Source organism: Vulpes vulpes, chromosome 8, assembly GCF_048418805.1.
Source record: "Vulpes vulpes isolate BD-2025 chromosome 8, VulVul3, whole genome shotgun sequence".
Taxonomy (NCBI): Eukaryota; Metazoa; Chordata; class Mammalia; order Carnivora; family Canidae; genus Vulpes; species Vulpes vulpes.
The window spans coordinates 7768920-7913098 of NC_132787.1; the positions used below are offsets into that span (position 1 = coordinate 7768920).

The 144179-nt window shown below is 39.4% G+C and overlaps 1 long non-coding RNA gene and 1 pseudogene across 1 annotated transcript; both read right to left on the reverse strand.

The window, feature by feature from the left end:
• Positions 1-14797: 14797 nt before the first annotated feature.
• Positions 14798-83756, reverse strand: LOC140599821 (uncharacterized). Its single transcript, XR_012002813.1, has 5 exons — positions 83654-83756; positions 66463-66513; positions 59917-59954; positions 15773-15968; positions 14798-14964 (listed from the first exon to the last, which is right to left on the reverse strand). It is a non-coding gene; the product is annotated as an uncharacterized lncRNA (long non-coding RNA).
• A 42387-nt stretch (positions 83757-126143) lies between these two features.
• LOC112921214 (small ribosomal subunit protein uS12-like) lies at positions 126144-132015 on the reverse strand (annotated as a pseudogene).
• Between the last annotated feature and the right edge of the window lie 12164 nt (positions 132016-144179).

Here is a 144179-nt window from a genome sequence, read left to right on the forward strand (position 1 = left end):
AATTTTCATTTTCAGTAGACTGGGTTTATTGCCTTAACTAAGATAACCCCACTGTTTAATATAGCGTACTTAACTATTCCTCAAGTCATAGTCATTTATTGTTTGCAATTCTTTCATTTTTTTTTTGTTTTTTTTTTGTTTGTTTTTTTTTTTGCAATTCTTTCATTATTACAAAAATTCTGCAGGTCATAATTCACGTCTACCTATATACATAAGCAGGTGTTTCTCTAGCTGGGCCAAATAGCACATACAACTTTAATAGAAGCTGTCAAATTATTCTCCAAAATAACTATCAATTTATTCTTCTACTGGTAGTATAAGACAATACTCATCTCCTTATAATTTGATAACTCCTTAATATTGTCATTATTTATTAGTCACCTTTATGATGGGGAAATACAGTATTTTGTTTTAATTAATCTAAAGTTTATACATATTCAGAAATATGTTTGTAACCACTGTTTCATCACTGGAAAGTTGCTTGTTTATATCCTTTACAATTTTTTTCTATTAGAATTGTTTTTCTATTAATCTATATTAATAGTTTCTTACACACACTCTGCTAATGTGAGTTTAAAATAACTTGAACATAATCTACCAGAATTGAGACACGAATAGAAAATTTGAACCGACTAATTACCAGCAATGAAATTAAATCAGTAATCAAAAAACTACCCCCACCAAAAAAAGTCTAGGACCAGAGGGCTTCAAGGTGAATTCTACCAAACATTCAGAGAGTTAATCCCTATTCTTCTCAAACTATTCAAAAAATACAAGAGGAAGGAAAACTTCGAAATTCATTCTATGTAGCCAGTATCACCCTGATTCCAAAATCAGATAAAGACATCAGAATAAAGGAGAACTACAGGCCAATCTCTCTGATGAACATAGATGCAAAAATCCTCAACAAAATGTTAGCAAACCAAATCCAACCGTACATTAAACGTCAGACACATTTATTTCTGGGATACAAGGGTGGTTTGATATTTGCAAAACAACCAACATAATAGGTTACATCCATATGAGAAAGGATAAAAATCATCTGATCATTTCAATAGATGCAGAAAAAGAATTTGACAGACTACAACACCAATTCATGATAAAAACCCTCGGCAAGTAGGTGTAGAAGGAACATATCTCAACATAATAAAGGCCTTATATGAAAAACCCACAGCCAACATCATATCCAATGGGGAAAAACAGAGCTTTTCCCCTAAGGTCAGGGGAAGATGCCTTCCTCTCACCACTCCTATTTATTTTTTTTTATTTTTTTAAAGATTTTATTTATTTATTCATGAGAGGCACCGAGAGAGAGACAGGGACACAGGCAGAAGGAGAAGCAGGCTCCCTGCAGGGAGCTCGTCGTGGGACTCAATCCCAGGTCTCCGGGGTCTCGCCCTGGGCCAAGGCAGGTGCTACACGGTGGGCCACCCAGGGATCCCCCTCAAGCCCACTCTAAAGTAGCTCCTGACACCTTGCTAAGCCACAGCCCCACTAAGCTCTACTAAAGAGGCTTGGTGAATTTCGTGCCAGCCACCGCGGTCATACGATTGACCCAAACTAATAGGCCCATGGCGTAAAGCGTGTTTAAGATGATATGATACTACAGTTAAAACTTAACTAAGCCATAAAAAGCCACAGTTACCATAAAATAAACTACGAAAGTGACTTTAAAACTTCTGACTACACGATAGCTAAGATCCAAACTGGAATTAGATACCCTACTATGCTCAACCCTAAACGTAAATCATTCCATTAACAAAATAATTCACCAGAGAACTACTAGCAACAGCTTAAAAATCAAAGGCCTTGGCAGTGCTTTATACCCCTCCAGAGGAGCCTGTTCTATAATCGATAAACCCCAAAAAACCTCCCCATCCCTGGCTAATACAGTCCACATACTGCCATCTTCGGCAAACCCTCCAAAGCAAAGGTAGTACACACAATTGTGTCGCATAAAAATGTTAGGTCAAGGTGTAACTCATGAGATGGGAAGAAATGGGCTACATTTCCTATTTTAAGAACAACTTTACGAAAGTTTCTATGAAATGAAAAACTGAAGGAGGATTTAGTAGTCAATTAAGAAGAGAGAGCTTAATTGAATAGGGCCATGAAGCATGCACACACCACCCGTCACCCTCCTCAAGTAAAAATTCCACACACAGCATATTAACGACACTAAAACACAAGAGGAGATAAGTCGTAACAAGGTAAGCATACCGGAAGGTGTGCTTGGATCAACCAAAGTGTAGCTTAACTAAAGCATCTGGCTTACACCCAGATTTCATGCACTATGACCGCTTTGAACAAAAGCTAGCCCAACAAACTTCAAACTAAAGTACATTAGTTTGAAGCACATTAGTTTATTATTAAACTAATTAGTAGTGTAATAAATTAGTGTATTATTAAGGTACATTAGTTTATCACTCTAAAACAAAACATTTAGTTAAATCACAAAGGTATAGGAGGTAGAAATTTTAATTGGAGCTATAGAGATAGTACAATAAGGGAATGATGAAAAACATTTTAAAAGTACAAAACAGCAAAGATTACCCGTTTTACCTTTTGTATAATTAATTAGCTAGAAATAGCTTAACAAAAAGAACTTAAGCTAAGCCCCCCAGAAACCAGACGAGCTACCTATGAACAATCTACAGGATCAACTCATCTATGTCGCAAAATAGTGAGAAGATTTATAGGTAGCGGTGAAAAGCCTAACAAGCCTGGTGATAGATAGCTGGTTACCCGAAAACAGATTTTAGTTCAACTTTAAATTTACCTAAAAAAAACTATAATTTTAATGTAAATTTAAAATATAATCTAAAAAGGTACAACTTTTTAGAAAAGGGATACAACCTTAGAGAGTAAATATCAATATTACCATAGTTGGCCTAAAAGCAGCCATCAATTGAGAAAGCGTTCAAGCTCAACAATCAATCTCACTCGATTCCAACAATATTCAATCAACTCCTAATTTTACACAGGGTTAATCTATTTAAATATAGACACAACAATGCTAATATGAGTAACAAGAATTATTTCTCCCTGAATAAGCTTATATCAGAAATGGATAATCCACTGATAGTTAACAACAAGATAAAATTAATCCAAAAATAAAATACTTATCAATTCCATTGTTAACCCAACACAGGGATGCATCCACAGAAAGATTGAAAGGAATAAAAGGAACTCGGCAAACACAAACCCCGCCTGTTTACCAAAAACATCACCTCCAGCATCTCCAGTATTGGAGGCACTGCCTGCCTAGTGACATCTGTTCAACGGCCATGGTATCCTGACTGTGCAAAGGTAGCATAATCATTTGTTCTCTAAATAAGGACTTGTATGAATGGCTACACGAGGGTTTAACTGTCTCTTACTTCCAATCAGTAAAATTGACCTTCTGGTGAAGAGGTGGGAATAAAACAATAAGAGGAGAAGACCCTATGGAGCCTTAATTAATTAACCCAAATACATGGACTTAACTAACCTACTAGGTATAATGTATCACCATTTTTATGGGTTAACAATTTAGGTTGGGGTGACCTCAGAAAATGAAAAAACTCCCGAGTGATAAAAATCTAGACTAACCTGTCAAAATCCTATATAATTTATTGATCCAATAATTTTTGATCAATGGAATAAGTTACCCTAGGAATAACAGCACAATCCTATTCAAGAGTCCATATCGATAATAAGGTTTATGACCTCAATGTTGGATCAGGACATCCTAATGGTGCAGCAGCTATTAAGGGTTTGTTCAACGATTAAAGTCCTACGTGATCTGAGTTCAGACTGGAGTAATCCAGGTCAGTTTCTATCTATTTAATAATTTCTCCCAGTACGAATGGACAAGAGAAATAAGGCCCACTTTACAAAAGTGCCTTAAAACTAATAGATGGAATAATCTCAATCTAACCAGTTTATTTCCCCATTAGCCCAAGAGAGAGTCTTGAAAAGCTGCTCAACATCACTCAAAGAAATACAAATCAAAACTACAATGAAATATCGCCTCATACCTGTCAGAATGGATAAGATAAAAACTGCAAGAAACAATGAGCGTTGATGAGGATGTAGAGAAAAAGGAACCCTCTTGCACTGTTGATGGAAAAGTAAACTGGTATAACCACTCTGGACAACAGTATGGAGGCTCCTCAAAAAAAAAAAAAAAATAGAACTACTCTATAGTTCAGTATTCACACTACTGGGTACTCAAAGAATACAAAAACACTGGGGGGCCTGGGGGGCTCAGTGATTGAGCATGTGCCTTTGGCTCAGGTCATGATCCCAGGTCCTGGGATCAAGTCCCACATCAGGCTCCCTGTGAAGAGCCTGCTTCTCCCTCTGCCTGTGTCTGTCTCTGTCCCTTATGAATAAACAAATAAAATCTTTAAAAAAAAATACAAAAACATTAATCCAAAGGGCTACATGCACCCCTATGTTTATAGCAGCATTATCTACAATAACCAAACTATGGAAACAGCCCAAATGTCCAACAACCAACATATATATATATACAATGGAATATTATTCATCCATAAGAAAATGAAATCTTGTCATTTGCTATGACATGGGTGGAGCTAGACAGTATAATGTTAAGTGAAATAAGTCAGAGAAAGACAAATACCATATGACCTCACTCCTATGTGGAATTTAAGGAACCAAACAAGCAAAGGGAAAGAAACAAACCAAGAAACAGACCCTTTATTTTTTTTGTTTTTACTTGAGAGAGAGAGAGCACGCATAAGTGGGGTGGGAGGACAGGGGCAGAGGGAAAAGGAGAAGCAGACTCTTGCTGAGTAGGGAGCCCTGCTCGGGGCTCAGTCCCAGGATCCTGGGATCATGACCAGAGCCAAAGGCAGATGCTTAATTGACCTAGCCAGCCAAGCACCCTAAAAGACTGACTCTTAACTGATGGTTACCAGAAGGGAGGTGGGTCAGGGGACAGGTGAAATGGAGGATGGGGGCGGGGGTGGAGAGAGGGAGAGGAAAACCTGCATACAAACATTTCTTGAAGCCCAGAGCAATGAATCTGTATTACAATGTACGGTCTAGGATTTTGTGGATTTAAAAATGCTTCATCAAGTCTACCTGTATTTTCATGGTTGTAACTAAAATAAGTATTTTGACAATTAAAAGTGACCTGAACAAAGGCTTTTGATCTCGGATATCTTAGTATAGGTAGTTATTTAGCCACCTGTTTTGATTACAAGGGATAATATATTTGTAAAAAAAAAAAAGTATTAATAATGAGAAGATAGGAGGATAGAAAACTATGTAAGCAACACCCTTGTAAAATAAAAGGTTACTTTTCTTTTTAAAAAAGCTACTTTTAAAATAGTTTTCCGGAGGTTTTAAAAACCATTGTGTAAGGAAAATCTCCCATTCCAAATAAAGTTACAGCTTAAAAATTCTTAAGTTCTTTTAAAAAAATCTATTGTTTTTGTTTTCATGATTTTCCATCAAATGATCACATTAGTATCTCCTAATTTTCATACATTAGTTAGTTCCTTGGAACTTGGATATTTTATGACTTCTCCTTAATGTTTAGTGTGGTGTTATTACCATGAAATGGGAACCGTGCACTGAGAACAGCAGCATGAAGAGTTGTCCTGCAATAGGGAGGACAATTAAGTCTAAGTTTAGCTTTTAGCAAGTTAGGCAAACGGTTATATAAAAATGAAAAGCAGGTCAAAACAATTTCTTCTTTTTTCTGATTTCAGTGTTTATGAAGCACAGAATCAAAAAAATTTTTTGTATGATCCAAGTTCTCCAAGATAAAATGTCTAAGTCGAGATAGCAGGGTCAAAATAGAGGTGTAAAAATAGCAAGACCAAATCATCTGCTCATTTTTATTATTTTTAAGTTTTTATCTTAATTCCAGTTAGTTAATACACAGTATTGTATTAGCTTCAGGTGTACGGTATAATGATTCAGCCCTTCCATACATTACCCATACGGTGCTCGTCACAAGTGCCCTCCTTTATCCCCATCACTTATTCCCCCCATCTCCTCATCCCCCTCTAGTAACCATCAGTTTGTTCTCAGTAGTTAAGAGTCTGCTTCTTGGTCTGTCTCTCTCTCTTTTCCTTTGCTCATTTATTTCTTAAATTCTTATTTCATACGAGTGAAATGATATGTCTTTCTCCGACTTATTTCACTTAGTATTATTCTCTCTAGCTCCATCCACGTTGTTGCAAATGGCAAGATTTTACTCTTTCTTATGGCTGAATATTCCATTGTGTTTATTTATGTACATCGCCTCTTTATTATCCATTCATCAATTGATAAACACTTGGGCTGTTTCCATAATTTGACTATCGTAAATAATGCTGCTATAAACATAGAGGTGCATGTATCCTGTTGAATTAGTGTTTTGGAACTTTTGTGTTAATATCCAGTAGTGCCATTGCTGGATCCTAGGTTAGTTCTATTTTTAATTTTTTTGAGGAACCTCCATACTGTTTTCCACGGTAGCTGCACCAGCTTGCATTCCCACCAACAGTGCATGAGCATTCCTTTTTCTCTACACCCTCACCAACATCTATTCAAAACAATTTCTTGTTGCTGATTTCATTATGATTAATACCTACCTTGTGCATTTTTAGCTTTTCACAGCACATTCGCGTATACAACATAACCTTCAAAACACGCTCATAACTTCATGAACTACACATAGGATTCCACAAGAAATTTATCTCCCAAGCATTCTTTGACTCCCCAAAAGTTTTGTAGGAATATGATCTACCGATTAAACTTGCATTGCTGAATCTCTAAATGTTCCCCCACTCACCTTCAGAACATGGACTTTACTGTGTAACAGTTGGCATTTGTCTGACCTGTTGACATCTCATGTGTGCACCCTGCCCCTTCAAAAGCCCCAAAGAAGGGGAAAAAAAGCCCCAAAGATTCAAGCTCTCTACTATCCTTGCTGCTGTGAAACTGCTGTTAGACTAGGGTCTGATACCAGGCACTTACAGCTACAGCCAAATTTCAGCCAATTGTTTCCTTCTTCCTGGAGTAGTTCTATGTAATGCTTCTCTTGAATTGATTTAAAGTTCTCTTTTTTTATTATTATTATTATGGTAACATAAAGTTTACCATCTTAACCATTGTTTTAAAATTATAGCCTTAACTATAAGCAACTTGCTATAAAATAGATCTGTAGAATTTCATCTCATAAAACTAACCTCTATATCCTTTAAACAACTCTTTCCCCCTTCACACAATCCCTGGCAACTGCCACTCTACTTTGCTTTTAAGGTTTCCATACTTTAGATGCTACTTTAAATATAAGAGGAATTATGCAGCATGTCTCTTTTTATGACTGGCCTATTTTACTTATTATAATGTCCTCAAGTGTCATCCATGTTGTAGGATATGACAGGATTTCCTTCAATAGGAATTAGAAATTAGAAAAATTATAAGATCAGAGACACCATTAGAAAGGATAAATAGAAGCTTTACAGTCACTTTTACCAACTATAAAGTCCATACAGTTCAGAATGGGCAAATCCTCCATGGGATTAAAATTGTTGAATTGGTATTCCTTAAAGCTCAAAATGGATGGACTACTTATTTCTCTCTCCAAAATATCAGAACAACATCAACAAAACCCCATAGAACCACTGAAAAACCAAAAGCTAGGTCATCAGCAGACCAAAATATTAAGGAATTTCTGAATGAATAATATGAAGCAAATGGACTTGAATATTGGCAAAACCTAACAGAGTGTGGAAATCCACTTTCCAGCCATTGCCAATAGCATTTACCCTCAGTCTACCGTTCAATGAGCCCTGGAGGTAGACTGAGGAGTAGGGTAAGGCCCCAGATCATTTCCACTCTCACTGTGGACATGGAGTCCTATACCCCAAAGATGGGCTTCTCTGGCATTCAGAAGAAGCCCACCCATCACACAAACCTACCCAATAGAGAGCCAGGCCCCAATATTTGAGGGGGAAAAGCCAATAAATAGAATAAGTAGAACTGTCCACAAGGGAAGCATAATTAATGCTAGAAAACTAAAATCTTAAGAATAAAACCTTTAAGGTCTGAAAATTCAAGAAAATTATAGCCATTAAATGAGAAAGGGATAGTATGGAATTTAAGCATGGGAATACTAAATAACTCCTGGAAGGCTTGCTGAAATAAACACTCAGTAGAAGAATTGAATAGAAGGCGAGAGAGGACAAGAGGCATTCTGAGCAACCCAGAAGTTGAGCGAAGGACTTTTCCAAGAACAGTTCAAAAAAGAAATGAAACTATGAAGGAGTTAATAAACATGGAGCTACCTCCAGAGATCTAGTATTTACCCACTAAGGTGAGTGGGTAAATAAAATCAAATAATGGAAGAAATTTCCATATGCTGAAGAAGGACATGCATATGTTTTATGCAAATATTAAGAAACAACACCTTTGTGATTTTTATGAACTCCAAGGATAAAAAAAGTGTTACAAACTTTCAAAAACAGAGAAAGGGGGTGAAAGGAAAGGAAAAATTACAAAGGAGTTAGAACGAATCTGGCGCCAGACTTCCGACTAGCAAATGGAAAAGCCAGAAAGTCATAAAGGAATAGCGAAAATACTCTGAGGAGAAAGGATCTGGAAACTTTTTCCAGCCAAATTAGCATTCAACTATGAAGGCAAAATGAAGAGGATTTTGAGCATGCAAGCAATTTAGAAATTTTGCCACCCACATAACCTTCTGAAAATACTACTCAAAATAAAAATGCAATCCAAGAAAGAAAGGACACAAGGAATAGAACAAGACTAGAAGAAATGAACAAGTAACCAGTACAGCATATAATTAAGAGAAATAATTTCTTATAGGACAACTGTAATATGCATTGAAATTGTTCAGCAAAGTGTCTCAACACAGAAAATATAATGTAGAGGTACCTGGGGGGCTCAGTCGGTTAAGCATCTGCCTTTGGCGCAGGTCATGATCCTGGGGTCCTGGGATCAAGTTTCTCCCTCTCCCTCTACTGTTCCCCCTGCTTGCGCTCTCTGGCTCTCTCTCTCTCTTCCTCTCTCTCTCTGTCAAATAAATAAATTAAATATTTTTTAAAAAGAAAATGTAATTTTAAAACAATCTGGAACAACAGTTGCAGCAGCTAGGAGATGGAGAGGAAGGTGGGGGGGTGGGTAAAGAGGAGCTAATTAATGCCAATTCTCTTGTACAGTTTTAAGGGAAGGCCAGAGGGAGGACACAGCAATCAGAAAGGTATGGATCAGTGGGAAGGAGGGATCCCCACTGTCACTGAAGTTTCCATTAAGGTCCCAATTCAACTAGCATGAATCCCCACAATTTATCAGGACTCCAGAAACTCTACAGAGCATGAGCAGATGCTGTGTATCCTGCGTAACTTTTTCCTGACCTCTTGTTTAAAAAATAAACTTTATCATCCATAAAATTTATCATCCAAACCTAGACATGCTTGAGATTGAATGGGACAATTAACTGGATTAATGTACAACAATATGCATAACCCAGGACTGTCCTGGAAAATGGAGATATGTGGACATCCTACCCACAAGGTAGTCATCGGTCAGTTACACTGATTATGCTGGATGCAGTACACTTGAGTTGGAGAAAACAGCTGGATCCTTGCTTGGCTGCAAGTCATTTATGGGTATCAACATTGTTGAAGAACTTACACTCTGAAGTATATACCTCCCTGTAAGGGACAAGGTTTGCAAACATCAGGACGTATCCTTGAATCAAGCTCTTTTAATGGCTCTTCTTGTTGAGAGTCTCCCACTCTGCCATCCTGTTTACTCGTGAAGTACATCTAACAAAGCAGGTGCCAAATTTGAGGTCCGTTGCAATGCTTGTTTAAAATAGTCATTTCCTCACATTCAAAAGCTGAGGGGCAGAGGTTGTAAAACACTCCTTTGAAGGGACTTAAGAGATAATACTGCGCTGAGTGAAATAAGTCAATCAGAGAATGACAGCTATCATATGGTTTCACTCATATTTGAAATATAAGAAAGTGCAGAGGATCACAGGGTAAAGGGAGGGAAAACTGAGTGGGAGGTCATCAGAGAGGGAGAAAAACTATGAGAGACTCTTAACTATAGGAAACAAACTGAGGGTTGCTGGAGAGGAGGTGGGTCGGGGGATGGGGTAACTGGATGATGGGCATTAAGGAGGGCATGTGATGTGATGAGCACAGAGTGCTACATGCAACTGATAAATTATTGAACACTACATCTGGAACTAACTATGTACTATATGTTGACTAATTGAATTTAAATTAAAGAAAAGATAATATTGCTATCTCAGAGGTGGAGAGCTCTGCACACAGTGTCCATCTGGGCTGGTCACAGCTAAGGAAAACATAAGCAAGCACGTGTGGACAAAAAGACCATCAAACAGGCCTTTAAATCCAACTGTGCTTGAAGTGCAGGAAAACAAAGCAGATAACAGCTGTAAGAACCCCAGGTGAGCCAGAGTTTCCCACCGACAACCCCTGCCTCTTCATCCCACAAGTCTTAAATGACATCTCTACCTGCAAGGTTTTCCCAGATATAGGCTTCCCAGGATGTGGGCTCTGAATGCAGGTTCTAGAACATCTTTCAGACTTGAAAGTGTTTATTCTGTCAGTGTATCCCTATTTTCTTACTGCTTTCAAGGCCTTTAAAAAAAAACCATTTGGGATATAATTAAAATTGTCCCAAATAAACTTGTGTGATGAATAGGGGTGTATTTCCTTTTCAGTCATTCCTGGGTTCTTCTGGAAAACTCATATCCAATTTTGTTAAGCAGAAGTACAAGTAAGCATGAAACCAGGTGTAAAAAGAAATGCAAAATTGAGCATCTACAGCAACTGGGTTGTTTTTATTTATAGTATTTAGATTTAATGACATGCAGTGAGACCTGATGTTCAGCATCAGAATATTCTCGACATTTATGGAGTGATAGGATCTTTGCTGTACTAACACTGAATCATCCTCTAGTGTTCCTCTCTCAAGAGCAAGATTTAGTTTAAATTGACCCATCTTGCATCACAGCCAAAGTGGTTTAATTCCTGAAGTTTTAAAAGAACATCACTATAAAGCATGGTGGGCCCTGGAGTATGCCTAAGATAGGTCCATTTTTAATTAGTGAATTAAGTTAGTAAATAAAAGTGAATATTTCAAACAATGCTTACTGTATGCCTGGAATTGTTTTTAAATGCTTTACAAATATTAACTCATCATAGTGAAGTCAAAGACTCTAAAAAAAAAGAATACCAAGTATTTCTAATAATGTAAAAACCTTATTTTTAAAGGCAAGAAAGGGAGAGAAAGAAGGAAGAGAAAAGCAAGAAAGGAAAGCAGGAAATTGAGAAACAAAGATGAGGACAGAAAGTGGAATTGTTTTCAGTGGGAAATTGAAATAATTGCTGAAGGGAGGTCATGATGAGAGAGACCCTCTGAAAAGTTGCTCGTTGAAAACTAATCCCCTTCCAGCATTGGTAATTTGGGAAAACCTTTTGTAAGAGCACAACACTGGTGGCACAAAAAATAAAATAAAATAAAATAAAATAAAATAAAATAAAATAAAATAAAATAAAATAAAATAAATTATATATATAATATATAATATATTAATATATTATATATAATATATTAATATATAAACATACCTTTATATATATATAAAGGTATGTTTCTACTCTGGCCTAATTCTTCAGATTGCCCCTACCCTGGAGCTTGCCTTTCACCTCTGGGGAGCAATGCCAGGCCAGCAACAATAAAAACAGCATGGGCGCATCTGGGTGGCTCAGTCAGTTAAGTGTCTGCCTTTGGCTCAGGTCATGATCTCAGGGTCCTGGGATGGAGCCCCATGTTGGGCTCTCTGCTCAGTGGGAAGTCTGCTTCTCCCTCTCCCTCTGCCTTTCCCCTCCTCTGCCCATGTTCTCTATAATAAATAAGTAAAATCTTTAGAAAAAAAAAAAGCATTCATTGAGCATTACCCATGTTACCAGCAAATGCACAAAGCATATCATGTGCATTTTAGTCCTTGTGTCACAGTCAACAGATAAGCCCACTCATCTCTCTGCCCTTCCAGATGATGTTGATGTCATCAGACAACAGATCCGCTCTGCATAGTCAGGAAATAGAGGATGAAAAGTGAAAAACTGTATTTCCCAGACTCCTTTATAGTTCAGCCAGTTACATAGCTTAGGCTAAGCAGATACACCTGCATGGAATTTGGAAGATTCAAATTCTAGTCTATGTAGAAAAATAGAAGCTGTACTCTATTGCTTCTGGGAAACAGTGCCATCGGGTATTTCTGTGTGAGACACAGAAGAAGCTTGTTCTCTGGACCATCCTTAGCTTTATGGGTGTTGAGAGAGAAGGAGCAGAAGATGCATTTACCTGGTCCACATCATGGCAGAGATCAGGGGTGGGAGGGTTTCTAGAACCAGCAACTGTGGAGGAGCTTCCTACATCCCCAGCTTCCTAGGACTGGCAGAGGCACAAGCTCACTCGCTTTGTAAACGAGTTCTGCAGTACGATTTTGGGAGTCATTCCTAGAAACTCAGCCTAGAGACTGCTGTGTCACCTCTCAAAGTTTTACAAGCATCTAATTCCCTAACTAAATCTCTCCTTAAACTGGCTTGAATGGATTCTGCTACCTACCACTGAGCTTACACTGAGGTACCTTGGCTGACTGAGACCGGTTATCAGAATTGGATGGGTGGCTAGACAGTGAAGATCCATTTGCCCTTAAATAATGGAATACTTATAATTCACAACTAGCAGTGGCAAAGTAGCTACTTAAACTATCATTTTCAGCCTTATGGAGAAAGTGCTTGTTGAGGAAATGATTTTGGCATATGAGGGCTACTTCCATAACACAATATGAAATACGAGTGCTGAGTGGTAAAGGCTTTTAACTACATTTCAGAACTTAAAGAAAATTTCAGGCTTAGTGTCCTAAGTGTTTAGATAAAGACATAGAGAACCAGGGAGTTTCTCAGGGTTACCCTAAAAAAAAATCAGAGTAAAAATTTTTTAGGTAACCCTTAAAAAATCTCTTAAGAATGACATAGCTAGTAGATAAAACATATTGATTAATAAAACAGATAAAATGGATATATAGATAAAAATCAGATGCAGAGTGTCATCATGGGGGCTGAAGAATTAAGTCAACAATGTATTTCACGTGAAACAGCACTGACTGAGAAAGAGTGGAACCATGAGAATTAAGATGGTAACATTTGGGAGGAATAAGGATTCTGAATTCCCCAAACTCTAGTAATCATCCTTTGAGAGCAGAATCAGCCTGCCTGACACTGTTCTTGTTCGAAGTCTCTTCAGGCTCCACCTATACCACCTCTCATTGCCTTTAGAGTTTTAATTATAACCCAGCATCCCCCAGGAGACCAATTAGAAAGTCAAATCCAGGAGAATGCTCACATGCCAAAAAAGTAACAAAACTTTGCTAATTAATTTTCCATATTGCTACATAACATACCAACCCAAAACTTACCAGCTTAAAGCAACAGCAGTTTTATCTAGCTCATGAGTCCAGTTATCGACTTGGGCTGAGAAAGCCTGGGTGGTCCTTCTGGTCTGGGTCAGGTTCAGTTATTCATGTCTGAGTTCACTCACATGTCTGGGATCTTAAGTGGATGGCGGCAGACTATTTGTACAATCTCAAATTCACCAACGGGCTGGCTTGGGTTCATTCATGAGCTAGTGGAATGGCTCCCACTGTCAAAGCAGAAGCTACAAAGCCTCTTGGAGCCTAAATTCAGGACTTGAGCAACATGGCTTTCTCCATGTTCTATTGGTTAAAGCTGGTCAGAAGCCTGCTCATTTTCAAGAAGTCGAGAAATAGATTCTACTTTTTAATGGAATGGGGCAAGTCATTTGTAGCCCTTTTTTCAACCTACCACATATGGGTAGTGATGACAATAAAGCTAAGCTGGCAGAAAAAATAAGGAAATGGATTCTGATGGTACCAGAGCAGACCAAGGTGGGGTAGGGGTGGGGATATCATTATGTCAGCTGAATGTAAGGATATTAGTGCACTTAAAAAATTGATGATATATTAGCTAGAGTAGCTAGAAATGATTTAATTCTTTGCTTGGTTGATTATCTCAAAATGTGAATTACTGGTTATACTTTGAGATGTGAAAATGAATCAGTGTAATGTAGAAGAAGCATAAAGTAATGGAAAAGGGTTGAAAACCAGATCAATAATCACAATCCAGGGGCCAGGAATAGAATTGCAATTAAAGCTACCATTTGATTAAGTTTATGATACTCTGCTGTCACTCTCCAACATCTAGGGTTTCATAGTCACATAGATGAGTTCAATGGCAGGAAGTATGGGCTCATTTATACTATTTGCTCTGGACAAAGAGCTCCAGGAGATTCTACTTGACCCTCCCTACCATAAGGCTAGGTCTGGAAATTACATGAGAGGCTAGGACTTTCTGTTGAAGTGACTAAATTAAGCCTCTGCTCTCAAGATTTAAAATTCTTTGTATAAAATGGTGTATTTCCAATGGAGGACAGTTTTGGGAAGGGAAATGGGCACTGGAAATAAATGCATATATACACACTATCAATAGGTTGGCTTATATTGGTACACATGTACAAGAGTACTATTCAAAAACTCTTTAAAAAGGAAATTCTGCCTTAAAAAATATACCTTGGTACATTAGAACAAAATTTGAAAGAAATTACCTAAACATTAAAAATGAAAACAAGCAGGTTGTTGAAAAGAAAACAAGCAAAGTGGAATTGAAAGCTTTAATATTTCTTTTGAAAATGTTGCAGAACTATCTAAGAGGAGAGACTTGAAGACCAAGATATCACGGAGAAGACAACATCATTGACGTGAGCCCAGTAGGTCTACGCTTTTTCCTTTGAAGCATTTGTCTCACATAGCAGCATGAACTGAGAAGGAAGTATCAGATGATAGTCTGAGAAGAGAAGCAGAGCTTTCAGAAGTTCTATCTGCTGGAAGAAGAAAAAAACAGAATTCAGAACCCATCGAAGTAAGAGGTACCTCTTACAAACTTCATGTTTCTAGGTAGGACTCCTACAGAGCTGAACACAGGAGCAAGGGTGAGCCAGAAATAAACAGGTTTCTACAAATGCTGAAATCCACCTTCAAGGCATATCTATGCTTAACTGCAGAGAGGCAATCTACCCTATCCTCTCTGCCAGAAGAAAATTAAATGGTCTTGGGAGGAAAAAGACCTCATCCCAAATCTTCATGGTTTTTCATATTGTCCAACATTCAATTTAAAAAATTAGCAAGCATGTTAGTAGAAAGGAACAAGAAAAAAACCCCCAGAAACAAATGCACTGATGATCTAGATATTATGGTTATCAAGTTCAATTTTAACAAGATGAAGAGTTTCTTCAAATAAGTGAAATCTATTATTAAAAAAAAAAGGAAATAGAACTATGAATGACTTAAAAACTCAAGAATTCCTTAACCACAGCCAGTCATAGCATTAGATGGGATTAGTAAACTCAAGAAAGATTAAGAGGAAAAATTACTAACTGTAGGGTAGTATTGCAGGTCAGATTCCTTAGGAAGCAGACTCTTAGAGAATAGAATTCAGGAATTTTTGGGGAGGAGGGGAGAGCTCTTCAGTTAATATCCGGAGGGAATTAAAGAAAGTGAAGAGAATAGAATTGGGCAGGGGGAAAAATCAGGTCTCAATACAGTCAGCCAACACCACAGGAAACACTCAAGCTGAAATAGCCCTTTATAATTTTACCAAGGGCGGGGAGCAACAGGGCTCATCTTTTATACCTCTGCATTGATCAGTCATTTGAGGCAGGCCATTCCCAGGAAGAGGTCATGAACTTCAGGGAGGTGGCTAGCTTCAGTTGAATTAAATTTTTGGAAAGGACCAACACTTGAGAGTTGTCAGCACCAACATACCCAGCAGCTGGGAAAATAAGCCTCTCAATTCTAACTGGGGAATATGAGTGATGCAGTACAGCATCTAAAACATAAAGAGAGAGAAACATTTAAACAAACAGAAATACACATATAATTCTAATTATATGTATTCCACTATATATATTCCAATTATATATATATAATTACCTCCCAAAATTATATATATACCTCCCAAAACTATATATATAAACAAATATATATTTGTTATATATATATAATGATAGAAGGGCCTACCATACATATAATCGGACCCCAGAAAAAGAATGAGGCAGATGAAATATTTGAGAATTTTCTAAAACTGACCAAAGATATCAAACCACATATTTTAAAATTCTATGAATCCAGGATAAATACAAAGAAACCACACTTAGGCACAAGAAATCAAATCACTGAAAAGAAACAAACAAAAAAATGTAAATGCAGCCAGGATAAAAGAGACATTACTTTCAAAAGAAAAACCATAATTTTGAGAGCTGACTTATCAATAGAAATAATAAAATCCAGAAGACAAAGATATAACATTTTCAAAGTGTTGATAATAAGTGACTGCCACACAACCTAAAGAAAATGAAAGTGAAACAAAGACATTTTTTAGCAGGGATGGGGAGACTCTGTTGCCAGTAGATCCTTTATGAAGAGAAAGATTAAGGCACTTTTATTTTATTTTATTTTATTTTATTTTATTTTATTTTACTTTATTTTATTTTATTTTTTTTAGATTAAGGCACTTTTAAGCAGTAGAAAAATGATCCAAGATGGAAGCATAGAAATGAAGAATGAAGAGTATGAGGAGCAAATCTAAGTGAATGTTATTTCTACAAAACACTGATAGTAATGTATATAGTTAGCATATATGTAGAATTAGAATACAAGAATAACATAAAGGGTAGAAAGGGTAAATAAAGTTAAAGTGTTCTCTGGGTTTTGCATTATCCAAAAAGTAGTAACAGTGACAATTTATATTAGTCTGCAATAGTCAGGAATGCATGGTATAATCTACAAGGCAAGCTGTGAAATAATAGTATTAGAGTATGTAAGGGGAAGAAGAAGGAGGAGGAGGAAAAATAGACCAAGAAGACTGAGAATGAAGCGGGAGAAGAAGAAATGCAAATGTTATTTAGGATGCCCTCAGCCACCACAACTGGTCCTGCAGATGGGCAAGCACATCGACACGACTGCTTTGGCACACTGTCTAGCAGCATCTTTTTAAGCTAAATCTACGTACACCATGTGATCCAATAATTCCACTCATAAGACTGTACCCAACGGAAAAGCATACGTATATTTATCAAAAGAATTATACAAGAATACACTTCTATCATTTACAGCACTATTCCCAAAAGCCCCTAACTGAAAATATCACGAATGTCCATCAACGGAGGAATAGATTTTAAAAAATTGTGAAAAAAAAAATTGTGGCATACTTGTAGAATGGAAAAATATAGCAATGAGAATAAACAATCACCACTATAGACAAAAATCACGGAGGAACCTCACAAATTGAATACTGGGCATAAGAAGCCAGACACAAAAGAAGGCATCAATAGAATTCAAGAAACAAAATTAATCCATGGTTATTTTAGAAGCCAGGCTAGTGGTTGCCTTGAGAGGGGTAGGCAGGCACTGGAGGAGGGCTTCTGGGGTCCTGGGTCTGCTCTGTTTCTTAATCTGATTGCTGATTCCGGTTTATGAAAATTCAGTAAACTCTATACGTATTATTCTGCTCTTTTATAAATCTATGCTTTTCATAAATAAAATGAAAAACTGTTTCCTTGTAAAAATATATATAATTAATTTTCTACATATTCACGAACTTTAATAAGTTTCTTAACATTACCTATCTTCAACATCATGTCTAGCTATCTTTTGTAGGATTTACCTTCTTAAATATGTTTTTTTAAGTTAATTCCCATAATTTTCTCAAATTTACATTTTATGGTTACTAGGTCTCAAATTGGTGATGTTTTTAAATAATCCTGTCTTGTAGATTTTGTCTACCTGAGTAGATCTCTCTCCATTGAGGTACCCGTTAAGTTCTGAGCAAATGTGCCTAAACTGGGGCCACTGTTAAATTCAATAGTTCTAGACAGAAGTGTGCAAATATGGAAGCCCAGCTATTTTCTCAGAAAATATCCTTTTGTCTGCCTTCAGGATATATTTCTTTGATAAATATGTTTATAGGACAGAACTTATCAATTAAGTTGAGGATTCTTTTGAACGTTTTGCCAAATTTAGACACTGAAAACTAATTTTTAAAATATGATTAGTGAATCCCAGATCATTGTCGTTCTCCTGGGTTCTGTCACTGGGGATTGTCCCCTCCCCTCCTTCTCCCTGAGACAGCATCTAAGTGGGGTTCATGCACCATCATGGCACCAGGGGAGAAAGCGAGGCCTTAGTCATCTGTCCACAGCCATCTGTCCAGTCATAACCATGGCCATTGTCCCACCTCGCCTTGCTGGCAGCTTCCAAGCAGTCACATTCTTAGTGACTCTTTAGACGTACCATCCTTTGACGTCGGTTGACCTTACAACTGATATAACTGCTATAACGACCTCAGATCTGTCAGTTTTGCTCACAGCTATTTTTTGTGCTTTCTCGGGCTATGGAAAAGTTCTGCTCTCCTTCCAATTCCTTTATCTTATAAAATGGGTTGCAGGAAACCTGCTGGGGCTGCCTCAGACCCCTCCAGCCCTGCTCCCCGTGTTTCTGTCTCTAAGTCTCTGGTCATGGGCTGCTGCTGCTGCTGAATGAACACTTCCCAGGGTTCTAGAGAGGAAGCAGAGAACCTGTCCCCCCTACTCAAGGCTTCTTACATTTTGAGAATTGTTCTAGGATCCACCGCCTCCCCCACGTCGGAGCTAACCACAAGGCAGGGGAGCAGGGCACAGCTCACTTGCTTAAAGATCCTCTAGCGAAAGGGACTATAAGGGAAAGGAGGGAAACTGAGTGGGGTAAAAATCAGAATGGAAGACCAACCATGAGAGACTCCCAACTCTAGGGAAAAAACAAAGAGTTGCGGAAGGGGAGGAGAGTGGGGGGATGCGGTGACTGGGTGAAGGGCACTAAGGAGGGCATTTGATGGGATGAGCACTAGGTGTTATACTATATGTTGGCAAATTGAATTTACATTTTAGAAAGTTAAAAATCAATAAATCAAAATGAATAAAGATCCTCACCATCACCTTGCTCTCGACTTCTGCTCGAAGTTTTCCCCTAACTCTAAGACTCCACCCCTGCTGAAGAGCTAATGAACAGACTTGGCAATTTCAATGGGATGGATAGACTTTTTTTGGACACCTAAAAGCCAAGGATTTAAGGTATTTATCCTCTGGTTCTGCTGGGCTGGGACAACAGAAGCTTCTGGTCTAGCCCCAAGAGGGGCAGGTCACAAGATAAACAAATAACCTAAATAACAACAACCACATGCGAGAATACGATCCTGCCAGAGTGGGCAGCCATTCTCTTCACAGTACTTGTTAGGGGACAGCGAAGTCCTCTTAGCTCAACACCTGGTGTAAACTTTGCCTGTGCAGACGCAAAGCCTGAAATCTTTCCTCCCCGCAGTAAGAGCCCTGTTACAAGGAAATGCTGGCTTTGGGACAAGAACAGCAGAGTGCACACAGGAAAGATATTTTAAAATTTTTTTTAAAAAAAGAAAGAAAAACAGAATTGGATGATGAACAGGCCATCGGAAGTAGCAGAATTTTTAAAACTCGATTCCTTGATATGGAATAGTGTTTCTCAGCTAGGGTCCCTAGACTCATGGGGGTCTGTAAGTACATTTCCAATGGCCTACATGTTCCCTACAGGAACACTTTAAGTCTATGTATTCTTTTTAATGATGATCTTTAAAGAGTATCATCAACATATCCGGAATCATCTGGGCAGCCACTTTACCATCCATAGTACCATCATGCAATTTTAACTGCATTTGTAGTAGACCAGAGGAGTCACTTCAAGTGTCCGCATTTAAGGCATCGGAAGCATGTTTGCCTGATGGTATATCAGCAGCCAGACCTTAGGGGTCCTAATATCAAAACAGAAATGACTTTCCCTTATTCTCAATTACACTCCAGTTGAATTATATTACCAGCTATAAACGTGCAAGTTCTCTTTTGAATGATAGTTTTCAATTAAAAGATTTTCCCACAGCACACAATTTCGATTTCACATATTAGTTAATAAATGAGATTGATTTGACAACTTGAAACAACCTTCTGCCACCAAGTAATATAATGGACTATTCTAATGATTAAGACTAGTGTAAAAACCAGCGGTTGAGGATTTAATGCATAGATGAGGCATTTCAGCTACATGAAGGCCAAATGATGTCACTGTGCACCTTATGAGAAAAGTTTCTCATACTTCAGATGAAGAAAAGGGATGAGACGGTTGAGTCATCCCTTGGCACAAGAGACATTAGGTACAGCAAACTCAGAAGACCCAAACAACATTGCGTCTACATTTCAAAATGCAACTTAGCCAAAGAAAACAACTATCCATCACACTGAAATAATATGGTTACTATTGATTATTATGGTTTTTTACAGCTTTGTTGATTTTCAGCATACAAATTTTGTTCTTAACATTTGTATAGGAATTATGGGCCATATGGAGTTTATAACTAGTTTTCTTCATGTGGGGAAACATGAAAATAAAAACAATCTGAGTTCCCATCAATAAGACTTCACATACACACACACACACACACACACACACAAACACACACACACATACACAAACACAATCCAGATCCAATGCTCCCACCTGTAAACTCATCCAAACATTAAAGAAGAAATAACAGTACTTTTACACAAACTCTTCCAGAGAAGAGAAAAAGAGCATGCGTCCCAACTCATTTTCTGAGGCCAGCAGAATCTTGACAACAAACACTGTCCCAAATATTATATTTAAAAAACTACAGATCAGTCTCTCTCATGAACAAAATATTAGTAAATATCCACAAAATATTAGTAAATTGAATAGAAGGATACTTTTTACTGGAGTTTGTGAATCATTGATATGATTAGGCATTGATAATAGTAGGAGGCAATTATTATGAACATAAGTACTTTTAATGAAAAAATTTATTTCAAAAGCCAACAGCAGCACTTTCCCAGCGAACATATCATTTTTTTTTATTTGACAAAACATCCTGAAAGGATGTGGTTCTGGAAGGTGGAGTGTGACCCAAAGGGAAAGCTAATTGCTGTGAACAATAAAGAAAAATAGATGGGCTTCCTCTGGCAGCACAGGAAAGAGAACATGAGGAGACCAGACTAAAAAGGAAGGGACATGAAGAAGGTGAAGCTGAAAGGGAGGAAGGGCCCAGGAACCGGACATGGGAGCAGGGACACATTCCTGGCGATGGGAATGTCCAGTGGACTTTTGAAAGCAGAGGTGTGTGATAGTCCATATGGCAAGCCGCAGTGCTGTGCTACAAGCTGCCACTCTACTACCCTCAGAGCCTCAGAGAAAATTCTTCTAACTTGCTTTGCAATGGAGATACACCAGGGGAATCCAGGACAAGAGGCCGTATTCTACCTTTGGACCAATAGGTAGAAAATAAGGCACCTGGCGTAGGGGGTGAGGAGAAAGGTGAAAGTTTAGTGAGCAAGAGCTTCTGGAATCTATAGGAATGCACACAAATGGGGAAGCGGGGGCACTGGAGATAGGATCTTTGGCTACGCTAATTTTAACATCAAGAACAAGATGACTCTGGGATGATGGCATTTGGGTTAAGTGGATATGAGAATAAGACCAACATTTATTGAGTTCTTAATGTGGACGGGGCAGTTTTTCTGAGCCCTTCACATGTATTAACCTATTTAATTCTTACAATAACCGTATACCTGAAGTGAGATCCTTATTGCCACTTTGCAGATGACGATTAAGTAGCTTGTCAAAGACCACACAAGTCTTCCATGTAGAGTTGGGATTTGAACCCAGGGGCTTGATTTAACAGAGCCTGTGCTTTTACCTGCCAAATCATACCATCTCTCAAAAATAACACCCCTGTATTTTCTTCCTCTTTTAATACAGACAAACAATTGGGCAAACAAAGAGACTACTTGTGGGGTTTGGGGCTAGCTTTTGTTCGAAGAAAGAAATCCACCTTTCTGTTGGCTTTATAAGGCCCTGAGTTATATCTCAACTAATAACGTCTTAAACCAGAACCTTCTTGTTTGCACAGACCGCTTCCTGGTTGGTCTCCTGTCCTCCTTCCTCAGCTCCTTCGAATCTTTCTCACACTGATGATTCAAAGTGTATTTCTTCACACGCGATTTGTTTAAAACAAAAATTCTGGAGATCAGTATCTGGCCTGAACAGATACCACCTAACTCATCCAAGACTTCGGCAATCCGAGGATGCAAGACCAGAGTATGTCTTTCAGAATGTCACCTTTTTGAAGCTCGTTTCTTGGTCCACTGGTGCCACATTTTGCTCTTTCTCTTCCAACAGCTGGGCAGTCGACGCTGCTAGACAAACTCATACTACATACTACTCTGTCCGTCTGTGTCCTCCAGGCTCTGCTGAGTCCTTACTTTTGCCCTTTGCTCTTTTTTTCCCCCACTTTGGTCAACGTCTTCCCTATATTCAGTTACCGCTGTAAACCTTCACCATTCTCAAGGCCCCAACACACTCCTACTCCTTCCGGTATTAGCCGGTGGCAGTGCTACCTACTTCACCCACAACCCTGGAGCAAGCAGGCTTAAGCTGCTACAACCTCTACATCATCTTCTCTTCACACCCCCTGCTGCTCCTACATTCTGCATTTCAGGTGATCACAAACTATCCACCCAGCAGAAAGGGGATCATCTTTGCTCCCTCAACCAATATATTACCCATCCTTTCCCAATACATCCCCAATACTTCTCAGATTTGTTAGTCCCTCATCATTCCTTCCAACACTTTCCCAGGGTGTCCTTGTTATCTTTTAAAAAATGATTGCAATAGTTTTCTCTTGGTCTCACTGCACCCATTCCTCCTCCCCCCTTGAAACTGATCCCTCCCCTGTACAGCCTTTTTAATCGATCTCAAATCCAACCTCTACACATCACACTGCCTTAACTTCCCTGTGTTCTTATGTATTGGATGAAATGGAAGTTAACCTCTTTCTTTTCTTCCTCCAATACTTAATTCGCAATTGTAGCATCAGGTTTATGCCTTTTAGAGTCACTCCAGGTTTCAGCCATCTGGAGTCAGGACAAGATAAAGAGGGCTGACAGCTTGAAGCTCTTTTGCAGCCCCTGAATGGCAACATTATCATTATGGCTCTCAGCCCTCTGCTTCAGAATGAGAGAGGAAAAGGCCACAGGAATTGAAAAGTATTTTTTGGAGATCAGGATCCAGTTATGGTGGAATAGACATGGTGCCTTGGGCTCCTTATCTAATTACTTACACAGCTGGCACACAACAAACACAGGCTAATTAGACACACTTAAGTAAAAACATGGCATATGATAAAAGAAAATTAACAAATTATTTTCTTTTGCAGACACCATGGAATATCCAACTTAAAATTGCTTTTGTGGTGTTTTCATGTATTATGGCACCTCTGGGGTTAGGATGGCTCTTTGTTCCCGAGCTGGTTTGCACATGCCTGTGTAGTCTCAGGTTGTGCTAGATGCACGCTATTGGAGTTAACACCACATATTTTGGGAATTCGTCATGTCTGAAAGCAAGAGCTTCCTCTTTCTGGTGGACTGAGGCAGGCACTTGCTTGTTTCAGCTCACTTCTTCCTTCCCAAAAGGCTTAGCCACTCAAGGAAACTGACAGCTCGTTATTTCAGAACTTGGAAGAAGTGTTGGGGTTGGCATGCATGAGCCTGTCATCCCCATGAAGACTGCCTCCCTGATCTTTAATCCAATGTCATTCAACGACACAAACATTCATTAATTTATTTCAGTACAAAGGACCAGGCTGGGCACCCCAAGGAGGAAAAGGAGCATGACACAATTTCTGCTATCAGAAGTCTTGGTGTAGGGATAGTACCCAAATACCTGTACTAGCAGGGATGGCAAAGTGTCCTGAGGGATACACAAAGTGCTCTGTGGGAGGGACAGGAAAAGAGAGGGCACCCTTGTGCCCATGATGCTGCTCTGCCCTTTACAGGCTGAGCAGGGAACTCGACTCAAAGCTCTTCTCATTATCCTATGTCAGAAAAGTCAGAGTGAGGACTAAACATATTCTACGTGAATTTCCTTAGTACAGTACCCAAAAGATAGTAGGAACTTAGTGAATGGTGGTTTCTTCTGCTTTGATGGTATCTTTGGGAGGGTCATTCTCCCCTAAATGGGCGTGAGATTGGGGCATGGGGACAGGCATTTTAGTCACAGAAAAGATCATGAGAAGACACAGGGGGTTGGGGAATGACCATTGTAAAGAAAAGGGTGAATGCTCTCCAGTTTTTACTAGTGGGAAGGAAAGACGTGGAAAGGTAAGTTGAGGCCATACTGAAGGAGTGATAAGACCTGGAGGGCCAGGGTGGTGTGCTGGTCTGGCCTGGGCTGGGGAGCCAGATTGTTCTGGCTGTACCATACCTATTCACTCCACATGCCCCGGAGTAGGCTACCAGCATTCTGTGCCTCCATTCCTTCATCTATAAAATAGAGTTAATTCAAGTGCCTTTGCCATATATCTGTCCTGTGGATTAAAAGGGTTAAAATGTGTGAAATATTATGTGCCTGGCACATAGTTAATACCAAATAAGCACTAACTATCTCTTATTATTAGTAAGCTGAAATATGCATCATGAAGTGTCATAGCCAGAAGGCATCCTACAAGTGCTAACCATGCGGAGGAAATCTAATCTGTTTTTACAAGATAAATGGGCCTTTCTGATCTGCGAAATGATTCTGCCTTTTTACCTGATTGAGATGATATGGAGGTTTCTTAACAGATGATAAAGAACAGGAATGAACTGTGCCCTGGACTTCCTATTCATTAGCTGACACCTGTAGGTCCCTTAACCCCATGAGATTCCTGAATTCTGTCTCAGTAGGGAGACGGACAGCTGCCACCCTGCAACCTCCTGCCAGGAAAACACATTGCTTCTCCTTGTTTGCTGGTGATGGAGGGTCAATCATATTGTGTCCAATGGAAAGATGGACTAAGTGGCCACAGGCCAGCTTGAATAATAATCAGCCAGGTTTGAGGGAACTAGAAGCCTCACCTTCACAGAGAAACTATAGGGAACCCTGGGTTCAGAGATTAGAGACCAGCCTGGACAAACACCAGCTCCTAGTCCCTGTGTGGCTGTGCTCCAGACACTGAATGGAGGAGCCACCCAGAGAGGGATGTTCTGGAGGCCTGGGAGGCCCCTGCACCTCCTTCTCCCAGACCTTATCTTAAGCTGGCAGGCATATTGGTGGGGTAACATTGTGTGCTTTGGGCTAAGAACACGTATTGCCTCTTGAGTAAGAGACAGGTGGTTGGAATTAATACTTTTGCTTTCAGAAAACCCATTAACTGAACAATTCAATCCACATGGCTTTGAGAAAAGAAATTATATCCAAAAACCAGGACCTAATCCCTCAGCAAAGGGAAGAAATTAGGGGAGTCACGCGTGCACGCCTATGTGTGTGTGTTTGTACACTATAACCCATGGGAAGTGGATAAGAATGAATCCTAAAAGTTCATTAGAGGCATAAAGTACAAGAGTCACTGAGAAATGGGTAATCCAAGGAAGTTCGGAGACCTCTGGTCTCTTTATAGCACAAGCTTGAAAGTGGACCTATGAGTGAGGGGAGCAAACACTTTTGGGCCCTGGTGCTGAGCCACCTGAACTTAAGTGCTTGCTGATCAGGGAAGTACTGAAAAATGCTAGCTGCCCAGGACCCGGAAACCTTGAGGGTCCATGGGAATTGGAAAAGAAGCTGCTAGTCCAGAGGCCACCATGACCTTCCCAAGTTGGGTTCAGGCACAACCCTGGCCTGAAATTTGGGTATAATCTCTCTTCTTACAGCCATGTGGATTGAATCTTTCACTTAATGGGTTTTCTGGAAAACAGGAGCCAATCTAGCATTAACAATCCACAGAGAGTTCCTGGGCCATTGCACAAGCCCCATCCCTAGAGCCCGCACACTGGGAAACCTCAAGTTTTTATCAGGAAGAGAGAATCTGAATCATTCTCTCAGCAATGGGAGGGGAGATTGAGGAGGAGAAGCCGTGGGCTGTCACGGCAGCATTCAGACAGTCACAAAAGCTGCACTCACTTTGCTCTGGATATTCAAGATGGCGAAGAGTCCAAAAACCAAATCCTTACATCCTCAGAAAACAATTAAATATACTTTAGAATGTTTGGCTGAGAGGGACTAAGCTCAAGTTTAATGGTCACACAGAAGAAAAAGTGGATTTATGTAATGTAATCTTAGATAAGAGACCTGATAATAATGAGTAAAGTTGACCTCACAGAGAAGCAAATTAAAACATAATGAGAGCTGCCTGGCAGTGGATGAAGCTGTAGCCTTCAGAAGAGGGAACTACCTAGCACTGGAGGTACTGAAGCTGAGGCTGGGGGCCATCTGTCAGCTATCATGTAGGTGGAAATCTCTGCACTGGGAGATGATTATTAAAGTAAGCAAAAGAGGCTCATGCTTGACCAATGCTCACTAAACCTGTTTTTATTCTTTCAATGACCCAAACTTACTTTCCTCTAATTTTGCTTCATAGAACCCCAGAGTAAAAGAGTTTTGCTTTGGTTATTCAAGTTCAAGGTATGAATCAACCCTCATTTTACTGTGGGAGAGCTTGAAGTGCAATTGCTAGGTGGCATCTAAGGTTACACGTTGGTAAGTGGTAGAGTGGGATACGAACCTATGACGGGGAGTACTACAGTGGTTTCCTAACTGGTCTCCTTCCATCTATTCTCTCCCCTATACTACTTATCCTACACATATCCAGATTGATATTTCTTTTTTTAATTAATTAATTAATTATTCATGATAGACATAGAGAGAGAGAGAGGCAGAGACACAGGCAGAGGGATAAGCAGGCTCCATGCAGGGAGCCCGACGCGAGACTCGATCCCAGGACTCCAGGATCGTGCCCTGGGCCAAAGGCAGGTGCCAAACCGCTGAGCCACCCAGGGATTCCCCCCAGACTGATATTTCTAAAACACAGCTCTGATTATGTCATTGCTATTTTAAACCTCTTCAAAAGCTCCTGTGCTCTTTAAAAATATACTTAGAATTCTTTATCATGGCACTTTAAGATTTAACCTTCTTGGTTTCATCTCCAATCCCAATCCTTCAACGTAGTTCTTTGTATATACTAAGATGTTAAATGTATAGGGATGGTTACTCCATAGTGACCATTTCATCATACATAGAAATGTTGAATTACTATGCTGTTATGTCTGAAACTAGTATAACATTGCATGCCAACTACACTTCAGTTAAAAATAAAAATAAATAAAAATAAAATATTTAAAGACAGCAGCTAGGTTAACTAAACTTTTTAAAACACAATTTTCCTATCTTCATTTAGCACAGCTTCTGAGACAACTGATTGGCAAAGGGAATAGACTAAACAACTTTTAGACGTATCATTTACCTCTGGGATTTTATAGCCATTTCTAAGTTAGAGGTAGTAGACAGTAACAGGGTTCAGAACATGCTATCCCAAAATATGGCACTCTGGCACACTGAATATTTTTAAGGTGAAGGAGTTTGAGTAAAAGGTAGAAACTGGAAGGTGTCCCTGACCTTCCACCTACCCCACTTCCCTGAAGCAGGTCATAGATCTTCATGTGAGAGGTGCCCTCCCTAAAACCAAAGGAAAGGAACATCCTTATGTCCAAGGCAGGGATGCTCAGAAGAATCCAAACAAATAGGCTTTGCTAAGCTTCCCCCAGTTTACTACCCTCAGCTCATACTCTTTGGCTTATCATATCTTTCCATTCTTCATCAAACCTAGAATTTTTTTTTAAAAGTGTGTACTGAATACAATTAGCCTTGGGAAAAACAATTTTATTTCTCAGACTATTTCTTGCCATATGCCTCTTTTGTAGAGTTTACTCATCATCTGATAGTTGACAAGCATGTAATAAAACTCAGAATTTTTTTAAACATGCTGTTTTTCAGGACAATTAGCACAAGATACCATGGAGCTTGTTTTGGCCAATGTTGCACTAAGGGAGCTTCACATGAAAGTCTGTAAAATGTGGCAGGAAAAAAAAAAAAACCTAGTCACAGCCCATTTCCAAGAATTTCTTAATAATTCCTCTTTCACCATAAAAATAAATCAAGCTTTTAAAATGTGCCTTCCAGATACCAGTTTCTCAGAATTCATTCTGCAGTTATGTGAGAGTATGTGCCTTCACAAGATCAACACCAGCATCTTTAGTATTTTAAGAGAAAAGATCAAGCCCCCTGGATGCATTTAAAAGCCAAGTAGAAAAAACTCCTCCAGAAATATTTAAGACATCTGTAATTCTGGACTTTAATAAGAATGACACAATAAAATGTATTGAATCACAAATTAATCTGAATTCGTGACCATGATAACTGACTCTCAAGCACTTTTACAAGGCAGTGTTTCCATTAATGACTGACAGTCTATAGTCTCTCCATCTTCCATGAGCCAGGGTCCTGCTCCTTTGAGAATGAAAACCAGAATGACTTGTGATAGATCTGTTATTTACCAAAGCATGAAAGTTACCTTTTGCTGCTTAACGACTTACTTCCCAAACTTCATGACTTAAAAAAACATCTACTAGGTTGTCAAACGATGATAAACCATCACTCAATCAATATCTTAAACAAATAAAAAGACAAAGCTGAATTTTCTGCTGGCTGATCAAGCACAGTCACTGTAAGCAGACTGCTGATCTTATACAGGGGACAGAGGATACATGGAGAAAAAAGATGGGTGGATTTTCAGGGTCATAAGTGAGTTGACATCATTTGTTGAATCATGGTCACATGAGCAAGACTTCTGTTGATTGGCTGACACACTCACATGTGTGCTTATTTGAGGGAATTCATTCCTGACTGATCTACACAAGTAAGAGGCTCATACTGATTGGTTGGGCTTACAAAAGTATGCTCAATGAGGCGAGTTGTAGTTGATCGAGTAAATGGATTTAAAAATTGGTATGGTGGCTATTTGTTTCCATGGTTAGAGAAAAGTTGATCTTTTTATGAGAGTATGTGAAGTAGGAAACCTCCAAGATGACTTCCAATGATCCCTGCCTCCCGCTATCATGCCTTGTGTAATTCCCTCTTCTGGAATGTGGGCTGACTTTAATAACTCACTTCAAACAAATAGAATGTGGTAGACATAATACAATGTCACTATGAAGATTAGATTATAAAAAGTTGGTATTTTCTGCCTTAGGGGTCTTCTTTCACTTGCTTTCACTTAGATCTTTCACTCTGGGATAAATAGGCTGCCATCTTGTGAGCGGCTCTGTTGAGAGGCCCATGTGACAAGAAACTGCTATCTCCTGTTAACAGCCCATGAGGACTTGAGGTTTGCCAAAACGCTTGTGAGTAAGCTTGGAAGTGGATTCTTCCCTCGCAGAGCTTTGGGCTGACTGCAGTCTCACCAACACTTTAACCTCAGTCTCAACTCCGAGGCACCCAGATAAGCTGTGCCTGGACTCCTGACCTATGGAAACCGTGAGATAATAGATGTTTATTGTTTTAAGCTGCTAAATTGGGGAATGGTTCATTACATAGCAATAGAAAAGTCATACAGCGTGGGAACTTTTTTTAATCTTCACTATTAAGTCTATACTCTGTGAGTCAGCTGGATAGTTCTTTTGAACTGAGCAAGTTCACCTGACCTTTACTGGGCTTTCTCATGTATCTGGGATAAGCTGATACATTTAATGGTGACTGGATCATCTTGGAGGGCCTCACTCACATGTGATGGTCAGCAGGCCACTGTGTAGGACTCTCTGTTTCTCTTCCATCTTCTAGCAGGTTAGCTCTGATTTTTCAGAGGGTCTGTCTCAGGGTTCTAAACTCAGCAAGGAAAAAATTTTTTAAAATAAATAAATAAACTGAGCAAGGAGGCAAGCCCTTCTATGCAAGTAGTTTTCAAGTCTATGTTTGCATTGGGTTTGCTAATATTCCATTGGCCAAAGCAAGTCACATGACTAACCTATAGTTAAAGGTGAGAATAGACACTAGCCCTTTAAAGGGAGGATCTGTAATGTCACATTACAAGGATGTGGCTGCGGTGAAGGGAAAAATTTGTGGCCATTTGAATTAAAAACATGACCAAAATAACAATAAATGGCATTCCTCCTTTTTCTTCTATTTCTCAAAGAAGAAAAGAGGTGGACAGCCCAAGCATTACTAAATACTTATAAACAAACTGGAAAGAGTTCACAGAAGAGAAAGGTAAAGAATTATAGGATTCTTTATATTTATATTTTATATTATAGGGCTGCTCTAAAAAGGAAGACTACATGAGCAAAAATATGTCATTTGGATAAGAAACAATAAATCGAGTTCCTGTAAGGGTCTAAACATACAGTGTTCACAAAAATAAGAAAGCATATACAAACATGATCCTGAAATCACAAAGGTAAATATCACCTGAACATCAAGAAACCCATCTTCCAAACAAATCTGTCCCAATTATTATAGAAGTAAAATGATAGAAAGGATTCCAGTATATCACCCTTTAGGATATTTAATCTTGATGATTGGATGTCAGGACAATTAGCACAAGATACCATGTTGATCACATAATTTTAGTGACACCGTAATCTCACAAAGAACTCTGCCCAGGGATCCAGATGCAGAGGCCCATTGTAAATCATAATCTGAGTCATATCCATTTTCTCATTTCTCACTGAGGCTGTCACATGTTTTAGAGGCTTATCTGTTTTTGTTTTCTAGGTTCTTGTCCAATACTGGTTCTTAACAAAACATGTCAACCATGTGCATTTGACCACACCAGCTTCTACTCTAACACAATGGCTTTTTAACATATATTGTACTCATCATTGCAGAGAAAATTGATTCCAACCTCTTCAAAGTCCAACAACTGATCATGAAATTTACTGTAAGAAAAAAGAACAAAATATACAACATAGGATCCACTGCCCCTATTTGATGAAGGCAGTTCTCTACCTTCATGTTTGTTGTACTGGAAAGTTCTTCAAAATTAAAAATGTTATATGGTTTACTATGAGGCTGAATTATTAAATGTAGTTTTATATAACTGATTATTGTAATGCCTCCTTCACAATATTTTCTAAAGAAATATCAATTGACCATTGTGTAGCGTAAAGAAATGTAGTTGATAAGCAAAAATGGAGTCTATGGTTTATTCTATAAAAAGCTGGATGACCAAAAATAAATAAATAAATAAATAAATAAATAAAGCTGGATGACCAATTTCTTTTCAGAAAAATAACTAAGTCCAGTCCTAGTTCTGTGGGACAACAATCAGATTACACTGCTAATGTGAAAATCTTTTCTAGAATATAGCATATTGAGGTATGAATGATGACACTTTATAACTTTTAAGTCAGTGTTTATTTTGTCTGAGGATATAGAGAATGTCTTAAATATAGAGAAGGAAGAGGTACAGTGACTATTGGGAATTTTACAGGTTTTTAAGTACTCCCTTTTATTATCTGTGTTACAGTGGAATCATTCCTAAAGGATACCCACTTTATAAGATCAGGAATATAAAAAAGCAGATTTATATAAAGTCTACAGTGGACTTTATATAAATTACATATTATGGAGCTGAATTTCACATAATAGTTATATTTTCTATACAGTATATTATATATTTTATGCACTTATGGTGTATTTTATTTTCATGTGCTTTTTAATGCTAATAAGGGCCAAATAAGGTAGTACAGGCTTGTGTGATCAGAATTTTCTGGTGGTTTTTTGCTCATCAATTCAGCACACTTGAGGGGCTTTATCAAAGCCTTCAAATACCTTATCAAAGCCATAAAACTAATATTACTAGAGCAAGTTAGAATTACAAAGGATTTTCTCATTTTTTATTCATAATAGCTACACAATGTTTTATCAAAAAGCCCATTTTATTGAGGAAACATCTGATTTTCAGAGGGTTATTGCTTGCCCACAATCACCCAGCCAGTGACTGGAATCATTAGAACCACACTCCAGCCTTCAGGCTCCAAGCATATTCTTTCCATTTTGTCACATATCTGTATCATATCTTTACCCTTCAATCTTCCACAAGCATTCTATTTCCCATGCACAAATTCTATAAAAACAGCCAAAACACAATCTCTATGAGTGCTTTCTGTCCCTCAGCAATTATAGAACCCAGTGGGCCTTCACAATTTAATTACTTGTTAATTAATTATACAAGTAGGCATTTTGAGAGTATGGGAAATCATAGATACTTACAAAATACATCATATTAATTAAACACAGGCTCAAACAATAATCAGGGAATCCCCTTGGTGTGAGAGAAAGAAATTTTGCACACTTTTCTGTCTTAAATTCAGTATAAACGTGCATACATCTGTTGTTTATATCGTCTTGAATATTCTTAGTACAATTTCATGTTATAAAGAATCTTATAATGAAATGAAGGTACTTTTGCATTTGTGTCGTGTTTTATAGTTTGTAAAGCAGCACATTATTTCATCTTCCCACCAAACTGTGAGGTAAGCAGATGGCAATTGTCCCCATTTTACAGACATAAAACCGAAATTCAGAGAGGATAAGATTCCCGTGAGTTAGAAAACTCTTAAGTGCAGGAGGCAGCTTACCTCAGAACATTAGAGCCTGAAGGGCCTTCCTTAGATACTATATAGGGCAGTATTTCCCAGTATGTGTTCTGTGCCATCTCACTGATCTTGTGAGATCCTCTATAAAAAGCAGCTCAATGCTCCAATAAATTTAAGAAACACTGCATATTATATTCCCTACTTGAGAATCACAATATATTTTGGCATACAAAGCCTCTAGGAAGGATTGCAGTGGTTTTTTTAAGGTTGATTTTGTTCAACTCAGAGTTTCCCAAATTGATTTAATCAAGGAACCTTGTTGGAAAATGTTGACTAGGGTTGATCCCATATTATGGAGATAAGAGAGCTGATATTCAAAACATAAAATATGTATTTAAGATTACATGATTACTTATATGAGAGTTACGGAAGGAACTCCAAATCCAGATTCAATGTTCTTACTAATTTCCCACATAGAATAAAGGGAAAGGAGTGAAAATATCAGTGAGGGTGACAAAACATGAGAGACACCTAACTCTGGGAAATGAACAAGGGGTAGGGGAAGGGGAGGTGGGCAGGGGGTTGGGGTGACTGGGTGATGGGCACTGAGGGGGGCACTTGGCGGTATGAGCACTGGGTGTTATGCTACATGTTGGCAAATTGAACTCCAATAAAAAAAATTAAAATAATAATAATAATAATTTCCCACATAACTTTTTAATACTTGAATGCGTACTTCTCTATTTTAAGAAAAATAATTTGAATGGTCTTTATAATCAAAATTAGATACAGATTTTGAATAAAAATCTTGAAAAAAAAAGAGACAGAGACCATTCTTGGTGCTTAATTCACCTTTGTGCTCTCAAAATAATCTTGCTAATGATATAGCTGTCATTCTTGGGTTCCAAGATTATGAATAATTTTTAAAACTTTTAATAGACTTGCAAGTTAAATATTTTTACAGATTAAGACACTGAGACTCGGAGAAATAAAATAATTTGAGGGAGATTATCCATTTATTAAAAGTCGGAGCCATGATTTAAAGTCCAGTCTGTTGAACTTTAAACTTCTTCAAAAATAATATCCCAAGGGTCTCATTCTTTCAGAAGAGATCCTTGAAGCCTCACCACACTCCTTCTCATATAATATTACTACTACAAGGAATGCTAAAGGGGAGGCAAATTATACAGGCAGAAGAAAAACATTAAAACCTAGACATAAAGGAACCAGGCTAGGAATAAGCAGTGTCTGAGAAAGAAAAAACTAAGTGGTTATAATTGCGGCAGACACCATGCATTCATTCTCTTTTTAATGCCTCCAATTCTGCAATAAGTATTTTTAAATGTAAGAAAAAAATCCAGAAGCAATGACTGGCACATTAGTGAGACTTGTCAGAGGATTAGAATTTCAGATCTAATGGGGCCTTAAACGTCGTGGACATTTAATCAGGACTTCTACCCACAGGAATTCTATCTACAACATCCCAACAGCCTCTGCTTGAACACCTCAGTGATTGGAGGACATCTTACCTCCTTTAGAGGGAGGCCAGTGTATTTGGCAACTCCAACTGTAGGAAGTTCTGACTGTGTATGCCCCTTAAGGGCAGGGTGCATTTCGTGTCTAGTATCTAGCAAGAGGGAATTCATCATTAAGGTGTGTTTTGTTTTTGTCTTTTTGGAATGATTTAATAGTACTGACATGAACTATTCCTTCTTACAATGTTTGCCTTGTTATTCTCTTTTCTCCAGGCAAAAGTGAAACGATTTTCCCAGAAGGTTTATGGGAAGGCAAGGCACTTAGGAAATAAAACAAAATCTAGGTAATTCTTTAAAAAATTGATATGTGATTCAAATGCCATAAATTTACCCTTTTAAAGTGTACAATTCACTAGTTTTGAGCATATTCACAAAGTTGTAAAACTACTACTATTATCTAACTTCAGAATATATTTATCACCTCCCCCCAAACCTCATACTCATTACCAGTTATTCCTCATTCCCTCTTCTTTCTCAAACCCTGGCAACCATTTTCTGCCCTAGGAGTTTGCCTATTTTGGAAATTCCATATAAAAAGAATCATATAATTTGTGGCCTTTTGTGTCTGACTTCTTAGCATATTTTTAAGGCGCATCCGCAAATTGGCATGTATCAATAATTCACTCCCATTTATGGTAAAAATTTCATCACATGGATATACCACACTTTGTTTATCCATTCATCAGTTAATGAGCATTAAGTTTGTTTCTGCTTTTTGGCTATTATGAGTAATGCTAATCTGAACATTCATGTACAAATTTTGTGTGGACATGTTTTCAATTTTCTTGAGAAGGTAACTAGTACTGGACTTGCATGGATATATGGTAACACAATGTTGAACATTTTGAGGGACTGTCCAACTATTTAACAAAGCAGCTGCATCATTTTATGATCCCACCAGCAATGTATAAGGATTCAAATTTCTCCAAATCCTCATCAACATTTGTTGCTTCCCATTCTGGTCTGTTTGGGTTTTTTTTTTTTTTTTTTTTTTTTTCAAAAAATACTATAGCCACACCAGTGGGTATAAAGCAGTATCTAATAGGATTTAGATATGCATTTCTCTAGTGAGTGACGATGTTGAACACGTTTTCATGTACTTATTGGTGAATTGTATATCTTCTTTGGGAAAATGTTCATTCAAACTCTTCACCTATTGTTAAAAATTGGCTTGTCTTTTTTTCAAGTTGTAAAAGTTCTTCACATATTCTAGACACAAGTCCCCTATCAGATATGTAATTTGCAATTCTATGACTAGTTTTTTTATTTTCTTGATGATATTCTTTGAAACATAAATGTTTTTAATTTTAATGACGTCCAGTTTATCAAATTTTCTCCCATCCCTCATGCTTTGGATATCATATGTAAGAAACCATTGCCTGATCAAAGCCATGAAAATTCACTCTTATGTGCTTTTTTCAGAATTTTATAATTTTATGCCTTAAATTTTGGTGTATGACCCATTTTGAGTTAAGTTTTATATATGGTATGAGGTAGGGGTTCAACTTCAATCCTTTGCATGTGTGTATTCAATTGTCCCAGCGCCATTTGTTAAAATTACCACTTTCCCCACTGAATTTAAAATTCACAGCTTTCAAAACTTTGTTCTTTTTCAAGATTGTTTTGACTCTTCTCGGTCCCTTGCATTTCCATATTAGTTTTACAAGCAAATTGTCAATTTCTACAAAATAAAACAAAAACATGGCTGAGATTTGATGGAAATTGCATTGAATCTGTAGATCAGTTTGAGGAGTATTGTTATCTTAAGTATTCTGATTCATGAAGATGGAATGTCTTTCCATTTATTTAGGTCTTCCTTAATCTTTTTCAACACTGTTTTGAGGTTTTCAGTTTGTAAGTCTTATACTTCTTTTGTTAAATTTTAAATATTTTATTCTTTTTGATACTATTGTAAATAGAATTGTTTTACTTCCAGATTGCTTATTGTCACTGTATAGAAAATACAACTGATTTTTTTACATTGATTTGTATTCTGTAAACTTACTGAAATTGTTTATTAGCTTTAATAGTTTTCTTGTGGATATACTAGCACTTTATATATACAAGAAAATGTCATCTGTAAACAGAAATAGCTTTATTTCTTCCTTTCTACCTGGATGCCTTTATTTCTTTTTCTTGAATAATTTCCCTCACTAGAACATTTAGCACAATGCTGAATAGGAGTGAGACCAGACATCTTCTCTTGTTCCTGATCTTATGGGAAAGGCTTTTAGTCTTTCCTTAGGTATGTTAGCTGTGGGGATTTTGAACATATCCTTTATCATGTTAAGAAAGTTCTTTTCTCTCCTGGATGACTCAGTGGTTGAGTGTCTGCCGTTGGCTCAGGGTGTGATCCGGGGTTCCAGGAACGTGGAGCCTGCTTCTCCCTCTTCCTATTTCTCTGCCTCTCTCTGTGTGTCTCTTATGAATAAATAAATAAAATCTTTTTAAAAAAGAAGAAAGGAAGAAGTTCCTTTCTGATGACATCCAGATGGCCAACGGACCAATGAAAAGAGGCTCAACATTACTGATCAGCAGGGAAGTGCAAATCAGAACTACAATGAGATATCACCTCACACCTCTCAGAATGGCTAAAATCAACAACACAAGAAGCAACGGGTGCTGGTGAAGATGTGGAAAAAATGGAACTCTCTTGCACTGTTGGTGGGAATGTAAACTGCAGCAGCCACTGTGGAAAACAATATGGAGTTTCATTAAAAAGTGAAAATAGAACTAACCTACAATCCGGCAATTGTACTATTAGGTATTTACTCAACAGTATATAGAATACAAAATACTAATTCAAAGGGATATATACATTCCAATGTTTATGGCAGCATTATCTACAATTGACAAGTTATGGAAATGGACCAAGTGTCCATGAACTGACAGAAGATGTGGTATATATATATATATATATATATATATATATACCATTAAATCCATTAATATATATCTAATATATATATATATATTAGAATATTAATCAGCCATTAAAAAGAATGAAATCTTGCCATTTGCAACAACATGGATGGAACTAGAGGGTATTATGCTAAGTAAAATGAGTTAGCCAGAGAAAGACAAATACTGTATGGTCTCACTCAAATGTGGAATTTAAGAAACAAACAAACAAAAAAAAGAGCAAAGGGGAAAAAAAAGAGAGGGAGGCAAACCAAGAAACAGACTGTTTAACTACAGAGAACAAACTGATGGTTACCAAAATGGAAATGGGTAGGGGGATGAGTTAAATAGGTTATAGAGATTAAGGAGTGCACTTACAATGATCACCGAGTGTTGCATGGAAGTGCTGAATAGCTATATTACGTGACTGAAACTAATATTACGCTGTGTGTTAACTAACTGGAATTTAAATGTAAACTTTAAAAAAAGAAACAACAAAAAAGAAAGTTCCTTTCTATTTCTGGTTTGCTGACTGTTTTTATCATGAATGAGTATTAGATTTTGTTGAATGCTTTTTCTGCACTTTTTAAGATGTGTTGTCTTTCCTGTTTTCTATAATATGGTGTATTACATTGATCAATTTTCATATGTTGCACCATTCCTCCATTGCTGGGATAAACTTCACTGGGCCGTAGTGTATAATCCATTTTATACATTTGATTTGCTAGTATTTTGCTGAGCATTTTTGTGCTGACATTCAAAAGAAATATTGGTCTATTGTTTTCTTTTCTTGGGATATCTTTGTCAGGTTTTGGCATGAGAATAATACTGGCCTCATAGAATGAGTCGAGTTTTCCCTCCTTGTCTAGTTTTTGAAAAATTTGTGGAAGTTTGCTATTAATTTTCTATAAACATTTGGTAGAATTTACTGGGCCTAAGTGTTTCTTTGTGGGAAGGCTTTTACTTACTAATTCAATCTCTTTAATTAATAAAGATCTAGTCAGATTTTCTATTTCACTTGAATCAGTTTATGTTTTAGAATTTGTCAGTTTCATCTGTTAACTAATGTATAGGCATATATTTACTCCCTTATAATCATTTTTATTTCCATAAGGTTTGTACGTTCCTGTTTTGATACTGGTTTAAAAGAGTCTTATCTCTTTTTATCTTGGTAAGTTTAGCCAAAGGTTTGTCCATTTGGTTCATCTTTTCAAAAAAGCAACTTTTGGGTTTGTTCAATTTGTTGCCTTTCTCTATTGTTTTTCTATTTCATTTATTTCTGCTCTAAACTTTATTTTTTTCCTTCTGTTGGTTGTGGGTTTAGTTTTCTCTTTTTAGTTTCTTACAGTCTCAGGTTAAGGTATTAGGTTTTTTTTTCTTTTATAATATGGCATCTACAGTTAGACTTTTCCCTCTTCTCACTGTTTTAGCTATACCTCATAAGTTTTAGTACACTGTCTTAATTTTCATTCATCTCAAAGTATGTTCTAATTTTTCTTTTTTTTAAGATTTATTTATTTATTCATGAGAGACACAGAAAGAGAGGCAAAGACATAGGCAGAGGGAGATACAGGCTTCCTGCAGAGATGCTGATGGGGGACTAATTCCCGAGACCCAGGGATCATGCCCTGAGCAAAAGGCAGGCCCTCAACAGCTGAGCCACCCAGGCATCCCATGTTCTAATTTTTCTTGTAATATCTTCTCTGACTCATTAGCTGTTTAGTGGTGTGTTATCTAACTTACACATTATTTGTGAATTTCCTAAATTTATTTTTGTTATTAATTTCTAATTTCATTACACTATGGTCAGAGAACATGCTTTGTATAATTTTATTTTATTTGAATTTATTCAGGCTTATTTCCCTTCAGTGAACACCATTCTATTGGATATTACAATATCTTTTTTTTTTTTTGGATATTACAGTAATGTCTTATGTTAAACTCCATATCGGGCAGCCCAGGTGGCTCAGCGGTTCAGCGCCACCTTCAGCCCAGGGTGTGATCCTGGAGACCTGGGATCGAGCCCCATATCGGGCTCCCTGCATGGAGGCTGCTTCTCCCTCTGCCTGTGTCTCTGCCTCTCTCTCTCTCTCTCTTATGAATAAATAAAATCTTTTAAAAAAATAAAAAAAATAAACTTCCTAGCAGTATAAATGTTTGTTGAAGTCCATAGTTAATAAAATTGTCCCCAGATATCAGGTCTAACATAGTATCTTATATAAATATGGCAACCAAAAAATATCTTGAAAGGTATGAAGACCTATACTATATACTCATGTTATTCAAACTAAACTCATAATCAGAATCTTCTGGGGAATATTTTTGAACTTGTGATCATGCTGGTTAGACCATTAAATCCATTAAATATTAATGAATTCCCCTTTGTGTGACTCTATGCACAGACTTGTAGAATTAGAGCTCACCTCTACATATGCCACCAACACACCAACACACCAACACAACTGCCAATTTCCAATAATAACACATTTTCCTTTTCATAAATATTGTCCTTAAAATATCTGGAGTTATTTTTATTTCTAAATTGCACCGAATGCTTTATTTGTTAAATACATAAAACCTATAGAATGTGATTTAAATGTGTCAGTGACACAGGCTGGAGGTAGAATTTTCTGGGTTAAAACATATCATTGTAACATTAAAGAAATATTTATGTAGACTTTAAGAAAGTTTTAAACAAATACGTAAAATTGTTTCTTCACAACTGAAAAGTAAATGTGTCACCACTGCCTTTTACCGTGTTAGTAAACAGAGAAATAATGATGGGAATATGCGGAAGGAACATGAATTCTGTTTGGGACATATTTTTTAAATAAAGTAAACAGAGCACAAACTCTCTAGGCAAATCCTTATTTCAAATATTCTTCCCATTGTCTCCCCATACCTTTGAAATGCCCTCAAGTTCCCAACATTTTAAAGTTTGACTACATCTCCTAGGCTGTGTCTTAATCAGTGGGTTGTCAGGGAATCTCCCCTGCTCCTCTACTTAGAAAACAATGACCACTTTATTCAGACAACCTATTTTCCACCTTGAGAGAAAACATTGATTCTGCTTTCTTTCACTTTTAACCTATATTTCAGAAAAGCCTTAAAATATGTAAATACAATAAAGGAAATAACAGAATATAAAAGAAAACCACTTAGAGTCACTAGAAACAATTTTGTTTCCTTCACTCCTAGCTCTAAGGTGATAGATATGAAATTATTCCAGAAAAAGAAATATGATGGAAGGCTTATCAATATTGTAAAAAGCCATCCTCAAGATTTTTTTGTCCTCAACTCTTCATATATGAGACACTTTCATGAGCATAGATACTGGTGTAATTGCTTCTGAGTCGCGTCTGAACACTATGCATAATTCTCCATCACTTGCAGACATCACACTACTGTTAACGTATTTATGTGTCCTAATCCAGTTGAGAACTTCTGCAAAAGAAAGGAAAGGCTGCTAGGATTTACTACAAGCCTAATATGTGGTAGGCTCTTCCACATGTTACTCTAATTAAATTTGAACTTCTATAACCTACAATCACCATTAACCGTAAACGAGCTAAATTAATTTTCATGCTACATTACATCCAGGATAATGTAACATATTTATCCACAATAAGAATAGATGAATGAAGCATGAGTTTTACTTAACAGCTGAGTTCTAAGTTTCACCAAGGGATTCCCTCCTGGTACTATCCTTATAACTTTGTCATGTTTTTGTTGTTTTTACTTTTTAATTTTGAAATAATAGAACTTACAGAAAATCTCACAGAACTATGACAAAGAATTCTTTGATACCCATCACCAAATTTAAGTATGACTATTTGTCTCACTGGTTTCATCACTCTTTGCCCCTAAATACTTCAGAGTATATTTTCTAAAATCATGAGGATATTTAACACAATACAATGCTGTTCTCTAAGTTTTAGTCCTTACTCATATTTCTCCAATTGTCCTAATAATTTCCTCTATAGCATTTTTTCTTGGTCCAGGATCTACTTCAGGATCCACTCTGCACTTTTTTCCATAACCCTTTAGCATCTTTTAATGTGCAATGAATCCTTAACCTACCTAAGGATTCACGACGTTCACAGTTTTCATTTTTTTTTTTTTGAAGAGACAAGGAAGATGAAAATGTTTAGTTCTCATTAACTTTTTAACATTGATTGATTCAACTTCTTTATTAAGTGCCTTATATTCCTAAGACCTCTTATCTACAGTAGAAGACAATACTAAGCAAAACAAACATTTAAAAACTGGTTATACTGATCAATTTTTTTAAAGTCCAGTAGTTTTAAGAATCCAATTTACAAAAAGTTCTGCCTAAGACTACATTGATTAGTGTTTTCTTTGTTGCCTGGAGACTAAACATACTGATCCAGTTTTCATTGTTTTATAATTAATGCAGAACAGAGATGAAACTGAGTAGGAAACAAAATATTACATGAACACAAAGTAACCAGATTTCAAGGTCATTTGTTACTACATACTGATTGGAAAGAAAAGTCGTAGGACTAAGAAGAACCAGAAAAAGAATCATCCTGCCTTATAAAAAAAAACCTTAAAGAAGCCAAAAGAAGGTCAAAACATTGAGCTAACTTCTCAGTCTAATAGCACAAGCTCAATATAAATATTTATTGGATGGCTGAAAGAATAGTGAAAACTACTCAGAGAACAACAAGGCTAAGTGCTTTTAAATAAGACAAACAGAAATCTTGTACCTGTGGCAGACACTGTCAGTGTCCCACCCAGTGTCCTTTCCTGGAGGTCACAAGTATCTTTGGGGAACAATTTCTCTACACACTGGTGACTTCCTCCTGAAGACCCTGTGTCTCACTGGGTGAAAGTCTTCTCTGCTTGCATGCAGGGCAAGCCAGGAAAGCAGGGAAGTCAACACCCCTAGGAGCAAGCCCGCGCTAATGGGGGATGGAAGTTGGTGGATAAATATGCCAGCTCCCTTGCTTGCAGTGGGACAATTACAAGGTGCCTTCAACAGAGTCTCTCAGAGTCCTCAGCAGGATCAGCCTCAGTCACCCAGTGATAAGCTGCTCATTAATGCACCTTTTTACTGATTTTCCTCCTGTCCCTCTCTCCCTTGTCAAGCTTGGAACCATTCTTCAAATAAACTCCAGCAACCAAATCCTTGTCTCAGGGTCAAAAGTGGTCTGTGGCAGCAGGGGCTAAGATGGGGTTTAAGAACTGCATGATGTGACTACCCACTGGTGAACAATATCTCATTCACATTATGCATTAGAGTTCTACAGAGAAAGAGAACCAATAGGAAATATATAAGAGGAGATTTATTGCAGAAATTGGCTCACACAGTTATGGAGCCAAGAAATCCCATGATCTGCCCTCTGCAAGCAGGAGAGCCAGAAAAGCCAGTACTATAATTTGTCCCAGTTAGAGGGCCTGAGGACCCGGAGAGCAGATGGTATAACTCTCTGTCCAATACTGAAGGCCTAGGAGGGGGGCAGGGGACCCGGTATAAGTTCCAGAATCTGTAGGCCAGAAAACCAGGAGTTTTTACATGTCCAAGGGCAAGAGAAGATAGATGTCCTAACTCAAGAAGACAGAGAAAGAATTAACCCTTTCTCCACCTTTTTGTTCTATTCCAGCTCAGTAGATTGGATGATGTCCACCCACCTCCACATTAGTGATGGCAGATCTTTACTTAATCTACACATTCAAATACCAATCTCTTCCAGAAACCCTCACAGACATTCCCCAAAACAGTATTTTACCAACTATCTAGGTATCCTTCAGCCCAGTCAGGTTGACTCACAGAATTAACAATCACAACACGGTTGTGAGTCTCATGTAGACCCTGGCACAAGGTGATGGATCAGCTACTAAGTTTCATTGAGGGTGACTTGGGGAGAAAGCTTTCACTAGTTCAATAATTATACATTTTCATCATTTGAAAAGTATGTAGAGAATAAAATGTATAAGACAATGAGATTGGCTGGTTACACCAGGATACATTGATCCCCTATAGGAGCAAAAGGGTAATCATGTGTGTGTGTGTGTGTGTGTGTGTGTGGTAGGAAAGCAAACACAGCCTAGGCTCAAACTCTGGATCTGGGAGTTAATGTTGCAGAGCTTAGACATGTTCAGCCAAGACGTGTCTGTTATACTAATATTATGGCCCTGGTTGAGAAAACCTGGGACCCTAAACATACAATAAGATATTTGATTGAATATCCCTGCAGATAAAGAAAAGAGCTACACTGGCTCTTTAAAGTCTCCTAAACCCTCAGAGTCTGCAGAGGTGTCCTGTCCTTCCCTGTTAAAAGCTGGAAGCATTTCCAAGCAAGAAGATACTGTAGGATTCTCTCCCATACAAGGGAACAGATCCCCCCCAACAGGAGCTACCTCTACTTCTTTTTCTGGCTTCCAGGCCAATAAACAGGGTTAAATTCCAACACAACCCACCTGGGGACATGATGGGCTTGATAAAGAAGAAAACAGTTTACCCACCCAAAAGCTAAGAATTAGCTACTATGTATCAGCAGGAGCCAGGGGAGTACCCACCAGATTCGTTTTTTATGGTACTGATCTAGGGGATCAGAACATAAACTGATTCAACTTAAAAGGACTGTCCTGGGATATAAGATTTACCTCCCTGTCAAAGACACTAGGAGATACAGAAGACTCGATATTAGGGTGATTCTCAGAATTCAGGAGAAAGCAGTAACGTAGATTCCTTGCAAGATAATACTTGTCTTTACAACTCAAACCCCACCTTTCCTCAATTATTCTAGACCAATAGTTAGTGGCAAGCCTCATCATGATCTGAATGACAATGTATAGTCCCTGCCGTGGGAGGAAAGGGACCTGGCTGACATGGATGAAATGAACCAGGATAACATACTTGGGAATAGACCTTGAGGGTGTTGGACTGGGAGACTGGAAAACATGTGGGACAGAGGAGAACTGACTGATAAAGGGGCATTCTCCCATGACTCAGGATCTAAATCTTGGCAAGGACGCCTAGTGCCAGGCCCAATTACACTGCTCGAATTTCTTACCAGTAAAATGAGATACAGGTGCCAGAACTTTCTTGGCAGAGCTTGAGAAAGCTGCCAGAAGAATCCAAGAGTGGACATGTAAGAATGGACTTATGTTAGAAGACCAGAGAATTCACTAGCTTATAATACTTCCTAAGAGCACCCAAAACAAGATAGACTGTACCAGGGAAGACCATCACCATTGTTGAGAGGCCCAGAACTTCTGTAGGCCAAGGCTGTTATTATTGCCATCCCCAGTGGCAACAGGATGAGAAGGTTCTGGAATATTGGAGATCTAGAGGAAGAATATAACCATCAGGGGCAAAGTATACATAATCTTTATAATGGAAAGCAACATCGGAATGTCAGCTGAGGCCTTGATGTGCAGAGATCTATGGTAATGGCTTTAAAAAGCATGAAAGGAGACAGACGGGTAGCCACTGAGAGTATTGCTTGACTTATGTAACCAAAAGAGATCAAAAGCAGGTGATCAGAAAGCTTATGCAACCTGCAGTAATGGAAAATCATGAACTCTCACCTTGTTTGCAGACCTGAGTCAGTGCTCAGGTCCAGATCCCTTTGTCCCTCTGAGGAATGACTCTGCAATGCCACCATTTAAGTATATACAATAATTACACCCCAATATGCCCAAAGAGACATTTGGAAGGTAGTAGCACCCAGATCTTTCGAGGGCTATTATTTATAAAAACTGATCTGACATGAGGGGGCAAAATGCCATTATGTCTCCCTATTAGACTGAGGCATATGGAAGCCAGGTAACAAAGGCCTAAGTACCTGACAGTGGATCTGGGGAACCCACACACTCCTCTTATTCCTGGTCTCTGAATACCTGGTCCCTGAATACATAATCAAAACTGATATCATGCTGGTTCCCTATAGTGGTGACATTCTGTTAATAGACATGGTGGGCAGGAAATGGTAAATTCTCTTTGTTACTCCTGGTAAAGATAGATTCATGTTAAAAGGTGGGAGAAGGTTAATAATCCCCAAACACTGAGGGGCCTTTCATATCAGTAAAAGGGGTTTCATAATCTGAGGGCACGTTTGGGAACATCTTCTAAGGTAAAAGATTGCACCTTGTACTTCCTACACTATAAAAGAGGCCTGGCCCTTCATAGGCCTGTTTGGATTTTGGAGACAGCATCAGTCATATCTGGAAATACAGCTCCAACCCTTTTGAGAGGATGCCAGTTTTGAGTGGTGCCCAGAGCAATAAAGGGCCCCGCAAAACGTTCAGGCTGGAATAGAAACTCTCTTGCCACTCAGGCCACATGACCCAGCAGATCCCATGAGACAGAAGTAAGATAAGGATGCCGTGTGGAGCCTCTGCCAAACCCCGGTGGGAACATCTCAGCACAGACCTTCTCAGAGTTCTGGAGCAAGTCCATACTGTCTGCAGCAGATAAATGCTCTCTATTTAAAAAAGCAGCTTTAGGCATGCTATTGGGTAGAATGAGTATCTGGCCATAAGGCATCAAATGACTCTAAGCCAGAGCTTTCCAATCAAGACCTCGGTATTATCAGATTCATAAAGCCATAAATTTAGATATGCACAGAAGAAATCAATTGTCAGATGAGAGAGATATATTTGGAATCAGGTCCACAGAGCAGAAATGTGAAACATATACAGTTGTCAACGGCCTTGACCTACATGTTACCTACCCAGTCACATCAATGCTTCTCTCTCGGTTCATACCTATAGCATTGTTTCCTGATGACCAGATAAGAGGAAGAGGAAAATACTCCGGCATAGTTCATAGGCAGGTCAGCTCAATATGCATGATGCTATAAGCAGAAAAGAGATTGATGCTGCATTAAAGTCTCATGCCAGGGTAGCCTTGACAGAGAGGGGTGAAATGAAATCTTCCCAGCATGCAGAGCTTTTAATGGTACATTTGGTCATCAACCTTGGGTGAAAGGAGAAATGGCCTGAGGGAAGGAAAAATTCATGGGCAGTTACAAATGACTTGGTTGATTGGTCAGGGATCTGGAAAAAACAAGATTAGAAAACTGCAGACCAGAAAGTCTGGGGAAGAAGCATGTGGATAGACCATTAGGAGCAGTCACAAAGTGTGCAGATTTTTCTTTCTCATGTCAGTGTCTACTGCCTCATGTCTAGTGCCCATCTGCCTCAGAGAAGGTACAGAACAATCTGATGGACAGGATAACTCACTATCAGCCAGCGTCTTCCTTGGCCACCCCAGTGCTTGCACAATGAATAAGGTCATGAACAGAGCAGCTCTGGTGGCAGGGATAGTGACAATATATAGGACCAAATGCACAGACTTCCTCTCACCAAAACTGAACTTGTCAGCACCAGAAACCGATGAGGGACCCCCATGAAGAGGACCAACAAGCCATGCAGTGGCAAGTTGATTACATCAAATCCTTCCAACCTGAAAGGGACAGCAATTCTTTGTTTTGGGGATTGATAATTTATTCTAGGAATAGGTTTGCCTTCCCAGGACACAGTACCTCTGCCAGTACCATTATCTAAGGGCTCAAAAGAAATGTCCGAGGTACCAACTAAGAAGCCAATATAACATCTCCTTGCATCAAAGAACCCATTTTATGGTGAAGAAGACACAATGGGCATGTGCCCACTGATTCTATAATATAGCACTTCACCTGGAAACTGCTGGCCTAATGGATCATTGACATGGCCTCTGGCTTGAAGGTAACACCTTTCTGGATTGGCTGGTATCATGTTTGATGAATGCAATATCTATGTTGAGCCAAAGGCCATTATGTTGTACTGTCCTGAGTAGCTAGAAGTTTGGTGTGGAAATGAAGGGAAAAAAATTGTTTCCTTAACCATCTACTCCAGGGACCTACTTGGGAAATAATGTGTTTCTGGTCCCTGAAACACAACAGCCTCATGAATTAGAGGTCCTGGTTCCTCAAGAAAGTGGCAATGAGAGGCCTCAATCAAAGCACGTTGTAAAGTTTCCATCAAACCTAAAATTACATTCACCATTTGGTTAATTTGAGTTCCTCATACTGGTAGACCAGTAGTAGAAAATAAGGAGTTAATATATTAAAAAGAGTAATTGACTCCAATCATCATGAAACACTAAGATTGCTACTACTAAAAAAAAAAAAAGAAAGAGTGTGCGGGGGCAGCTAGGAGTATTCACTGGAATGAATGAATTCCAATGCTTCCTTGCACGGTGATATCTATAGCAACGATAGCCTAACAAAGTACAGAAACCCCAAGGAATCATACCCCCAGGGATGATTATCTGACTCACTCCATTGGGCAAGTTCCCTAGGCCAGCAAAACTGGCGAAAGGTGAATAACTGTAAAATGGTGGTAGAGGAGGGTGATAATGATTATCAGTACAGTCTTGGGGACAAACTGCAGCTTATAGAATCAAAATGAATTTAATGTGGAACACAAGCAGATCTAGAAGATGCAGTGGATGCTACACTCATCCCACCTCAAAGTGAGATGAAGCTTCTGTGGAACAATCCCTACACAGGCCAAAGACATCCTATCTCCAACATCTGGATCTCTCTGGGGCAGGACCATCTTTCTGTGGCCCTGAGAGTAGACTCTGCCCATGCACAGCACAGGCTGAAAGTGCCAGGGAGTTCATGTTCCCAGGAGCAGTCATCATCTGATCAGGAGTGGGTGTTTCTGGATAAATGCCCCAGCTTCCTTGGCCGTTGATGGGACAACTATAAGGTATGTTCTACACATTGAGCTTGAGTCCTGGCTGTCCATGGTGGGGACTCACTCAATATACCTTCTAGGTTTTTCTCTCTTCCCTCTCTCACTCCCTCACTATGCTTCCTGGTATCACCCCTCAAACTGTTGGTGCCCAAATGCTTGCCTCAGGGTCTACTTTTGGTGGAAACTAAACCAAGATAGTATTTGCATAAAATGAAGTAACAGATTTTGTAGAGTCGGTAATTAAGATCAGAAATAACTACTATACTCTAGTTGAAAGTTTTACTGAAACTACTCCCAGGTTTTAAATGTACTCATTTATAAAACATAAAATTAGGAGAAAAAGAGCTATCCAGGAGCTTCTCTTTAGGAGACAATAAATTTTAAAAACAATGAAATCCTTGAAATAGTAGATAAAATATTAACACTATTCTTTTAAATACACACTTAAATTCACAAGAAAATTCGAGAAATACACAGAAACTGCACACAGAATGAAATCTGAAGACCTGAATGATAAAGAGTTAAAAGTGGCTCTGGGATGATCAAACGCAAGAGGCTGAGAGCAGAAACAAATGCAAAACTTCTCTGAAGGGAACAATTCACAATCCTGGCCATACAAGCCCCACAGATACAGCCTTGTCAAAAATGAACTCACAAGCCAATATTTAAAAACCTCAAGCATAAAAAGCATCACGAAGAGTCAGACCTCAGGAAAGTTCAGATATTGGCAGATAAAGACTATAAAATATCTACATTTAAAAGAAATAGGAGACGAATCAAAATCAAAGCATGGTCCAAGATACCATAATAATATTAGACATTTGATATAGAACTTAGAGAAATAAGCAATGTAGGAATGGATAAAATATTCAGAGGCTGGATTAAACAATAGACTAGCTATGGCTGACAAGAGGATTCATGACCTAGAATATAAATCTAAAGACATTAAGAAAGAAGTCACTAGAGAGAAATAAAAAGTTGGAAAAGACAAAAGAAAACTTAAGAGATATAAAAGTGATCATAAGAAGATATAAGATAGGTCCAGGAAAAGTTCCAGGAAGATAGGGCAGGGAGGTTTGAGAAGAAATATTGTGAAATGTTTTCAGAAAGTAATAAAGACAAAAGTCTTCAGATTCAGAAGGCTTCATGAATACAAAATAAAATAAATCCAAACCTAGGCAATTGCCTAAAATTCACAAAGGATCAAAAAGCCAACCAGAGGGGAATAGAGTGGAAAAACAGAAATTAGACTGACAACAAACTTCTCAAAGCAGGAGTAGAAAGTAGAATAAGGAGCAGTAATTTTACCCATACACTGAAAGAAGTTGTCAACATGGATCTTTACGCTCCACTAAATTATTGATCAAGAACAAGAGCTTTTTCGATAAAAGAACCTGAGCTTACCAGCAACGGACCCTCATTTCTAAAGGAGATAATTCAGGAAAAAAGAGACTGAACACAAAAGGGAGGAATGAAGCTTTATAAGAAAGAAAGATAAGCAGAGAAACTGGTAAACATGTGGGAAAATATAAAAAACCTTGGTCATACACATCATGATTGTAACATGATGATCACTAATCTACGGATATGATCAAGAGAGCGAAAACACTAGACGACAGGGGCGCCTGGGTGGCTCAGTCAGTTAAACCACTGACTCTTGATTTTGGCTGAGGTGATGATCTCAAGGTCATGGGATGGAGCCCAGCATGGGCTCGGGGGAGTCTGCTGGAGATCCTCTCTTCCTCTGTCCCTCCACCCACTCGCTCTCTTGCTCTGTCTCAAATAAATAAATAAATCTTTAAAGAAAAACACTAGGTGACAAAAACAAGCATAATTGGGTGTAGAGGATGAAAACAAAACTATTCTAAAACCCATGTCACATTCAGCATAATGTAAAGATCCCCATCAACTCAATAAGAAAAATCCTGCAACCCTTTAAAAAAAAAATGGGCTTAATATAAAAGATACAAGCCAACATTTCACAAAAGAAGAGATCCAATAGGCCAGTTAATTTATGAAAAGGTGTGGCACTTTATTATCTACCAGTAAAATGCAAATTAAAGCCACAACATAACCTCCAGAAAGTTAAGTGACTATCGAGCATTAATGAGGATGTGGAAACCTGAGAGCTTTCATGGACTGCTTGCGGCAGTATGAATTAGTACCACCAATTTCCAAACCACTTTGGGAAACCACTTGGTACTATCTACTATGGTTGTACACACTCAAACCCTCTGATTCAGCGGTTCCACTTGTAGGTACCCACTCAACAGAATTGTGTACATATGTCACCAAAAGATACATGCAAGAAGGTTCATAGACTCAATCGTCACACTCATACCAAACTGGAAATAGTCCAGGAGTCCATAAACAATCGAATGCATAAATAAATTGTGGCACACCCACATTGTGGAATGCTATCCAACGATCAGAACAGAGGGGACAAGGCTCACAAACATGGCATCGACTGAAAAGAGTGGGGCACAAATAACTACCTGCTGGATGATTCCTTTAATACGAAGTTCAAAAGTAGGCAAAAGTTACTCTCTACTTTTAGAAGTTATGTTAGTTATTATGTCTGGATAAGAGGGTGGTAGGAGGTATAAGGGAGCACATAGTGGGCTTTGGGGGTTTTGGTAATGTTCAGAGTAATTTACCCAGGTGCTAAACAGTTTGTGAATATTCACTGAGGCATCTGCTTATAAGTTGTGGGATTTTATGCATGTCTACTGCAATAAAAACTTATTTTTTAAATTGCCTTAATAAACACCAGCAACAAAAAGTCAGAAAAGGTAATTTTTAAAAAGGTGCCATTTGCAAGTGTAAGTTTCCTAGGAATGTATCTATCCAAAATGTTAAGACCTTTAGGGAGAAAAAAATAAATTTTTATTGAGAAATGTCAATAATGACAGGAAAAATGGAGAGAAAAAAAGTATCATGAATAAGAAGACTAAACTCATAAGGATGTTGCTTTTTTTCCTAAAGTTATATATAGTTAACGCATAATACTAATAAAAATCCCAAATTTGTTGGGGGCAGTAGAGCCTGAAAAGCTGATTCTAAAATTTAGGTAGATGGGGTGCCCGGGTGGCTCAGTCGGTTAAGCGTCTGCCTTCGGCTCCAGTCATGAACCCAGGACCTTGGGATTGAGCGGTGGATCCTCTAGCTCCCTGCTTCTCCCTCTCCCTCTGCCTGGCCCTCCCCCTGCTGGTGCTCTCTCTCTCTCTCTCTCTCTCTCTCTCAATTTCTCTGTGTGTGTGTCAAATACATAAATAAAATCTTTAAAATGAAATGAAATAAAATAAAATAATAAAATTTAAGCAGAAAGTCAAAGAGCCAAAAATGGCCATATCAATTTTGAAGAACAAAGTGGGAGGGGCTTTTCATATCAGCTACTAAACTTTATACAAAGCTGTGATAGCAGCTTTATAACATGGTATCAACACAGTGTGACAAAGAGACCAATTGGCCCATACCTAGGAAAAGGCCCTGGCACCGCATTAAAAGATCAATCATGAGTCTGTTCTAAATTAAAGATTCAAGGAATATATACATCAAATGTTACAATTCCTTGCTTTAATAAAAATTTTCAATTAGCTAACCAACCATCTCAAGCAAGAGGGCCTCTGGACCATACTTGTTGTCTGGCCTGTAAATGTCAATGGAAAACAATATATTCTGGAGCTCCTGGGTGGCTCAGTGAGTCAAGCATCTGCCTTGGGCTCAGGTCATGATCCCAGGGTCCTGGGATGAGCCCAGCTTGGAGCCCTGAGTGGAGCAATCTCTCCTCTCCCCACGCCCACTCTGCTTGCTCGCAAGCATGCATGTGCTCTCTTTCTCTCTCTGGCTTAAATAAATACATAAAATCTTTTAAAAAAGAAAATAGCACATTTTGAACCTGTCTATTGAATATCTCATGTGAGCCAGGATTTGTAGAAAACACAAGGAACAAAAATAAACTTCCAATATGGTCCTTACCCTTTGGGGAGCCCATGCAACAGTATACCACCTTACATCTTCATGACTAACGAAAGACATTCTCTTTCTGCTCATATAGACTGACCACTTCAGGAAATTAAGTAATTAAAAGAGCAATTAAAAGAGTGATTAAAAGGGGAAGTAGACCCATTTTGTAAACAAATTGCTTTCTCCATTCTACTTCTAATTTGCAAGGAAAAGTATTGCGCCCCTTTAGGGAGGATCTTTCTAAAGCCCCTAGGCATCCCCACTTCTCCCTCAGATACCTTTAACCATAGATAACTTGGAACCTCTGATGCCCATTTTTCTTATCAACATCCTCTCTAGATGGCTGCTCTGGATGCTGGCGATTTTTCCACCTGTTAATGGATCATCCTGCAGTTTTAGCCATCTTCCTCCTCCAACATCCCAGATATCCTGCAAACCTTTCCCAACAATCTCCCTCATAGGGCCAAAAGCACTTCAAATTATGAGTAAGGGGGGACCCCTGGATGGCTCAGCAGTTTAGCGCTGCCTTCAGCCCAGGGCATGGTCCTGGAGTCTTGGGATCAAGTCCCACATCAGGCTCCCTGCATGGAGCCTGCTTCTCTCTCTGCCTCTCTCTTTCTGTCTCTCATGAATAAATAAATAAATAAAAATCTTTTTTAAAAATTATGAGAAAAGGAAGAGGGGGAGAGTGTGCCTGCAAATACAGTATGTTTGAAATAAAAACATTGGCCACTGGTAATCAGTTGGCAAAAGCAAATTCATTCCATCAGTGCCAAATAAAGACATTTTGATAAGCACTGTTGCCATCTGTTGAGCCGTCTTTATTCAAATTGTTTTTCATTATGCAGAAGGGTGACCTTAGAGAAACAGAGCCCTAGACACACCACTTCAGTCATTTCAATCCCTTCCCCTCTGGCACTCCCACAGCCCCCATTCTTCAGCACCTGTACACAAACACACTGCTTCAGGAAGAGCTGCTATGCTAGAGAGGTTTCTCCACATTATGCTATCATTTCAGCTAAAATAAAAATGAAATGACCTAGGATCTCGATTCATTTGGTAAAACACTAGCTGTACAAAAATTATATCTAAAGGGGATTATGAACAAATTCAGAGAAGTAAAAGAAAACATCAGAGCGTTTCCTCTATTTGGATTTTACCTCCTATGACTAAAAGTCCAATATTGCACCACTTTTAATTCTTTTTGATGCTTTAAAGATATTCTTTTTACATCATCTCCTTTGAATATGTGTGTGCATGTGTGTGTATGTGTGTGTGTGTGTGTGTGTGTGTTTGTACCTGGTCCATGATTAACTATTCAGACAAGTATGGTCATATTTTATGATTTTGTGGTCTTTTAATGAGAATACACAGGTCTATTGAAATCCCAAGAGACAAAAAACAATAATAACAGCTAGATTATTTCCACAGTGCATTGTTAGCTGGTAAAATACACAGAAAGAAGGAATTCTAATTGTTGGATACTTCCTGGCAAAATCAAGAAAGTGCCAGTATCAAAACTTGAAGAATGAGGGTCAACAGCCTAGGAAGAAAATTCTGGAGCCTGTAAAGGACTATTAAGACACACTGAATTCTTACAAACTGCTGGTGGGCATGTAAACTGATACATTCATTTCATAAGCTGTTGGCACTATATGTTAAAATATACAGCATTTCCACTCCTAGATCTATGCCACGGTATACATGAGCATGCGTACCAAAAGATGTGGACAAGACTGTTCATTGCAGCATTATTTGCAATTGGAATATTGGAATATTGGAAATGATTCAGTTGTCCATCAACTGGAGAATGCATAAATAAAACAAATAAAATGAGGTGTAGTCATACAATGAATCTTAGGAATAAAAGTGAACAAACCCTGTTACATAATACAAGGATGTAAACCATAGCATAATATTGGACAAAGAAAGTTAGAAACGGAGGAATAGGGACCCCTGGGTGACTCAGTGGTTGAGCTTCTGCCTTTGGCTCAGGTCGTGATCCTGGGATCTCAGGATCAAGTCCCACATCAGGCTTCCCACAGGGAGCCTGCTTCTCCCTCTGCCTGTGTCTCTGCCTCCTCTCCCTGGGTCTCTCATGAATAAATAAATAAAATCTTTAAACAAAGAAAGAAATGGAGGAACACATACTGAATGTTTCCATTTATATAAATACCACAAATAGGAAAAACAAATCAATCGTGATAAACTAATGAAATTAGTAGTGGTGGAGCTGGGACAGTGCCTGGGAGGAAGCACCTGGTGCTTCTTGGGTGCTTGACGATGTTCTCTTTTTGGACTGACTAGTGGTTTAATGGATGTTTGCTCCGAGATAATCCATTCAGCTGTACATTTATGTAATAGGCATTGCTTCTTCAATAAAACATTTTAAAAGAATGATGATACACCCCCAGTACTTTTGATGTGCAAAGGAGACATTACGTGAAAAATGTCAACAATTCTGAGTTGAAAAGTGATTCAGAAGAGTTGGACTCTGAATGTGAAGTTTTCAGAATATCTCAAGCAATTTATTTGGCTTATATGTTCCTTTTTTATATAAGCACAAGAGAGATGTATGATTAAATTCTCTATATAAATAATGCTTAAAGAGCTCTTTAAATAAATGTGAATTTAAAATGCGAAGTAATAAGAAAGCATAGTGGCACAGTTTAATTGACAGTCTTTTTTCCTTAGAAGTACGTAAAATAATGGTGCATTTTACAATCAGTGGCTATGTAGATAGGATGAAATATATTATAAAGGCAATTGTCAAGAAATTTAATTTATCCAATCAGGATTTGAACACAGTGAAATTAAGTAGTTGGCACAAGCATAAAGAAACGTCTAAGAAGTGGCCACGTACCTATGAAGTTGAGTCAATATTCGCCATAAATAATGTAATCCCAGCACGTCTTCACTTGTATGGTGATTAAGCAAAGTGACAGTTAAGCATAAAGTCCATGCAGAGAAAATAGAAGACGGATTGAATGAGAGCTGCATATCTGCTCTTGGTTTTTTTCATTTCAAGTTAGCCTAAGGGAATTATTCACCTCAAGTCTGCCAGTTTGGACTAATTGCAAGTACTAGTTATGAGTATCAACCAAATATCGAATTCCCACTATTATTTTGTTTCTAAGTTACTTGTGCCTGTATTATCTCCCCGACTTGGCCTTACACAGGGATGGTCATATTTCTCTTGCATCTTCTATGGCACCCAGCAAGGGCTGAAAATATAACAGGCAGTCAACAAACATCCCCCGAGGAGACACTTCAGTATTGTAGCCTCTAAATTCAAATGAGTATGATCCCAATGGTTTTTGCCAAAGATGTCAAGAGGAAGCTAAAGAGCTCCTATTCTTAATTCACCTTCACTGAGGCTAAACACCATAATTATATTCGTGTAACACCCAGCTGAAACCTATCTTCCCAGTTTATAGGAAAAGTATGGCTGGGGTGAAGGCGTAGCCTCAAGTGCTAAGGTAGGATAGGACTCCCAGCCTCTCAACAAAGTCCCTACCACCCTACCGGTATTTCTGGGCATTTCCAGCAGGTGGCTCACCTACACTCAGTAACCAATCCAGCCTCCCTGACTGCTACTGCCTCTCTTTGTTCTACCCCCCACGGCATCTTTCAGCCAACTGGAGGCCCACTGGGTGCTCCCCCTCCTCTCATAGAGGGGATACCTATGTTTCAAAGTGTTCTCTTGGAAAGGAGGCCGTTCATCTCTGTCTCCTTTGGGGTCACATTCTGTCAAAAAACTACACAGGCCAAGCTGACAGTGCACTAAAGTCTCCGAATTTAGAGAAACAGCTCCTTCAATCTTCCTCTGCTCCACACTCCCACAATAGTATCTGGGTATCCTTCCTCTGGACTTAAAGACGATCTCAAGAATGCACTCAGAGATGTTATGAAAATTGCCTCTCTCTTTGGACTGGATGGAGTCCCTGGAGGGAAAAAAAAAAAGTCTCATTGGAACTTCTTAACAAAGCTTTTTTTTTTTTTTTTTTTTTTTTTTTTTTTTTTTTTTTTTTTGGTGTCACCAAACTGTCACCTAAATTATGTAGAGGCCATATTTAGGCAATAGACTTGAGCCATGGAAACCTGAGTAAAGTAAAGAGGCCCACCTCGGTGACCATCAGCCTCATCAGGGGACCCACCTCAAAATAGCCATAAAGCCCTAGCGGACCAATGGGCAGCTTACAGCTGGGCACAGGTAGCAAGGAAGGAAAATTCTATACGTTCCCATACCTCCTCATGTCCCCCCTCATCTACAACCCCCCACCACCGCATCTGGTAGACAGTCTCTCCTTTGCTGCCCTGCCTGCTGCTCCCCTGCGGTGTTTTCAATAAATTTCTATTTCCTTTGTTCTGCTTTGGGTGAATTCCTTCACCACCAGCAAAGCTGGCCTCCACCCCAGTGGGTGGCCCCACAAAGTAGCTGTGTAGCCTCAAGTTGAGTAGTTGAGTCAGTAATCCTTAAATATACAGCTGGATGGGGCAATCTGATTTTAAATTAGCAATTTCAATTTGAGTGTTTTGCTTGAAATACCAAAATGACTTTTATTTCTACATATTTCAAGGGCTGGCAGGTTATCTGTGGCAGGGTGGCCCAGCCTGCGAATGCCTGGCTATTCAAGTGGAGTCGGAACTGGCCCCTGATTAGAGAACCTGAAGGCCATTTTCCTGGATAGCTGGGAGCATCGGGACTGGGCTGCTACTATCGCTCTTGCTGAGTCACTTGGGAGTCTTTTGCTTGAGTTTGGCTTGTACTTTCTAAGTTTGTGCTTTCTGTGTAAAAGCCCACTCATTTGGATCTGCATGTAGTTTATTTTCTTCAACCAAAAAGTCAGTCCTTATTCAGAGTTACACACCATTCCTTACTGGAACCTTCTTCTTCCCCTGACCTTTCCAGGAGGCTCCTCAACCCCCATAGCAACAGACTTAGTTCAGTGAGCCGTCCCATAGTTTGGCAGGCACGCCCGGGCACAACAGAATTCAGGAGTGGACATGATTTATACCAAAGCTATGACCCTTTCCTCAGTGAGTCAAGACACCATATAGACGGGCATACACGAGTTATTTCAAATAGCTGATTTCCTATTGACTATTACATTCAAAATCACATTTCACCAACATCATTCTGTGTTAGAAATGCATTAAGAAGGGATCCCTGGGTGGCGCAGTGGTTTAGCGCCTGCCTTTGGCCCAGGGTGTGATCCTGGAGACCCAGGATCGAGTCCCGCGTCGGGCTCCCGGTGCATGGAGCCTGCTTCTCCCTCTGCCTGTGTCTCTGCCTCTCTCTCTCTCTCTCTCTCTCTCTCTCTCTGTGTGACTATCATAAATAAATAAAAATTAAAAAAAAAAAAGAAATGCATTAAGAAGTCAAAGCTATCACAAACATCAGAGAAGTAAGTATTATAAATAGGACAGTTTTTCTGACAGGCTAGGTATTATTCTACGACGATATCATTTTCTGCCTCATTTTTGGCAAAGCATATTTTTTAGGTAAAGAAATTAATATCTGCTGTTGGCAATATTCCATGGTAGAAACTTGCAATGGATAAAACACTATTATTTATGTGGCTTTGAAGTCACTCATAGTTATACAGATATTTACGTTGTGAGTTAAATGTGGTTTTTGAATTGGGGCACCAAAGGACTTAGATGAATGTAGGCTGTGTTGAAATAATGAAAAGCTCAAGAAGGCTGACTGCAGCAGTGTTCACAGAGTTGTGTACACGAAGCTGGATGCACCATCCTTACGTTTACTACTCTTTACTGTTCTAGAATGATCCTTGATGGCCATGCTTCAGAGGGTTAAAGCATTATAGCAGATTATACAATAAGTCTACTGGCACCATTAGTCAAGAAATTAAGCAAGAATTAGATACGGTAACTATACAAAGGAGGGCTGTTCTGAAAGTTTGCCCTAAGACACTGGAGGTTTTTTTTGTTTTTCAATTGGATTTTCAAATGAGTTGACCCTCTACTCCCCTCTACTGGAAGCTATTGGTACTTTTAGACCAATAGTGGCCTGAAAGATGGATTAAAAAAAAAAATCCCCTTGCTGAGGTACGGTAATTATTTTGAGAATTCCAATATTCTCCTCTTGCTTTCAACTATAATTTGCTAACACTTGCTATCTTGATTTCATAATTTCTTCATAAACCTGGGAAAACATTGAATAATTCATCTCCGACGTACAATTCTTATTAAAACTACACATCCAAGAAAAAGATAAAAATTTTTAACTCTGATTCGATGAGTACACTATTAATTCACCTACTTTTCTCAGCTACGGTACTAGCTCAACAAGATACCATGTCATGATCCATTCACTTGTTTTAGCCGATCTCACCTAAGGAACTCAAACAGCTTTGTAACTAAGCATGCCATGTCCCTTTTTCCCTTCATATCCTCTGCTTCCCACTTCCCCATTCTGCCTTCATCCCCCATCCTACCTCTGCCACCCTCAAGGTCACTTTCTACGCACCTTTCCAGCCAGTGTCCCCAGCTCTAAATCACTTCTAAATCAAGTGGAAAACACAAGATAATATCTTTACCGAATTCATTAGAGAGCAGAGAAAAACCTCAACATCAAACCATAAACAGGTTGGTTGGGTTTACAAACTGTCACCTTCTCGGGGCATTTCAGGTAATTCCCTGAAAACATTATATAAAGAAAAGGAGATCCAGGACTCCATTTTTATAACTTATTTTCGAACAAGCCCTTTGTAATAGTCCATGGCCTACAACTGCCACTCCAGACCTATGAATAAGGACGAACATAGAGCTATGCTGAATCAAAGCAAAACCTCTTTTATGGTACTTTTGGCATCTTCTTGACCTTGTGCTGCACACAGCCAGCCTCCTTCCTTCAAATTAGCTGGGCTGTGAGCATGAGGCCTAGCAGTGCAGATACAGAAGCCTACACACTGAGTTGCTCCTTTAGCCAGCCCATCCAGCAGGATATCTATTCAGAAGTGTGCCTCTCTAATCCCTCTCAGATCACTGCCAAGTACTCTGGCTTTGACTAGTTGTCGTATACACAGCATCTTCATTTCTGAAACTTTTTAAAAAATATTAAGTTATATGATATAGAATTAAACTGAGATTAACCTACCCAGGTGGCTTGGTGCAATTAGCTCTATTACTTAATAGTCACATATGTTTTTGACTGATCTTATATTATCTAGTTTATACACTGCTTTAGATGAGCGAGGTGGCTCAAGGACTTTAAAGTGTTCCCTATAAAATACAATCAGGATTCTGGAAAAGAGCTATGCATGCTACATTCATACTTAAAATGTCCCAGGGAAAAAGCAATAAGTAGTTTAATGCTTACATTCAGCTTAAAGCAACTCTGAAAATTTCAAGATTTTATAACTATTACTTGCCCCTAGTTAGAAAGATTAATTTTTGATGATTCCTATTAGAAGCTAGAATAAGAAATTTTTTAAAAATGGAGACCTCATCTATTTTAAGGATATAGTTTCTTATCTCATGCCAAAAATCCATGTCTGGTACATGGCAAAGCCTTTATATAATAAAAAAAATTGTTCCTTTCTGGGCACCACTGGCATCTCTCGGCAGCCCCTCCTGAGCAGTAAGCACCTAAAGATCACCTATTCCTCTGAAGAACTGGCTCCTAAACTCTAAATCACTTCACTGAAACTCATTCTCCACATGACAATCAGAACCACCTTTCTGGAATGCAATTTGGTCTTGTCAGTTCCTGTTTAATTCCTTCAGTGACTATCTCTTGTCCTAATCTACCCTGTTCACCTAAATTTTTAGCACCTTCTGGTGTTTCTCACACATAATAACATTGAATGGATGCAGGGATGGGAAGATGGATGGAAGGATGGATGGAAGGACAGGAGGATGGATGGAAAGATGGATGGACAGGAGGATGGATGGACAAGAGGATGGACGGAGAGATGAAACAGATGTGCAACTAGCAGACCTCTAGCTTCACACAGGATTTGGCTACACCAGTTGTGGAGCCTCTCCTAATCCCCCACTAAAAGTGTAAAGAAAGAAAAAGATGAAAACTCACAACACCATAAACTAATATTTAAAAGCAATATAATTGTGTTCAGAAAAACATACCCAAGCTTTCTTCCTAGCAGAATTAGACTTCATCTCTTAAAGGGTCACTTGAGACAAGCAAACACATACTTACCAAATGAAAGTCAGTGAACAGGGTATTCAACTCAAGTTCTGTGGAAAGAATTGCAGGGAAGAGGAGGAATAAATTATTAAAGATAAGAGCAGGGGTCCTTGGGTTGCTCAGTGGTTTGGCACCCGCCTTTGGCCCAGGGAGTGATCCTGGAGTCTCAGGATCGAGTCCCACATCAGGCTCCCAGCATGGAGCTTGCTTCTCCCTCTGCCTGTGTCTCTGCCTCTCTTTCTGATATACATAAATAAAATCTTTAAAAAAAAATAAAGATAAGAGCAGATTTTAGTTAACCTAAAGCTCGCGGACTAACTGAACTGTATATTAATAAATATAAGAGTTGGTTCTCAAGAAAACTGCTAAAATAATAATAACTTGATGGTACTGATCATGAAATTGGAAACAAACTAAATGTCCATCAACATCAGCATAAACAAATAAACCATGTTCTCTGCATACAGTTGAATACTAACTATGTAGCGATAAACCTGAAAAGGCTATAGCTGCATGCAGCAACACACTTAAATCTCAAAAATACAATTTTAGGCCAAGGACTCCAGACAAAAAAAAAAAGGATATTATAAACTTCCATATACAAAACCCTCAAAAACAGGCAAATAATCCATGGTTGATAATCAGAATACTGGTTACATACATTTGGAGAGAATGTTTAACTTTCATTGCTGTGTGTATCTCTATGGGGGGTTCTTGAGATGCTGGTAATATTCTATGTCTTGATCTAGGTGCTTCCATGGGTGTGTTCAATTTGCTTTAATTCATCAAGTGATACACTTTGATTTATGTACTTCTCAATGTGTATACTTCAATTAAAATTTGTAATGTAATCAGTAACATAAAACCCTTTAAGGACAGCATATACTTAATGAAGAGAAAAATGTCAAAATATTAGTAATCTAAATAGCTTACATACTTGCTATACTCACAGCATTACGCTAAGCACCTTCTAATGTATTTATCACACCGGAGACCTATAAGATACCAACTTATTGGGCCTATTCAACAAGTGAGGAAATGATGCTTGGAATAGATAAGTAACTGCTGGAAGTCCTATAGCTCAAAGCCCATGTCCTCAAACACTGTTTTACTCAGCTTCAGAATAATCCAATTCCCAAACACAAATAAATTCATAGTTACCACATGCTGTGAAAATTGTTCTATATAATGGTTTTCAAACGTTTGGATTTCACAAACCATGAAAGCTAAAGGAAAAGTTGGAGAAACCAACATGGAGTTACCAGCTTTCTGTTTTTCCTAGGAGAAACATTCTTTTTTATTACCACTATTGCAAGCATTTATTAAGAGAATAAAAATTCTGGCATTGATAATATAATATTGTATTCAAGTACACTGCAATTAAAAAAACTTTTTTAAGAAGAGAACATAAGAAATACGTAATCTTTGGATTAAGGACTATCCTTTAAATGAAATCAAGCTAGGTTTTTAAATTCATTACATTTTCCTTATTTTTCTCATGCCAAGTACTTACGAGAACTTCTCTATGGATCAGCATTTGGAATATACTATTGCTTATTGGGGTTGGGAATAGGGGGATATCCCGACACATTTTATGATAACCTAATATCCTAACCTGAGAAAGGTAAAACAGACCAATACAACAAATGAATGCAGGCACAAAAGTTCTAAATGAACAATTAAGCAGATAGAATCCAGACCTATGTTAAAATAATAATAAACATTTATTATTTCAGGAATTTCAGGTATATTTCAAGAATGTAAGATAGTTTCATCCCAGAAATTCAATCAATATAATTAGCCAATAATATGTTTGCATCAGCCAACCATTGCTACGATAGTGCTGAATAATGGACCATTACAAAGTGTCAGCAGCACGCAGTAATAAGCTTTGTTCAGGTGTCAGTGGGATGTCTCGAGGTTGGCTGACTAGGCTAGCCTCAGCTAGAGGAGCTCTGCTCCTGTATCTCTTATCCTCTTTGGACCGGCAGACTAGCAAAGGCATATTCTTCTTAATAAAATCATTTCGATAATTACAAAATATATGTTTTAAGGAAAAAGTCCATCTCTTTTAGCAAACTAACTTAAGAAAGATATTTTTTTCCATTATGATAAAGCCTACCTTGATTTTAGTCATTATCACTCTCAGTTCTAAGATACTAGACATTACACTTTCATTAAAGTCAAAAACCAAAAAAAATACAAGTTATCCCTTACTCAACACTGAAAATACTGGCCAACTCAATAAATAAAAGAAAAAGAGATACAAATATATCTCTGGGTTAGATGTGTTCCACTATTTAGAAGTTTTCATATTTTTAGAAAAGTTAATTTACTACCTATCATGTAATAACAGAAGCAGATGCCAACGTCTATAATCAACAATATTTCTATATTAAAATGTGTGAATATTAACACAAGATGTAAACATAGAGACTACAAGCTGCCTCACATCCCTGCCAGTCAGATTTTAGTTCCAAACTTACAAACTTTCCATTTTTAAAGTAAATTGCAGATAAGGGATTATGAACTATTATTAAAGAAGAAATCAAATTTTGATTACCAGCAGATTGCCTGCCTACAAAATCCCAGAGGATTAACTAGAAAACTATAATAGGAACTTATAAAGGTGATCACTTATTAAAGGCATAAAGTGCTTTTGTGTATGCCAACAAAACTCAGAAAACATAAGGCAAAAGATAGTTTTTGTAATAGAAACAAGACCTTACTCAGCAATGAGCTCAACAAAAGAGTATAGTTATTTTTTTGAAGCAGACTTTAAGACTTTACCAAGGAACATTAAATAAATTAAAAATAATTGTAAGCAAATCCAATTTAATTTGATGGGAAGATATTACGTGGTGGAGTCGTCAACTCTTTCAGATTAAAATCATTAAAATGTGTATGTTTAATGATATTCTCAATTTCCTATTAAGGATTTTTTTGGAATTTCATAAAAGTAATAACAATTTAATCTGGAAAATAAACAAGAATAAATAACTAGATTTTAAAAAGAATGGAATAATGGAAGGACTTCCATCAACATATAATATTAGTTCACTAGAATATTTACTACAAAATTATAATAATAAGAATAATAATAACGTAGAAATAAAATGATAGAAATATATATTTCCCTGTAGCTTGTGATAAAGTCACTTTTGGAATGCTCAAAAATCCACTACAAATGTAATAGGTGAACTTGATAATAGCTTTAATTTTGTGACTTTTGGGGATCCCTGGGTGGCTCAGAGGTTTGGTGCCTGCCTTTGGCCCAGGGCGCGATCCTGGAGTCCCAGGATCGAGTCCCATGTCGGGCTCCCAGCATGGAGCCTGCTTCTCCCTCTGCCTGTGTCTCTGCCTTTCTCTCTCTCTCTGTCTATCATAAGTAAATAAATAAATCTTTAAAAAAAAATTTTGTGACTTTTTCCAAGAATATTTCAGTTCATAGATCTAAGCTACTACAGGTTGTTAGACCTTTCAACCTATAATTTTTATCTTCCTTTAGCGTACCTCAAACACCCTCACCACCAAATTTCCTTTTAATTTTTCTCCTGAGAAATTTTCAATTTAATGATATTTTCAGAAAGTATTGGAACCAATGTCTTGATAACAAAATGGTAACCTTGTGTCATGTTTTGCAATTTTATTCTATACTTGTCTATCTAAAATGTTGCTGACAATAATAGAGCATGCAGAAAAGAAAATATCTCCTTATACAAGATTTTTTGTGTGCGAAACATTCCCTTCAAGAGTAAAAATTAAGATATCATGAATATCTATTCCAGATTTTGGAAAAATCAATTGGACCTAAGGTCATGACCACTTGCCTGCCCCTGCAGCCTTGGTCACTGCTACATTTGTCAGTGGTTAAACCTCAGTTATAAGTAATGTTTGCTATCTATTCTCAGTCTACCTTTTAAGGATTTCTCTCTTGATATAAAGTCACAATTAGCTGCTAGAGGAACCTTGCCATTTTGTGTCACAGATCGACAAATCTCCATTTCCATCTTTGTCCAAATAGTTGAAAAGTTAGAGAAACCCCATAATGGGGTGGGACATTAGCAAAGTTTTAAAGTATTTCACATCTCCTTTGAGATCCCAAGTTCTACACTCAACTTTTTGCGGCAGGCAAAGTAACAAACTGCTGCAGGTGGCTCTGTCAGGAAACAGCCTCTCCTAGACCCCTAGGTTCAGTCCACTCACCAAAATAAGCGGAGATGGTCCTGCATTTCCCGCAACTTTAAAAACAATACATACACGATTCTCCATCTATGCTACAAAACATTATTTGTATAATGAAAACAAGTGACATCATGCAAAAGGAATAAAATGTGTGAAGCAAGATGGTTTTCTTTTAAGTAGAGTTTGTGTTGGGATTGGAATTCAACATATCCCGATAATGTTGGGTAATGGACTGAGTAATGAAAGAAACTGAATAAAGATAAATTCTGGCAAGCAGAATAGAAACTGAACTAGTGTAGGATGAGGAAGATGTGTTTTATGAACGGTAACGTGGGTAAAATAGATGGCTGGGTTTGAGTCAGTGGTCACATCAGCATGAGTCAACAGCAACACGACCTCATAAGGTGGCAGACACATGGTCTGACCCCAGTAAGGAAATGGTTTGGAGTCCTGGATCACCCTCATTATAAGGAATAAAGAGCAATTCAAATGACTGCAGGAGAAATTAAACAGGATGGAAACCTGACCTCAAACTATATCATCTGAGAAAAATCAAGCAAACAAGTGATCTAGTAGAGAAGTCCAAATGGGAATGTGAACATTGCCCTCTGCTACATAGCCGGCTCTGTTCTGCGTGCTGCAGAGACTGACAGGGAGACTGATGGGTGACTTGGTATAAGGAAGTACTTCATAATTTTCAAAATAGCCCAATGACGGAAATGTTGTTGCCTTAGGAGTTTCAATATCACTAGAGAAGCACAAACATAGCCAGGGAAAAATATCTCTTGACAAGGCTTTTGCAGAAATCAATGGGGAGTTTGGACTAAATGACCTTTAAGGTCTCTCCCAACCCAGATTCGTGATTCCTGTACTCTAAAACAAGTAGTTAAAAGCAGGATGCTCAGTGTCTCAGAGGGTTAAGCATCCAACTCTTGATCTCAGCTCAAGTCTTGATCTCAGGGTCTTGAGTTCAAGCCCCATGCTGGGCTCCACACTGGGCATGGAGCCTACTTTAAAAAAAAAAAAAAGCAGCAGAACACAAGGGATGTCTGATATCTTAACTCCATTAAGTCACCCTGATTAATGGAAATTCTCCATTACTCATGGCATAACATGGCATAGACAGAAAGCAAGCCAGCAGTGAAGACAGACAGTGTTCAAATATTGGCTCTACTACTTGCTACCTGAGTAGACATGGACTAATTCTCTGGGAGCCTCAGTTTCCTATAAAATGGGGATAAAATCGTGTACATCGCAGGTAGTGTACACAAGGAGTCTAGCGCCAAAGAGATTCTCAATCCACATCAGATATTGTCACTATTACCATGGAGATCCTGAAAACAATACTCCAGTTGCAATGACACAATACTGATTTAGCACAGCCTGACAAACTTTACTGCCTTAAATAAAACCACTGACCAAATTAAATAAAGGGTGAAAAAAAATTAAAATAATAACCTCATCTTTAAGGAATTGTACCCAACTTCTTTCTTTACAAGTGTGAAGATCCTTCTAACTTTTGCATCTTTCAAAATTGCTTAAACACCTGTTTGTTTAAATCCTACAGAGGAGAGTGTAAATTGATATCCTCTGGCTGGAAACAAACACAGCTTGACCAGTGATGTGCACAACCACAAGGGATGGGTGGGCTGAGAAATGACAAAATGGTCTCAGAGGGCAGCTTCTTTTTCCATTCATTTCAGTTCCAACTAAGGGGAGGCCTGATTTCTCAGCAGGAGGCCCATTGTTTTACTTTCTGTAAGTACTTTTTTTTTTTTTTTTATCATGAAGTTCCTGGTGAAGAAATGTTTAAGAAAATCAAAATGTTGTCCCAATAGTTTAATTTTGCTTTTATTTCCCTTGCCAAAGGAGACATATCTAGAATTACCATATGACCTACTACTAAGTCCCCTCCTGGGTATTTACCCAAAGAAAATGAAAACACGAATTCTTAAAAGATATACATACTTGTATATTTATTGTGGCATTATCCACAATAACCAAGGTATGGAAGCAACCCAAATGTCCATCAATAGATGAAAGGATAAAGAAAAAGTGGTATATATGTGATGGAATACTACTCAGCCATAAAAAAGAATGAAATCTTGCCATTTGTAACAACATGGATGGAGCTAGAGAGTGTAATAATACTAAGTGAAATAAGTCAGAGAAAGACAAATGCCATATTTCATCCATATGTGGAATTTAATAAAGAAAACAAAGAAAAAAAGAGACAAAAAGATAGACTCTTAAATACAGAGAACAGATTGTTGGTTACCAGAGGGGAAGGGGATGGAGAAAGTGGGTGAAATACGTGAAGGGGATTAAGAGTACACTTACCAAAAAAAAAAAAAAAAAAAAGAGTACACTTACCGCGATGAGCCTTACTGCATAGAATTGAATCTTCATTTTGTACACCTGAAACTAATATAACACTATGTTAATTATACTTGAGTAAAACAATTTTTAACAAAAAATAAAAAAATTTTCAATTAAAATTCTAAGGGTTGCTATTTTCCTTTCAGTGAGATAAGAAAAAGAGAAGGTATAAGCATAATTTTTATTATTTGTGTTTACCACGTTCTGGTTGAAAAAACCCGTCTATGTAATATTGTCTGTAAATACAGAGATTTCCTAAAAATTTTCCAAGAACTGTTCTCTAGGTTCAACTGCAAGTATACAGAGCTACGTGGCATAATGGGAGGACCTATGGGCTCTACCTTCAAGAGACGTAGGTCCCGGCTGATCTTGATCTGGGAGTCATCCTTCTCAAACATAAATCAATCACGTCACTCTTCTACTCAAAACCCTCCTAAGACTAAAGCCCAGAATTGTTACCAGGCGACTCTTCCCTTGCTACTATCGGATCACATTCCCTGCCATTCTTCCCTCCCTCTATCCATTTCACCCACATTGACTTTTGAGTGTGGGTCCACCCCAGGGCCTTTGCACTTGCTTCTCTCTGCCTGGAATGCTCCTTCCCCAGATATCCACACGGCTCACTCCCTCACCTCATTCAGGACTATGCTTGAATGTCATCTCCACTGAACATTCTGTCCAAAAGAATACTCTCACGGAGGGGGGCACTTGGCGGGATGAGCACTGGGTGTTATCCTAAATGCCGGCAAATTGAACTCCAATTAAAATTTTTTTTAATTTATTTTATTTTTATTTTTTTTTTATTTATGATAGTCATACAGAGAGAGAGAGAGAGAGAGGCAGAGACACAGGCAGAGGGAGAAGCAGGCTCCATGCACCGGGAGCCCGACGTGGGATTCGATCCCAGGTCTCCAGGATCGCGCCCTGGGCCAAAGGCAGGCACCAAACCGCTGCGCCACCCAGGGATCCCCAAAAAATTTTTTTTAAAAAGGAGTGCATTTGCCAAGATGAGCAACAGGTGTTATATGGAAGTGCTGAATCACAAAATTGTACAACTGAAAGTCATGTTACACTGTATGTTAGCTAATATGAATTTAAATTGAAGTTTAAAAATAAAGAGTAACAAATAAATGAAAGACAAAAAAAAAAAAAAAAGAGAGAGAGAGAGACTACTCTCCTTCATTACCCTTTATCCCTTACCTTGCTTAACGATATTTTCTGAATGTTTACCATTATCCACTATATATTTATTTGTGTGGTTTTTACTGAATGTTCCCTTCCCATTAGAACATACATCCGTGAAAGCAGTGACCACATCAGTTTTGCTCACTGCTGTAACTCCAACAAGTAGAACGGTACCAGGCATACAACGGACACACAATAAATATTCATTGAGTGAATAAATTAAAGAATGACCTCGTACAAGACACGTAATCCCACTTGTGTTCCAATTTGTACATTTTTTAGAAAATTTTTAACTTCTCCTCATGCTCTCACATTCTATGATTTTTCAGTTTCCTAAGCCGGTGTTCGCAATCATTATATTAGGAAAAGGAAAGAAAAAGTTCCTATCGCTAACTGGGTAGCTTATAAACAGAAATTTACTTCGCAGTTCTAGAAGCTGGGAAGTCCAAGATCAAGGCACCAGCAGATTCTGTGTCCAGTGATGTCCTCTTCTCAGCTCATAGATGACATATTTTTGCTGTAACCTCACATGGCAGAGAGGGTGAGGAAGCTCTCTAGGGCCTCTCTTATAAGGTCATTCATCCCATTCATGAGGGCTCTAAAAAGGGGGAAGGATTTCAACATATGAATTTTCAGGGGACCCAGACATTCAGTCTCTACAAAGTAGGGCAAGAGGCAGCTCATTCCTTTCATGTCGCAAAGAGAATTCAGGACTTATTAAATATGTGATAACATATACCCTTGTATCTGCAGCCAGCCAGCCCAAAAGAGGGCTCTCAAAGTGTTGGACCAATCAGCTTGTCCTCAGCTTGCGAAACCTGCTTTACACTGGGTCACTCTTTCATCATTTGTCCTCGATTACAACATACCCTTATTTCCCTAATATGTTGAATAACTTCACACATTTCCCTTCTACAAATGCTTAGAGGTACACCCACCCCTATCTCAGAGATGACAAGCCAAGGGTCAGCTAGAATTAAAACATTTGACCAAGGATATTTTCTCCCGTGCACAGAACCACAGTTCTAGGACCTAGAACACAGTAGCACATAAAATATTTATTGTGCAGTGGTGGAGCCGGGGTTGAAAGCCGTGTGATATTCTGGGTTCAAAGGCAGTTCTTTTCTCACTCTGCCCTGTGGCCCCTCAGTACGCACTGGGTCAGGAAGGTCAGAGGCAATTGGAGTGAAGCAGGGTAGACGCAGGCTTCTGATGGCTCCTTCATCGATTGCCTCTTATGGTTCATTTGGAGCCAGAAAAGGTTTCTCTTCTTGGACTCATGAAACGATAGAGCACAGTTAAAAAAACAAACAAGAAAAAAACGTATCAGGATGAGCGCTTAGGAATTCTAGGTTCAAGTCCTGCCTCTGACTCAGGACAGACCACTTGGGCTCCCGGAAGGTCAGTTTTCTTATCTGCAGAATGGTGTGCTCGGTCTCCTACTCAGAGGGTTCCTGAGAGCCGGGGTGGGAGGAACGTACTGCCTGGCACTTAGTAGGCCTGCAGTTTGGGGTATTCACGATTGAATGCCAAAGAAGTGGCCTGATCTCTGCGGATCTCTGTGGATCTCTGTGGATCCACCTGCTGTGCCAGCGTGCTCACTCGGGAGGCCAGTTGCCGCTAGAGGACACTGAGCTAGCAGGAAACTGAAGCCAGAAGGAGCCAGAAGGAAACCCAGGAGCCTGCTTGAGCTGATGGCCTCTCCCTACTGGCTGAGCTGTTGAACTGCATGTGCGATTGAGCATCACCGTGCAGGCGGGAGAGCCTTCCAGGGAACAGTGCTCTGAGGACCACGAAGCAGACCCAGGCTGCAAGGAAAGAATTCTCTTTCAGTGCTGTGATTAGATGGCAGCATCAGTAATCACAGGGGCATCTGCACATCTCGCAGGCCACGGAGAGACAACCATCTCCCCCTGAAGTTTCTAACAACACTGGGTTCTAGGCTTGAATCACAAGGATCAGAGATCTCTCTCAGTGTTCTTACTAATCCACTCAGATGGACACTTCTGGCAACCTCATTGCATAAGTTTAGCAGGAAAATAAAAGTAAGTTTTATTCCCCTGGCTCATGTAAAAGATATTTTTTTAAAGATTTATTTATTTACTGGAGCGGGGAGGGCCAGAGGGAGAGAGAGAGAGTCTCAAGCAGACTCTGAGTCCCCGAGAGCATGACCTGAGCCAAAACCAATAGTCAGACACTCAACCGACTGCGCCATCCAGGCACCCCAAAGATATTTATGTGCATATGTCATATACAGGCTCGTCCTCTGTTCCCTTCCTGGCCCTTGTCTAAAGGAAGGTGAACTCTCTTAGAGACATCCGGAGGCATTACCAGGAAAGGAAGCCAGAAATGAGAACTTGAGGTCATCCCCTGTGTATGTCCTTAACATAAGACAGAAGTATTTGCTCTCCCTCCATCCTGAATGCTATTTCTAGAATTTTCTGTTTTAGGTTGCAAAATCTTCAACAGCAAAGATAGAATTCTATGATCTAATGCTTAATTCAATAAAGCTCTCATTTCCAAAGGTTGGTCTCAATTGGCATTAGCATGACCACGTTACTTATGACACAAACAGGCATTTTTGAGAGTGAGATGGGGTGTTAATAATTATGATAGACAACGGACATAAACTGATGAGTCTGTGGTCACTTTGTGCTTAATTGTGCTTAGAACCCATCCCACTAAAACATTTACTATCTTAACATTTTTACCTCAAAAACACCTTGCCTTAGAAAATTTCTTCACTTAAAAATTATGTGGGCTTTTTCTTTCTTTCTTTCTTTCTTTCTTTCTTTCTTTCTTTCTTTCTTTTTTTTTTTTTTTTTTTTTTTTTTTTGTGGATTTTTTCTATACAAACAGGACTGGCTTCATTCCCAGGACAAGTTGGTATCTGCCTCCCTCCCTCGTCTATTAGCCGTAGAGCCTCTCTGGTGACTACATTCTTCTAGACTTCCTCCTTTGACCTCCCAGGCAGGAGCTACACAACTACATTTGTCTTTTCACTGTGACTGCTTTAAAATGCCTCTATGTAACTGTCATTTCAAAAATAAATTAATTAATTCATTAAAAGTTTCCTATTCTAAACAACACCTGCAATCCATTTTTTGCAAGAATGAAAATGACCTATCAAATATTCAGTTACTGGCCCCTAAAAAGTAAAATTTTGCTTCTTTAATATGAATCCAGAAATAGGGACAGAGATAAAATGTTGAATCAGTAGATCTGGTTGCTACGGGCAAGAAGCAGATGCCCCAGGTTGTTGATGTAGGTCAAGTGACAAGAGTGCCCACCTCCACTTGGCTAGTTTCCTACAAACAATATAGTGGGTGTATTTGCTGGAAAGTCCCACTGAAAAGAAGGGAGCATTATGAACGTGCTTGAATGTTACACATTAAAATTCACACTAAACGAGGAAGTAGAAAGGAAGTAATGGACAAAGAGAAGACCAATGACAAGGGCCATAATTTATTGTTCTCTCTGCCTCCTGGATACACAATCTTTAAAAATAAGAATATCTGTTATTTTAAAAATCCTCTTGATTCTTCAAACCCCTCCCTGATTACTTCCAGGTGGGAGGTAATCTAGATGTGTAACAGCAAAGTAGAAAATAAAAATAAAACATTTCTGTATTGAAAAAAAATAAATAAATAAAGCGCCTTAAAGTTTCCTGGGCTAGTTCTTCTCTTTTTTGAGCAAAAAGCATTTCTACTTTTGTTCTCACTTGCCCATTTGTTCAAAAGAGAAGGTTCTAACACAACAACAACTTAAAAAAAAAAAATTCCTCCGGGGTCACTAGCTCAGAGACAAAAAGAGCTTCAATTAGGTGGTAGCTGTGTTATGAGCAGCTTACATCCAGCATTCCAGGAGGAGTCCGGCAGTCTGCAAGGCATTTTTAAAAACAGCTCTAGATTTCCCTTAGCAGCCCACCCCAATCAGCCACAAATATATTTATTACATGATTTCACCAGTTATTCTAATAACAGCCTCTACATACCATTCTTTAAAAAAAAAAAAAAAAAGCCTAACAATCAGGTTGGTCGAAACATCACTCTGACTTATACACACACTTGGTCCCTTTCTTTCCCTTTTCTACGGCCTGCCCTGAAGCACAAAATGTTCAGTGAACAGGACCCGTCATTATTTCTCTAGGGACCCTGAACACTGGACTTCTGTTTATAAGTTCAGTTCCCAAATACTTCCCCAGAACACTCAACCCACAGTTAAACCCTATTAGTTAATTTGGTCTCCATGAATACACCATACACGGGTTCCCTTATTTTCCGGTAAAAACAAAGTTAAACAAAAAATAAAAGATTTGCAAATGTTTTTCTCATAAATAAAAAGGTGTTACCCCAAAGAGCCTCTTGTTTAGAGGCACAGAGGTGGTCAAAAAAAAAAAAAAAAGAAAGAAAGAAAGAAACTTTCTGAGCACTAAAATACAATTTGCACCCAAGTAAGGAGGAAGGTTTGATGCCAGTGCACATAGGCATTATAATTATAAATTAGCTGATTTCTCCTGGGTCCTGCTGGGCACGAAGAACATTTGGCCACGTTTGTGTCAATTTACCTGAAGTCATTACTCAGGAAACAGGCTTATGTTCCTCACTTAGCATGTTCTTTTTAAAGCACTGGGAGTGGTTCACTAAAAGAGCCTTTTGTGAAGCAATGAAACTCTTGCTAGGAGTGTGAATTTTACCCCACTAATTGCGAAATTCCTTTTTTTTAATGTATAGGATTTCCTCAAAGGGAAATACCCTCACTCAGTGATTTGATACCAAGGACATACCATGTTAAATTTTCCGTAAAATCTAATAAATTGAGGAGGGAAGTAAAATCCACAACTGAGTCTTTCCCTCCTTATGAGGTGAGAGGAAAATTGCTCCCTGTCTTGTAGTGTGTTAACCCTTGATTCACCAATGTCATCTCACCTTGCAGACTCCTGTCCCAGGGAATGGCTGAAAGCATAACCAGGCTCCCTTTATACTATGAAATAAACTGCAGTACTTAAAATGAATTCTTTTTCACTTTTAAATCATGTTTATCATGCTGAAAAAACAAGCCTGAAATTGTACAAAATGTCTTAGTGTCCAGTTTAAGCCCTCGTATGGAAATGTCCATGTGACTGGGTTGTTTCCTTACCTGTAGATCACCTGAGTGCCGCCCACTCTAACTGGAGTACCTGAGCATGTTGGGGGGACAAAGAGGGTATGAAGGTAATTCTGATCTAGGACTGATGGAATAACTCCAATGACTAAGGCACTCAGCCCCTATTCAACGTCCCTTTAATGACAATTCCACTTGATTGCATTTTTCTGTTTATCCCGTTTTCTGTTTATTTTATTCTCCATCCTGTATGCAACTGTTAATGGCCCTAATGGTGTCTCTGGCTGTCAAGAGATAGTAAGTGTAACTGGCCATCACGTAACAGCCATGCCTATCTGCTAAGGGACAGCATTTGTAAATACGGGTCCTAACATAAATGGTATTTTATGACCGTTATGCCTCAAAAGTGGGTTCTTCCTCCCCATCACCCCAAAAAATTAAGACTTCCTGGAAAAAATCTTTCTCCCTGTATCCAATACTGCACACACCCCTCCTCTGAAAAGGAAAACAACTCAAATAGGACAACTTCCCAAACTTGTTGATGAAGCTCTGGTTTTGCTTAAGAAAAGAGAAATATGTGAACATTTCTGATTGTCTCCAGCATAGAATTTCCTTTTAAGCCCCAAGACAATATATGTGTTGGCTTACGTGGCATGGGCTTTCCCAAGGGAGAACATATCCCAATTCTGATGAAAATATTAGCTTTCCCTTATAAGAACTGGGAGAGCCAAAAAACAATCTCTTTGTCTGGAGCCAGTGCCCTTCACCCAAGCATATTATTATTGTAGTAATCTATTTCATTTAAAAAAAAAAAAAACCAACAACAACATTTGATCAAAATTAAGTTAGGGTGTCTCATCGTCTGGAGCCTCTACTGCTTGGTTCCAGTCTTCACAAGTCCATATTTGACCCAAAGTTCTAGGAGATTAAGATACCTGAATGAAAACACATCCTTGATGATTTTGCAAGCTTTCCAGCTATGTAGACCCAGAAACTAATCTCATAGAGTTAAAAGGATTTTTTTTAAAGATTTTATTTATTTATTCATGAGAGAGAGAGAGAGAGAGAGGCAGAGACACAGGCAGAGGGAGAAACAGGCTCCATGCAGGGAGCCCGATGTGGGACTTGATCCTGGGTCTCCAGGATCAGGTCCTGGGCCAAAGGCAGCACTAAACCGCTGAGCCACCTGGGCTGCCCGAGTTAAAAGGATTCTTAAAGTTTATCTAGTCTTATGGAGAAACTGAGGCTAAGAGAGGTCAACATCTTGCCAAAGGGTTCAACTAAGCAGTACCAAGAACCAGTCTCTCCTGTCTCCTCATCCAGGACTCTTCCCATTGCACAGTATCACCATAATTTAGGTCAGCATTCAATTTACGAACCATGGCAATGTGCACCCACTCTTTATTTTCACAAGTATCCTAACACTCAACAAACTTATATAAAACATATTTAATAACTAACTAGCACTTAGGGAACTATCATCTTACAAAAAAATTAGTATTTGGTAAATCAAACCACCTAGTTTTCTGATATATTATATCCCTTCAATCAAAGCTCTAAATCTAGAAGAAATTCAAGCACAAAGCCGGAAAACTAAATTAGCAGGGTGGGCCCCACTAAATATGGCAGGCCTCAAGGCAACTGTTCCAAGGGGTGGGTGAGAGAGCAGCCAATCAAGAGCACCCATTGAGGGGCAAAGAAGCAGTGCAAGAATGGGGCAGAGGTGGATATTCAGAGCCAGAGACCCACCCCTGTGCTCAGGTTAACTGCCCAGCCTGCACAAGGCTAACAACCCTCAAAATAGCTCAGCCAAAAGCTAGCAACAAACACAATAATGCCCAAGAACATTTTTGTTTTGACAGTCTTCAAATTACTAGAAATTTCTTAACAATGTACCCCTCCAGCCCCTACCTTCAGGCATTATATAATTCACACTTACATAACCACCCTGTGACATTTCAATAGCCCTTTTATATTTCACCAAAACCTATTTTTCCCATTTTTCAAGGCGGATTATGAAAGCATCTTAAGGCACATGACTCAAACACTGAAAGTCATATTATAGCTGAAGATACTGCAGAAGCCAACTCTCACCACCTTTTGTACCCAGGGACACACACACACACACACATACATCATTCCCTAAAATATAGGGAACTTTATACACAACTGGAAAAAAAAAGGGGGGGAAAGGTAGTTTGTGTCCATCCAATATAGAATCTCCCAGGTAGATCAGACTCTGAATCCATCACCAGGGTTTACAGAATATCAGCTGAGGCCAAAGTATCACTGTGGTATCTATAGTCCTTAGAGCGCTTGAGTTCTCTTTTTATAAACAGACCCTACTGAGCATTAAACCCAAATACCACACTGGTTCTTTTAGAGAGACAGAAAAAAAAGAGCCAATTACTAGATGTTCAAGGGAGTCCCTCAATTATCCTGGAAAACAGAGCCCTAGACCAAACCACAGGGTTTATATTACCTGCTTCTCCGAAACTCTGGACGTTAATGCCCCTACTGTGGGTTCTTCACTCCCTCTACTTTCCCATGACAAAACTTACCCAACTGTGTTTTAATTGCCTTTATCTGAAATTCCCATTAGACCATAAGCCCCATGAGGGCAGGGCAGCCTTCCCAATGTTGTCTCATTCACCTTTGTCTCTAGAACTATCATTCATATACAGTTCAACAAGTATATGAATTTGTTCAACAAATACTTGTAGACCTACTATGTACCAGGCTCTCTCTGTTCTGAGTGTTAGAGGTACAGTATGAAAACAACAACAACAAAAAAAAATCAAGTTCCAGATCTCATGGATAATACTGTGGCGAGGTGTGTGGGAGGTCATTCAGTTGCCTATCTCAGATTCCCTTCATCCAGTCAGCACATCCTCTCCCTGTTTCTGTGTATTGGCTCCCAGCTCCCAATGGCTCCCATTCCCAAGAGAGCTGTCCTCAGCTGCGGGGTGCTGCCTCAGCCAGGAAGTCACAGTGCCCTCTCCCTAAGTCCACAACCAATGACTAATTTACAGGGCACAAAAGGCCAGCCCCTTGTCTCCAGGTACCATTCAGGCACCACAAATTCTTTCCCAAGACTAGACTATGCCTGACACCATCCCCTCGCCTGACTGCTTTCCCTTATGCTCTCCAGCTTCCCTCCCTCCCTAGAAGGTTTTTCCTGCACAGCATTCATTCAGTTTGCATTTGAATCCTACCCTCAATCTCTGCTTCTAGGAAACCCAACCTAATGCAAGATGGGAAGACAGTAATCAGCAAGTAAATATGCAAGCGTACACCACGTCCGATGGTGATCACGGATTTGGAGACTCATACAGCAAGGGAAAGACAGAGGGGCAAACTGGGGGGGGAAGAGTCCCATTTCAGCTAAAACAGTTAGTGAAAGTCCAATAAGATGACATTGGCAGAGACCTAGAGGAACTGAAGACGTGAGAAGTGTGAAAGCCTGGGCATGAACATTCCGCGCAGGGAGAAGCATGCTTGAAGAAGAGCTAGAAGGAGGCTGGAATAAAGCAGCCAAGGGGAAGAGTGGGGGAAGGAGGAGTGTGGCCATAACCAGATGAGGGGACGCTGGCATCCTTAAAGAGGACTATCACAGGTTCTCATTGCAAAGTCATGGATGTACCAGAACATTGAAACAGGAGCAGGACCTGAATACGAACAAAGTCACCTCGTGAGACTGAGTCTCTTGTCAAAATGGTATGGATGAGAAAACGTAGGGATGAGCTTTAGTGTGGCATGATGGAAATGTAAGATGACAGACACCTTAGTAAAAATGAGCAAATAAAGAAGAGTCGGGTTCTCGATTCCATCTTTTTCCATGAGGGTTTTTTTTCCCCTTCTTCTTTTATGCTTACCCTCTTTCCACCTACATTCTGTTCATCCTAATCTGGAATGTGACTTCCTCTGATCAATTCTGAATTATTATACTACTATTATTTCACTACTTCGGTGATAGTAATGTAAAATTCGTCACAGCCATATTTATGGGAAGGAACTGAATCGTAATTTTTTTTTGGTCTCTTCTCCTTCCTTCCCTTCTCTTCCTCTTTCTTTTCTTTTGCCTTTTCTCTTCTTTTCCATATTCTCTCCTTCTCTTGCACTTGGGAAATAGTTGCAGTAGTAAACAAATACGGATTGCTGCCATACTTACTCAAGGATTGTTCTTCCCTCTGTTGCCTGACACCAATCAGGACAGTAATGTCCACTCAATGAACACAAACTCTTATTAGCAAAAAGCAAAGTAGAACCTACAGAGTGATCCTCAAAAAAAAAAAAAAAAGTATATTAGTACAGTCTGGGGTTTGCTCTGCTTATCATCATCGTTCCACCACATGGACAAATTTCTTTTCTACCTCTTTGTGGATGATAGAACTCACATGAAGAGTGACTCCACAGCATATATATCATAACAGTTGCTAAAAAGTAAGACTTTTAGCCAGTTTTCTGCATGCTCGACACTGTGCTATTCAATTTACATGTATCATCTCATTGAAAATTTTACCACACACTGGGAGGTGGTTATTGTTATTATCCTCATTTCACCCGTGAGAAAATGAGGCGTCAGAGTAATGTAACTTCCCCCAGGGTCACTCATCTAGTCCTGGGCACATCTGGGAATGCAGCCAAGGTTGAATGAGTCCAGAATGGGAGCTCTTGAATTCCACTCTACACTGCGTGCCCCCCACCCTGCCTCATTACATCAATTCACAACTTTTTTGTGTCCAGTTCCACCTATCTCTACCTCTCCCCATGCTCTGTGAGCTTCCTGAGAGTAGGGACTAAATTTTATTCATCTTTGCTCATCAGGCACAGTAAGAGGGTCCCGATAAAGTATATCTTTGTTTTCTCCACTGAGTTCCAAACTAAATGAGGGATAAGACAAAAAACTAAGGCAGACATAGATAAAAATATTAGCTTCGTTACTGAGAAGGACCAGGCTGGAGGAGGTGGGTTTCCTGGTGCCAAGTCCCAGAATTAGCCATACTAATCCTCCCAGTCAAGGACAGTACCAGGAAAACCACAGGCTTCCACTCTAAAATGTAGCACATGGTAGAGCAGCCCATAGTGTATGTGGAGAGAGGAAAAGGAGCGGAGCCATCCACACCTTATCTCAGTACTATCAAGTGAAGAGCCCCTAGTGGCAGCCCTTCCACAGAAAAATAAGGAGCCCAGACCGAGGAGGTTCCAACTGCCTCCACTGACCTCAGTACCTGGAACTCAATGTTCTTGAATTAGTTAGACAGGAGGGTTGTATTAAGGATAAAAAACAGGGCAGCCCCGATGGCCCAGCGGTTTGGTGCCACCTTCGGCGTGGGGTATGATCCTGGAGACCCAGGATCGAGTCCCATGTCGGCTCCCTGCATGGAGCCTGCTTCTCCCTTTGCCTGTGTCTCTGCCTCTCTCTCGCTCTGTGTCTCTCATGAATAAATAAAATAAAATCTTTAAAACAATTTTAAGAAAAAAAAAAAGGATAAAGAACAGCTTCATAAAAAGCCCAAGCAATATGACACATAAATAATTGGCACTCGGAAACCAGAGAGTCCAAATCCAGAGCAGATTTGGGGAGAGAACTCAGGTTTCTTAATTCCTATATCAAGTGTACAGTCTGCTAGTTCACACCCGATGCCCCCCTTTTAAGCTCAGGTTTTTACTGGGGCTTGAAGTGGCCTGGATCGAGGCCAGGACATCATGGCATGTCTTCTGGTCCTGGGGGTAGGGTACACACAGGAGTCCCAGTAAGTCCGGAGCCATCACTGAGAACAGGAGCCCCATGAGAACCAGAACACGGCGGGCCAGGAGGTAAGCACGCATGTGACACTTTGTGGTGAGGTAGCAGTGGCACCACCTAGAGCTTTCAGAGAAGGAGAGAAGCTAACAGAGCAGAACAAGAGTGGAGAGTTGCATTAGCTACCCAGGATGCTTTCCTTTCCCACTAGAAGACCTCAGTTGTGCCCAAGACCTCTCCGAGCAGTGGGATGTTTATAAAATCGCAGACTCTGCTCCCTACCATCCTATCCACCCCCTTTCCTTAATCATCTCATTGAATTCATATGTGTCAATATTTTTACTTTGGGCGGGGGAGAGCTGTTGAAACCAGAACCTATAAGTCAGCCAGTCAAAGCAAAATAGCATAGCCATGCACAGAATTTGAGTCTTCTTGGACAGACAGTCTATACTCAAAGAAAATAATCTTTTGCTTAAATTGTCAAAATTGGCTCTTCTGGCTCTAAATATATTAAATTTTGACCTTCCAAATTGCTCTGGCTCTATTGACCCAGGGGAGTTGTTCTCTGCTGCCAAATAAGAAGTGGGAAATAAACACCATCTCAAGAATGAAACGTTGGCACCCTCTCACCGGGAACCCAAGTGTCACGGCCTAACCCTTACCACTAGATTTTGTCCAGAAATCTGGGTAAAAGAACCAGCCAAAACTGTTTTATCAATCAGCTATTTATTTCTGTGGACATTACTTTAGAGATTTTATCCTATCCAAATAACACTGAAGGTAATCATGTAATCAGAATCAAATTAAATGCCAACAAACCCCGTCACACCTCCCATACATTTGTCACCCTAATAGCCTGCCTAAGCCTGTGCTCTCCAGCATGGCGGCGAAGAAGAGGTTCTGTAAACACTTCATCCTTATCTATTGTGGTCTGCTTTGTACAGATAAAATCAGTGGCCAAGAACCAGATATTTCACTGGTGGCCCCAGCTCTATCACAAATAACCCAGTGAGGATCAGGGAAAACCAGACCAAGGATGACTCAGTAAAATCCATTGTCTATGGGAGAGACATCAGAATAGGTCCAAATGGCAGTAACATTTGTGTAGAAGGAGCATGGGTCTATAAAATGTTATCTCTGGAGCTAAGCTGTTCAAACAAAAAGATAAAATCTTGAAATAATGGTTAAATTGATGTAATCTACTGTGAAAGGTTCCAACCCTGTCTGTGATATCATCCAAGGCCAAGTTAAATCAGGCGCGGTGGGAATGATGCTATCTCTGCCTGGCTCTGTCTAGACAAACACAACCACCTAAAAAAAGCATTAGGGTCCAGGTCAGTTGTCGACCAGAGATAATCTCTAAAATCATGGAGGCAACAGCAAAGCTGTTTCTCTGCTCACCTTTCAGCAAGACAATAAATGTCAGAAGGCTGTGTGTGTAGCCCCTGGGGTTAAATTTCACATACCTGATAAATTCAGGTAAATAAAGGTAACTGCTGGCATTCTGATTGGGCTTTAAAGACCGGAGATTAAGTTATTTTCCCTGGACAAACTGCAGACCCCAGAAATTATTATTTTGAAGATATAAAGAAAGAATTGATATAAAGGAAAGTGCTAGGTAATCAGATAACAACATAGGTACTGGAAAATAATTTAATATTTTCACTTCACCAAACTCTCCATATTGGATTTCACTTGCCCCCTTGACTCATGCGGTTTTTGGAGTTAACACAGTTATCAGAATCACTCAACTGTCATAATAGTTAATCTTGCACCATTATCCAGGTTAACTAGCGGTGTTGGTTTGGTGTGCGACCCTTTAGAAATAGTTAACAATGGAGTGGAAATCAAAATCACAACTGAAAAATGTCTGAGAGAGTTCTCTATTTTCCTCAAGAATATTTACATAATGGACCCCTGGGAGGCTCAGCAGTTGAACTTCTGCCTTTGGCTCAGGATGTGATCCCAAGTTGGGGGATTAAGTCCCACATCAGGCTCCCTGAGAGGAGCCTGCTTCTCCCTCTGCCTGTGTCTCTGCCTCTCTCTGTGTGTCTCTCATGAATACATAAATAAAATCTTTAAAAAAAAAAAAGCCTATGTCTTTATAAAAAAAAATTACATAAAATGACCTATCTTCTGAAATAAAAAGCCTATTTTTGAAATAAAAAGATTAAAATTTTATTTTAAAAATCTAGCACCTTAAAATGATACAAAATTAATTTCTTTAAAGAAAACTCTTTTAAGATTTATTTACTGATTTATTTATTGATTTATTGATTTGAGGGGGGCACGCACAAGTGGAGGGAGGGACAGAGGGAGAAGGCGCGAGAAGCTTAAAGCAGAATGCCCACTGAGCATGGAGCTCAACATGGGGCTTAATCTCACAACCCAGGACCTCATGACCTGAGCCAAAATCAAGAGCTGGATGCTTAACTGACTGAGCCACTCAGGTGGCCCAAAATGATACAGAATAATTTCTAAAGACACTGTCAATATTTTTAAAAATATTAAAACTAGTGAAAGTAGTAAAAAAAAAAAAAAAAAAAAGCATCCACATTGGATGCCTGTAAAGACAATTAAATAAAGCTCAGAGAACACATTTGAGCTTTAAGGTAAAGTATAGGATCCTAGTCTCTGGTACCTCCCTCGTTTCTTACTCCCTTCCATGAAAGACACTTAAAGCACCTCCTAATAGCCAAGGTTAGACAAATTATAATCCACTTTATACTGTTTATTTTAAAAAGCAAACAAATAGGCTAATACATACTTAGGGACTTTATCACACAAATATAAGAAACATCCATGACCTGAGGTGGTAACGCACGCCTCATAACTTCTCTCCTTCCAGAGGAGCCCAGGATTCATTTCTGCAGGATGCATGCTTCTGCTCCCATCTCAGCCCAAGAGAAAGTTTAAGCACCTTTCTCAACACTGTGTCTAACAACCAGCTGCTTTTTGGCCTCCTGGCTCCACTGGGAATTGGCTTAAAGGCAGAGATGTGCTGCTCAGTCTGGGTGATATGGATTAAAAAAAAAAAAAAAAAAAGTAAAAGCAAACTTTTAGGACACTGACACTTACCCTGTGAACCATTTCTTGTGTAAACTGCCTCACACCTATGGGGCGAATGGCCACAAACAATCTTGCCGCTCACTTTTATGGGAAACTGCATTTCCTGAGTCACTTCTGAAGCGTCCCCACTCACAAAGGAGGGTGGCAAGGCCTCTCCTAAACTTTAATTTGCACATCGAAGATGTTTGTCACTTGAGCATGCTTAATGCCACCAACCTCACTTCTAGAGAGCAACGTCCATGACATTTTGGCTTTAGCCCTGACAACCCTGAACCCCACGTCCCTTCACTAACATTATCCTTGCACTGAATGACCAATGCCTCTCCTGTCTCTGTACAAGCTTTCCCAGTCACACCCGCCACCTCCCTGCCGCACTCCAAAGATGGCAGACGGCCAGCTCCTCTTGGGTGACCTTAACCCCAGCAGATGTGCAGCACTGGTAGGTCAAAAGGACCAAAGCTGCCTTCTGTAAGCTACCAACTGGCACCTCCATTCATCCCCAACTCCACCTTTGAATGGTTTGAGGAGGGTACAAGAGAAGGGGGGGAACGAAGCCATCTTAAAGCCTGGCCAGGGAGACGGCCTCTCCATTCTTTCATGCATGTGAGTTCTGAGGTGTGATGCTCCCTCCGAGACATGAGGTCTGTGGGAGTTGACAGACAGTCAGTGTGGGAATGAGAAGGGTTTCGAGACCAGCCTCAGCGTAGTTGTCCTACAGTGACTTCACACAGAGCCAAAGCATTGCCTTCCCTGACTCCACAACAGATGGCCCTTCTCTCAGCCACGCTTGAAACTTCATCCTCCCCCTCCTTCCCTGAACATCCCTCCAGATCTCCACAACCAGATGAAACGCTCCCTCTGCGTGGCCTCTGTTGCACTGTTGCCTTTCGTATTGCTCATGATATTTTAAATGTTTAATTTGCATTATAAACATGTGTGATTGTTTAATATCCCTATTAGATGGTAATAAAGAAAGAGGGTTTTTTTTATTGTTTTTGGGTTGTTGTTTTTTTTTTTACCTCCACAGCACCCAATGCTATGGCCTGATCTGATAGGAACCCAGTAAGTACTTGTTATAGGGAACAGAGACAATGCACTTGGTCTGCCAGCATCACTGGTATGTTGCCAAGATTAATGTTTCTGCCTCTCACTCTAAAATATCTGGAAGCCTCAAAAAGGGATCTCCTAATAGAACCCAGTGAAAAAAATTCTAAGTCAGGATTCAATTTGAGCTTTTATGCATGTTTTTTCCTAAAGGAAGGATTATTTAGATCAAAAACCCAGTGCTTAATGACTTCCTTATGTATGTAGGTCACTAGATGTGGGCAGAAATGTGTAATATGATAAGGCAATATTTAAATCGTTAATAACAATTAACCATGATAGAACAGAGTGAGTTTCTTTTTCTGCCACTGACATGTGCACGCTGTCCCTCTAGAGGGTGATTATGTACCATGCCATTGAAATTCCACTTGCCCCACCTCAAAAATTAAGTGTTTTATGATATGGAGGCTGCTCACCAACCCGAAGTATCTTAAATTTCTCCCTCTTTCTTATCGTAAGAATTGCTCTGTCATTTTCAACAGACTTTTGATCCAGGGACTCGTCCGGCCCAGCACTGCAGACAGGTGCAGCCAGCAAGCTCGCCAAATGGCAGGAGCCAGATCCTGGAAATTCGAGTTAGAGAATGACACACAAACCCATCATACCCGGGCTGACTGCAGTTCCCGGAACCACTGAGTTGCCAAAATAGGTCATCTTGCATTCATTCTCCAGCTTAACGAGTGAGGGCTTTGGTTTGTGATCCTTTAGTTAGCACTAAGAGGCAAAACCGAGGGGCGCCTGGGTGGCTCAGGTGGTTAAGCATCTGCCTTCAGCTCAGGTCATGACCCCAGGGTCAAGCCCCACATCAGCTCCCTGCTCAGAGGGGAGTCTGCTTCTCCCTCTCCCTCTGCCCATCCTCCCCCTGCCCCTTGTTCATGCTTGCTCTGTCACTCTCTCAAATAAATAAATAAGATCTTAAAAAAAAAAAAAAAAGAGGCAAAACCGAAATCACAAATGAAAAATGTCAGAGAGAGTTACCTGTTTTCTCCAGAAACAAAGAGCTGTGGGCACTTCAGTGAGTGATTCCAGCTGCCCCAGACGGAGTATGATGGTGCTTCCATGACTGCCCCAGATGACACGGGCCATAGTTCAAAGCATACTAGGTCTGCATTCAAATCCCTCTCGAGCACACTGACTGTATAAGGATATGGATATTTATGTTTTTAGTTAAGTAGTATATGAACACGGGCTCATTTTAAGCAGCTCAAACAACAAGGAATAATATTAGGAAAGACTAAGTCCCTTATTCCCACTGATCTCATATTCCTCTCCAGAGACATAGTCCCAGTAGAACTTTTTTTTTAAGGGAGGGAGAGAGAGAGAATCTTAAGCAGGCTCCACACCCAGGGCTCGATCTCATGACCCTGAGATCACGACCTGAGCCAAAATCAAGAGTCAGAGCTTAACTGACCGAGACACCCAAGTGACCTTCCTAGTGGAACCTTTGGTACGTGCCCATCCAGGTCTTCTTCCTGTGTGGGTATGTATACACATTTATATGACCATTAAATATATATATATATATTTTATATATATATATATAAAATATCAAACTGATCATGTATCTATTGTAGCTATCAAATCATTTTGTAAATACTCCTCTGATTTACTATAACTCACCAACAACATGCTGTATGTAGCATTCCCTGTGTGCAGGAACTATGCGTGTTTCCCGTATTTATGTATTCCCTTAGTAAGTTATTTAATCTCTGAGCTTCAATTCGGGTCTCTTCTTTGTAAAGTGAGGATATTACATGACACCCCTTCCCAGGATTATTTTTAAGATGTAAGAAAGAAGCCATATTCAAGGCAGAGATTCACAGATTCCCTCCTGGTGAGCACAGCCTGAAATCCTCACCTTTAGCTGTTGTTTATATATTTCTTTTCTTTTCTTTTCTTTTTACATATTTCTTTTCCGTCTTCAACCCCACGGGCAAATATTTTCCTTGAAGGCGGGTTCTGTGCCCTTTTAGTGCTGTGTCACCAGTGCCTGGACCAGGGCTGGCGGATAGTATGAGCACAGTAAATGCTCGCTAGTCGGCTGGCTCGCCAGCTTCTCAGCCGTACTCACCTGTACTGGTCCTGCCCCAAACTGCCAGCTGAGCAGCTGAGCAGGAATCACCAGGTGATGGAGGTTTGCTAGCCTACTGACATATGTGGATGTGGTCAGGCCCGGGGTTGCCTATTAGAAAAGAGTACCTGGCCAAGGGCAGAGGCAGATGGAGCAGGTCAGGGAAACGTACTACGACGTGCCAGAGAGATGGGGCATGAGCAGAAAGGTGGTGTCGGAACTGGGGCTGAAAGAGGATGCCTACCAGTGAGACTCTAGATGAGTCGGCTGATTGTCTTCCACCTCCTGGGTGGGAAAGGCCTAGGCCACAGATACAGGCTGGGTCAAACGCAGAAGCACTCTGCCAGGGAGCTCCAGCTCTCGTTTTCAGGAGGCAGCACCTAGTCTCAGGGGTAGCAGGAGAGCTGCCCGCGCAGGGAGTCTGCAATCCTACACGCCAGGGCTGAAAGGGGTATTGGCAATATCTAGTTCTATTAAAATGCAAGTTCCTAGACCCCACCCACAGAAGTTCCGAATTCTGATTCTGTAGGCTCAGGGACGTGGTCCAAACTCTTAGATATGTAGATGAAGAAAAGATCCAAGCAGTGTGCACGCACTAGAGCGGAGCCAGCGCATCTGACATAGGGAGAGAATCCAGAGGGTTGCTCGGCAAGAGGGCCTGGGAGGCAGCAGGAAGCCAGGAATGCTGTGTTTCATTCACTCGCTCCAGTGCAAGGCAGCAGAGCACCCAGCAGGGCAAGGGTTCTCCAAGTCTGGACCCTAGACCTGCAGCATCAGGACCCCCTGGAACTTGTTGAAAAAGCAAAGCCTTACACCCCACCCCAGATCTACTGAATCACAGATTCTAAAACTGGGATCCTGCAAGCTGGTTTAAGAGACTCCCGGTGATTCTCATGCACAATCAGTGTTGGAGACCCTTGCCACAGGGGGTAGTCAGGTAACCACTTGTATTGCCTCTTGGAAAAGCTCAACTGGCTTCTGGACACGGGTGTACCTAATGTTCTGGAAACTCACTGGAAACCTCACTGCCAGGAGACTGTCAAGGTCACACCCAGGAGAATCTGAGAAAAGTGGAGTCATTTCTATCCAGCGGGACTGATCGGTTCCAACAATGTCCAGAAATCCATTACGTACCAGGACTCGATGATACAGTGTCCACTCCAGCTGAGCTGCCACCGATGGGACCTGCTGTGGGACACAACTGCCGTCATCGTCATCCCCATGATCTCCACCACCCTCCTCATTGTCAACATTTACATAATGCGCCCTGTGTGTTTAGCACGGTTATTAGAACTTCACAAACACAAATCATACAGTTGGTGCTTATTTGTATTCTCCCATTTTATAGATCAGAAAACTGAGGCAAAGAGAGATTAAGTGACCTGCCGATAATCCCACCGCTCCGAAGAGTTGAAGCAGGGTTTTAAACCTGAGTACGTGGCCTCCTGAACCTCCACTCCTTAACCCTGGGCAAGCCAGGCAGCCTGTCAGTGGTGGTGGCCAAGAGCACTCATTTGGAGACAGGTCACCTGGATTTGGACTCTGGCTCTGCCACTTACTAGTAGCCAGTTGTCTATTAACTGGTCTCCTGGCTTCTATTCTCACCCTCTCCTGAAAATCTATTCTAAAATAATTATCTTTCATATGGAAATATGTTTCCATCACTATCCTCTTTAAAATTCTTCCCTTTTTTCCCTTCCTGTATAATAAAATCTAAGCATTCTATGCCACTTACAAAGAAGTTTCAATGTACTCATCTCACTTCATCTTCGACCGTTCTTCGCTCGTCCACTGAGCCATGGTCATGCCGAAGAGCTTACTGCTCCCTGATTAAATCAGCCTGTATTTCCTTGACTGGAATTTCCTACCACGCAACCTCTCCCTCACTTGGAAAATTGCTACTTTCAGTTTTGGCTAACCACTGCTTTCTTTGAGGAAGTCTTCCCTGGGGACCCCCTTTACAAGCGTAAGGCGTCCTTTTCTTTCTGCTTCCATTGGCAAAATCTACATTATCATGGCTTTTTTTTTTAATTATTTTTTTAAGATTTATTTATTTATTTGAGAGGGGTGGGAGTGGAGGGAGAGAACCTTCAAGCAGGCTCCTGGCTGAGCGTAGAGCCCAACGTGGGACTTGATGTCACAACCCATGAGATCATGACTTGAGCTGAAACCAAGAGTCGGACGCTCAACTAACTGAGTCACGCAGGCGCCCTTATTGTGTCTCTTATATTGTGTTGGAATTGCCTGCATGTGTCTCCTGTAGCCTGTGAATTTGGGGAGCAGAAACCGACATTTCATCTCTGCCATAGCCCCAGTGCGTATTATAGCTGTAAATAAATATTGATTGAATAAACGGAGGGAGAAAATAGGGGACAGGTGAGCCCTTCACTCCAGAGAAGGCAAGAGACAAAGTTCAAAAACAACTAGAGAGGGAACTGAAGTAACAACGAAGTGCTAATAGTTGGCATGAGATAATGCTCCAAGAATCCGACGTGTAAACACTGCAGCACCCTAAGCACACAGCTGAACGTGATATGCATCATTTCCTGACATGACATCAGTGAGATATCTTCTACTGGGCATCCAGTCCTAGGAGTCATTTACTGAAAAATGTCTCTACCTATCCTAAGATTTCTTGGTACTCTCTGTGACACAGATTTCTGAAAGTCCCAATAGGATTCTTTCCTCCATGGCTCTTGACAGGGCTTCTTCTGGTGGAGACTTAGTTCAAAGCTTCACGGCCAAGAGGAACCCCTCCCGCCCCGGGGATGACCACCCTCAAAGGCCACATGAGAGCAATGGCTGGAGTAAAAGAAAAGATCTGAAACTGTCTGAAGACATGAAAAGCCCGGACTTAAGACCTTAAACCATCAAACATCATGTCTTAATAAACCAAAAAAAAAAAAAAAAAGACTTTCTTTTAAATCTAGATTTTCCTTTTGTTAAGAATAAAATGAAACTACCCAAAACATACCTGAAGTTTCATTATAGTGGTTTACATAGTTTCATGGTGCATCTAAGAGTGCTTTAGGTCAATCTGCTTGTCCGGGCACCTGGGTGGCTCAGTGATTGAGCGTCAGCCTTGGGCTCAGAGTGTGATCCTGGGGTCTTAGGATCCAGTCCTGCATCAGGCTTCCTGCGTGGAGCCTGTTTCTCTCTCTGCCTATGTCTCTGCTTCTTTCTCTGTGTGCCTCTCATGAATAAATAAATAAAATCAAAAAAAAAAAAAAAGTCAGTCTTCCTGTCACTGATTTTGATACATTAATATGCCACTAGTATTTATAGATTCTAAAAGAATTTTTCATAATCTATACAATGTCATAATATATATAATAAAAGCAAACCCTAATGGCATACCCCTTTAATAAAAACCTTCCACATTAAAAAGCATCCCTAGTCTTTGAAAAGGCCTCTTTGAAAAGTAACAGCCAGCTCAAAACTGTTTCTGGGGTAAAATTCTCCAGATTTTGGTTTTCTTTCTTTTTTTTTTTTCCTAAGATTTTATTTATTTATTCATGAGAGACACAGAAAGAGAGAGAGAGAGAGAGGCATAGACATGGGTAGAGGGAAAAGCAGGCTCCATGCGGGGAGCCTGATGTGGGATTCAATCCCAGTTCTCCACACCCTGGGCTGAAGATGGCACTAAATCACTGAACCACCAGGGCTGCCCAAGATTTGGGTTTTCAATTACTGTTTAAAGTCTGCCAGATGATAATGGAGAAAAACATTCCCGAACGAATGATCTAGGACCTTTGGGCCCATTGCTGGAAAGTCTAAAAGAGGCAAACTATTAAAATGTAGCACAACCATAATTCTAACTGTAACATAAAACACCATATCCTTACAGTTTGAAAGCAGCAAGGGTATCAAGAAACACAGTGCACTCCAGCTCTCTGTTGTCCTTTTGAGGACACATGACCCCTGCTCTTCGTGGGCTTACACTTTGTTTAGTGATTAGTACACACACACACACACACACACACACACACACACACACAATTAGAAGGCAGCCTATTCTACATATAATAGAATTGGTACAAACAAAAAAAAATGCTTCAATGCTTCCCCCTAGATATGCAAGTGGCTCACCCCCTCACTTCCTTCGAGTCTTTACTTAAAAACCACCTTCTCCATGGGAGCTTCCCTACCTACCTTATCTAAAATTTCAACCCTTTCCACCCCCTAAAGTATCATAATCTATGCTCTAGATATTCTCTTTAGTACTTATCACTATCCAAGCTTTATTTTAATTATTTACCTTATTCAATGTTCCTTCCACTAGAATGTAAACTCTCTACAAAGCGGGGAATTTGATCTGTTTTGTTTACAACTTGATTCCCAGCATCTAGAACAGTGCCTGGCACAGAGTACATACTCAGTAAATATTTGTTGAATAAATAAATAAGTTGTATGGAGGAGAAAGCGGTTGATGAATGGGCTATTATTAAAATATCAAATTGACAAAATTTACATGAAAGAATCAAGGTCATGAATTTGGGCAGATGATTTGGAGACAATTGGGGAGAACTTGGAATGTCCTGCCAAGGTCTCATAAATAAAAAGCTTCTGGGAAAATTTGAGGGGTCATCTGGTCTACTTCTGTCATTTCTAGGCAGCCCTATCCATAAGTCATCCCAGACAAACCAAGCTATTCAGCTTTCTATTTACACAAGGTTCATTGCATATTCCTTAGAGGCTGGGGCAAACATCACAGAGCTCAAATTTACGGCCTGGTTGTTCCATTTTCAACCTCAGAGGGGGATATTTATGTCTTTGCAAAGCTAAGCCACTGAATTCCCTCTCAATGTTTCAAGAGATTTGCCTGGCTATATCCTCCATTCACTCTAACGGAAAAACTGGAAAGGAAAGGGTAGTTTCATGTGAACATGAATTTTTTTTTTTTTCCAACCTGAAGTCCCTGGAACCTACAGGGGGCCCCTGGCTCATTGGCATTTACCACTATGGTTGCACTTAGCAACAGAGAAACTGCTAAGCAGTTGAAGCCTTGGGTGACCCTCGTATTTGTTACCTGTTTGTGTACCCCAGGCAGGGTCCTAAACTCTACCCGCATCCATTTACAACACTTCTCACCCATCTAAATGAGAAGAAAGGGTAGACGAAGACATGAAACATGATAGACACTGATTTTTCTCTGTGAAAGGAAAGCAGCCATGTAGCTTGCTTGCACACCACACTCCACTCTGCCGCTTGTGTAGACAGGCCATTCATAGGTGCGGGTGTCCATTGGCAATATAAGTCCTAACCTGCTTCCCAACGGGGAGCATGTGATATCATAAAGAAAGGTAAACAAAGGCAAAGTGACCGAGAAAGAAATGGAGGATGGAGCAGGAACAAGGAGGCTTCGAGTCAACCACAAGCTGCACAAAGTAGGCATTCAATATCTCCTAGCTGAATTAAATCATCTGCTGAAAGCTGAACTTGTTTTTAAGGAACATTTACTCCCACTTAGTTGGTTGAAATGGGTCTTAACATATCTGACAATAAGCTATTGCACCAACTAGCAAAAACACACGCCTGGATGAGATGGAAAAACAACCCTAATTAACATTCGAAATTCTTCAGTGAAATATTCAACAAACTGTAATAAATACAATGCAAATAATTCAAATACCTACAAGCGTAGTACCCCCCTTCTTTGACCCCTTCTTTTAAATCAGACAGGGAAATAAGAACTTTGTATTTCTTAAAATTATTTTTCCTGCACTTTTCACTCCATATCCAATATTTAGTATTTGCTTTTCCAATGTAAATATTACACAGCTCATATTGATCTTAGGCCAGGAAATGCATGGGTAGTATTCACCAATTGGGAGGAAAAAAACCCTGAAAACATCAATAGACATGAAATAGTGTAACACTGTCACCGAGCTTCTGTTTTGTGGTGAGTCTATGCTCTGGGTTTCCCTGTATGGCTTCACAGGTGACGGCACTATTCACCAACTGTCCCATAGCTCCCATTTTAAAGATAAGCTTGTCAGTAAAGTGGTGGTATGTATATAACCTACAGTGCCTTTTCCTATTTTGAAGAAGTGACTTGTGTCTCTGGAATTTGAAGTACTGATTTAAAACAAAGGAAGGATTTAAAATAAAGAAAATATTTCACCCTTCTTTTACTTTTGTCTTTCAATATGTTCTTATTAATCGGTTTGCCATTGTACTCTGTCTACACAGTCAAAAGACACAGGTTTTATTGACAAATACTGAAAAATGATCATTTTCATGGGTCTGTAATTTCTAACTTGATAGTGTTAAGACTTTTCTGGAAGGGGAAGGGAGAAAATGAATATTTATTGAACAGCTTCTCTGTGCCTTCTTTTTTGTGTGTTGGATGTTTTATATGTCAACTCATTTCAGTGTAGGTATGATATCCTTATTTTACCTCTTAGGAAACTGAGACTGAGTAACTGGCCCATGGTCACACTGCTAGAAATAGCAGAGCCAGAATCAAATCCAGGTCTGTCAGATTCCAAGGCCTGGGCTCTTGTCCAGGAGGGGACAGGAGACAGGACTATGCATCAATTAGAAGGAGCCTCAGAGATTGCCCAATCTAATCCAGCAAACCCTCCCTCCTCCTCCATTTGCTTACAACTCTGCCAAATACATACATTTCACAGAGCAGGGCACGGAAAGTCAGATCACGTGAATCCTCTGCCAATCCACAAGGTATGCAAATGGTGAATGTGCTCATGCAAAGTGATATTTAATAATTTTAAAGATGTAAAATCATTTATTTTTACACTCCCCCAGCTCATCTTTTTTAAGTCAACTTCACTGAAGTAGAATTCATCTTCAAAAAATTTCACCCATTTAAGGTACACAAATCAACTAGTTTTGACAGATGTATATGTTCCTGAAACCATCTTGACAATCAAGATGTAAAACATTTCCACCCGCCCCAAAAGTTTCCTTGAGTTCTTCTACTCTCCCCTGTACTCACAACCCAAAGCAAAAAACTAATCTGCTTTGGTCACTTCTGATCAGTTTCTACTTCCTAGATTTTTATATATTTGGATTCACATAGTATGTTCTCTCTCGTGTCTGAATTCTTTCCCTTACATAATGGTTTTGACATTCATCCATGTTGTTCTGGGTATTAGTAATTCAATTAGTAATCCGTTCCTTTGTATTGCTGGGTAGTAAGTACTTAATTAGTGTATGGATGTACCACGTTTTGTTTTTCCATTACCTGTTGATAGACATTTGGGTGATTTCCATTTTTCTTGGATACACACTTCACAGTGGGGTGGCTAAGCCATATATTAGGTGTATGTTTAACCTTTTTAGAAACTGTCAGTCTTCCAAAGTAGTTACACTCTTTCACAATCCCCCCAGCAATGTCATGTTCCAGTTTCTCCACATCCTCCCAACACTTAGTCAAAATGCCCAGTCTTTTAAATTTCAGCCATTCTGGTAGGTATATTGTGGTTTTCGTTTGCATTTCCCCAGTGACTAATGATGTTGAACATCCTCTCATGTGCTTAATAGACATCATAATATAGTCCTTTGTGAAGTACCTGTTCAATTCTTTTACTCATTTTTTTATAGAGTTGTGTGCCTATCATTGTATTTAGATGTTCTCTGTATGTTCCATACATGAATTCTTTGTAAGATAGATGTTATGGTAGCTTTCAAGCTATGCCCATGAATTCTTGGGTATTCCTTCTTTCACGAGGTGAAACTTAGTTCAACTCCCCTGAATATGGGCTGGATTTGGGGGTCTCACTTCTAATGAATAGAATATTACAGGAGATCTCTCTTAAGAGAGTAGGTCATAGAGGATCCCTGGGTGGCTCAGCGGTTTAGCGCCTGCCTTCAGCCCAGTGTGTGACCCTGGAGTCCCAGGATTGAGTCCCACATTGGGCTTCCTGAATGGAGCCTGCTTCTCCCTCTCTCTCTCTCTCTCTCTCCCTCATGAATAAATAAATAAAATCTTTTTTTAAAAAAAAGAGAGAGAGTAGGTCATAAAAAGACTGTTGTTTCCAGTACACTCTGTCACGGCCTCTCCCAAGCTACTCACTTGAGGAAAACCCAACTGCCATACCATGAAGACAGCCAGGGAGCCTATGGAAAAGCTCATGTGACTAGGGACTGAGATATGCTAGTGGACAGGCTTGGAAGTGACTCCTCCCCCAGCCAAGCCTTGAGATGACTACACCCCCAACCACCAGCTTACCTGCAACATTTCAGGTTCTTGGTTTTTGTGTGACATAATAAATGTTTGTTGTTTAAAGTTGTTAAGTTTGGGGTTGATTTGTTATGTGGCAATAGATAACTAACATATATGCATTGTAAAAAATGTTCTTCCATTCTATGGCTTGTCTTTTCATTTTCCCAAGGGTGCCATTTGAAAAGCAAAGGCTTTTAATTGAATATTCCAATTTATTGTTTATTTTTTTTCTTTAATAGCCAAGATTTTTGTGCCTATCTAAGGACCTTGGGCAGCCTGGGAGGCTCAGCGGTTTAGCGCTGCCTTCCGCCCAGGATGTGATCCTGGAGACCCGGAATAGAGTTCCATTTCAGGCTCCCTGCATAGAGCCTACTTCTCCCTCAGCCTGTGTCTCTGTCTCTGTCTCTGTCTCTGTCTCTCTCTTTCTCTCTCTGTCTCTCATGAATAAATAAATAAAATCTTTTTAAAAAAAATTTTTAAGAAACTATCAAGGACCTTTCCCAAGGACAAAAGATTTTTTGCCTGTTTTCTTCTAGAATTTTTATCATTTTTGTTCTTAGGTTTAAGAACCATTTTGTATAGGGTGTGAGGTAAGGATCAAGTTAATTTTTTTCTTACAAATATGCAATTTCCCTCTACAAGTACATAATTTTGGTCATTTCAGGTTATTTGCATTCGTATACATTTTAGAATGAGCTTTGCAATTTCTAACAAAATAAGCTCCTGAGATTTTGATTGAGAATCCATTGAGGGGGATCCCTGGGTGGCCTAGCAGTTTAGTGCCTGCCTTTGGCCCAGGGCGTGATCCTAGAGTCCTGAGACCGAGTCCCACATCAGGCTCTCTGCATGGAGCCTGCTTCTTCCTCTGCCTATGTCTCTGCCTCTCTCTCTCTCTCTCTCTTTCTCTCTCTCTCTCATGAATAGATAAATAAAATCTTAAAAAAAAAGAGAGAATCCATTGAATCTGTGGATCAATCTAGGGAGAACTGAACATAACAATTCTTCATCTTGGCTGTATATTTTTTATAATATTATTGAATTTGGGGAATATTACTAGCATGGAACATCAGCCTTAAAGGAAATTTCCTATTGTGTTCCCAAATTTAGTTTCCAAATTTAGTTTCCCAATTTAGTTTCACAAATGTAAGATTCAAGTCTAAACTCCACAACTTGGGTATGCCTCGGTTTCCTAATCAATAAAGTGGAAAAGCAGTATACTTACCTCTGGAGGATTGCAACTGGAAGGATAGTGTAGGAGAGAAGATTTCAAGAACTAAAGTCCTATTTGACACTAAGAATTTTTGCAGGATAAATGTATCCCTAGAACAATTTTGGAAAAGAATTCTCTAAGAATGCATCTTAACTAGTAGATTTGTTTTGTTTTGATTTCATTTTCTGCTGATCTACAAATGGGTTATGCAAGCAGCTAATAATTTGTACAAACTTGATAAGAAACTGGCTTCGTTTCATTCACTATTCAACAAATATTTACTATGTACCAGGCCTGAATTAGGCAGTGGATAGGAAGTGTGTGTGTGTGTGTGTGTGTGTGTGTGTGTGTGTGTGTGTTCTTGGTGTGCATAACATACCTACAATTATGCATTTGTTTATCTGCATCTCCATGTAAATGTAGATGAAACTACTACAGTTGCTCTTGTCCTTCTCCCTGTTATCTATTTGAGCTAAGACAAAAACTTTGTATCACTGATTATTTCAACCAGTTCTCAGTTTATTTTGTCCCTGATATTGTTGCATGAACATAATTTCTCTGGCCTTTGCCCTGAAGTTTGAAGAAGGAGGAGATGGAAACTGAAGTTAGAGGTAATGCCAGCCGGAGGATCTCACCCTATTACAGAGCTGAGGCTACAGGCATCCCGCATTACAGGGGAAATACAACAGGCAACAAATATCTACTATGTGCTTTTTGGGTGCCTGGACTTGAATATATTGGAGGCCCTTCGTGTCCATATTGTCACAACTTAAACTGCATGGTTTACCTTTAATAACTTAAGAAGCCCGCAAGGATGCAGGGGGAGTTGCAAGGAGGTTCCTGCGATCTTCCAGGCAACTGAAGTCCGGACCAGTGGTAAGAACAGAAATGGAGAGCACTGAATCGATGTGGGGAATATCACAGTGGCTGATGGATTAGATGTGGGTTTGAGAGAGAATGATGCCCAAGTCGCTGCAACTGCTACATGATCAATTTGTCTTATTCGTGTTGAATTTAAAGTGCTTTTGAGACCATCGAGTGGAGGTATAAAAACACATGTGTCCTAGGAGTCAAAGGAGAGACCTAAACTAGAGATTTAAATTTTCAAGCCACAGCCACGTAGATGAAAATTCAGGCTTGGTCATGAGAGCTTGCTGAAGGAAAAAGAAGAGCAACAAGCAGGGCCCAGGACTGAGCCTTTAGGAATTCTAACATTTAATGGCCACGCGAAGAACATGAACCTAAGAGGAAATTAAGGAAGAACAGACAGAAAATTAGTTGGGAAACCAGTAGAGAATGGAAGCCAGAAGAAGGTTTCTAGAAGATGGGGAGGGAAGGGGTGAGAGTGGTCTTTAGTGTTAAATGCTGCTGAAAAGTCAGGTAAAATAAGAACTGGATTGGCAAACTATTTGATGATAGAATGATATAGTTTCCAGCTAAGGAAAATCTTATTAGTGAAAGAGAGAGAGAGGGAGTAAAAGGGGAAGGGAAGAAGGAAGGAAGGAAAGAAGAAAGAAAGAAAGAAAGAAAGAAAGAAAGAAAGAAAGAAAGAAAGAAAGAAAGAAAGAAGGAAAGAAAGGAGGGAGAGAGAAAAGGAGATGATTTCTTCACACAAAAAGAAAAAAATAGAGGCATGATTGATTCTTGGCACTTGCTACCTATGGATCAGAGATTCCTAGTTTCAGATTCCTCTTCTCATTATCTTCTTTGGCTAGCAAGCAGAAAATAACTTTCTTCACCCTTTGACAGATTAGAATTATGTCAGTGCTGTCTCTTGAGAAGAGTTCTAGATGTGAGATTGTCTAGCTTACGACGAAAAAAAAATACAACCTCTCACCACTCAGACCAACATACTCCAGAAGGAAATGTCAGGCTGAGTGAGCGTCTTCACTCCCCATAAGATCCAGTTCATGACATCTCTATATAGCCTGAAGCTCCTAAGCCAGTTAGCAATCAGTAACCCAACGCCTTGATTTCATAACCATCATTTAGACAACTGAGAATTGGTGACGTGTGCAGACATTCCTCTGTTCTCGGGGGTAAATCAGCTTTGAAACAGAGAGAGGAGCATATCCAAGCAAATGAAAACAGAGGCTATTGCCACAATATACGGTTTTTCCAAAGTTTCTTTTTGACATGAGAATTTTTTTTTTTTTTTTTTTGGAGATTCTCAGCAGAAAGACTTTGAGACTAGAAGTCAAGACACCTGAACTTAGTTTTGTTAAATACACCAACTTGCTCTATGATGTGGGTGAGTCATTTCACCATGCTGAGCTTTGTTTCCCCATCTTTAAATTTTAAAAATGTCTGCCCTATGTTTTGCTGTTGTCATCGTGACCAAAGGCCATGCGCATAAATGTTCCTTAAAAACACCAAATGACATAAAAGTGCCATAAAGATATTTGCATTAAGGTTTTGAATGTATTAGGAGTATGACTTAAATTTCCCAAAATGGTTAAGACATTTTGACAATCTTAAGACATTAAGACAAACAATCAACAGAACATCCAAGAGTTTAAAACAGAGATTTCAAAACTATTTTATTTAGACATCATTATTCATATCCTATAATTTCCATGGTATTTTTAAAAATTCTACCCTGATGCTCTCTCAAAAACAAACAAATAAACCCGCAAGTAAATGTCTTACTTTGGCTTTACCTTAACACTTTAAAAAAAAAAAAAACCCACACTTTATCCAATGGTAAAACCCCACACCACCCATTTCAATTCTTACCCTCTCCATGAGAACTTTCCTGGCTTTAACTCCATAGCCACAGGGATCAGCTTGTGCTGTGCTCTTTTACCCTGGTCTCTATTTGTTCTAAGTTATGTGTATGTTTTGCCTCTCCAGGTTCAGCTATGATAACGAGAAACCGCACCAGGCAATCCAAAGTACCACCCATAGCTCTTTTACAGTTTCTCATAGGACTTAAGCATACCAGATATACATGTTTATTATTTTTAAAAGATTTTATTTATTTATTCATGAGAGACACAGAGAGAGAGAGAGGCAGAGACACAGGCAGAGGGAGAAGCAGGCTCCATGAAGGGAACCCAATGTGGGACTCGATCCCAGATCCTGGGATCACGACCTGAGCCAAAGGCAGATAGATGCTCAACCACTGAGCCACCCAGGCCCCCCAGATATACATGTTTATTAAATTCTTTTTTTTCTTTTTTTTTTACATGTTTATTAAATTCTTAAACCGAAATGGCTTCAGAAAGTGTGTGGGGTAAGGAACAAAAGACTCTGAAGTTATAAAACTCAGGTTCTAGCTCATTTCTTCCACTTACTAGCTGGTGACACTGAGTAACTCACTAAACATCCTGGAGCCTTCCTTATCTGTAAATGACAAAAGTTGGACTAAGTCCAGTCAGTCCCTTCAATGTTATGAATAGCAAGATTGTATTGATATATTCCTTCCAACAATCACCTTCAAAATCTCTCCCTAAAAACTACACACGACACCGCAGGTCTGTTTTCAGATCTAACTTCCAGTTACTCTCACCACTTACTACTATTACTACCGCTACCATTGCCACCACTAGTAGTAGCGCTTCTATTATTAACAGTGTTCATTGAGTAACTACTATGTGTCATGCCCTGAGCCAAGTGCTTTCCTTGTATTATCTCATTTCGTATTCACCTCTCTGAGGTAGTAAGCCAATCAAAACCTGTAGTGCAAGCTATAAAAACCAGTTTGGGCTCATTTAAGAGTATCAGGAAGCTCACAGGATTTCCAGAAGGGCTAGAGAACCACTTTTGAGATTCTATGGGCAGAAACATCACCGACAATCATCCCACTGTACTAGTTTCATGAGGCGGCCCCTGCTGCTCTGGAAAGTGGCTGGCGCAGCTGTCCTGTTGACACTCCTAACCCTGGACACTGAATGCCACCACTGGCACTTCCATCCCTGCCACCACTGCCGCCTCGGGAACTCAGTCCTTTTTCCATTATCCCAATGAGAAGTTCCTTCCGACCTGCAATGGTGGGGCAGGTGCCTGCACCCTAGATGCAAGGGAGGCTGAGAGGGCAAGTAGCTGACATGAGATTGTGAAAGCAGTCCTTAAAGAGACGAAGGAGAGTCTGCATGCTGCACAGCCAAAAAGCATGGCAAATGACCACTCTAAGTATCTCCCCTATTATAATCCCTATTTTTCAGATCAGGCAAGGTTAAGTAACTCGCCCCAGGTCATAGAGACGGCAAGTGGCCAAGTCAGTCTATCTAAGTCCAGTAATGCTCTGCTCCCTCAGTCTCCATAACTTCCAGTGAACTTCCAGACTTCAAGGACAAGTTAGTTTGGGCTGTAGATTTCACTTATCTTCATCCTCTTCACTATTGTTATCACCATTATCATAATATTTAAAGATAGAATCTACAATGTTGTGGCTCAATGACCCCATCTGCCCACGAACCTTCAACTCACTGGAATGTACCTGTTGATAACAATAGAGAGGAAGATGTATTTCAATTAAAACATTTTCAAAGTAGCTCCAGGGACAAGAAATGAAAATAGATAACTCCAGACCGGGGTAAAGACATAACTCCTAACTTGGGAGCCGAAGATCAGCTGCAGGCCAGTGCTGAAAACTAGTATTTTTAGCTCCTAAAGTACTCACTATTTTGCAAAAAAACTCGGTAACAACTTTCCAAATTGCAATCTGTTTTCTCTGCAGCTGTTTCCATTGTAATTATAAAAGAAGAAAGCTCCCAGCTTAGTTATCCCTCGAGTGGGATCCATATCAAGAAAGACTTGGTAGAAAAGCATCCTCTTCCCCCTCGCACACACCCTCAAAGGGCATCCTCCAGAGCATAAGAGACCTACCATGCAATCAGGTCCTGGTTACCTGCGGTATGGTAGGAGAGAGAGAAGGGCAGCATGGGTAAATTAAATCTATCCATTGTCCCCAAACCACACTTTATGTAACGGGCATCAGTTTCCTCCACTGCAAGCCCTGTTTCAGTACTTAAAATAAGAGACAAAATTTCCAGTTGGGGGTTGCTCTTCCTGCCCTCTTCCCAGTGCTGGCTGCCGGTCCTCTTCAGTAGTGGAGGTAATAAGCAGGTAAAGGGCCCAAAAGCTAGCACAATGGGGATGGCAGGGAGAACCCACTGGCAGAAAGAATCCACAGGAAACAGGAAGGCAGTTACTCATGTCTGAAGGAACCAAGGATCAAGCTACATTCTTGCTCTCAAAGCATGAATTCCTTCACATGACTCTATTCAAATATTGAGCTTTGATCAATTTCTAGAAATTATTTTCAGCCTCTAAAACCATATGTATGATCTGCTCCATCTCACTGGAGAAAGTGTGTGAAATATGTGTACTCACTTGCCCTTAGTCATCTGATTCTAATTTAAACACACTTCCCAGCTTCCTCCTCCAACCATAACTATTCATTGCACTGAACATAATAATTCGCCTAAAACAAGCAATAAAAGGAGCAGAGCTTCCTTCTGTGGCCAGGAACTTTCCCAAAGCCTAGGCCTGCCAACAATGACATGCCTTTCACTCTAGTGCCTTTACAACTGCTAATAAGGCCTCTTGGTCCCTTGGAACCACAGCCCTTAGAGACAGGAGGGCAAAAACAACAAAGAGGATAGACTCTCAGAGCAGTCATTTTGCTAACTGTCCCATACTGAAAACCCTCTACTCTTGGCAAGGAGAAGCCCACCAAGAGACTACTTAAAGGTCAGACACCAAGAGAACTTTGAGAGAAAATTCCATATCCTGAATGATTAAGAATTATTCTTTTTAAAGAAACAATAATGGTTTCACTTGTAGACACTTCAATTGGCAACCATGACAAAATTATTTTTGATAATCAATGGATTATTGATTATCTCAAAAGAGGAGGATTGGGGCACCCGGGTGGCTCAGTCAGTTAAGCATCTGCCTTCAACTTGGGTCATGATCCCAGGGTTCTGGGATCGAGTCCTACATCAGACTCCCTGCTCAGCAGGAAGCCTGCTTCTCCCTCTCCCTCTGCCCCTGTTCATGTTCTCTTTATCTCTGTGTCAAATAAATAAATTAATATTTTAAAAATATTTTTATACTAAAAAATAATATATTTTTTAAATATATTTTTAAGAGGAGGATTATTTGTAGGAATTTTGAAACAATGAAATAAATTTTGGAAAGGTCTATTGTTTCCATTCATAACTTTGATTGGCTTAATTTATTATACACATCCAAGGTTTAAAGTACTATGATCCATATATGAATAGCCCCAGCAGTGATTCAACTAAAGAACTTTGAGACCTACTTTGGGTCCATCACTCTGAGAAGCAGACAAACCAAATTTGAGTGTGTTGAAAGGATATCACAAGAGAGAATGAATTGCCTATGATTGCACAGCCAGGTCAAGAACGTGGTCCTCTGACTACTCAGGGCACTTTCTCCTCCACCTTTGAACTTCAGACTTTAAAGAACAGATATATCAACTTGGTGAGGACCAGTATGTTATGAGATACTATTGTTAGTTGAAAATATCCCACTTAGATCGAAGAGAATTATGTATGCTGAGGCACCATGATCACTGCTCTTCCCCAAACTTATTTGTTTTGTTTTGTTTTTTTATTTTTTATTTATGATAGTCACAGAGAGAGAGAGAGAGGCAGAGACACAGGCAGAGGGAGAAGCAGGCTCCATGCACTGGGAACCCGATGTGGGACTCGATCCCGGGTCTCCAGGATCGTGCCCTGGGCCAAAGGCAGGCGCCAAACCACTGTGCCACCGAGGAATCCCCCCCAAACTTATTTGTAAATGCCATTCTAATACCTTTGGAAATGTCTGCAGCTCTCTTCACGTAAAATGCACCCTCTGCTGCTCTCTGTTTCCCCAAATTCTACTTGGCCTACTAAGAATAAGGACAATAGTATGTAGTAAGTACAATATTTCAGGAAGCCCTCTTTGATCATTCTGATCTTCAACACTTATCCACTCCCAAAACAGAGGCAGCAGATCCAGGAGAAGACAAATGAGGATTTTAGTCAGACAATACTGGTCTGAATCCAAAATCTGCTCTTTACTAAGTATACAGGTTTATGAGCATTACTTATCCATGATGTAAGATCATATGTTTTGTTCCTATTACATTTAGTTTAAAAACAAAATCAAATCGGGCAGTCCTGGTGGTGCAGCGGTTTAGCGCTGCCTGAAGCCTAGGGTGTGATCCTGGAGATCCAGGATCAAGTCCCACGTCGGGTTCTCTGCATGGAGCCTGCTTCTCCCTCTGCCTCTCTCTCTCTCTCTCTCTCTCTCTCTCTCTCTCCTCTGTCTAAATAAATAAATAAAATAAAATAAAATAAAATAAAATAAATCTTTTTAGCATTATTGTCTACCCAGAGCTTCCCAAATAATATGCCAAGCACATTGATTACATTGGTCATAATCAATCTCTTTGCCATTTGGTGTAGCCAGGGAAAGCTTGAGGCATCTGAGGTGATCAGAGTCTTCCAGGTTTGCCACTTCTGGTCATGGGCAGCTACAAGCTCCTTGGTTCCTATAAAAGACACTGTGATGAGTTGTTTCTAGCATTCACTCCTCCACCCAGAATGGGAAGCTCATTGAAGAAGGTCATCTACTGCCAGGTCATCTGTGTCAACAATCAGCTTTGGAGTAGCCACCACCCATCATGGATAAGAGACCTGGAGTCCAAAGTTGCAAAAGTCCAAGGTTGGGCCAGTGGCAGAGTCAGGGATGGGAATTAGTCAAAAAAGGAGCTCCTGTAAGGCTTATCTCAAAGCAGCAGACACAAATGTCTTCACCTATTTTGGATACTTTATATACTTAAGGCTGATCTTAACTTTTTAATATTATACAAGCCAGTTGCAGAGGATTTTTTTTAAGATATTATGAAGTGTGACACTACAGAAAATATCAGAGTAGAAAATTCTAGGAATCAGTACCTCCTCCAAAACAATCATTGGCAAGAACCATCAGAATCAACTATTTTGGAACTCTGGGGCCTAGTTAAACACTTAAAGAATCCAAGGGAGGGCCCAGTTAAGAAAGAGGCTAATTACACTGTGTTAACTAACTAGAATTTAAATTACAACTTGGGAAAATTTTTAAAATAAATTTAAAATGTGGAAAATTTTTTCAAAGAAGCTAGTAAATTTCAGTGTATATTAGCATTTTGCATAGCAAATACTATCTCCTACTACAGCTTTGCAACAGGCAGCTATGAGGACAATGGCATACTTTCCAACTTGCTGGTACCAGGGTGGGATATAAAGATTTTATCCTCCCCACATCAATGGGTTATACATTTTGATCTTTCTGGTAGATCACTGAGGGACAATCACAGAGGGTAGCCATTATTTTACAATCCTTTTGGGCTGAAGCCAGCTTCCCTGATGGAATTTGTGAAAGGATTTAAAGAGACAAAGACAAACAGGTTTTTTTTCTTCTTCTTCTTTTCTTACTGAATCAAGGCATTTAAGGAAATCTCTGCCAGGTCACTGGCTGGCCACAGAGATAATGGAATAGAGAATGTAGTGATCACACATAACAAGGAATATTATTCCGAGGAAAAAAATGATTTGAGAAAGTTTATAAACAAATGATGGCTGCAGTTCTCAACAAATAATAACTATAAACTTTGAGGAGAAAAACAATCTGATTTCCACAGTTACATTACAATATCCAAAGTGTCCACTGCTCAATAAAAAAATTACAAAGCATATAAAGGAACAGAAAAACATGGTCTATTCAGTGGGGAAAAAAAAGAAACTGACAGAAATCATCCCTGAGGAAGTGCAGGGATTGAACTTACTAGGTTTTAATTTTAAATTTAAAGATTTTAAATTAATCACCTTAAATATGATCAAATAATGAAGTAAACCGGAGGCTAAGAACTAAAGGGAATCTGAAGAATGCTATGTGAGGAGGAAAAAAAAATCAATGAAGAGAAATTATAAAAGGGAACCAAATAGAAAATCTAGAGCCAAAAATTATAATAGCTGAAATTTTAAAATTCACTAGAGGGATTCAATAGCATGTTTTAGGAAGCAGAAGAAAGTATTGGAGAACTTAAAGATAGGGCAATTGAGATTATCCAATCTGAGGAGCAAAAAAGAAAAAATAATGAATAAAAGAAAACAGAAGATAAGGGAATTCTAGGACACTATCAAGCCGACTAATGTTCATATTATAAACATCTCAAATGGAGAAGAGAGTGGAAGAACAAGAAAGGTAGATTATTCCAAGAAATAATGGCTGGAAACTTTCCATATTTGATGGAAAACATGAATCTACATTTCTAAGAAGTTTTAAAAAACTCCAAGCAGGTTGTACTCAAAGAGATCTACAATGACACATTATAATCAAACTTTCAAAAGACAAAGAGAGAAGCTTAAAAGCAGCAAGAGAGAAGAGTCTTGTCATGTACAAAAGATCTTCAATATGATTTACAACTGATTTCTCATCAGAAACCATAGAAACCAGGGGGCAGTAAGAGGAAATATTTAAAGTGCTGACAGAAAAAAACAAAACAAAACAAAAACACTATCAACTTAGTCTGTCAATCAATTCTCTATCTGGCAAATATATCTCTTAAAAATGAAGACAAAAGTTAAGACAGTTCCAGATAAACGTATACTAAGGCAGTTTGTTGCTACCTAGCAGACCTGACTTATAAGAAATGCTAGAGGAAATCTTTTAGGCTGAAACAAAAGGATACCGGTAACTTAGAACCATAGATAGAAGTTAATACCAGTGATAATGATAACTACACAGGTAAATATAAAAGCTAGTTTTTAATATTTTTGTTTATACCTCCTTTTTTGTTTTCCTATATAATTTAAAACTAAATGCATTAAAATAACTAAAAATTCATGTTAATGTATACACAATATACAAAGATGTAATTTGTGGAAATAACAACATAAGAGGGGGAAACAGAACATGATAGGAGCAGAGTTAGTGTATGCTGTTGAAGTTAAGTTGGCACCAATTCAAACTATATTGTTATAAATTTAGAATATTAGCTGTAATTCCTATGGTAACCATTAAGTAAGTAACTTTCTACAAGTATATGTAGAAGAAAATGAAGAGAGTATCAAAATGGTACACTAGAAAAAATGCAAACACATAAGAAGGCAATATTGGAGGAACTGAGAAACAAAAATGACATATATAGAACAATATCAAATGACAGAAATAAGACACTTATTATTAGTAATCACATTAAATGTAATTGGATTAAATTTATCAATCGAAAGACAGACATTGGAAGAGCAGACTTTTTTTTAAATACTCCAACTATATGCTCAGTTTAGACCCAAAGATACAAATAAGCTGCAAGTGAAAAATGAAAAAAGATATTCCATGCAAAGAGTAACCAATAGAAAGTATGGTAGCTAAACTAATACCAAACAAAATAGATCTTAAGTCAGAAATTGCTATAAGGGGAGCTCGTGGGTGGCTCAGTTGGTTAGGAATCTGACTCTTGATTTGTGGTCTCAGAGTCATGGGATTGAGCTCCAAGATAGGCTCAAAACTCAGCATGGAGTCCACTTCTTTCCCTCTCCATCTGCCTCTCCCCTTCCTCAGATAAACAAATAAAACCTTCTTTTAAAAATTGCTCCAAGAGGGGCACCTGGGTGGTTCAGTGGCTAAAAGTCTGCCTTTGCCTCATGATCCCAGGGTTTTGGGATTGAGTCCCACAATGGGATTCCTACAGGAAGCCTGCTTCTCCCTCTGCCTCTGTCTCTGCCTTTCTCTCTGTGTCTCTCATGAATAAATAAATGGAATCTTAAAAAAAAAATTTGCTCCAAGAGACCAAAACAGAATATTGCATATTGCAAAAAGGTCAGCTCATCCAGAAGATACAACAATTATAAATATATACATAACAAAGAAAAGAGCCCTAAAATACATGAAAGAAACACTGACAGAATTAAAGGGGGAAACAGGCAATTTTTCTAATAGTTGGAGATTTCAATGCTTCACTTTCAATAATGAATGAAACATCTAGATATAAGGTAAATAAGGAAATAGAGAACTTGAACAACACTATAAACCACTGAGGCCTAAAAGATATAGAGAGAGTACTGCATCCAACAACAGCAAAATATATTTTCTTCTCAAGTACACAGAGAATGTTCTCCAAGATAGACTACATGTTAGGTCATAAATCAATTCTCAACACATTTTTTTCCAACACATTTTTAAAAGATTGAAATCATACAAAGTATGCTCTCTGGCCACATCAGAATGAAGCTAGAAATCAACAGCCAAAGGAAACTGGAAAATTCACAAATACATGGAAATTAAACAACACACTCTCACACATCCAGTGGATCAAAGAATAAATCACTATAGAAATTATAAAATACTTTGAGATGAATTTCTAAAAATACTAAAACTTACTGATGTAGCTAATGCAGTGATTAAAAGAAATATATAGCTGTAAATGCCCATATTATAAAGGATGAAAGCTCACAAATCAACATTCTAACTTTACATCTTAAAAAACTAGAAAATAAGAGCAAAGTCAACCCAAAACTAGCAGAAGGAAGTAAATAATAAAGATCATAACAGATAGGGATCCCTGGGTGGCGCAGCGGTTTGGCGCCTGCCTTTGGCCCAGGGTGCGATCCTGAAGACCCGGGATCGAATCCCACGTCGGGCTCCCGGTGCATGGAGCCCACTTCTCCCTCTGCCTATGTCTCTGCCTCTCTCTCTCTCTGTATGACTATCCTAAATAAATAATAAAAAAAAAAATTTAAAAAAAATAAATAAAATAAAGATTATAACAGATAAACAAAATAGAGAATAGAAAAACAACAGAGGAAATCAACAAAATCAAAAATTGGTTTTTGATAAGATCAACAAAATTGACAAATTTTAAGTTAGACTAGACAAAAAAAGAGAAAAATGCAAATAACTAAAATCAGAAATGAAAGTAGAGGTATTACCACAAACCTTATGGAAATGGAAATTTAAGAGAGTTATATGAACACATATATACAGTTGTTATATGCCATCAAGTGAGATTTAACCCAGGAGTGAAAAGGGCAATTCAACATAAGAAAAAAAGTAAATGTACTTCATCACATGAATGAAGGTAAAAAATACATGATCATCTCATTAGATGCAGAAAAAAGCATTTGACAGAATTCAACACCTTTTTATCGTAAAATACACTCAGAAACTAGGAATCAGAAAGGGAGACAGAACTTGGAAGACTCCTAACTCTGGGAAACGAACTAGGGGTGGTGGAAGGGGAGGAGGGTGGGGGGTGGGGGTGACTGGGTGGTGGGCACTGAGGTGGGCACTTGACGGGATGAGCACTGGGTGTTATTCTGTATGTAGGCAAATTGAACATCAATAAAAAATAAATTTATTATTAAGAAAAAAAACTAGGAATAGGAAGAAAATTCCTCAACACAATGTAAACCTCAATATTTTTGAAAAATCAACAACTAATATCACATTTAATAATGGAAGATTGAAAGCTTTCTTTCAAATATCAGGAACAAGAAAAGGATGCTTGCTTTCACCACTGCTATTCAACATTGTATTGGGACCCTAGCCAGAATAATTAGGCAAGAAAAAAAGAAATAAAAGAATCCAAATTAGAAAGAAAGAAGTAAAATTATCTCTATTGTAGAGGACACTATTATATAGAGAAAATCTGAAAGATCTACAAAAAACCTGCTAGATGTAACAAACTCAGCAAGATCTTGCAGGGTACAAGACCAACACATAAAAAAGACAGATTATTAAATGAATAATCCAAAAAGGAAAGTAAAAAAAAAAAATCCATTTGCAATAGAATCCAAAAGAATAAAAGACCTAGGAATAAAATTAATCAAAGAGATGAAAAATTTGTACACTGAAAAACTATAAAACATTGCTGAAAGAAATTAAAGAAGACCTAAATAAATGGAAAGATGTCCCATATTCATGGATTGGAAGAACATATTGTTAAGATGGCAATATTTTTCAAAACCATGTATAGATTCAATGCAATCCCTATCAAAATTTCAAAGTTCTTTTTTATAGAAAGGCAAATGCAATCCTCAAATTCATATGGAATGCAAGGGGCCCAGAATAGCCAATACAATATTGAAAAAGGAAAACAAAGTTGGAACATGCACATTTCCTGATTTCAAAACTTACTACAAAGCTAGAGTCATCAAAACAATGTGATACTGGCATAAGGATAGACATAAAGACCAATGGAACAGAATAGAGTCTAGACATAAATCTGTGCATTTATCGATGACTGATCTTCAATAGGCTTCCAGGAATACTCAATGGAGAAAGAACAGTCTCCTCAACAAATTATTCTGGGAAAACAATATCCATATAAAACATTGAAATGTGGACCCTCGATCTCATACCATACACAAAAATCAACTCATAAAAGACCTAAATATAAGGCCAGAAACTGTAAGCTTCCTAGAAGAAAACAGAGGGAAAGTGTCATGATATTGGTCTTAGCAATGATTTCTTGAATATGATACTAAGTGCACAGATAACAAAAGCAAAAATGGTCAAGTGGGATTACATTAAATTAAAAAGCTTCTACGGCAAAGGAAACAGAGCAAAAGGCAAGCTATGGAATGGGAGAAAATAGGCTCCAAACCAGGGGCACCTGGGTGGCACAGTTAGTTAAGCATATTCTTGGTTTCAGCTCAGATCATGATCTAAGGGTCATGAGATCCATGCTCAGTGCAACATTCCTAGTTATCAAGGAAATAGAAGTTGAAATTACAAGACATCATCACACACCTTTTAGGTTGGCCATTATAAAAAAAAAGAGAGAGAGAATGTTGGTAAAGATGTGGAAAAATTGGAACCCTTCTAAGCTGTTGGTGGGAATACAAAATAGTGTAGTCACTATTAAAAACAGTATAGAGGTTTCTCAAAAAATTAAAAATATGATTACCATTGGATCCAGCAATCCCTCTTTTGAGTATTTTTCCAAAGAACCAAAATCAGGATCTTAATGAGATATTTGCACCTTCATGTTTATGACTGTATTAGTCACAATAGCCAACATGTGGAAGCAACCTAAGTGTCCATCAATAGATGAAAAGATTTTTTAAATGTAATACATACATATAGTAGAATATCATTCAGCCTTAAACAAAATAAAGGAAATCCTGATGTATATGACTTGAATGAAGCTTGAAGACATTATGCTAACTGAAATAAGCCAGTGACAGAAAGACAAATATTGCATAACTCCACTTATATGAAGTATCTAAAATAGTCAAATTCACTGAAGCAGAAAGTAGAATCTGGGAGGGGAAAAGGGACAATTGCTGTTCAACAGCTAAAATGTTATATAAGATGAGTAAGTCCTAGAAATCTGTACAAAATTGTGTTCATAGTTAACAACACTTACACTTAAAATTGTAGTAGGAGGGTAGATATCATGCTATCTGTATTTAACCACTAGATAAATACACAAAATACATGAATAAATAAATACATAAATAAAATATTTTAAACTACAAGACACCATTTAACACTCATTAAGATGGCTATAACAACAGAAAAAAGAAAACAGAAAATGTTTTTCATTGTCAGTGGTGTCAAGAATGTGAAGAAATAAGAACCCACATATATTATTGGGAATGTAAAATAGTGCAGTTTCTATGGAAAACAATTTGGCAGTTCCTCAAAAAAGTTAAATGTAGAATTACCATATGACCTGAAATTCCATTCTTGGGCATATTCTCAAATAAATTGAAAACAGATACTCAAACTAAACTTGTTTATGCATGTTCATAACATTCACAGTAGCTAAAAGGTGAAAACAACCCAAATGTCTAACAATGGATGACCATATCAACAAATTGTGGTATAGACATACAATGGGGTATTATTTGGCCATAAAATGAAAGGAAATATTGATACATGCTACAACTTGGAAGAACATCATAAACATTAAGTGAAAGAAGCCAGACACAAAGTCATATATTGTTCGATGTCTTTTATGAAATATCCAGAATAGGCAAACACGTAGAGACAGAAAGCAGATTGGCAGTTGTCAGGAGATGGAGGGAGAGAGGGATGGAGAGTGACTACTTAGCAGTAAGGTGTTATTCTAGGGTGGAAAAAAAAAGTTTTGAAACCAGAAGGAGGGATGCCTGGGTAGCTCAGCGGTTGAGCATCTGCCTTTGGCTCAGGGTGTGATCCTGGTCCTGAGATCAAGTCCCACATCAGGATCCCCACAGGGAGCCTGCTTCTCCCTCTGTCTGTGTCTCTGCCTCTCTCTCTATGTCTCTCATGAATAAATAAATAAAATCTTAAAAAAAAGAAAGAAAGAAACTAGGAGATGGTTGTTGCACAACTAATGCCACCGAACTGTACACTTTAAAATAGTTAATTGTGGGATCCCTGGGTGGCGCAGCGGTTTGGCGCCTGCCTTTGGCCCAGGGCGCGATCCTGGAGACCCGGGATCGAATCCCACGTCGGGCTCCCGGTGCATGGAGCCTGCTTCTCCCTCCGCCTGTGTCTCTGCCTCTCTCTCTCTCTCTGTGACTATCATAAATAAATAAAAAATTAAAATAGTTAATTGTGTATCATGTGAATTTCATCTCAGTAGAAAAACTTCATGTGAATTCTACAAAGTAATGTTTTGCCATTATTTGAAAAACTTGGAAAGTTTAATTTCATTTGTCATTAAAAGGAAAAAAAGAGCAAATCTTTAAATGTAATTTCAGTTACTGTTAACTTTTCAATTATGTTAGAACTTGTTTTAAATTTTGTATTACGTATGTGTCTGAACCCGTTTTCTCATCAGTAGTGGTTCTCAAGGCTTTGAAGTGAGCATCGTTAGAATGTCTTGTTCAGGAATTGTATGTAGCCATTTCAAACAGAAATTTTAAAAAAAACATTATTTTCATAAAAGCAATTTCAAATTTCTCCTTAAAATATTTTTTAAAAAATTTTGGAAGACTTCCACAAATTCAATATTTTGCATTACATTTTTGCATAACCACAATTGCACTGTATAAAAATGCTTAATTTTTTTAACCAGATCTCATACAGATAACTCAGTTACTTCCAAATTTATCCATATACTACTTAAATAATTTTTTCCCATATGTACCATGGTGTGAAAAATGTTAGGAAGTTGGAAGGTATCTGCCCTTCAAAAGTAATGAAATATAGTATTGTATTTTTTATTGTTAAGTTTTCTTTTCTTAAGCAGATCAAACTCCTACTCAAGGGCTGTGATCGTGCCCTCAATTGCTGGGCTTCTTTTCTATTTTCCATAGCAAACAGGGTTGGGTAGCTCAATCAATCCTTGTTGAAAAGAACTGAATCACTGGGAAAATGTTCCACTCTTTCAGGTTGATGCAAGCCTGGCCTTGAGGTGTTTACTTTGCAATGAGCCCAAAATCATATTCAGAAAGACACATGGTAAATATTTGGCTGTCTAGAGAATCTCAAGAGCTTTCTCACTGTTATGTGCTTTCAGCTGTGGTCTTGCTGTTCCCTCAAACCTCCAGAAGATGTGTGTGCCTTAGGCTGGAGCCATGTGCCTGTTCCCTTTGACGGAAGTGGTAGCACCACTTGGATCATTATCCTTGAACTGGAGTCATCACGTGACCAAGGGCAACCCACTCAAACAGGAAAGCCTGAAGGGTTCCTCCATGGAGTTTAAACTCTAAGGGAGATGGAACGGTCTACTTTGTGAAGATCTGAAAACCAAACCAAACAAAAAACAACAAAAACCTCTCATTTCAACACCCACTCCTCATGGGAAAAAAAAAAAAGAAATCTGTGTGTTTTGATTGGTTAGCTTTTTTCTCATTGAGAAATAATTGAAAGATCCAGCTTTACCAAACTTGCACGCTACATTTCCAGAAAATACACTAGAGTTTTCTTCTACAAACATAAGTAAAATGGAGGGGGGATCCATGCTGATGTGGAAGAGGGGGGATATTCTGGGCCAGATTTAAATGTGGAGACCAATTCCCGTAAAGTTTGTCTGTGTGCTAGTTTTAAAATAAAACCTCATTAGGTACCCTGCTTACAAGAGACTTCTTAAAAATTCTACAGAATAAACAATAGCTCATAGAAAGAGAGAAAGGACAAGTGAGGACTGAGAACATTGCCAGGTCTTAAAGGCTATTTTTACTCACAAAATGAGAGAGGAAGGAGTCAGGATATATGGCCTCTGGCTCTTTAAGTGTCCAGCATTTCCACCTAGGTGCTCCCACAAACCTCAGAAGCACACACCTAGTTAAAAAGCCGGCCACATGCACTTATTTCTGGAGAGACTCCTTATGCCTCAAATGGAACATGCACTTAACATTTTTTGTCCATGTTGCTCTGGGCCTCATTCCAGGAACACATTCTGTCCATTATGGCTGGTTGACCCTCATAAGACACCCCCGGAGCTGTCATTGTCACCCATGTAGGGTGTTACATCTAATCCAGCATTTTCTGGGATTTTTCGACAATAAACTAGCCTATCACTGAGACTTTAATCAAGGGAGAGGTTGAGGAATGGAAAGGGAGAGTGTGATAAACAAGCTAATGGCACTGACCTTCAGCTGACCAGGGAAAGAGAAAGAGAAATGATTTCCACGAAGCTAAGGACATTAATCTCTTGAATCACAGTTTCCCTACTATGCCATCCACATTTCACCAAAAGGGGGAAAGAAGGAGGGACAAGGGAATATTAGGAGCAATAAAAATTTTCCACTTCTGAAATCCAATCTTCTCTACAGCAAGTGTATTGTAGTATGAGATATGCTCCCCTTCAAACAGAGACACATCGGGCCCAGAGCACTGGGAAGGGGGAAAGCAACATAGAAACCAGAACCAATCACTCCACTTTGCAGATGGGGACACAAAACTGTCCCTTGTTCCTATTCAAAAACTGAGTTGATGAGAGAAACCCAGGTTTCTTGGCCCTCAGACTTGTTCTCTTTCCACTTCACCACATTCCCTAATCCATGCAGAATGCTGATCTAAAATGTACCTTTATACTGGGAATCTCTATCTATTTCCATTAGCCAGACCTTCAGAAATGGAAGAACAATAACCTTGGGCTGTACAACAAATGAACTTTGTTAATATAAACCCATCCACAAACAACCTATTTATTTAGTCTGTACTTGCCAAACTACCATCATGTAATTACATTACTCCCACCATTGCTTATCGATGTTTTAAGATAGACACTATCCATATTTGATTAACCCTGAGTATCCAGAATAATGTCTTAAACTTTAACAATATTAGTGGAGGTTACGAGAAAACTGATATAGTTTAGATAGTATGATGACCAGAAATCCAAAATATCCAAATCCTGTTCTACTGAACATCTCTCTTCCCTGCACACTACTGAGAAAGTATATTCTCAACTCGTTCCATGCTACTAAAAGTTGGTCAAAAGCCTTAAATGCCAAGGAATAGCTTTCAGTCTTAGTCTTGGGCCTATATAGGGTATCCTGCTTCCTTATTCCAAATGAAAATCTGAGACCCAGCATGTTCAGGCATCCTTTGGAGAAAGAGGTTGAATCTTCACAAAAGACATTGGCCTAACTCTCTCACCCAGAGATATAATAGCAGAGGCAAATTAAAAGAGTGTATGCAGGGCAGCCCGGGTGGCACAGTGGTTTAGCGCTGCCTTCAGCCCAAGGGGTGATCTTGCAGACCCGGGATCGAGTCCCACGTCGGGCTCCCTGCATGGAGCCTGCTTCTCCCTCTGCCTCTCTCTCTCTCTCTCTCTCTCTGTCTGTCTGTCATGATTCATAAATAAGTAAAATCTTTAAAAATAAATAAAATAAAAGATTGTATGCATAAATATGCAATGTCTTTTAAGGCAGTAACCCTTCTGGTGAACGTGGCTTATCAATGTCTTGAATTATAACCAATCGCTTTAGGGGCTCCTCTCCCGATGATGATCATCATCTTATACAGATGCTGCTACTGATGCTCACGGCCATCTAATGTAACTATGATACAAGATATGGGAAATCTGAAATCCATATAAAAACTTAATGCTGAAAAAAAAAAAAAAAAACTTAATGCTGCCTCAGGACCTCCCTGACAGACACCCAGATCACAGAATGTCACTGAGCACAATCCTTCTTGGCCAGTTCCTACCTGTCTGACTCCAATGTGAAGGAAAAAACATTCCCAAGCCCGCTCACCTAAAGTTTTTGTAGAATATTTTCACCACCTCTGGAACAATGGCCACAATATACTTTCTCTTCTAGTGCCCCCAGGTCAAAACTCATCTTTCAGAACACTCAAGTGAATCATGTGCAGAATCAGCGAATAGAATCTCCTCTTCTCCAAATCAAAAGCAAACAAATCCTACATTCTTTACTACCACTATCCCCCAGCTGAGTTTCACAGTACCTGCTATGAAGAAAAGAAGATAAAGAGCAAGTGGGAACTTGATTAAGATGATAGATTAGGATGATAGATCAAAACTGAATCATAGCATTTCATGCTAGTTGTCTTATTCTTACGTTTGTGTTTTTTTAATTTGCAAAAAATTAAAAATACACATATAAGTGCATCCATGTCAATGAGATTCAGAGTAAACTTAGGGTCATTTGTTAATTGCTATGGCACACAGTCTCCACGTTTCAATTCTAAAAGCACTGTCTTCCATCAGATGCATTTTACTAGGCATCTGCTATGCTCAAGGTGCTGGTCTATGAAAGGTATTGTGAAGAATACATAAAAATGAACAAGAATACATAAAAATGAACAGTTCATGCCCCCAAAGAATCTCACAATCAAGTAAGAGAAACAATAACAATAATATGAGTGCCACAAAGGCATTTTATGCTAGTATTAAAAGTCTACACTGAGGAGTCATACCTCCCAGTTTTAAATCCCACTTTGGTCATGTATCATTAGCCTCTGGACCTTGCACAGGTATAACAACTGCTTTGAGCCCCAGTTGCCTCACCTTCAAAACAGAGGTGATAAAAAATGGTATCAACTTTGTGAATTGTTTCAGGATTAAATGAGATTTTTTTTCTCCTTCTAAGTCAAAATGGCTAGCATACATAAAAATTTAGTTAACTTAGCTATAATTATATTATATATCAGGTATATATCATATATATTATATAATTATACATAATGGGTGACACGCACAAAGCTGAATACATATATTAAGTGGTTTAAACAGCTACCCCTGCAATCAGTGAACTAGTACAATCCTTGGCCTCTCTTGATAGACAGATGAGAGATGATAGTTATATAGATAGATGATAGATAGATAGATAGATAGATAGATTATTGATAGATGATTGATAGATCGATAGAAAGTTAAACCAGCTTTCTTTTACCCAATAGAACTTAAAGAGGGAATTACCTCCCATCCTTACATCAAGAAAAATAAGATTCTTTTTTATTTAGAGCTGCCACCTGCCTTTCTTTTCCACCTTTTCTCCTGGCTCTGCCTGAGATAACGCTCACTGTATGACTGTGTCTTGCGGGGGCGATGCTTCTTTGTCTTCTTTGATTGCTATGTTCTTCAGAGTGAGGAGCCGAAGGCCAGGTCCAGACTAAAGCAAAAACGAACATGGTGGGAGAGAGTGTCTCTCAAGTAATTTACACAGCATTGATCTAAAAAGCCCACTAAATCAATGTGATAAAAAGCAGTGAACAACGTTCAGAACTCTAGTAACACTTGTCAACAGTGCCAGAATGAACTAGTCTCTGCATTTTAAAGAAAAGCCTAATTAGTATAAATCATCATTGTGGGTTCATTCATTCATTCATTCATTCAAAAAAATGTGCGGAGTGCTTAATATGCCAGGTACTGTTATGACTATCAGAGATACAACAGGGAACAAAACTAATGAAAATCCCTGTCTTTATGAAATTAATATAGGCAATTCATTATCATTGGGTCTGCTATGTGCTTAGAGTGATCTTTTCAGTGCCAGAGGGAATACAGATTATTTAAAAGCTACTGGGCATCGATCTTCTGGTGCTTTATAATCTTGATTACTCGTGGAGGTGGAATGAAAATGAAACACCTATGAAGTAGCTCATTGCAATATAATGCAAAGCAATAAAAAATAGGACTTATTTAAGACAAAACAAGTGTGGATCAGGTCATCAGAGTCCAAAAACCTCAAATGTATTTTGTACTTAGCAGGCACATTTGATGAATAATTTGAGCAAGTCAAGTTTTTAGTAAGGAATTTTGTGGAATTTTGAGGACTGAGAAAAATGGTGGAAACAAAATACAGTGGTCCAAATAGGGTGGGTTATTTCTATTATTGTTTATTTGCTTGCTCAAAAAAAGATACTCTATAATTTACTAAAATTTAGAGTGAAATAGCATTTTGTGGCCCTTGAAACTTTGATGTAACCCTACTATTTAAAATTATATTGGCGGTTACAGATTAATATCGGCCAAAGTATTCAAATTACACAAAATTGTATTTTATGTAGCCAAGTATAAGTGACTTCCAAATGCGTTTGATTTATGTCCAAGTTCAGACCATAGCCAATTTGCAAGAATGCCTGACACTAAATTTACTTGATTAAATTCCCCAGTCTCACTGTTTTCCAATGATGATTTCTAAGCTAGTCCTTTATTCATGTAGCTCAAAAAGCAATAATGACAATGTTTTGGGGAGGGGGGACAGGATAAGAGTCGGTTGTTTTTTTTTCCCAAAGTCAGAGCACCATTTCAAGATTTATTTGCAAAAAAAAATAAAAAGGCATACAGAGTCAGGAGATAATAGGGCAAGTGGACAGGGCTTGCTATTTTGCTTTCCATATTTGTTAAAAGCCAGGCCTGGGTGATGGCAACATAGCTTATAATCAACAAGTCTAGGAAGTAAAATATTTTGAATCCATGATGTATCTGGTTTTCCTCTTTTTCCAATAATATGAAAAACTTATTGCCTTCTGATACATTGAAGAGTTTATTGCACACATTTTTAAGTATGCTACACTCTTTGAAGACATGGTTCCTTCACTTATTGTACTCATGGTCCATTGGCAAAAATAGGTACATGAATAATTTAAGATCATAATCAAAAGAACAACCAGCTGCTAAGTGTGAGTTGATTTGAAACTCTTCAACCTCTAAATTCTAATTCAAAAAGATTGTATTCTGGGTGGAGTCTTTCCTAAGCACTTTTTTCCTCAAGGTACCAAAGTATACATCAGGAGTCAATAGTGAAATAGCCATGAGCTTAAAACCCTGGTAATGAATATTGGCCTAAGGAATCCAGCTTGCAAAATAACAAAATGGAAACTAGCACATATTTTAGAAGAAAGGTCTGGAAGCCAAGGAATCTAGCCTTTCAGGAAATAGAAAATTTCTCATTTTTAAAATGTGGGCTAAATTTAACTGAGTTCAACCAGAGTTACCCATAGATTTGACAATGATCAACAAATAGGCCACGATCACAGTCTTCATTTGGAGTGGCTTCTCAGCCTATCCAGAGAGAAGCCAGACAGGAGCCAGAAATTGACCTGCTATCCAATGGGAGACAGAACTACTAGGCACCCCTGCAAAAAGCCATGTGAGATCTACAAAGTTTGTGGCAGTGGATGGAGGGGCTTTAAGTTACAACTACCATTGCAACCATGGTATTCAACAGACAATGCCACTACAGTAACTATATAAATTGTTAGCAAGTTACTCAAGCACTTGAAATATGGGGAGGAAAGGAAAGAGTCAGAGATATAGCTATGCAGCCAGCAAATCCTACTATGGCCCCCAGAAGGTTTCTATATATAAGTGGCCAGTGACAAAAAAAAATAAAATAAAATAAAAATAAAAAATAAAAAAGTGACCAGTGACATTGGATGTTCTTCAGCAAAACAATCTCCCCACTTTTCTCTAAGAACCAACCCCCAGTCAGCTTTTAGAATCTAATCTCTATCCTTATAAACCAGTTTTAAATAGTTATTCACTATACATGAAACGTAGTCATGGATGGCCTAGTAATTCTCTTAATGATATCACAAAATCCTCAGACTGAACCAAACCTCTAAGAGAGCCTCCCCATTTCAACAGACAGGACAAGAACCACTTGGAATGTCAACAGCTGTGACCAAAATGAAAATCATTTCTTCTAAAATTAGTGAGCTTCTATTATAGTATCTTTGGGCTCTTTCAAGGGTCCCGGCTGTTCTTTAGCACTTCCCCAGACAGTCCATATACTGACGGTTATGCAGACTCTGGCCCTGCAGTAAGTCTGGTCTGATTGATTGACTCATAGCACTGCTCATTTATATGAAAACAATACTGTTGACAATGGTCGCTAAATGCCAAGGTTTGAAAACATTCACGTATGACCAACAACCCCTTCTACTCTGTGAACTAATTGCCTAGAAAAGGTGGGGCTGGTGAAATTAGGACTGAAAAAGTTGAAAAAATAAAGATCAATTATTGACTTCCTACTGTGCACAAAACACTATACATTATGCACCAAAGTGGGGTTAAAATAGGTCCCATAGATTCTGTGTGATCTATTGGGTAAATAATCTTTACACCTACAAAAGAACCTTAAAATGTACAGAGCAACATTCTAGAAGACGCCCTACAATTATTATTTTACATTCTCAAGGAGGGTTCTCAACCAGGATCAATTTGCCCTCCCCCCCCACCCAGGGCATATTTGGCAAAATGTCTGGAAACACTTCTGGTTGTCATAGCTGAGGAGAGTGGAACTTACTGGCACCTAATAAGTAGAGGCCAGAGATGCTACTAAACATCCTACAATGCACAGGACAGCCCCTTCTAACAAAAAATTATCTGACCCAAAATATCCACACTGGTGGAGTTGAGATACCCTGCTCCAGAGCAGTACTGTCCGACAGAAGTTTAATCTGAAGCTACATATGTAATCTTAAATTTTCCACAGCTCCATAAAGACAAAAGGAAAAGAAGTGAGAGAGTAACATAATAATATATTTTATTTAGCCCAATATATACAAAATAATGTTATTTTCAATCTGGAATAAATATTTTAAAAATTAAGACATTTTCCCCTTTTTTGGCGCTGTCTTTGAAATCCACTGCGTATTATACACTTATAGCATATCTTAATTTGGATTAGTCACATTTCAAGTACTAAGCGGTCACATGTGGCTACCATATTGGAAAATGTAGTTTCCAGAGAATTGAAAATATATACTTCACTTTGTTGGTATCAAAACAGCTGGTTCTCTCCAACTCAAAAGAAACGAGGAACGTGATCTTCCAACTTCACACCTAGATTTTCCTGGCTCTAAACAAGTGCCACGGCAGGGACACAATTCCTGCCAATTGTGGACACCCTTAGGGAAAACTCAAAGTATAGTATGAGAAGAGCAAGTGAATTTTAAAAATAGAATTGTTCTGCCACAGGCTGATGGACTTTGATTTCATTAATGTTATGGTAAATGAAACTGAATAGGACATGGCCAGAGAACAATTCTGAATGCTTACAACATAGAACACATGGGTCTACTCACCCATTATATTTGAAATCCTCAGAATGTATTAAAACTAGTTATCTAACAGAAATACTATAAATTTTAAAGTCTCTTTTCCTTCCACCCAAAATTTAAAACAACTTTTGAATAGCCAATAAAAAAGTTCCATTGAGTGCCAGATCAATCAGTCAGCAACATTTATTTAGCTAGCACTGTACAAAGACCATTATATTATGCAATAAAATAGTATTAAAAACAGCTCCTTTGAGTTGCTTACAATCTGCTTGGGAATAAATAAATGATAACATATGAAAACAATTTTAGGACATTTACAAAGCAACATTTTACTGAGTGCCTCTATAAACACTACTTTATACTCTGGGGCATCTTAAAATAATATGGTCCCCTTTGTTGATGTAGAAATAGCTGAATATCATAGAAATCTATTAAAATTTATTGCCCACAAATCAGCCAGCTAAACCAATTACAAACAATTGAGTGCAGGTTTATTTAGCGCACATAAGGGTAGTTAGTTAAATAGTCTGCTCTTAAAATAATTCCTCATGTGCTATCTCTACAGAAAAGGGAAATTTCATGGCTGGATTTAATAAAAATATCTATGCTACCACAAAAATGTCACAAAATAGAAAAACAACATTCTTTCTCACCTCTATTCTCAAATGATAAACAGACTCAGATGTGCATCGAGCAATGGTACCTTTGTGAATCAGTGGGTGGAAATAAACACCTTCTTGAGAGTTGGGGGACTCGAACCACAAGCTAAAGTCTGTGTCTTCTTTTGCCTTGAATTTAATGCCAAAAATATCCTGAAAATGGAAAAACACTGTCAGTTGTATATATTTATCTGGTATTTTTGTAGGCAAGACAAGAGTCTGCAGTAGTTCTTAGAACTTCTGACTGAGTTCAGAAATAGTTGTGAATGTGGACAAAACAGAAACATGCATGGATTCGCTTTGTGGAAAAATTATCTCCAGCATCTGGCTAGGCAGAGATAGCTAGAGATACTAAATCTCTGCCAGATATACCTAAAATGAGCTCCACTTGATCACATTTTAATTCAACGTTTCATATGTTGTTTTCTAAAGGAATAATAAGGTGGTTTGTTGCAAATAATGGAAAGCGGAATTCTGTAGGCGGTCAGATTGAACCTCTCTCCTTAGGGATTATCAATCTTCTTTACTGCTCATGAACAACAACAAATAGCCCAAAACACCTGATTAAAAAGTAGGCAAAGGACTCAGATAGATATATCTCCAAGAAGATACACAAGTGGCTGAGAGGCACGTGACAAGATGCTTGGCATCACTAATCATTAGGGAAATACAAACCAAGATCACAGTAAGATACCACTTCACAGGCCTTAGATGGCAGACAGATGGATAAATAGATAGATAGATAGATAGATAGATAGATAGATAGATAGATAGATGGATGATAGAACAGAATAACAAGTGTCAATGAGAATGTGAAGACATTGGACACTAATGCATTGCTTGTGGGAATATAAAATTAGTACAGTTGCTGTGGAAAATAGCATGGTGGTTCCTCAAGAAGTTTAACATAGAATTGCTATATATATATATATATATATATATATATATATATATATATATATGAATTGCTATATAATCCAACAATCCTACTTCTGGGTATAGACCCCCAAGAATTGAAAGCAAAGACCTGAATGGATATTTGTACATCCATGTTTATAGTAGCATTACTCACAATAGTCAGAAAATGGAAGCAATCCAAGTGCCCACTGACAGATGAATGGGTAACAAAATGCAGCACATACATATAGTAGAATATTATTCAGCCTTTAAAAGCAAAGGATTCTTCAATATTGTAGAACATAGATAAGCCTTGAAAACATTATGCGTAGTGAAATAAGCCAGACAGAAAGTGCCAAATACTGTACAATTTCACTTCTGTGAGGTGCCTAGAATAGTCAAATTCATAGAAACAGAAAATAAAATGGCGGTTGCCAGGGGTCCAGGGAGGGGAACCGGGCAGTATTGTTTTATGGTTACAAAGTTTCAGTTAGCTACTATCTCCACCTGATGTCACAAGGGCATCTTAAGGCCAAAGTATGCACAACTGAACCCACTGTCTCCTCTCCAATACCTGCTTCTCCTCTTCTGTTCCTGATGTATGTATCACAGTTCTCTTTGTCACCCAGTCACATGTCCGGATCCAGTTTCTCCTCTATGCCCTCCTGCATCTAACTCATCATCAGAAACTGATTCTGCTTCCTCACACCTCATAGATCTACTCCACTTCATCACATTTTCCAATATTACGTCAGTCCTTAACTAGATTCTGTTGTCAGTTTGGTCTTCCTCTATTCATCCTTCACCAGGGGACCAGTGTGACCTTTCTGAAATGTAAATATGTACATATGCCTTCCATGTTTGAAAAACTAAAATAAGGATGTCTGCTACTGCCCTTACAAATGAGTCCTATTTCAGGAAATAGAGGCATAGATGCAAAGAAGGTACAATAGGACCATACCACGTGTACTATCTGTTGAACAGGATTACATAACTCTGCTAACACCCATATGTATCCCCGAGGAAGCATTTGCGAATTACATCACCTCTGTCATAAACTCATCTCATGGAAAAGTTCTTCCATATTTTTACACTCCATATTTTCTCACTCTTGATTCTATTCTTAGTTTCAATAATTTTCCAATCTTCCAATTATGTGTATCATTCATATATATATATATATATATATATATATATATATATATATATATTTAAGAAAAATGTAAGATGGCAACAACATCCACAATATCACTAAGCAGTGAGCATATCCTGGAAAAGGAGAAAGTTGCATTTCCATGGGATATGAGTAGGTACAAAACTGCCTGTATTTACTTCCTGCTGAAATGTAACTCTGCTGGCATCCTGGGAAGCTGGACTGTAGGTGTTGGAAATGCAAGGGAATGTGACTAACATCAAGTGTTTTATATTACAATATTCCAAAGATGAAGAGTGTGATGAAATTCACAAAGAGGACATTCTTTAAAAGGGATTAAATTATCATTATCCACACTTAACAACTTCGATTTAGAAAACTCCATCCAAGCAACCAAAAAACTAGTATAAATAATGAATCAAGACCCATAGCTTTCTTGGAAACCCACAGGAAAAAAAAATGTATGAAGTATGAAAAGAATCCTATTCTCAAGAGCAACAAAAAGCAAAATACTTAAAAATCATATTTTTAGGGGTGCCTGGGTGGCTCAGTTGGTTAAGCGTCTATGTTTGGCTCAGGTCATGATCTCAGGGTCCTAGGATTAAGCCCTGTGTTGGGCTCCCTGCTTAGCAGGGAATGTGCTTCTCCCTTTCCCTCTGCTCCTCCCCCTACTCCTGCTCTCTCTCTCTCAAATAAATATGTAAAATCTTTTTTAAAAATCACCTTTTTAAAATATATGGGAATTAAGTGAGAGATCTATTATGGTTCTAGATAAGAATATTGAATTTATAAAGTTAAACTTCAATGCAATTATACTTAAAATTCTGAAAGGATTTCCTTGGTAATTTGATGAAATGTTTCTAAAATTTACAGAATAAATTGAATACATTTTATCTTTTTTTTTAAACATCTCGTTTATATATTCATGAGAGATACAGAGAGCGAGGCAGAGACATAGGCAGAGGGAGGAAAATTGAATATATTTTGAATAAATATAAAAATTTCCTACTCTCCCAAGTTTACTTTTTTTTAATTTTTTTTTCCTGGAGTATAGTTGACACACAATGTCATATTAGTTTCAGGAGTACAACATAGTGATACAACATCTCCATAGGTTATGTTCTGCTCACAACAAACATAGCTACCATCTGTCACCACACAACACTGTTATAATATCATTGACTAATTTCCTATGCTGTACCTCTTAGTCCCATGACTTACTCATTCCATACCTGAAAGCCTGCATCTCCCGCTCCCTTTTACCCATTTTGCGCATCCTCCCCCTTCCCCTGGCAACCATTAGTTTGTTCTCTGAATTTATAGGTCTAATTGTTTTTTGTTTGCTTGTTTATTCGTTTTGTTTTTTTATAGCCCACATATTAGTGAAATCATATGGTGTTTGTCTTTCTCAGTCTGACTTATTTCACTTAGCGTTAAAAACCGTAGGTCCATCCATGTTGTCATAAAAGGCAAGATCCCCTCTTTTCTTTTATATGGTTGTATAATATTCCATTTTTATATATTCCATTTGCAATAACATATATTATTCCATTGCAACATGTGAGTATCTATCTATACAACATCTTCTTCATCCATTCACCTATTGATGGGCACTGGGGTTGCCTCTATATTTTGACTATTGTAAATAATGCTGCAGTAAATATAGGGGTGCATATATCATTTCAAATTAGTATTTTCAGTTTCTTTGGGTGAATCCCTAGTAGTTGAATTACTGGATCACATGGTATTTTTATTTTTAATTTTGGGGGGAACCTCCATACTGTTTTCCACAGTGGCTATATCAATTTACTCTTCAGTTTATTCTTTCAGAAAATGCCAGGCAGGATTTTAGGCCCTTGCCTAATGTATACCTCTGGCCTTATTACACTTCATATTGGCTCTTCATTCCCATGCCTTTTGTCCTGTTGAGGTTCTTAAAGGTCAGGAACAGCATCATTCATCATTTCTACCACCCAGCATGAAACCTGGCTCAGAGGGAAGACTCAATAAATATTTCTTGAATAAATAATTTTCAAACTGGTTAAATAGCTGTGCCCACAGAGTGATGATTAACAGACCTATATCACCAAGAGGGCAGCCACCAGTGCCATGAGATAGGATTCTCTTATTCCACCCTAATCATCGTTTCATCAGTGATTACGTTTGTACATGGTACACTTGCTATTTTGTGAATGTTGACAGTCTGGGAGGATTATATAATAAGCCGGCAGAAGTGAGAATGCTCCCAAACACTGATAGGAAATAGGTCCAATTTAGGAAGATAAAGTTCAGTAAGGGCAAGAATAAAATAGCACACACACATACACATCTCTGGTAATGAAGGTTGGTGAACATGAGATGGGAACAGTATTTTGAGAACATACTTAGGATCTTGGAAGCCACACAATGTTCCAGAGGTCTCCAGACTCTGGAATAAGGTGACTTTATGTGGTCTAAACAGTCCTAGACTCACCTTGGAAAGCAACGGGAGATATAGTTTCCAAATTCAATAACAATCTGCCCAGGTCTGGATAATGATACTCTACGACCTATCCCACAGTTTTTGGCCAGTTCTCCTACAGATGCTCGTTAGCATCTACAAGGCCTTTGTCACAGAGACCTTTATCCACCCCTCTTCCCCGGGCAGCTGGATAGCACTGCTGGCCCAGGTAGTGGTGACAGGGCTGCTGGCCCTTAGCACCCTGGCCCTGTATGTCCCTGTTGTCAACATGCACTCCTAGGCATGGTGCCCCCAGACATTCACATACCCTTTCCCTGCCTCCAGGTTTCAGAGAAGTAAATAGTATTTGGAACATTTAAAAAAAAATTATATTTTGTTTGGATTAGAATCACCTAACATTGGCTTCCATTTTCAATTTTTATGACATCAGTTCAACTGTGTCCCCTTTTCTTAAGCAAAAATATGATTTTGTATCACTAAACAGTAGGTTCTATGAGTCTTGGAAAAATTAAACTTTGCCCTGAAGCTTCATAGCATGTAAGGACTCGACTAGATTCAAAGTTAGACAAGAACTTGGCCCTCACCCTTTCCCATAACCATTAGAATAGCACAGTTATGGCTAAATGCAGATAAGCAGTCAAGGCACTTGTCCTGCTTGTGCACTTCAGTGTTTTCTGGAAGGCTCTCAAATATAGAGATATACCATATAGGAGTTCCTCCATCAAATAAATTTTCCTTGAAGATCGTATCAGAACATCAAGATATGGCAGAGCAAGGCATATCTGTTAAAAACAACATGAGAGACCTCCCCAACCGAGGACTTAGGTGTGGTACCCATGCCACCTCTTAAAAAACAGCTTTGCTTTTCTTCCTCTGTCCATCTTTCTTTCTCTCTCTCTTTCAATATGTACAATCTTGCTTCTAACAATGCAGCACAATGGAGATCATAGACAACTTTAATTTAACATAAGTTAAACTTTAGATTCATCTCCATTTTAGACAGATGTGAAATTTGTCCTTCCAAAAGGGAAATCAATGACCCAAGTAATGGGTCATTGATACTTTTTCACTATAGCCCGTGGCCATTATTTACAAGTGATGATAAGCAAAAAAAAAAAAAAAAAAAAAAAAAAGTGGGCATCTTCAAACATGTAGATACCAGTCTTCAAGCCTCATACAACAACACTACTTCCTGTAAAGATTTCCACATACAAACAAATTCCCCTGCATGCCATGAGGAATGCTACAAAGCAAGGCAACCTATAATTACACTTCCAATAAATGCAAATGCACAAAATAGTTTCAAAACGGTTGCCACAGATTTCAGCAATACCTTTTGGTTTACCATATGCATAACCGACTAGCTCGAACTTGACTTAAAAAATCAAAATAATACTAAATGCCTGGTACATTTGTAGAAGGAAATGCCAACAGCACCATGTGCTACAGATAAGTGAGACTATGATAGAAAGTGAAGCCCAAGAGATCAAAATTCTTCACGTCTACTTCCTCCTTAATAAATTATTATAATTTCAGACAGTATTAATGGAACCCAAATATCAGCTGAAATCTACTTCTCCTTGATTCAAACATCCCATGGGTTGTAGAAGACCAAAGTCCTCTCCAAAAGTTCTACACAGTTGGGGGGATGAAGAAAGGTGTTGCTGGTATGTTGACAAGGCTGCCTTGCCTCTGAATGCCTGCTTCTGCCAAATTTGTTCATGTTCTGGCTCTTTTTGTTTGTGCTCACCCTATTCTATTCTACCTGGAACAAGGTCTTTCCCATTACTCTAAATCAGAAAACAAAAGCATGAATGCTTAGGACAGACTTTACTAAAGGCTAAGGAGTCGGGGCAATTTACAACTGCAGAAACAGAAACAATCTCATCAAATATTAAACATTCTTGCTCTTAAAAATCCTTCAATCACCCCAACTGATGGGAATTTCCACTCACTGCCTTTACCCTCTGTGGCCCCCCAGCATCACAGCTCCTTCCCCGGCTACTCTCCTCTTCTCCCTCTCCTCTCCTTTATCTTCCCAACCCCAGCTCAACTCTCTGCCTGCCCAGCCTTCAAAAAATTCATACTAAGACCCTTTCAGATATTTAGACCCAATACGGTACGCAGCAGAATGAAACAAGATCCATTTACCTTTGAAGCCAAATGTTGTTGGTCTTGCCCTTTCCCCCATTGATAGTATAATCATGTTTGTTTGTTAATGTAATTTGTCACAGGATTTGAAAATCTGGAGAAATGAGTGATTTATGTCTTTGTATGTCAAAACCTTTTTAAAATATAAAATTCAAATTAACCCAAGTATTCAAAGTAATTCTAATGAGCCAGGTCTCACATTTGGAGGGGGTGGGGAGCACATGAAAATTTATTACTGTCATGTCTTCACCATCAAACTTATGATCTTGGTCTTGCCTTCCTGCCTTTTTACAAGATCAGAAGAGACACATTGGCCACTTAGACAACCTTAAAGTGAATGTGTCACCGACAGCATGACCTTTGGGACCAAATCCTACAGCCAGAACTTCATCATTTTTCTCAATAAAATTCAAACAACCATCATTGGGATGTTTTGTTTTGTTTTGTTTTGTTTTGTTTTGTTTTGGGGGGTTCATTTTTTATTTTATTTTTTTGCCATTTTTGATCAGCGAGACCCTGACATATTTCCTGATGCCAGAATTTGGCTGTTTGGCTTCAGCCTCTACTTTTCCCAGCACAGTTCCCTTTGCACGGGAAGCATCTCCAAAAGGATTGGCTTTCAAGGCTGTGCCCAAATGGGCTTTCTTGTCCTGTTTATCATGCCACGTCTGATCTCATCGGTGACTATGAAGATTCCTGGCAATATGACACTTGCCCAACCTGCCAGCACCATGGCCCTAAGCAAAAGAGACACCAGGTCCCTCGTTTTGTGTCCATGTTTGTTCAGTCTTAAACTTCTCCAGATGGAGGGCCATACTGGCTCAGTGTCTTGAGGCACTTTCTCTGATACAACTATCTCCAACTGCTACAGACCCTCTAAGAAAGATGGGAGTGGTCTTAACATGAGTGAATCGTGTGACAATTAAGAAAATAATCTTGGGCAGCCCCGGTGGCTCAGCAGTTTAGCGCCACCTTCAGCCCAGGGCCTGATCCTGGAGACCCAGGATCAAGTCCCGCGTCAGGCTCCCTGCATGGAGCCTGCTTCTCCCTCTGCTTCTCCCTCTGCTTCTCCCTCTGCCTCTCTCTCTCTCTGTCTCTCATGAACAAATAAATAAAATCTTAAAAAAATAATAATAATCTTTTCCAGTTTCTTTTTTTTTTTTAAGATTTGATTTATTTATTGAGTCACACAGAGAAAGAGAGAGAGAGAGAGAGAGAGAGAGGCAGAGGTCTCCAGGATCACGCCCTGAGCTGCAGGCGGCTTTAAACCGCTGTGCCACGGGGGCTGCCCTCTTTTCCAGTTTCTAACTGACTTTTGTTATCACATAAATTACTTTCTCTTCCAAATTGGGTTTGTTTGTTTGTTTTTTGGCTTTCTATAGACCAAATTTGTTTACAAACCATGTGCCTTCATACTGTTTTCAATAATTTGTAGTCATGTAATAAATGACAGTTAAATAGGGGCAGAGTCTTTCATTCTCAAACATCACTATCCGGAGTGTCACTAATCCTAGTATTCAATTCCCAAATATGAAGTAAGTCTAAATGATACCACACTTTCACACCTTTCTTTTTTGCTCGGGTTATTAATCTAATAATATCAGTTTGGGATCAGTATACTTTGAAAAAAAAAAAAGGGAAGAAGTATTTTTGCTAAAGAGGAAAAGAGTTCCCAGGTTTACCTTTTTTCTTCATCTAGCCAAAGCCATATTTCTGGCTAAAGGTGTCTCTTACTCACCTTGTTATTCAATTCATGGTTTAGAGATGCCCTGGAGGCAGAGATGATTGCTGAAGGCTTATGCTATCCAGCCCTATGACTCATCAATCCTATGAGTCCACAGTTTGTAATTATAACATAATGGAAGATATTATTTTATGAAAGGAGAAGCTACGACTTGTCCAAAAAAGGAATACAGCTTATAGTAAATATAAGAGGAATTAGAACACAAGTTAACAAACACTTTCCTTTTGTATGAACAGGATTTGAAAGAGTCATTTTAGATAGGAAACAGAGACGCCTAAAGCTTAATTCATTATTTAAAACATTTGGTTTATTCTTTATGAAAAAATTATCCTAAATTATGTGGGTTTTGCTCTTGAGAAATTAAGCTTTTGAAGAAAAGGGTTTAAATATTTTAATATTAATTAAAGTGTATTTTTACTTATTTACTTCAGTTACTTAAGTTTATATTTTAAATTTCCTTTTACTGTTGATATACTTTCACTTAATTAACAAAAAATGCATCACTACCATAATATAAACACACGTGTTTTAAAAAAAGCAAGCGATCTGCCAATATGATGAGTAGCTACATTTAAAATGCAAATCCTTTATGAACCAACTGACTTACAGTAATTGTGCTGTATTTTTCCATTACAGACAAGAGCATTTTGGACTATCTTATGAATTCAGAGTCCAGGGAATTCCAATGAGATAATGTCATTGACCTTGAGTACAAATAATCGGTGGTGAATATTGTAATATGATAATGTGAAAGTTGCAAGGAGTTCATTCTCAGACTCTACCAGAAAACCTGCTAAATCAACAATAGGATGAGACACAGTGTGAACTAAGAGAGCAGAACTCTAAGGCATGTTACCTAAAATAGAAAGGCTTCTAAACAACTGAGAGATTAAGTGTGAGCTCTCACGATTAACTGCTATTAAATTAGTTTGGCTTGTGAGCATCTATCATGTACCTATCAGCCCTGTGTCACTTAAGTGGCCAAAGGTAAATGTCAACTTTCAGCTGAGCGGTTCTCATTGGGTAGTTCCTTCTGCCTATTGTATCACTTAAATCAACTAGTGTTCCTACCACTCGGAAAGCATGCAGCTTCCTCAGAAATGCCCCTGTTTCTGCAAGCAATACAGTCCTCGGTGTATAAAAGACAAATACTGACTCTTTAAAGGGGAATACCATAGGTGAACGGGATTATCTGAGCCACGCTATGTATGTTTACACCCACAGGCTGCCAAAAAAAATCCTTGATATTTGTCAGAAATGCAGTTGTAATTAGGGAAAGCAGAAGAAAACCAACTTCAGTTTGCTAACTGACCTGAGGCATCTAATTTATGTACATGTTCATTTTGTTAAAACATGCAAGCAAAGAGCTATTGGAAGCCATATGCCATTCGTTATGAAAAGCACATTCCTTTAGTCTTTGTAACAAAAGCCATATGGCTTTCCGAAAGTTAATTATATCATAAATATGCTGTAATAGTGGGGAGTGTGGTCTAGCAATTGCTGGAAGAAACTTTTGAGACCTGGCTTTGAGTCAATTTCTCAATGGATTCCATTTAGAACCTTGGGGGAAGTGACATGGTCATTGTGCCTCCGTTTCCCAATATTCAAAGTGAAGACCATAATAATATGGAACCTACGTGGGAGAAGAAAATGGAAATGTCTTCCCACTTAAAGGTAAAATAATGCTTCAGACTATAACTCGGGTCAATAAAACAGTAAAGCAGTAAAAGATTTTTTTTTGAAATACTGATTGGTTCATCAAAACGGTCTCTTCCTCCTTCTAATACATCCTTCCCACCGTTGCCAGAGTAGTCTTTCTGGAGGTTGTTTAACTCCATTGTTAAATGTTACTTATAAAATAGCACTTGAACTCTATAAATGGCCTTTATAGTCTGCCCCAGCCTGCTGTCCAGACTCATCTGCCAGCAGTCTCTCCCTGCCCTGACACACAGGCATACACACCACATCCTAAGACAGATCATTCTCATTTATTTCTCTGTGTGTTTCAAGGTCTGCTCCTCTGGCCTGCTCCCTTGGAAGAGGCCCTACCTCCTCTTCTCCACTTATCTCCTATATGCGTGTGTCAAGACCCGGACCGTCGTCTTACCCATGGTGAGATGTTGGACTTCCTCAGGCCATTTGTAGTTCCCTGCTCGAAGCTACCATGGCACTTGCTGCATACCTTCTTAAACACTTATTAGATTGTGCAGTCTTTATTTGTAAACATACCCCTTCTCCTCCACCAGAATTGGGCTTCCGAAGTAGAGAGTCTAAAGCCTGGCAAATAGTAGGTACTCAATAGTATTGAGTTTACTAGTTTATCGTCCACTTTTTAAAAATAGAGGCAACTGGCTATTTGACCCCGGGAGTCAAGTTTTTAACTAGTTTCCATATTCATTTCAACCTTTCAACTCTCCCTCCATCTGTAACATTTTCTAATAGTCCAGAAAATGACCCCAAGGGACTCATAATGTTCTACCAACAACAGACTCTTCCACTGCGCTATCTTTTTGATGCAAGAAAATGAAAGGATTTTAGAACATTTTTAAACAAAGATTAAAGCCAAGAGTTTTCTGGTTAAACTTCAGCTAACCAAAAAATTAAATGAAACACAGTCCTCATTCCTGAAGCATTTCAGTTAATCATGGTTTTATGGAAACTTAATCCAGCACAGAGGCTGAACTGAAACAAGACAGCCAACAAGTCCAACAGATAATTACATCTCCATCTGACATAACCAAACTGGGTATAGTTGTGCATGGCGTAATAGTAATGAATGTAAATTGTCTAACATTAAATTCTCATCTCAGCGATACAAAACATTGCTCTAATAGCCTAATTTGACTTTTTAAAAATGTTACTTCATTATGCTTCTGGTTTACACTTAAATGAGACAGAAAAACCTCTCTCAGATTCCATAGGATTTGGATTTTCTAAAAAGTGGGTGTCCAAAGAATCCTCGTTCAGAAACTAAATCATCTCCACATGTGCTAAGAGTAGCAAAAAGAAAGAGAGAGAGAGAGAGAGAGAGAGAGAGAAAAGAAGAAAAGAAAAGAAAGAAAAGAAAAGAAAAGAAAGAAAAGAAAAGAAAGAAAAGAAAAGAAAAGAAAAGAAAAGAAAAGAAAAGAAAAGAAAAGAAAAGAAAAGAGAGAACATTTATGTCTCTGATACTCACATAACTTGGAAAAAAACCAAAAGAATGTCTGAAAGTTAAAGAGGAGAGAGGGCAGAGAGTCTGACTTACAAATTGGTTGGGAGCTATTTTATAGGGAACAAGTTTTAGGATCTGATTTAAGGGCAAGGCAACAGGGAAATACTAATAATAATAAAGGCAAGAGGGAATCATTGATATAGTTGAGCTCCAAAACTTTAATCTCCTCAAAATAGTTTCCAGATGGTTAAGAATGTCTTTCTATGTACAGTATTTTCAGGAGCGAAATAAAAAGTTATCCATTTGCTTACATGGTAATTTTTCAGCAAGATGCCACATTCATTTTAAATTGTCATTGCTGATATCAACCCTTTGATGTTGGAGACACCTGCCTGGGGGCCAGCAGCATACTCTATCAGAATGTCAGGAACTGTCACGAGGACCCGGGCCCTGGGAGACAGGGCTGTGCGTCATGGGTATGTAGCAATTCTGTGCTTTGATGTCTACTTTCCCTCCAGAAGGAGAGTACTAACCAAATGTCTCAAGATTTTCTCCTTTCTTCCCTCTGCATCTATAGGATGCAAGTCATGGAATGATTACAGGGGAGAAGTAACGAAAAGATTACAGAGGGAAATAAGGTGGCATTTCTTGATTCTTCTTTTCATCTCAGTGACAACAGACCCAGACTGGGACTCAGAAGACTGGAAGCTCATCCTCAAACCCGTTTCTTTGCTAAATTAATGAATTTCTCTGTACTTCACTTTCTCTGCCGTCCTTCTATTTTCTTAATAGAAATATGACAGTATGAATAACCCTATTAACTGCATGTGCATTTCTTAAAAGTCTACTATATACACACAACGACTTTTTAAATTACCAAACCATGCATTTATTCATTCATTCGACAACTACTTTTGAACACCTGCTATATATCAGACTCTGGTTGCTGAAATTTAATGGTAATTAAAACACGGTACCTCTTCTCATGGAGTTTAAAGTCTAATTTGGAAGCCAAGGACTGATCAAATAATCACACACATAGGGAGTTACAAACTGGTGTGTATATAATTATAATACACAGTTAATAGCGGTGGTGGTATTATCTTCGTTCTACAGATAAGGAAACTGAGGCCCACCCCCCGGGATTAAATAACTTACCTGCTGTCATACAACCAGTAAGTAGAGTCAAAATTCAAGCCCAGCCTCTTGTTCCTACAGTTTGTCTGCTGAAACATGTCGAAAACTATGGTTTTTTGGTAAAATAATCTAGACAGCATGTTCAAAACCTATCTCTGTCCCCTCACTGTTCTGCTGGTGATTTTAACCGCCTCACACAAAGGATAAATTCCACTTGGTAACTCTTTGTGAGAGTTACATTTAAAACAAAGAAAAGCAAAACTTTCAATTCCTTTCAATCAGAAATTTGATCTACTAGGATAAAAAAAAAAAAGGAGATGATTTCCTAATTGCTTTTTAAAAACAGGAGGCTCCGTTGCTCATGTTTTAGCAAAATGTCTTCTCCCATTGTCCTTGCACAGTAAGCTGTACATAGGTTGATAGAATTTCTACCCTGAAGGAAATGATTCTAAAATTTGATGCAATGCAATGTGAAATGGTGCCATCAGTCTAAATTTGAGTCTTAAAAATAAGGTGGGAAAGCCAGACCTGAACAGACCTCGTTCTAGCTCCACACCATTTTGAGGCTAGAAACGCATCTACAGAAGGTATGTTGACAACTACAACATTTTCATCTCAAATCATGCTGCTTCCCAGGCTTCAGCCATGCCAGAAGATTTCAAGAGCCAAAGAAAAAAAGGAGCACAGCAAAGGAGACGTGCTCTGACAAGTTAGTGTGGAATGCCTTTTGACTTTTTCTTACAGCGGAAAGATTCTTTGGGGGATGAAGATTAAGCAATCATCAGAAATGAGCCTCCTCATATGACTAGAGAATTAGCACGGAGACTATTTTTTGAACTTAAAGCATCAGAAGCCCAGATTGAAATGAAGAATTACTACAAACAACTAACCATCGTTATGCTTGATACTGCTTACAAGACAAAACAGGAATCTTTTGGGCAACTGCCATCAAGATGTGTTAGGGAGCAGGAGTTTCACTCGTGCGCAGAAAATTGAGAACATGAAAAATTGTGTATAGTTGTTGAGATGTGTAAACATCTAAAACAAAAATAACACAAGAATCTATAAAAGCACTTTTTCTCAGCAAGGTCCATGAAATACATGGAGTACTGATTAGTCCTTATTTTGTAAATGGGGAGGGGTGGGGGGGAAGCTCAGCTCTAACATGACAAGTTAATACTTTAAGAAAAAGAATATACCAGAACATGCGGGCCCACATCACTCCTTAGCAGAACTCCAACTTGAATCTCCTAAACTTGTCATGAAAATGTTAGCTTTAAGCAGCTGCGCTTTTCTCAGGAATGGGAGGGGTCAAGCTAAATGATTGGTGATTGGCCACCAGGAAGCAAAATGTAAATGAGGAAGATAAGTGGGGGAACCTCCCCACCCAGTATCACATTAAAAATAAGTGTCTTCACATAGGTCAGAATGGCAGACTATTTTCCATTCCCTTCACTCGACTCTTTAGTCCTGTAAATAAATAAGAATGCTCTTTCTCCACATCCTCTCCAACTTTGGTTGTTTCCAGTCATGTTAATTTTCCCCATTCTCACTGGTGTGAGGTGGGATCTCATTGTGGTTTTGATTTGTATTTCCCTGATGGCAAGTGATGTGGAGCATTTTCTCCTGTGCTTGTTGGCCATGCGGATGTCTTCTTTGGTGAAATGTCTGTTCATGTCTTTTGCCCATTTCACGATCGGATTGTTTGTTGCTTGGGTGTTGAGAAACGAACAAAGGGTAGTGGAAGGGGAGGCGGCGAGAGGTGGGGTGACTGGGTGACGGGCACTGAGGAGGACACTCGATGGGATGACCACTGGGTGTTATACTATATGTTGGCAAATCGAACTTCAATTAAAAAAAAAAAAAAAAAGAAAACAGGTAAAGCTTAATAAAGTTACTTTCAAATGGGTAAAAAAAAAAAAAAAAAAAAAGAATGCTCTGAGCAAGATACACCCAGCAAGAGACACACCCCTTTCAGACAAAAGCTAAGCTTTGTCTGCTTGCTTTGGCCTAGATTTTACAGCTAAGATACTGAGGTGGGAACAATTGGAAGAACTGGCTAAACTAACTTTCTCCGCCAGAAATGGGCGTAGGAATGATGTAGGAAATAAAGGGATCTCCCAGACCAGCTTTTCCTGTTTTAAGCCACTGATAACCAAGCTTAGGGGTCTTAGTACATAGGAGCCTGGTGACTGGGTTTCAATTTGAAGAACGAAATGATTTAGAATGAAATGCAGCCAGCCGCAGCACCGCATGACTAAGAGTCCACTGAGGCAGACCTTTTGTCTATTAACAAAAGACCTAGGAAGTGTTATGCCAAACAAATCAAAGTTCTATCTTTAGGGGAACTTAACAATTGTCTGGGAAGTGCCCACGAAACAGCCATGCAAATTTTCAAAGCAACAAACGGTAAAAGCGAGCCCGTATGGCTCAAACTGGGTAATAAATCACAGCCAGTGTTTATCAAATGCCAGACACTTTACAAACATCTTAACCTCCATTTCACAGATGAACAAACTGAGGCTCACAGGGCTTATTTGCCTTGCCCAAAGTTACATAGAGGTTGGCTACATATCCTGCTCTTCTCTCTACCATCACTCCCCACCCGTAGATACAGTGCCCTACTACTATTGTAGTGCAGGTAACCTGGAAAAGTCATTATAAAATAATGTTGAATGAAAAAAATAATATGAACTGTGTACTTCACAATCATGTAAAAGTTCATATGCAGGTAAGAAAGAAATGGAAGGAAATAGGAAGCACATTTAAAAGTCGTGTTAGGGTGGTAGGGTTACGGAGGAGTCTTGAAAATTCCTCTTTATGTTTTTGCAAATAGATAAATACTTGTCAAATGCTTAAATGATTATGCACTGAGGAGCATGTTCAGAACCAGGTAAAATCAATCACCAGGGAAGACTGCCCAGATAAGGCGGGTTTTCATGACCATCTCGGGTTTATGTTGGCCAAAGGCAGAAAGAAGTTGCCAGAGCAGTGACAAGACTCTTAATTCAGCAAATTCAAAGGCACTAAAATAAAGCAAGGCCAGTGCGGCATGGAGACAGTTGTCGGGAAGGACGAGATGTCTGAATTTTATAAGCTGGAAAATAAAGAGGAACACCATGACAGCGTATGAGGAACTTTATTCTAACCGCTGTGTGCAGGATGGTTGAGAGGACAGAGACCAGGGCAGGGAAACCACCAGAAAACTGTGGAATGAGAAAAGCATTTGATGTGGTGCAAGTTTCCAGTCTTCCCTCAAAGCATAGCATTATCTAAACTACCCCATAAACTACCCTCAGATAAGCACATCCGCTGCATGTTACTCTTCTCTTAAGTGAGAGTTGGGGTACCTACAATCTCAGTGATCCGTGAGACTTGTACCACACCAGGGTGATCACACGCATGAAGCTCTACAGGTATATAAATAATATGAATTAAGACTATTCAATGCACTGAAGTGTTGCTCTTCCCCTGCCCTTGAGAAACCCAGGAGAGCTTGAATAAGCCTCACGTGTGAGTGGGTATCCACGACGCACCCATTAGAGAAATAATGTAATTAAAGTGAAATGCTCTGACTTGCATTTCATTAGTCACCGATAGATAAGCCAAATATAGCGCAAAGTTTAAATATGTCTAGCTGGGTGGTGGACAAGCTGCTAGAGGTAAGTAAGTGAATAAATTGATGTTTAAAAATAGCTGCTATTTTAGGACCATACAACACAAGGGCTTTGTGCGCTCACTTTTGTGTGACTTCACACCACGGTAGGAGCACATACTTCAGGACGACTGCTCTTGTTCTAATTATGGAAATGACGGGACTGATCGAATTACTCACAGCCTATCTTGCATTACACCAAAGAAACGACTGGGCTTTGATATGATGACTGAGAATTACAGCCATTTGATAGGATGATTGAGAATTACAGCCATTTCTCCAGGCCTTTGAAGGAAAGGAAAGCTCAACTGATGATACAAACGTAAACCAGGGCGGTGGAAGGTTGTTCGACCTTCCAGACCGCTCAGGTGGGCTTGGTTGTTTTTACCCTTAGCTACTCCTGCCTCATTTAAAGGAAACTAGCTCGTAGGAAAAGGAGCTATTGTAATCTGGACAGAACTACTATTTTTTGATGGTACTTTTTATAGGTATTTTTGATGGGTGTCTCCTTTGTATAGTATCGGCTAGATTTTATTTATTTTTTTAATAAATTAATTTTTATTGGTCTTCAATTTACCAACATACAGAATAACACCCAGTGCTCATCCCGTCAAGTGTCCCCCTCAGTTCGGCTAGATTTTAAAATAAGCACTTTGTCCAACTAAAAAGGATCGGGGGAGAGGTAGAATGACTGATGAGCCTGTAGCGGCCTGATGTCCATAATCTGATTGGTTCACTCCCCATGTCTTTGCTCCTAGAAATACCACCAAAGGATGCAGAAGCTTCGCCTACCTCATGGGTTCGGTGGCTTGCTGTGGGTGGTGTGGTTAAGAAAACAACCAGGTTGGTGGTGGGGGGACCCCCCTTCATTCCTGAAGCTGAAACCCTGGGCTCTTGTGCAAAGGGAGAGAATGAGACTTCTCCTGGGCTGCCTGGGGCAGGGAATAGAAAAATCAGTGGCCACACGGACACAGCACAGTCTTGTCCCTTCATGCCCCAGACAGTGAGTATTACATGCATGATAATACGGTTTCTGCTCACATTTATTTTCACCTCCAGGTAGATGGTGGTTATTAAAGAGTCAATTGATCCACTTTCTTGGGCAATGCCCATTCATTTTTGACATTCACCCTTCCCCATCCTGCAGGATACTCCTCCACATGCACAAACATGTGTCAAAAGATGAGAAAGCCAACGTTCTAAGCCAACGTGTAACAGGATAGCTTCCCAGATGCCAGTGTTTCGATGGTAGAGTCACAAATGACCCTCCCCACGGTGCTGCAGGTCAAGTATGGAAGGACACTGAGACGTCATGGCTCCAGATCCGGTTTTTTTCTCCCCTTCTCTGGTTAGCCTAAGCTAGGGCAAAGGGTAATGAACAAATGCATGAAATAAATTTCTACCAGCCCATATGCACGGAACTACATAAAAATAGCATAATGGTTAACCCCGATTGGTGTGTATTTTCCTGCCTTTCCAAATCAGGTTTGCTTCCTCTCCCTGCTGACCCGCACTGTATTCTCTCCCGCCCTACCCTCAAAAAGTGTTCACAAGAGGGGACTCAGAAGACTGATGGTCCTTCAGGACAGAACGACTAATGAGGCTTTCAGTGGGCCCTTCTTTAGAATAAAGAGCTGTAGGTCCCTGCAGCTGATAAGACGGGGGCCCAGGAAAGGTCTGCTTGGAGCCTCTGAAATGCTGCCTGCCTTCCCCCAGGATTCACACACATTCTTGAGTTGGCCCCGATGCCAACTGCCAGGAGAACCAACTAGCCGCTCGTTGCTTATATTTCATTTATATCCATTCCACCAATATTTATTTCTTGGTTGCTGTGGCAGCATGTTTATTTGCTGAGTTCAGTATTTAAAGGAGACTGTGAGGGTAACGTCCTTAACCAAGAAATGTGACCAGTAGCTTCGGACGCCCGGCCCCCGTTCTCTGTTGGCATTCTTCCTAAAACTGGAAATACTGACCCAAAGAATCGTGCTCCTCAATCCCTCCTTTATCAACAGCGACTCTGGAGGAGGCAGGAGAGCACCATGATGTCAGCAGGACGTTGACAGGGACCTTCTTGGCACCTCCTTCCCCGCACTCACCAACACCCCCAGGTGAGAGCAATGCGGCTTCCGTGCAAGCAAAACTCAGCACAGAACTGGCCGGGTTGGGTTTATGTGGGCACACACTTATGCTGCGTGATCACCATCTTCCCCCTTTCCCCCTCCGAAGCTTCTCGTCCTGGTCCCTCAGCCCAGGCCACAGTGACTGATGGCATGAGCTGGGGAGACGGATACTGAATTCAAATCCCAATGCCATTGACTCCATATCAAGTTTTGGGCAAGTTTCCTAATTGCTCTGAACCTCACCTTCTCCATCCGTAAAATGGGGATATACGACCACTCTGCAGACTGATACAAGGATGAAATGGAATCATGCGTGCAAAGCAGTATGCCAGCTACCTCATAAACGCTCAGTGAGTGCCAGCTACTATTATTAATGAACCACCATATATGTAGGTGCTCAGTTGAAGCGGTACCCTAGGCACCATTCCACTTTTCCTTCTCTGTAGTCGACCTGAACTTTGGGCCAATTAATTCTACTTCCTAAATTCCAGTGAAATCCATTTCCTCCTCCCCTTCCCTGCGACAATAGCTCAACGTCTTTTCTACTATTATAATCTTTTAACTTACCTGGTACATTCACCCTCTTCCAACCATTCTGCGCACTTCCCAACAGTGTGAATTTTCCAAAATGGAAAGGTGTTCCTGACATTCCCCGTGTTCGGGTCCTCGGGGGGCTCCACGTGTTGCCTTCAGGATGCAGTCCTGGTTCCTCCGAGCAGCATTCAGAGCAAGGACCGCATCTCACTGCCCCCTCTCCTTCCTCACAGAATGGTTTCTACCTCTTACAACAGCCTCAGGTCCAACTGTCTTTGCACAGACTGTTCCCTGTACATGTTCTTGTCTTGACAGGATAGACTCCCATGTATCCTCTTTTTTTTTTTTTAAGATTTTATTTATTTATTCATGACACAGAGAGGCAGAGACACAGGCAGAGGGAGAAGCAGGCCCCCCTTGGGGAGCCTGGTGTGGGACTCAATCCCAGGACCCCGGGATCACACCCTGAGCCCAAGGCAGATGCCCAACCGCTGAGCCACCCAGGCATCCCCCCGCCCATGTATCCTCTTAAGACTCCATAGCCAGAGTTCTTTCCCAACAGTCTTTCTAACTCCTCGCTCACACATTAGACTAGTTTATTTTCTGTTCACTTGTCTGTCTCCCTTTGTTTAGGACTGAGTTCCTTGAGGTGAGGGGCTGTTTATCCTGCTGCATCTGGATCCCCAGCAACAAACACAGATGCTGGGTCAGTTCATCCAACAAACATTCAGTGAGCCAAGCGCTGAACTCGGTGCTAGGCACACACTTGCTTTCCACCACTGCATAGGCCCCTGTGGCTCTGTGAGTCTTGGTGCCACAGGGAAATGTGAGCAGGATCTGACTACCTAAGCTCTGTCGTCAGGATTCCCACGCAAACCTCAGTAGCTGCCCACTGGTAGATGCAAACCCTTCCGTGTAAGTGTTACCTAAATTTAGTCTCACAAAAACCCCGGAAAATATTACCTAAGTTTTGCAAATCAAAAAGCTCTGAGAGACTTAATGGCTTGTCCAACGTCAACCGGCTGGTGGTTAGCACCCCTGGGTATTAGGAGAGGCGGCCTTGCAGGCAGCTATGAGATAGCTTTTGGAGCAAGACCAATACCAGTTCAAATCCCAGCCTTTCCACATCTGAGCTGTATGGGCTTACAGAAGTTACTTCATCCCTTTGGGCCTGAGTTCCCCTCTCTTGGAAAGAGGGGGAAATAATACTTATCTGTCAACTTCACATGGGTTGTGTGAAATCCAAATTAAAAACTGAACATAAAAAAAAATAAAAAAATAAAAATAAAAAATAAAAAATAAAAACTGAACATAAGCTTTTGGTCCCAGAGCCTCTAAGATTCGCAGGGGGACCCAAAATCATTTCAGAGCCCATATTCTTAATCATTCCATGGTTCTTACTTTCTGAAGAAGGATTGAGACTGAGAGGAGAAAAATCAATTCGATCTGAAGTTATACAGGGAACCTGAGGTCCAAACCGAATGCTCTTGTGTCCAGGAATCAAGGACACCAAGAAAATGACCTGTGCATCAAGTACATTCTAGATATTTCCTAGAGAATTCAGATCTTGTCTGCCACCAAGTCACGAGGCTTTGTGAGGCGGGGAAGTCCTTCAAAAAGTACAAATAGACAGGATTGTTTTCATTACTAAGTCTGAGTTGGGGCCTTCTGAAGGTCCGGTGAAAATGTCAGGTTATCTAAACATCATCTCCTTCTCCTATCAATTCTGTGGGTAGTAGGCATTTGAATACCCACTAAAATTAGTTGTTAATTTTGTCAGGTAGAGTACTTTGGTCCCATTTTGTGAAAATAACGTGACCTACTTATAGGTGTGGTATAAACGGAATAAAATTGTTTTCACCGTTAATCGTAATCTTAAAGCTCTAGACAATGATAATAATATTACACAATTATTAAGCTCATACTATGTGCCAGGTACTGGGGATTTTTTTTTTTTTAAATACGTTATTTCACATAATGGAAGAACCCAGTGAGCTATCTGAAGCCTAGTTATCCTCAGCCATTCTGTACAAAGTACCTATTAGATAGTAGGCCCTGGGCTCTCAGGGACCCAATATAAGTAACATGCCTCCCCTGTCCTCAAGGGACTTACCATGAAGCTCCAACTTAGATCTCACCTTGGACAAAAGGAGGGATAAATAAATACCTAGGTAGACTCAGTGGAGTAGTCCGCCTTAATCTAATACAAGCCAATGGGCAAAGGAGGGTAAATCATCACTGCAGTGTAGAGGCAGTAGGAAAGGAAAGTAGAGCTGGGAAATTAGGAAAGTCTCCATGGAAAGACACTCTCTGAGATCACGAGGCCTCCATAGGATTGTCTTAGCTCTAGACTCCAGTGTCCTTTGCTATTCTCATTAGAATTTCCATTCTATTTATAATTTTGACCTAAGTCCCAGCACCTGTTGTGACTCTATCTCGCAATCAAAGTAAGAGGATCTGGCTTGCCTCTCTCTCTCTGTGTGTGTTCACAGGGTTGCTCCCTTGCAAACCCTATTTTCCCATGATCTGCCTCTCACCCTTGACATAGTGTGACTGCCACCAGAGCACAGGTCCCTTGGTCTGTACCTCACTGAGTCTGAGTCACGGAAACATTCCAAACGAGGATGGGAAATGACAGAAGGAGTTCCTGGCTTCAGCAGGATTTGTCTTCTTTGTGAGGACAACGTGACCTCAAATTAGACTGTGTCTTTTGGGTTGGGATATCATACCATTTTGTGAAACTGCTTCTAAAAATCATGTTTTATAATAAGACCAAGTTTTCACTAAACAGTGAAGCCTTTCATTTGGCACATTAGACGGTGTTCTTTAAAAACCCCAATATTCAGGAGGCCTGGGTGGCTCAGTGGTTGAGCATCTGTCTTTGGCTCAGATCAGGATCCCGGGGTTCCAGGATCAAGTCCCACACAGGGCTCCCTGCACAGAGCCTGCTTCTCCCTCTGCCTTTGTCTCTGCCCCTCTCTGTGTCTCTTGTGAATAAATAAATAAAATCCTTAAAAAAATAAAAATTAAAAAAAAAATAAAAACCCCAATATTCAGGAGTAGTCTTAGGATTACGTTTACCTTTGAGTTGGATCTAACAAAATTTCACCTTATCGGTAGTTCTGGTGTTGACAGACTACTCAAATGCATTAACAACCTGGAAACATTCACTCCGAATATACAAATAACAACACTTGTGCATAAGCCGATATAACTCATCCAAGATTTAAATCATTGCATTCCTTTGTCCTAATACGTCTTCCTGGTTTGGGGAGGCTTTGAATTATATAACTCAAAAACCACACACTAGCAACTCAGACACAAGCATACACATGCTTGAAGCTTGTGTGTATTTGCAGGCTGTAGACGTGACTTTTATGCCGTCCTATTCCCCCCTTTTCAGGGTAGCCTCGAGCTGTAGAATGTGCCAGAAGCCATTTCTCAACAAGGCAGATCTGGCCAGGCCCCTTGCCCACATAGAACCTCGCCATCAATTACCGAACCAGGTTGAAGTTCCCTAAGGAGGATGAAGGTCTGCCACGGTGTCTCCACCTGAGTTTCAGCAGCTTCCCCAGCTGCCCCAGGCACCTCAGGATTTCCAGCCTTCGGGAATGGACCCCCTCAGTCCCCTCCACAGGCTCCAGCTCGCCTACTCTGTACCCTTTGCCCAGACTCCCCCTCAGCCTACAGGGCCTCCTGTCTGGATCCCTTCCAGGCAGACCTTTGTCCTTGTCCTAAAGACAAATTCAAACGCCAGTCTCCCTGAGATGGCTGTCACTCCTCCCCACGTCCTTCCTCGGGGGTCACAGCATCCTCTCCCACTGCCCTACCTTATTATGACAGTTCGTACACGGTGCTGTCACTATGGGCGGACGGGGCTGCCTCCCCTACGCCCGGGCCCCCCAGGCCAAGATGACTTCTTCCCCAGCCCCAGCACGTCTCCATCAACAGGGCCCATTCGCAGTAGATGTTTGTCAAATAAATAAGTGAACAGAATAGGTGAAATCGATCTTTCATCTTCCTCCACCTTCCCCATCCCCGGCTGCCCTTCCTCACCCTTCCTCCCACCCCTGCCCCGGCCCTGACTTCCCGGCCCTCGTCAATGCCCACTCTCAGTCCCTAGATGTCCATTCGGTTCCAGCCACCACACTCCTCACCTGCTCTCATTAATGGTTTTGATAAACTCATGAGGCCGGTTGATAAACTCAGCGATCATGTCAATGCTGACGTGGGGTTTTGGAAATTTGCCAGGTGACCAAAGCTTTGGCCAAAGTAACGAATGTCTAACTGTAGGACTTTAGGCAGTTGGAGGCTCTCTCACCGTCCCTGCACCCACGCCTGGCATTTGGTGTAGGAGTTGACTTCTCATGACTGTTACAGGTGCCAGTATCTCTGTAAACTCTTGGCTGTGCGGACCTGGGCCCTGGGGAGTCAGCCGGCCTCAAACCGAGGGGCCCAGCCATTCTAGAACTACCAAATTATTGAAGCTGCTTGAAAAAAATAGATGTTTTGGATTTTATTTCATTTTGTTTTTTTAACAAGGGTCCTCTCATGTAAATTACACATAAGGGAGGCTTTACCTCCGAAAACAACAAAAAAATTAAACTCAGCAGACCTTATTTAAACACATTAGTTCATTGCATCTTCTTATTTGGTGAACAGTTGAACACATAGTTATTTCCTAATGGGGGAAGGGGATATAGAACCATTAAAACCCTGGTGAGAGCTGAGCAGAGGAAAAACTCTATCTCAATGGTCTCTGAGTAGAGATAACAAGGTAAAGGGTAAACAGAAGATGAGCTCAGAAGAAAACCAGAGTTTTCAATGAACATCCAGCTCTGTTGCCCAGGAATCTGCAAGCTCCCTCTGTTGGGTGAGACACCCTCTTAGGAGGATAAAGGACGCATAGTGAGTCCTACCACCTGTACTGCACATCAAAAGAGGGCATGAACTATATGGAAGACCCACTCTCCCCAATTTCTGTACATCGGGCTGCTCGAGCTATAAACAGATAAAGAGGATACCGCCCGCCTTAGCATCCTCAGAATGGCCCCTGAAGCCAAGGCCACACTAACCAAAGCAGGAAAGCCAATCACAAACCATCTGGATACATAGAAAGATCCTGAACTCACCTCCCCCCCCAATCCCCAGCCTGAGTCCACAGCTACAGATGGAACAGTTTCCTCTTCAAAAGCCCTAAAGGCTGGCTGAGTGACAACTACATGGTAGGTAAATGAGAAGAAAACTGGGTGGGAGAGGCTGTGACACACTCTCACCATAAACCCCATCCCTGGCGCAGTGACTCATCACTGGGAGGGAACTCAAAACCCAGAACTCCTTCCTCCCTGAGGAGCAAAAGGCTCAAACCCTACATCGAGCATCCCAAATTTTATGACACACACATAAGAGATGACCCTCCCAAAGATCCAATTTTGAAAACCAAGGGGGCCCACGGTCCCAAGAGCCATGGAACAGCTGTGATCTGAGACAGGGTTCTTAAAGGGTCCACTACTCACCAGGGCCAGGGCCCAGCTCATAGGTAGCCTTGGCACCCACACTTTAGTGAAGGAGGCTCACCCACTTCTACTAAGCCCTGGCTGAGAAGCAGGCATATGATTGACGACACACATTTAGGAGGTGGCTGGAATGCTGTGCAGGGACAGGCACTGGTGGCACCATCTAGGCACTCCCTTTGCATGCTCCAGAGCACCAGTGTCTCCCAAGAGGGAGACTTTAAATGCATCTGGTGCCCTGATTTTTGCAGTTGCCACCCAGGGGATGCCTGCCTCTTGATCACTGGAGGCCAGGGGAGCTTGTGTTCCTGTCACATGGCACTGGAGTAATTCTCCTGTCCGGCACCCCAGTTTTTGTGCTGCCAGGGGATGCCTCTTTATCACCCGGTTCTAGGGACCAGCAGGGTTGATGCTGGTGGCCCTTCAGAACTGTATGTATT